Source organism: Lytechinus variegatus, chromosome 1 (genome assembly GCF_018143015.1).
Source record: "Lytechinus variegatus isolate NC3 chromosome 1, Lvar_3.0, whole genome shotgun sequence".
NCBI classification, from domain to species: Eukaryota; Metazoa; Echinodermata; class Echinoidea; order Temnopleuroida; family Toxopneustidae; genus Lytechinus; species Lytechinus variegatus.
Genome location: NC_054740.1, coordinates 40,601,989 through 40,706,395, shown reverse-complemented (window position 1 = coordinate 40,706,395; position 104,407 = coordinate 40,601,989). Strand labels below are relative to the sequence as shown.

Sequence of the window (104,407 nt, the reverse complement as noted above, 5' to 3'; positions counted from 1 at the left end):
GAAAGCTTCAGGTACCAAAGAAATCCAACCTTGGCCATCCAGTGAAGATAACCTTGATTTTTTCACAATACTCATATCTGTGAATTGTATTCTTATATATAAGTGCTGTATTTATGCAGTTTTTTTGTAGAGCTGATAATATTTTTTCATAGGATTCATAAAGCATTATATCAGTGTGTATATATAGTTTATTGTGATGGGTAACATTTTGTACATAAATCTTGTACAGATTCATATTTATATATTTTTATCGAATATTTTAAACTACCAATCAGATATTAAGACATACATGTATTTGGGTTTTTAATTGAAATAAGATTCAGTTGTGATTGAGGGAGTATTTATTCTGCAAATTGCATATGGCATTTATCCAAATCTTGCATCTAACATATTCCCCATGTGTTGAAGCAGAAAAATTTGGGTTTCGGGTAGGTGTATACTATGGCCTGAAAAGTGCTTAAAATTGTCAATTTTTAGGTGCTTCTTAAAGGGGAATCCAGCCTTGGCCTTAAAATGTTGTGTTGGGAAGGAGAAAATTAAATTAAACAGAATGGTGAAAGTTTGAAAGAAATCGGACAAGCAATAAGAAAGTTATAACTGCTTTAAAATTGAGATCACTTATACAGTAGTATGTAGATTCAAAATTGGCAACTGGGTAAGTAAATTATGACAAGGGGCAAGGACAACTTTCCCATAGGCCATGTACTTTATTATCAGGGATTTGTGGTTTTTTACCAGTACTAGGAAAAGGCCAAGGCTGAATATTCCCCTTTAAGAAGGACCTAGAAATTGAGAATTTTAAGCACTTTTCAGGCCGTAGTATACACCTACTACGGCCTGAAAAGTGCTTAAATTCTCAATTTTTAGGTGCAAATCTTTTCAATCATTCAATCATAATTGCAATAGCCAATCAAGATTGCTGTTGCATGCACCATTAACCAATCAGAATAGTTGTTTTATATTTGCAGTCCATTTCAAATCTTTGTATTGCAGGGCCAATGTGTTAAAAGAGCAAACACCATTTTAAGTTCAGGTTCGCTATTTGATATGGGAGATTTCCATCACGTAAATCAAATTGAATGAAGCAAATGTTTTTTAAACTGTATGTCATTTATAAACATTTTTTTGTATCAAATATATGACTTTATCCATTCACTAATGGAGGATTCCATGCTATATCATACAGGATATTTTGACAATATTTTGCATCTCCTTATAACATGAAAATAAAAGAATATTTTCATGTTTTATGGTGATCTTCAAGCAGTACCAGAAAGGGGCCAAGAACCAAGACTTAACTTGACCCGATTGAAATTGAAATGACAGTTACATGTAGTAATATGTCGTAGAGGACAAAAAGCAACAGAAGAAAGAAGTGAAAAGCAACAAATGCATGGAATCACACTAATCTTTACTCATTTTGTATTTGTAGGTCCTAGGGGCAGGTCCAAGTAATTATCTCTTTGCCGACAGTCCAGAGTACCTGAGGTATTATATTGTAAAGACACGGTTTCTGGGAGTCTAAATGTTGGAAAATGATTTTCATTATGAGGCGTAATGTTCACTAGGAATTAAGATTGTATTAGGCCCAGGAGATATTTGTGGAGTAAACTTAGTTTACAACTTTTTTCTTGATGAATTTACATGTACTACCTTCCCTTGCCATATACATTATCCCATTTACACAATTTATGACATGTAAAGAAGTGGAGTTTTTATTGACTTTATGGTACATGATTTGAGCAAGCTGGCAGTATCCACCTCCCTCTTATACCAAAATTATGGCCACTTTTGAATGATCCAGAACAAATTCATCAACTAACATGCACATTTGTACTTGATGGAATGTAGAAGAAATTAATTGAGAGCTATTGAAGAATAAGGGGGAAATGTTTGCAATTTTGGGTTTTCCCAAACATGAGACGTGCACAATGTTCAATCTCGATGAAACTTAGCAATCTGGAAAAGAGTGGCGTCAGAGCGGAAATACTTGTATTTCATCTCTTTGCCTAATCTTACAACTCAGAATTTTGACAGTATGGCAAAGAAAAATAATGCCTTCAGATAAGCTTATTTTGACATTTTTACTTTTAGAAGACCAAGTATCTATTTTAGCTGCTTACTAAGAACCTTCCTTTGCAACTTTTTGTTGGTTTGGGGGTGGCAGTTCACATATGTTTTGATGCCTGAATTATGTGCATAATATGTACATTACATACATGTACTTTTCTTTCCATGAATATTATTGATATGTTCTGTCTTATTACAATTCAGTTATTACACATAATGTTTATAATGTGAACATTTTCAATCCCACTTCCATGGTATTTGATGCAAGTCATGCACAGTTTTTTATTATTAAGAAAAGAAACAAATTGTGTTGGAAAATTTGTTTTATATATAATTTTATCATGTTATATTCATGGAGAGTTTATAATACTTGCTTAACAATTTCCTGTGGGGTGTTTTGCAAACCAATAAAATCTGGCTTAGAGCTATGCTTAAGCGTTAATAAGAAGTATCAATGATTCAGCGTGTCCTCTGACCATGATCATACATGTACCATGGACGCATGAGAGATTGGACATTCATCGGTTCATTAATGAATTCACAAACAAGTGACTGTCATTTTTATTGTAATAACATCATCTTCATATTTATTTATTTTGATACTATTTTTGACATGCAAGTGGGATTTTAAGAGAAATTATACTGTCAAATCCTCATGAAACACCCCCTGGATTTATGTCTTTTTTCACATGAAATGTCAAGTACATGTAGCTTGGACCTGCCCCAAGTGTTTAATTGCCTGAACTGTATAACTGCTTTGTATTCATGATTTTATGATATTTTTTCTTGAAAAACAATGTAAGACCAGCAGCCCAGGAGATTCATTCAAGTTGCAGGACTATAGCAACTGACCTTACTGATAAATGAAGTAGCCCCGACAACTCAAAAACATGGCTTGCTGTCTGGTTTGAGGTGGGGTCCTCCTGCCAGAATCACACAATTAGTGATGTCACTACCAAGAGATCCGTTTGTGGGTGTACAGAGAAGGGCACTGGACACTGTTGTGCATGGTATAAAGCTTCCATGATTTAAGTGCTTTATTTATGATTTTAATGATACTTTGTGTAGCCTGGAGTATAAAAAACAATGCAATTAAATCAGTTTTCCAGTGGGTAATGATAATTTTGGAAATACTGGCCACATCCACATTTTGAAAAATTATCAAAAACAATAATTATTGAAGACAATTTTGATAAATTTGTTGGGAATTATACAAAATCCCCATTGTGTGTTTCTCTTTTTTTTCAAACAATAACCTTCACTCTCTTTTCTCCTCACCTCAACAATACTTGTGTTATCTGTTGATCCATTGTTTGTCATTTCTCATCACCACCATGTACTATCTGCTATAGCCGTCACTCAGATTCTCCTTTTTTTCACATTGCTTCAACATTATATTTACCATGACTGACATGATAATGTGCTAAAAAGCCAAAAATGACATTCTTTTACAAGGAAATTTATATTTACGTTCTTGATCTCATCTCTATTAATTACAGAACCATATGAGAAAGAAGTATTATTTTTTGACATAATTCTTCCCTATTTCTGTACATACTAATATTTTGGACAGAATCATTTGAGTTAATATTTAAACTTTATATTAGGCCTTTCCCCATTCACTGTAAACCAAATGTTTGTGGGTATGTCAAAATGTGTCCATGATGCAATCACATAACGAGTAGAGATTGAGCGGGGGCTGCATTGGGATGACATTATGATTGTGTGATGAAGGTAATTCTCAATATCAGCTCATCAGATTTTTTTTTTGTAATTACCAATATTTTGGGTATAAAGTTTTTACCCATTTTTCTGAAGATTGTATGCTTCAGTTGAAATCCACAATGTGTTAAAAAAAGAAAGAATTGCTCCATACATTTTTTCAATTTTCAATTTATTATTTTTCATTTTCAACAGAAGAACAAAGTAATGTGATCAAAATAGTTACAATGAACTTATACAGATAAAATAAATTTAGGCATGTACAGTATTTGATATTTATCTGTAAAACGAAGTAAAGCAAAACAGAATATATATAAGCAAATATCATAACCATTTTAAAATAAAAATTCTGTGAAAATGGAGGGATCCACTAAAAAGCAGTGCTTGTATTGTGTGGACCCCTCTAAATAATTATTTTAGAATTGCCTACGAAGACGGACAAGTTTACAAAACAGAGAACAGCAGAACAAAGAACAAGAAACAATCAAACAATTGAAGCACACACAAAGGATATGAAAATAAAAATGAAAAGAGATAAAGAAAGATAACAGAGATAATACAGCAGGACTTCAACGCGCGGATAATTATACCAAAAAAAATAAGTTAAGGAGGCATGAAATGGTGAATTTAATGATAAAATTATTTAAAACTGAGTAAATGATGACCTGTATGATTTCAGAAAATTATTTTTAAGTTTCATTTTAAAAGAACAAAGGGATGGGCTTCTAATTATATCTTCACTAAGGGAGTTCCAGAATCTCGGGCCATCGTATATAAATGTTTTTTTAGCTAATAATGTTCTTAAAAGAGGTAAATGAAACTCATTAGACTGTCTTGTAGGGTAATGATGAATTGAACGATTTTGAGGGAACATTGAATCAAATACGTGAGGAAGTGAATTGTTATTGTATTTATACATAAATTGGCCTAAGTGAAACAGATATAGATCATTTATTTTTAGCAGCTTGTTTTCGGCAAACAATGGATCTGTATGTGAAAGAAATGAAGAATGGTTAATTATACGGAGAGACTTCTTTTGTAATAAAAGAAGTCTGTTTAATAAAACTTGGTGGGTATTGCCCCAAACAAGAATGCCGTAGTTCAAATACGGTAAGATTAAAGAAGAATAAAGCATTAATAAGGTTTGTGGAGGAAAATGAAATTTCAGTTTATTTATTATGCCGATGTTGCGTGAAATCGCTTTGCAAATATTTTCAATGTGATATTTCCACGAAAGTTTATTATCGACAGTTATGCCTAAGAACTTTATGAACGAAACAAGTTCTAAAGGGGTATCATCAAACATAATGTTTGCCGGCAGTGTGTCTATAGTATTACTAAATAACATGTATTTGGTTTTTTTTAGATTAAGGGATAGTTTGTTAGCTCTTATCCACTGAGTAACCTTTTCTAGCTCAGAATTTACTATATCTAGTAGTGTTTTTGGATTTTTATGAGAATAAAAAAGATTTGAATCGTCGGCAAAAAATATGAACGAAAGAATATCGGATGAATTACAAAAATCATTAATATAAATGATAAATAATAAAGGACCTAACAGACTGCCCTGTGGGACTCCGCAATTTATATTTTGCATATTGGATGTATAGCCATTTAATGTTACGTACTGACGTCTATTGGATAAGTAACTCCTGAACCACTCCAAGGCCTTCCCACGCACCCCATGGTGAGCGAGTTTATGTAATAATATATTGTGATTGATTGTGTCGAAGGCCTTGGAGAAGTCCAGGAAGATACCAACCATGTGTGAAGAGTTGTCGAGAGCATGTGCCACTTTGTCAATGAAATTTAATAAGGCATGTTCAGTATTATGTTTTTTTCTAAAACCAAACTGGTAATCGGAGAAAATATTGTGTGCTTTCAAAAAGTTAATAGTTCTATTGTAAACGACCTTTTCTAAAATTTTTGACATGGAGGATAGTAAGGAAATAGGTCTGTAATTATTGACATTAAGCTTATCATCTTTTTTGAAAAGAGGTATTATTTTACCTATTTTCATGTTGTCGGGGACTTGACCATTTTGCAATGAAAGGTTAAAAATATACACCAAAGGATTAACAATAGAGGAAATTACACCCTTCAAAATAAAGTTGTTGATATCATCATAGCCAGGACTTTTTTTGTTATTCAAACTAGACACAATATCGATAATTTCTTGTTCAACAACAGGTGTAAAGAATATAGAATTTGTATTAGGTATGCCCAGATAATCAGAAAAATGCTTGTTCGAAGGAGGGACTTCATGAGCTAAGTTTACCCCTATAGAGGAAAAATAGTTGTTAAAAATATTGGCAATAATTTCAGAGTCTTCAACAATTTGATCATTATCCCTTATTTTAGTTATGCTTGTTTTGTTATTTGATAAATTCATGGCTTGTTTTAAAATCTTCCATGTACCTTGCATGTCGTTCTTATATAAATGTAATTGTTTCGTGAAGTATTTTTTCTTTGCTAGTCGTATTGTTTTAGTCAAAATATTTTTGTATCTGGAATACTTAATTTTGGCTCGTTCGGAACCTTTTGTCTTAAATTTATAGTACAAATTATTTTTTCTGTTAATTGAACGTAAAATTGATTTGGAAATCCATGGAAGTCTTGGTGTTTTTTTGTATGCCGTTTCTTTGTCTTTTACTTTTGGAATGTAAGTATCTAATTTATTACAAAATATGTCAAGGAAATTCACAAATGATGCATTAACATCATCTGAGTTGTAAACACGCGACCAGTCTGAAGATTCTAAAGAAGCGTCAAGTCGGGCTATGTTTTCATGAGTTGGTCTTCGCCTTGATGGCCGGTGTAGATTGTTCAGTGGGCGCCTAAGGGTGAAATGTGACATAATTGGAAAATGATCGGTTATATCGGATATGACTACAGAAGAGTCCGGCGAAGGTAGAACGTTACAAAAAATATTATCTATGAGTGTGGCGGAATGAGTCGCCATACGAGTGGGTTTCGATATCAAAGGCAAGAATGAGGCAGTCAAGAATATATCAAGGAATTCATGGGATATGTTATTATTTTCATGTTTCAAAATATCAATATTAAAGTCTCCCATTATAAAGACGTCTTTGTTTACAAAAAGTGGATCTTTTAGCAAATCTGAAAGGTAGAGGAGAAAATCATTTGAATTAGAATTTGGAGGCCTATACATAATGCCTATGATTATATTTTTGGAAGTGGGAATATTTATTTCTATAAAAAGAGACTCTACAATTTCGTTTGATTTAATAAATTCTTTATGAGTTATGTAATCGTAATTTTGAGAAACGTAGAGGGCAACCCCTCCACCAGACCTATTTTGCCTGTTGTTAACGATAAAGTCATAGCCATCCAGGGCAAATGGAAGATTAGACTCGCTGGATAACCAAGTTTCCGAAAGTCCAATTATAGAAAATCACAACATGTTGTCTGTAATCTAGTTCATAAGTGCAGTGTCAAATTTTGATTTCTGTCTTGCCAGCAATTGTCAGTAACTTTTGAAGCCATTAAACAAGAGCCTTTCCATTGTCGTTTTTCTTGTTGATACTTGTCAATATGTTTAATGGGCCTCTCGCACAATCGCCAAATTTCATCGATGGCGTGGTTTAGCCAAGATGGCTTTGGGGGCTTGTTGGCTTGATTGAGATTGATCAAGGGCAGGTTCTCTGAGTTGACCCAGGACTTGGTGGCCATTTGTGCCTGCACAGCGAAGGAAGGAAAGAAACTGTGGAACTATGTTTGAAGAGAGCACTGCTGACAGATGGAGATTGTTTCAGTTGCAAGTGAAATCTTTGTGTTTGCTGTTTTTAAAATGTGTTAATACAGTGTTTAATTGTCCATGAGCACTGTCTGGCTGAGAGGAATGGTGTTTTTTTTTCAGCTAACATGTGACGTCTGTACCACTTGAAAACATCATGCAAAGTTTTACATTTTCTATTTCTATTCATCTTCCGTTCTGTGGATACAGCAGAGACCTTCCAGATCGTCGGCCTTTTGATCTCGTAGATTTTTCTATGTTTTATCAATCATTTCGTCATATGGTTCAGTAGTTCGTTTTTGAGGTACATTTCCAGTCATATCCTATTTGAATGAGAACTGCATTTATTCTTTAATCTGGATTTATGTGAGGGGTCCCGCTGTTTGGTGCATTTGATGTAACTTGGTACATCTTATATGGTTGATCTGAATGTCCTTCAAATTGACATTAAAAAACATGTTAAGTCTAAACCAGAGCTTCTTTATGGACAAACTTGCACACAGCACCCTGACGGAGTATATAAATCCCCTTTTTCCAACTTTTGCTCATTCTCCTGAAGACGACAAGAACATACTTGTTCAAATGTTTAGTTCGGATGGTCCTTTTCAGGACCATCATATGCCAGCGAAAAAATACACGGTGTACCGTGAAAATAATACACTCTTGAAAATTGTTTCTTGTCAGGGTTTAAGCTGCTGTGGTCATAAATGATGGTGACTTGGCGTACAAGGAGCCAGACTGGGATGATTCTTTGAAGACCCGAGATCCTCACCGTGGTGATCATTGAAAGAGGCATGCCATTCCTTGATTAGCCTCATCAGCATTCACTCATGGTGACATCACCCTTTGAGTGGAACGACTCTTAGAGACTCGACATGGTGAAAGAAGCTCGTCATGCATTCATTAGCCTCAGCAGCATCCTAAAAGATCAATAAATGCAGCTGGGACTAAGGGGTGGTCAAGCCTATTAGTAACCCAGTTTTTTAAAGTTTCTGTTTGAAAATAAGGAGTGTGATGTGTTGAATTCAGGAAGATTGTCCCAACTGTCAATGCTGAAGAAATTGTTTCCTACATCCAGTCTGTGTAATGAGTTCTGGAAATATGATTGGGTGCTTGTCATGGATTGTTCCAACTTTCAATAGGCTAAGGAAATGGTTCTCTCAACGTCCAGTCTGGAATGTGTTCTTAAAAATTTATTGGACGTCTCCGAATTTCGACAACCATACTTCTTACGGTAGATTGGTCCAACTTTCAGTGACCCTATACTAAGGAAATGGTTTTCTACGTCCAGTCGGGAACTGACCGAGTTCTTGAAATTTCATTGGATGCTGTCTCTGAAATTCGACATTTTCTTATGGTAGTTCTAACTTTCAGTTACCGTTTGACCATTCAAGAAAATGTTTTTTTATGTCCAGCCTAAGATGAGTTCTTAAAATTTTATTGGAGGCTGTCTCTGAAATTTGACACAAGTTCTTTGGTAGTGGTTTCTAAAGTCTTGAACGATGTCGGGGAAATTTTATGAGGTGCTCTCTGTGAAATTTGACATTGTGCTTCACTAGTACTAGGATTCATGCCTTGTACTATAATGATTATGGACCATTATAAACCATTCTGGGATATGAAGTGCATTTCATCAGGATGAGCCTCTGTTGAGGGTTTCTAGATTCGCAAGTCGTCATCCCGATTGCCCGATAGTCTCATCTCACAGACTTGTGTGCTGAGAAGTGATGGATACAGTATGCAAATCATACACATTTGGGGGTGAATAAATGGCCATTTTGGGGGGGAAACACAGAAAAAAAGAGAAAAATGAACATCAAATTGTTTTCTGTTGGTTTGTTAATATTTTAACCAAAATGCAGAGTTCATTGAAGTTCATAGAAGTGCAATTAAATCATGTACAGAAAAGGGTTTATTTCCAAAGTTTTGTATTATCTAATTTTCCATTTGATCAGTTAAAAACACAAAGCTGCCCCCACAAAAAGAATAAAATAAATGAATAAATAAATGACAAACTTTTAAAAAGAATAGAGAAGACATTATTGATAAAATGTAAAAGATTTTGAAACTTAGAAAAAATCGTAAGATATTTTTGATATTGAATAGATGGAATTGAAAAATTCTTTAGACATTGTAATATCAGTCATGGATAGTAAAAGTTGAAAGGATGTGAAATGATGGAAGATCGGCAGATATGGGCCCTGTAACATACAACTTAGCGATTGATTGTGATGCTGATTTAAACGACTGATCACATTGATTGTTGTGTATGATCAATTGTAAAAAAATTGGCCTGCAATCAATTGCTAAGGTTTATGATATGGGGCACTCCATGGATAGTACAGGGAAGTATAGAGAGAGCACAATTAGTGGGACAAACAATTAAACTTGTAGAAAGGTTAAGAGGGGAGGGGAGATAAAAGTGGGGAAGGGAGCAGATTATAGAAAATATGGTAGGGGTTTGTTCAAAAGTGAATAATAAAAGATTTAAAGATCAACAGACTGATTCATATACACTGTAGAAAGGGGGGGGGGGGGATTGATTGCATTGTCTTAAATACTCTTGGCTACACAAAGTACCATTGAATTTGAAAATAAAGCGCCTACATTAAAGGAACAGTATATCATGCATGGGAGTGTCCAGTGCCCTTATCTGTACACTATGAAATGGTACTATTGGTAGTGATGTTGCATATTGTGTGCTATCAGGGAGACCCCAACTCAGATCAGGCTGCAGGTCAGTTTGTGAAGGTTAGGGCTTGCTCCGTTGAATCAAATGTCAGTTCCTATGGTAACCCTGCTAACGTGAATGAATCTTCTGGGCTGCTGGCCATTTTTTGTTTGTATCATGAGCAACAAATCTAGAACAAATCTCTTTAAATATATCTAATTATGCTCATTTGTGCATTTAGAGTACCTGTAGGCCTATACTGTAAAAAATTGGTCTGTAAAGAAATGTACCCCTCCCCATTTTCACTCCCTTGTGATGTCACCCCCCCCCCTTATTGTGCAAGCCAAAAGTGACATTATTCTTGAAGCCTCCAATAGAGGCTTCCCACATGACATCACCATGGAGGCATAACAATGGGAAAGCTGTGCATTAGACCATAGAAACGGGTTCGATCATGGTTTGATGCACAGGTCTCTGTTCTCCAATATGACTGCCTGTGGGAAACCTCTATAGGGATGTCATGGGGCAATTCCATAAAACATGTAAATCTGACCCCTATATGATGGATCCGTGACACAACATTTGCTCATGTCTTAATATCTCAGAGGGCATAGGGTTGGGATTGCAAGAGTTTTTGGTTCAGAATAATGTAAAGAAAGGGATGAGGATTTATTTTAATTTTGGAGGTTGTGTTTTATATTAGGCTTAACGTGCAGATTTTCCATCAAAGCAAATGTCAGGTGACCGATGGGTCTTCCTGATATGATTTTGGGCATTTTGTGAAGTGAAGAAAAAAAAATGGAGAAGGGTGGTCACATGTGTATATACAAACATGTTGATATTTTATGGAATTACCCCATTACTGTACATTGTAAGGAAGGTGATCCAAATCTAGAGGGCTGATATTTATTATGAAAATGTCAGCTCCCCTCCCCCCAGTTTTGACATGAAACACATAACCGATTGATTTTTCACTGACTGTATTCTATATCAATTCATTCAGTGATAAAGAAGATAATTATCTTTTTTTAATTTCTGTTATCAACCCTTATGATATGGACCACCTTTTTCGTACTGTATAAGCTCAATATTTAAGCACACAGATATTTTCAAGGTAGTGGCAAGCTTGAATGTTCGACTCACAAAAATTGGTGAAGCGCAAAACCGCGATACAGGGTCAGTGTCTAGGCATTTTGAGGGGGGGGGGGGGGGCAAATTATCTACTAGTATACTAAACGTTGATATCAATTTTTTTTGTTCAATTGAATGGGGGAAAGTCGAGTTAGTATTAAAAATACATGACCATGGTCTCTTTTTGACTCTTCCTTTTTTCTTTTGGTCACTTGAAAAATCCTTGGGAGCACTCTATTAATAGCTCCACTCCTACCATGATCCAGCCTATACAGTACTCAAGGATAATGCCACATTTTGGCTTGCAGCGGGTCGGGTTTATTACCCCTCCCCCTTCGAGCATTGCACATCCACAGAAATTACAGGATCAAAGCAGGACCGAGAGGCTGGAAAAGGGAAAGAGAAACAGAGAAGAGTTGTTATAGAGAAGATGCATCGGATGATTATAATGATGTGATCATTTTAATAACAATAAAGAAGGATGATGGAGCTATAGATGGATGAGAAAAGGTAAACAAGGTGGGAAGAGGTGAATCAGTAATATAAGAAGTAAAATCCATAATGAACAGGAAAGGGAATGAGATGCAAGGGAATGTCTGAGCGGATGCGAAAAGTGGAGAGATGGAGAATTAGGCCCAATTATTTTTTTGAAGGATAAATGAATAAAGTTCAAATATGAAATTCATGACAGAGAGAAAAATTAATCACTGGTACATATTTAAGAAGGGGGTTAATTGCGAGAAAAGATCACAGAATCTGGAGAGGGGGAGGAGGTTGTAATGGTTCAAGAAAGAAAATTAGGAAGATTTAACGGCATAGGAGTGAGTTGAAATGGTGAATGAGAATTATCAGGGACAAGCTGAGTGAAAGCTTTGAAACACAGAATGATTGAATAATGATGGAATACAATTCATGAGAATCGTATTGGGCAATAAAAATTTGAGGAATTACATATTCTGATGAGAAAAATGCGATAAATAAGAAAAAGAGAGAGAGACAGAGAAGGGGGTAGAATAGGGGAAATTTTTTTATGAAACCAGTTGGAGAATAAATACAAGTAGCCAAAAGGAGGTGTAACACAATCATTTACTAATCAATCATCCAGGCAGATTCGAATATTTAGCCCAAATGTCACCTGCAGAAGACAGAGAGTTAGGGCATGCATGGAAGATGAACCAATTTTGTTCGCTTGGATTTCAATCTACATGCAGTACTTAGTATTCTCAGGAACGTAACATTATTTCAGGTCCATAATGATAATGGCCATTACCAAATGAAATATATTTATTTACGGTCTTTAGATTGTTACTTCTTTTCCACAATGGATCATAAATTCCTGAAAGGACTTGATTACTGGACAAGGTAGTTCCATTACCGAATGGAAAAAAATGGAACAATGGCACGATTTCACATCCAATAAACATAGTAAATCATGTTGCAACAGCCTTGACAATTAACAGGGTGCTTACCAAGTATACTTTAGGATTCATACGAACCATTGGTATATGGTATTTCTACTGTAATCTATAAGCTTTAATTAAATAGTCCTAAGTTTGACATATAGACCTGGGCCCTGTCTTACAGAAAACCTACGATTGATACGATCAACCACAACTTAATAAAAGCTAGCAGCGTCAACACCTAACTTTAACATACGTTTCTTCAAAATATTTTATAGACACGAAGTATATTCACACATTCACTATGCTTCTCTTTGTTTTCAAGGGACATTGTGCAAATTTCCTGAAGAAAAAAATTGTGACGTAAATGGATTTCCATATACTTGGGGTTGATCGTAATAACTCTTTGTAAGAAGGGGCCCACAATTACGGAATACTGCCTCCTCCTTCAGACTGTTATTGTGCCCCAGATCAGGGAACAACTGGATCCTTGATCATCCCTTCCCCTTGATGGGACTGCATCGGGTGAACTCTCCAACAATGGTATCAGCTTGGTATATTCATAAACCGAAGTCCACATCCTATTCCTTCTCATTGTGAAACGAGGTCCTCTCAAGTGAGGGAGTCAAATTGGTCCTCTACCTAGTACGTCACGCTTCCTCTCGTCGAAAGATAACTGCATGCGGAGGACTTCCAAGCAACATTCTCCTATCCACCTGGCCCGCCATCATCTTGATCATGATAGACACCTGTTCCATCTCTTGTTGACGAGGTCGCATGGACAGTGTGATGCACTAATACTTGATTGATCATAACACATAACTTGCAAATCAAACCCTTTTAAACAAATGAAGGCAAAGGTAATTGCTTGGCAATAATTTTTTTTATTGAAATATGTTTACATTAAACATATTTTACATCTGCTTAACAAATCATTGCAAAGGGAAAAAAAATCCTCAATAATAGAGATGGAAGCACAATTTCCTTCAATTACTTATTGAAGCATAGCATATCTTTTTGTTAAAAGCTGCATTATTTCAAAGTTGACAACATCCTGGTCAATGTTACTACTCTGAGTAAATCACATTTTTCATGAGGGAAAAGCAGCATAATCCTCAGTGACATCCCCAATGCATACAGGAGGCATCAGCAAAATTTGAAAGAAAAAAAAAACTAGTGAAATCAATGAAAAAAAATATTAAAACCATATTCTTATGACCAAGAGGTTTTTCTCACCATTATCATACTGAAAAATAATGATCAGTTTGTCTAGCAAAGAAAAAAAAGCATGTGAAATGCAAATAGAAAAAAAGTTTTAAAACCATTATCTAATGACTTATGACAGAGGAAAACCTCATCATTTACTTATTGTGGAAAACATTATGATCAGTTTATGTCTTGCGTAACATATTCACTCTGCATACTAAGTTCCGTGTATGAAATTCCATGCCAATTTCTGAAGCTACCTTGAGAAGAAAAATGAGAAGGCATTAATTTCAATGGAATGTTCATTCATCTTTCTCGTATCATAATGAGCATTCCATTTGATCATAGAAGTTTGATTGTAGAAATATATAAACAAATGTATGTACACTGCAAGTACATAAGCATCAAGATGATTCAATACATCACACTAACAATAACATTATTTTGAATACAATCCAATGATAAATGAAAATGTATCTGGAATGTTAAACACTAGATCACAACATTACCCTTTCCAACAAAAAAAAAGGAATAATGATGTTTCAAGCAGCTATGGTACATATATGAGATGCATTTTTCTTTTCTCTGGTATTTTCTCGATTCTTTTCTTTTCTTCTAATAGCTCTTCTCATGATAAACAATTCCTGTTAAAATAAATTTCAAATATGATTTTCAACAGAATCCAACAAAATGGTGAAGTGTTTATCCAATGATAAATGAAAATGTATCTGGAATGTTAAACACTAGATCACAACATTACCCTTTCCAACAAAAAAAAGGAATAATGATGTTTCAAGCAGCTATGGTACATGTATGAGATGCATTTTTCTTTTCTCTTGTATTCTTTTCTCGATTCTTTTCTTTTCTACTAATAGCTCTTCTCATAAAAACAAATTTAAAATATGATTTTCAACAGAATCCAACAAAATGGTGTTTATATGTTTCAATATACATTTACTAGCCAAAGCTGAAGGATTCTACTTGAAAATGAGTAATTGCACAGAAAAAGAGGAAACGTATTCTCTTATTAAACAGGTATTTCATAACCCATGCCCATGGATGTTTAAATTTGTGTATGTGATTTCCAGAAGTGCAATGTTTTCAGCTAAATTTCATTTTTTTTTGTTGGCTTGCTTACACTCTGCAAGAAGCTCCAATAATGTCAAATGGCAACAATTTACCATCTGTTGAAAGAAATTTTTCAAAATCATTGCTTATTGCAGCTACTGAAAAAAAAACAACACTAAGTATTCATTCCTAGCTTTCTTGCTCATCCTTTTGTCTAATTGTAAGGGCAGTTTTAACTGCAATTCCAATATGATGTTTTACATACAATATGTTGAAATGAGAAGGTACACTGTATAAAACCAAAGTCATTAACTACTTTTGTCTCATTTATAGACATGTAAGTGGATATCCAAACTAAGAATATGTAAGTTCAAATTGTTGCACTGTGTTTGGTCTTGGTAAGTTTATATTTTTGAAAATCTACCCTTTCATTTATTGCTACCGATGGAAAAAATCGTAACAATATTTGTATGTTCAATAAATGTTAACCAATTAAGTACTTGATTTTTCATCTCAGTTACGATCACATTTTATAATCTGTCCAAGTGAAAAACAAATACCAAAGAGAATATCCACAAGCAGTATAAGCACATCCTGGACCCTGTTGCATAAAATTTAACATCATTAACTTCATCATTTGACAGTAACTTTCATGACATCCTTGATTGTGATTGGCTGTTGGACATTGTTACCATGGTAGCAGAGTTGCCAAGTTCAAAGACCAGGTATGTGTGAGATTTTCTGTGAATCTGAGTGAGATCACAGACATTGTGTACAATGTATATGGGGAAAGGCTGTGATAGTTGCAAGAGACAGAGATTTGAGGGGATGAACAAGAGTCCAAAATGCTTGAGTCTCACGCATAATGCGTGAGACTTGGTAGCTCGCTGGTAGTTATCATTGGATGGCAAAGTTACCACGATAGTAACTTTTATTCAACAGGGCCCAGCTATGCAGTTCTCTGGTTCTCCAGAAACATATTTTCAAATGTAGCACAAGGCAGTTTAACAAGAAAGCAAATTTTTAGATAGCACAGTCAAATTAAAGACAGATTAGACAAAAAATAAATAGTTTTTCAGAGTATTTCAAAGTAAAAAGCAGATTAAACTGCTAAATAAGTAAACTCATAATATTAATGAATTGATCTTCACCAAGAGCAATCATCAGATATTTAGACAGCACTTTTAGCGGAAGAAATGAAACTGGTTTGCATCATGTTACAGGGTCAGGGTGTTGATCTGATGTCTGTTTCTCATCACTGTTGGGTTGCTTGCAGAGTAGCAATGTCATGCTTTACAACAGTTGACTTGTGACTAAAATGAAATAAAAAGAGCAGAATGTAATATGAATAAAGTATTAAATCAAATTGTTAAATATTCATTGTATATATCTAATCACGTTTACATATCTTAATAATTAAAGTTGTTTACATAATTATGGGATTGATTTTACAACTTCAGAAATGAATATAATTGCAAGATTATGCACAGGCTTGTACATATATAGAAGGGAATTCATAAAAAGCACTCTGCATTTCTGATTTTAGAATTTAGATAAATATGCATACATGTATGTTGATTCAGCTGATTTATGCATTGCCGAGTCCGATGAATTTCACTGACGGTGCACGAATCATTTGTGGAAGATTTATAGGCATTAACATACATATAGAACACAAACTAAACTGTCTATGTGGGAGATACAAAATAAATTAAATTCTTTTACATTAAAAATATTAAAGGTATCGTTTAACTTTGTGAGCAGCCGATTTAAAAAATTCTCAAACCAAGATGAAACATGTGTACAAGTGCATGTATTAGAACTAATAAACCCTGAAAACATCCATTATTGAGAATGAAAAGCTAAAACTACAAGGCAAACCCCGATTTTGTAAATAGGCATCTTATAGACACCTAAATACTACACATAAGTGTATGAGATGAAATTACGATGGTGTTTCCAGTCACTTTATATTTCAATTTTTGAAGCACTAAATAATTATTTTCAAACACAATTTTTTCTGGGCTTCATTTTTGTAACATGTCACAGACACAGGTGACAAGTGTGACCTTCTAGCTCATATTTTTTAAAAGTCAAACCAATGTTAACCAATCACTTTAATATATATAGTGCTGCATACACACATGCCTGCATCATTACTCCTCATTTAGGATAAAGATGCAATACATGGGATAGTTTAAATGGTGGCAGCAGGGGATAGATTATATGATGGTAGCAGTGGGATACATTACATGGTGGCGGCAGTGAGATACTTTACACACTGGCAGCAGTGGGATACCTTACATGGTTGCAGCAGTGGGATATATTACATGGTGGCAGTGGTGGGATACTTTACATGGTGGCAGCAGTGGGATACTTTACATGGTGGCAGCAGTGGGATACTTTACATGGTGGCAGCAGTGGGATACTTTACATGGTGGCAGCAGTGGAATACTCTACATGGTGGCAGCAGTGGGATACTTTACACAGTGGCAGGAGTGGGATACTCTACATGGTGGCAGCAGTGGGATACTCTACATGGTGGCAGCAGTGGGATACTTTACATGGTGGCAGCAGTGGGATACTTTACATGGTGGCAGCAGTGGGATACTTTACATGGTGGCAGCAGTGGGATACTTTACACAGTGGCAGGAGTGGGATAATTTACATGGTGGCAGCAGTGGGATACTTTACATGGTGGCAGCAGTGGGATACTTACATGATGGCAGCAGTGGGATACTCTACATGGTGGCAGCAGTGGGATACTTTACATGGTGAGGGCAGTGGGATACTCTACATGGTGGCAGCAGTGGGATACTCTACATGGTGGCAGCAGTGGGATACTTTACACAGTGGCAGCAGTGGGATACCCTACATGGTGGCAGCAGTGGGATACTTTACATGGTGGCAGCAGAGGGATACTTTACATGGTGGCAGCAGTGGGATACTTTACCCAGTGGCAGCAGTGGGATACTTTACATGGTGGCAGCAGTGGGATACTTTACATGGTGGCAGCAGTGGGATACTCTACATGGTGGCAGCAGTGGGATACTTTACACAGTGGCAGCAGTGGGATACCCTACATGGTGGCAGCAGTGGGATACTTTACATGGTGGCAGCAGAGGGATACTTTACATGGTGGCAGCAGTGGGATACTTTACCCGGTGGCAGCAGTGGGATACTCTACATGGTGGCAGCAGTGGGATACTCTACATGGTGGCAGCAGTGGGATACTTTACACAGTGGCAGCAGTGGGATACCCTACATGGTGGCAGCAGTGGGATACTTTACATGGTGGCAGCAGAGGGATACTTTACATGGTGGCAGCAGTGGGATACTTTACCCGGTGGCAGCAGTGGGATACTTGACATGGTGGCAGCAGTGGGATACTTTACCCGGTGGCAGCAGTGGGATACTTTACACAGTGGCAGCAGTGGGATAGTTTACATGGTGGCAGCAGTTGGATACTTGACATGGTGGCAGTGGTGGGATACATTATAAGGTGGCACCAGTGGGGTACATAAAATTCAACCACCATTGCATCAACAGATTCATTACGTTTAAAACTCAGTTTTTCATTCATCAAATCATGCAATCAATGCTACAGAATGAGAACCAAAAATAATTCAATGCAATTAAACATACTCTGGGTTCTTGGTGACTCTATAAAAATGGTCCGCATAGTCAGAGTGGCCGAGCAGCTCAACAAACTCCTCATCGTGAGTGATGATCAACAGCTGGAAATTTCTCTGGTTTTCTCGACTCTTTAGGATGCTGCAGGGCAAGAAATAAATATTTTGATGAGCAAGCTGGTACAACAGAGTGTGAAGAACAAAGATGTGACAACTAATTGATTTGCAAACTGACGAAAATGTAAATTAATCAGTAATCTCTAAATTCCAATCTGTTCTTCATTGCATTAATAGTCAGAAAATGGAATTAGAATACAGTGCAATGTGCTTAAATAAGGAATAATCTGAGAAATCAAGTGACTGACAAAAAACATTGATAATGACACAAAAGATTACGCAGGCCATTACAAGTCAAGTTTAGGTTCCCAAATCAATCATAAGCAATCATTGATTGTTCTTCTGGTTCTTACAAGAGAATTGATTTGGTCATTGATTGATTGATAGAATTATCAAATTTATTTATTCATTTCCATCAAGAATATACAAAATAAAAATCAAAGCATCAAAGCTATAAAACCTATTAAATATATCATGTCCAAGTTAACAATAGTTCTTGTATAAAGTATTAGATATGATAAATTATATGCCCATGAAAGTAGAATAATTGTGATTTTGGGTCACCTGGAAACGAAATATAAATAGAGAACGATGGAATACATATTATATTTTTTGAAGTGATATATCATACATTCAACTTGAATTATCAATTTCAAATGTGCAATGTGGTATCTGCTAATGAATGACAATAAAACCTCTACCAAGTATACTGTACCAATACTTCTTGGGACTTACTCTACAAGTGCATGTGCCAAGCTTTCAATGTTGTCTCTATCAAGGTTAGTGGTAGGTTCATCAAGGGCCAAGATACCACAGCTCAAACAGAATGTCTCTGCCAGGGCTAGGCGTATCAACAGGGATGCAAGCACCTGAAGTACGTAGTGAAATGAGAAAGGGGGATTTAATTTTAAACAAAGTGAGTACAATGAATCAAGCTTCTGGTTGTTTAAAATCATGTTCAGATTAAAATCTGGAGTTTCATTCGAGCCCGTGAACTGATCAACATGATCAAGTCTGATCAAGATATTTCCAAGACAGTCAATATTTGCCACTCTCATCCTAGGTGTAATACTAGTAAATGGGCACATGGTAAGAAGGAATTCCTTGAATACTTGAGTTCCGCATCAGGTTAACCGTGCTAAAGCCAGGATAATGGTATGCAGTGCTTGGAAACAAATGTTGCATAACATTATCACTAGGCCTGGGACAATTGTCATTTTTATCATTCGATTATTTCCTGAAAAAATAATCGAATGATTTGATTGTTCGTCGGGAATCACGTCTTTCAAGTCACAATAGTTGACCTACTTTACGGTGACCCCCCCATGGAAAAAATCTCCATCAAAGGCACATGTTCAGAATAAATGAAAGTAGGCCCTTTCCCCCTTCTCCGTGATATTTATATCAAAAGAAACTACATGAAATGAGATTAAAACTTTCATTTTATTGTTCCAATGAAAATCTTTCATAAATCAATGCTGGTACTCTGGTATTATGCATGCATCCCTCCAAGTGCTACACCCCTGCATATGAATGAATCAGCCCAGATCAGCCGAGTCCAAAGTCCAAAGCCCAAAGACGTAAACAACTCATTCATGAAGTATTTTTTGAGACTGACCCCAGGTGGAGCATTTCACTTGAACAATTTCATCCCTTGCCCACACCATGTCCCAGCCCCCAATTGTGGTACTGCCCACAATGCTACACATGTATTTCAAAAAAGATTTTGCAAAATATTTAATTAGAAATACCTTTCAAAATTACGATTTTTTATCATTTGAACCTACATGTATAACTGGGTCTACTTTTGGAGACTAGTCGAGAAAGTACCGGTGAAGACGGCGCATGTTGGAATGCAATTTTCATTGTGTGACGGGGATATAAAAAAGGTTGCATTATTGTTTTGAAACATGATAGGAATTCTCCGGCTCCCACCCCTATCTTTCTCTCTCCCTATCACACACACACACACAGATGGGGGAGGGCCGGAGGGGTCAATTTATTTCTGAAGTCATGACCTTTCCTGATAAGGGAACCACGTGCCTTCTTCTTTGTTTCCCAAAAAGTTTCATTGGCTATCCGAAGGTCCAATCAACTCAAGTGAGCTGGTTGTGTGTTTACTTATTGTTTTGTGCACGCAGACAATGAACTAATATTTTGTGTATCGAGGGCAAGGTCGGGTGGGATTAAAATTTTTGGAGCGCTTTCATGTTGGTGTGTATATAACTGTGATTGTGATACAATCATTGATAATTTTTTAAAAATTACCTCGGTAACATAATTTTTAAACCTGTATGAAGTATTCAAAAACTGTTGTCATTGTTTTCTTGTCATTTTGTTATTATTACTTGGGTATTCGAGTTATCCCAATGTCATAATCGATTAGTGTAAAGTTTGCTAATCGATTGGTGATTGGCAGCATGCCAATCGAATCATTCGATCAATCGATGTTTACTCCCAGGCCTAATTATCATTATCAACTTGAGTTTGTTCAAAGTATTTGAGTAGGTAACCGAGGTGATGTCAATCACAGTAGATTGATGCCGATCATGCTAGTTTGACCTTGATTACCTTGCCGATCATGCGGCAAATCTAGCATTATTCTTGAAAAGAGTGTACCTAAAGGAAAGGGGGAAATAAATTGAATATGACTGACCTTTTGACCTGCACTGCATCTTCCTCTCATATCCAGCGCTGTGTCTCCTTTCACCATGACGACCTGATAACATCAAAATAAACAATATCATAGATACATGTATATCCCTAGCAACAGATGACATTGAGCATTTAATTTTATTCCACAAAAAAATCTAATACAATCAAATTTAGATAGTCATATAATAGGAGATTCAGCACAAGTCAACCTTCCTCATAAAAGTCAACAATTTCAAAGCATTACCGGTATTAAAGTATACACACAAAGAAAATTCACGAAAGTGATGATTATAGACAAATTATATATGAATGGAAAGGTCTTGTCTTTTTATACACAAATATGTCACTAAAAAGTCTTACAGATCTTACAGATGAAATGCAAGAAATGAAATTAATAGAGACCCTTCTCAGCCCCCCAGCCGCCCCCAGGCAGACACTTCACGCGATCGAAAACAGTCGAGAATAATGACGTCACATGATCGACTTCACACTATCTCTCTGTGCATAATACACTGATACACCTTCCTGGTCTCTATTTTTCTTCGAATTTACCGTTTTCTTCATGTGTTATGATATCCGATTTCGACATCTTCAGACTATAAGAGAACCAGAACTGTGTTACTTTGTCCATTTTCCATTGAATTGTGAACTGGAAAGACCGATTTTGTCCACTCGACAGTCTTCGTTGTGTTGCTCTGAATATTGAAAAACTCCAAGCTGTACAGTCCCATTCACTTGCTGCCGATGCAGGTTACGCTGTTTGATCCAGTCAAAAGTCAAGGTAAGCATGTTTGAAAACTGTAGTCTGTACTTGTTCTGACGATGCATTCATGATTCAGGTCAGATGACAGATACAGATCTAATATAATTTTAGAATCATGCATTTTGGCATGACTACTACTAAAATTAAAAAGCCTTTATTTTAGAAATAATGTTTTTGCACAATTCCAGCAGATTTTTCTTCACAAAGACTTCACTGTCTTCAGTCAGATTTCTATTCACTGGTCAGGACTCAGGCGATTAAATTTATTTTAGGAGCACTGGCATGGACCATGGCTGAAAATATGCTGTTTCAGAGGAATGTTTGGCATTATCGTAGTTTTTGTCACCAGTCCATTCACTGCCGTTTATTTCGTCAACGGCGGTGATCCACTCCCATTGACTTTGTACACAACGAACGCACAAACACCAAATTTCACGATAAGGCCGAATGTTTTCACGATAAGGCCAAAGGCAAATGTTTAAGTTTTTATTATACACAGGTCTAGTACCCAATGCGTTTATGCTCAGGAGGGCCCTGTATCGTATACATCCAGAAACACAGAATTATATCACCATAATGCCGATGTCATGAAGCAAGACAAATTTTCAGCAGTGGTTACCCTGATCATGCTGATTCCTGGCCAAAACTAGAGTCTGGTGTTTCTTTGTGATTAGAGTGCTTCTACATATGAATGCGTAGTGCCTTCAACATAAAACAATGAAGATAAATGCACTCTTTGTAATGACACAGAGTACCGTACCTCAAGTGATTCACTACCGCTAAGCGGTAAGTAGAGTGGGGCCTATACACAAACATCACTTGAGCGTTGAGGTAGAGCACCAGTGTTCTGAGTGGAATTTTTCAGGTGTCTAAACCTACTATTATTTGTTGTTGACCGGGAATTACATGCCACCGCACGTCATCAATCATCAAGATAATGAAATTCATACTTTGATTTGATTATTTAAATTATTTCTTTATTTTTTCTCTCTTCTACACACAGATCTGCACACTTGCTGACTCTGGTGACTTCTGGTCTCTGCTCGCTACTTCAATCTGGGAGATTCCATCATGTCCTCTTACTGATTTGGATATAGCCATTTTTTTCATCACTCTTTCCAGGAGCTACGGTGCAAGTTTTGGACTGATAATGATGCAACAGAAAATTTATCTTTATCGATCTTGGAAACAATTTTGAGCACAGTTTTGGAGAGAACTAAAAAAATTGACTTGGACAGGAATACAGCTTGTCGAAAATAAGAACACACAACTTAAAACGAAAAAACAATTTTAATGTTATTAGGGCATTTTGCAAGAAATTTTCTAATCAATCACACGTCCCAAATCAAGGGTAAGTCCTTTGATTAAAGACAAACATGTGTAGTTGAACTGCTATTGCAACTCGACCTTATTACGCTTGAATTTGAATTTAAGACTTACGCTTGGTTTGCAATGGAACATAAGTTTCTTGCAGTGCCCCATAATTGTGTTTTGTTATCAGATATCTAACGTGCTGATTTTTCTCGAAAGGTATAATATATTTGTCCTTTTAAACGGTATTTGAATATGGGTACGCCTTTTATTTGTTTTCGTCAATATTCATTGCATGTACATGTATGAACAGAAGTGAAATATTTATTGTGAAGCACTGAATGTTGTGTGCTGTTGTGTGATGGTTCATCATTTTTTTTGTTCTAAGAGTAAGACTGTAAGCCTGGTGGGTGTGAGGAAGTGGCCTGGATGAAAGAAAAGTGAACATGTGCCCAATTACAGATTTGCATATTCTAAGACAATTTTGTTTCTGGATAAATATTGCTATGCATTCCCTACATTAAGAGTAAAGGAGAAGTCCACACAATCAAAAATTCATTTGAATTTAAAGAAAAATAAGATATTGCAGGAAATTTCATAAAAACTTTGATTCAAATTTATATAATTACTATTCTAACATTGAGAAATTTTGCCTAATTTATAAAACGATGATATGCTCATCTGTGTCGATGTGCAAATTACACTAACCGATTATGTCACACGCACTAAGTTCTTTTGTATTTTGTTGTTTGATATATTTACATGACATGTAGATTAGATATTTAATTTTCTAATTATTTTCTGAAAAATTTTCGGAGGGATTTTAATTCCTCCAAATAACATTTAGAGTTACAGTTCCGTAAATGTAACCTATTGTGTTCGGATGAAGAAATTCCTATACTCAAATCTGCAAAGAATTAAAAAACAAAATGCCACAAAAAAATTAGAAACGAATGTGATGTGAGTGACAACACTAATTTGCATATCATTGTTTTGTGACTGTTTTGAGTAAAAACAGCAAGGGAAATTACTCTATTCAAATAATTTTTAGTTGATGTGGACTTGACTTTTAACTCATCCTGTACCCCTCCCATCCCAAATAAGAGTAGAATCTAATCAAGAACTTGAAAATCAAAAGCAGCAATTAAGTAAGATTTGATAAATACAGGTCTGAATAGGATTTCACAAGAAAAAAAGAGAAAAAAAGCTGGGTAGGGACGAGAAGGAATAAAAAAAATACTCAAATTAATCCGAGTTTTGAACCAGGGTCCTCGCACACGACAAAACGATGGCCAACACGTTTGGCCACAGACCATTCCCTTCTGGGCTTTTAAGATATATAAAACAAAGTCCGCTCGCCGCTGTGGGCTAATCATGTTTCGGCAATTCAACTGCAATTTCAATCATTTCGCGATGGATATTGCCGTGTTATTTTGTGGTTCCTGACTTTGTTACGTAATGAAATTTCATAATTTTTTTTCAGTCGTGACGAAGAATGTCTATGCTTTATATTGATTATAATATTAATTTGTCGCAAGTGTGATTTCTAAGTGAAAATATGCTTTGTTTATTCAAATATATTTCTTGAAAAAAAAATCATTTTTTCTAAGCTAAATATCGGTTACCAAAATACGTTAAATGTGCACTTTATTTCACTGTTCAGTAAATTCAAACTTTTATCTATATAACAAGACCAATCTTGTGAGGAATAAACAATTCTAAGAGCAAAAAACGCTGATTGGAAAGATCGTCTTCAATGGGCTGCTGTCAGCCAGCTGCTCACGCTCATTGTGTGACGTCACTCAGCTGGAGCTCGCAAGAGGACCGATGGAAGGCAGAAATATGGCATGAAAATAAATCATTTTTGAGAGCTGATTTCTGCAAACTCTAATCACTATTTTGAAAAGTGATTAGTAATACTTCCCCTTTACAATGATGACCACAAAAAGGCATTATAAAATACTTTGGATTCTTCGGGTGTCTACTTTAAAGATCAGAATTTGCAAAAAGTATGTTAATATCAAGTTTTAAGTCAAAATTCAACTAAATGAAACACACTTCTCTGGTCTTAACAGTTAGGCAGAGTGGTAACTTGCAAGTTTGTCCACTCACTACATGGTCTACCTTCATTTAGTCTCATGCCATTCAGTCCATCAACATTTTGTCTAACAACCATTTGGTCCAATAACCATTTGATCCAATCATCACTTTGTCTAATCACCAGTTCGTCTTTGACCATTTCATCTCATAACCAGTTGTTCTAATATTCATTTTATTTTCATTCAATTTGCCAATTAACACTTAGTCTAATTCGACCAAATGGTATATTGGACGAACTGATGGTAGACCAAATGATAGTAGTAGAGTTGGCTATTTGATGGTTTGGCATTGAACCAAATGATAATGAACCTGCAGCGTCACCTTTTTAAGTAGATGAGGGCATAACTTTCTTGCACACACTCACCCTGTAATTGTACTGCCTCCGTTGAGTGGTGGAAGCTCCCGTCTCATCGTCAGCGCATATCTCAATGAAGTCAATATCTAGCAGAAAATGAACATAGACTTGGTAGAACAAGGCATACAAAGAATACAGTAGTGAAAACATACTAGGGATATAGTCGAGGCCGGCCTCACGGCCAGATTTTGCTGGCCTGAGCCTCGTGCCAAGTCTCAGCAGGCTTGTCATTCAGAACCCCCCACCCCTCCTTGACTATATCCCTGGGATATTCATGTTGAAGACATACATCAGCTCTCATGGGCAGGGGATTATAGCTTGTTGACTGCAATTTAGGGGAACTGGGACCCGTCTTACAAAAAGTTGTGATTGATCAGGGCCCTGTCTTACAAAGAGTTACAATTGATCCAATCAATCATTACTCTATGGAAATCCATCAGTGTCATAATTTTTTCTCCAGGAATTTCGCAAAACGCCCTTTGAAGGCAAAGGCGAACACTCAAAATTGTCAAGAAAACAATGATTTTATGTATATACATCAACGTGAATTCCAGATTCCGGATCAATCGCAACTCTTTGTAAGACAGGTCCCTGATCAACCATAACTATTGAAAGCCAGCATTGCCAACTTCTATAATGCATGTTTGTTCAAAATATTTTCAAGATGATGTATATTCATACATTCATCATTGTCTTGACAAATCAGTATGCTCCCTCTCTGTTTACAAAGAGACTTTATGCATGATTCTGGTAGGAAAAATTATGAAAATGATGGCTTTCCATTTAGATGATCGGGGCACCGTCTTACAGAGAGTTACGATTGATCTGACCAATCTCAAGAATATGGAAATCCATCAATGTCATAATTTTTTCTCTAGGAAATTTGCTCATTGTCCTTTGAAAACAAAGAGAAGCTACCTGAATACTAAAAATATGAATTATGGTCATTCATAGAAATTTTTTTGGAAACACACATATTTTAGATCTTGGAGTTGCTGGCCATCCATAATTGTGATTGATTGGACCAATGGTAACTCTTAGGGGGTGTTGCAAGAAAATATTTGCGATCAATTGCAAATATTCTGTTGCAATTGTACAACTGATAGTAATTAGCTGTAGCAAATCAGATTAAACTTCTTGTTTCAATGAGCAGATTAGCAATCAGTCACCAATTTGCAATTAAATGCAACAGATATGATCGATTTAAGGACAAAAAATAGACTTGCGATTGATCGCAAGTTTCTTGCAACACCCCATTAGTAAGGTGGGACCCAGAAAAGAAATGTCTGTAGAGAAGTTTGATCATTGGAGCAGCCTTTGCTTAGTCCCATCAGAGACATTCTTTGACCTTGAGCTCAGTGTATGTAGGTCAGGGAAAAGAAAATTATGACCTAAAAATATGGGGCAGTGTGTGGAATATACAGTTCACTAGAAGACAGTTGTTGTGGGACCCCTTCCAATTTGGGTGATGGGTGATTGGTATCGAATTCCCCATGCAAGATTAGACTAATATGGTCATAATTAGAAAGAGGAAAAATTAATCAGCAATAATTCATAAAGTACCATGTAATTTCCAAAAGGCAATTATTTCTGTTATGGTAACCACTGTGGGAACTCGGCAGCAATGTTTTTTGCTGGTGTACCCCCAAGCTGGTAAAGAACAAATTAAACAATGTTTGCAGAAATAGGGGGAAAAATAATTAGTGCTCTTACCACTTCCCTTGTACGTCATACGCCAGAGATCTCGAACAATCTTGTTAATCTCAGACATCTTCTGACTGTGATACGTGTTGATAGCACTGCAAAAAAACAAATAAAAACAAATAAAACGCATTATGGATTCTCGACTGCATGGTCCTTCAGCACCGACTGATTTGAAATATATTGCAATATTTTTTTTAATATTGCAATTGTAAAAAATATTCATAATCTAGTCATAACTTCACTCCCATATTCACTTTACGCGAGGCAATATTTCAAATTGATTTATAAGGGTTTTGACCTTATGGCCCCTAAATCAGCTAATGATCACTCCCATGTGGCATATAAGAGCCAAGTAAATGGTGGTGGTGATTTTTTCACATGATTGCTAAGAAAGCATGAATGCTTGTAAGCAAGTAACCATAGAACCAATGGCTTAAGGTCCTCTCTGAGGGACCTGGTAATGAGGATTTTTCTTCCAATTATTTTTCAATTTGTTTTATTTCATTTTCAACAGAACAAAGTAATGTGGTCGAAACAATTACAATGAACTTATATAGAAAAATAAATTGAGGCATGTACAATATATAATATTTATCTATAAGTAAAAGTAAAACGAAACAGACTATTATATATAAGCAAAATATCATAAACATTATAAAATAAAATTCTGAGAAAATGGAGGGATCCACTAAGAAAGCAGTGCTTGTATTGCGTGGACCCCTCTAAATAATTATTTTAGAATTGCCTACGAAGACGGACATTAGGTGACAAAACAGAGAACAGCAGAACAAAAAAAAAAAGAACAAGATACAAGAAAAAATGGAAACACACACAAGGGACATGAAAATTAAAAAAAACTGAAGATTAATGCCTTACCAAGGGGTACTGGCACACCAAGTGAATATACATCATAGCTAGAAAATATTTTAACAAACATGCATAACAGATGTTGACATTGCTGGCCGTCCATAGTTGCAATCGATCGAATCAAATGTAACTCTTTGTAAGACAGAGCCCTAAATTTACATTTAATTACAACCCTTTCTGAAAGAGACTCCAGATAACTGTCAATCACATAGCGGAATTTTACTTATCACAAGAAAGAACTCAGACAGAAAGAGAGGCAACCCGTAAACATATGATAACGCCAGCAGCAACCACCAGAGTGAGCATAGAAAGACCTAATTCAAGGTATAGAGATACTTCAAATTTATTTCGCAGCAGAACCAGAAAACAAATGAATAATAACTAACTTTATTCCAAATTCAGAGTCATTTTGTGACTTACCTGTTCAGGGCATTGTAGTACTTGTCTAAATCTTTGTTAGCAATCTCTGTCGTCTGTTGGAATACAGAAAATATCAATGAATGAGCTAATGTTATAGTCTATCATTTTTGCAGACCTACATGTACATGTAGGTATGATCAGGACACCGTTGTGTGAAGCATCAATTGTTTGACAATCACGTGAGCGAGAGTCCGTGATTTGTGTTCTTCAAACAATAAAAAAATGATGATTTTGCTGTATGTTTGACATACATTGAAGATAACAATTTCACAACTCTAATATATGTGGGAAAATGACTCAAACAACTAGAAATTTGCAGTATAGCGCCATATATCAAAGTCGCTTTTTTTGAGGAGCAAGCCAATGTGGGTCACCCAGAAGGGCGCGCAAACAGAACTGTGACTTGAAGTGGCGTTACTGCTACAAATAGGACACATTCTTCTCAGCTGTTCTCTCACGTCAAACTAATAACAAATGGTAGCCACTCACCCGACATTTGATCATCATATCATTGTAGTTCCCCTCTGCATTCTTGTATGTGTCAGTCTGTAATTCCCTCTCTTGCCTTACAACGTCTTTTCTCAACTCCGTACATCTCCCATCAAGCGAGAATTTCTTTAAACAAACACAAGAGAAAATAATAGCAATGGTAACAGGATTTTACTCTCTCTGCAATGACAATTTTTTCAATTTTACTGAAATATTTGTTACAGTGATTTCCAATGCCAGGCCATACAGACTAGGTGTTGGAAAAGCAAATAGCAAAATGTCGACAATATTTGGACTTGATAACCACTTTTTCTTCCTAGTCAAATCTTGCCAAAGAGGGAAAGGTTAATTGTAAATTTTATTACCAATTTGCTTCTTTTTGGAGGAAGCAAATGTCATCCTACTCCACATGTAACTCCGTGGCATTAATATTTTTTGTCAATGGAAAATCAAATTTCGTACGAAGTGACACCCCCTTGCAAAGAAAATTTGTACAAGCTCACAATGTAAAAGTCCATACAAAAAAAATGTGTGGCAATTTTCTTTCAAATAAGAGGCAATCATCCCCCTTAAAAAAATATACTAAATCTGGACAAAAAGACAGAAAAAAATCAAAATTACTGAGAGATATATCAATAAAGGTCTCCACACAGAAGTGAAATCAAGCTGCATGAAACATAAAATTTGCATCTTTTTATGAAGTGATCAAAAACACTCTTTTTTAAAGGCTCATGGTTGGTTTTTACCAAATGGGCATTTATCTTTGAGCACCAAAGAAAAATTTCTCCCAAAATGCTATTTAAAAAAAGCCCTTGAAATCTTTACAGGGCCCAATGCAAACTGCAATAATGGAGTAAATTTTGGCTAGTGAGCTCAAGGAAGTAGCCCCAGAAAGTGTTTTTAAATAATATCAATTTTTTGCCTTTTTAGTACCTGTCTATTAAGATCAGCTTTCATCCTTTCCATATCCGTCTTCTCTCTCTCGATGGTTATCTGATTGTAACCGCCCAGTTTCTCTTGGAATTTATCAATCTCCGCCGTTTTCTTCTCCACTTCTTGTCGATACTTGAACAGGTGCAGGTTATTCTCCAGCTCCATCTCTTTCACCTGGGAAAGGATGAAAGTTCAAACAATACAAGCATTGATCAGGGCTTCGTCTTACAAAAAGCTACAATTCATCCAATCAACCTCAAATACATGCAAATCCATCCATGTCAAATTTTTTTCCTCAGGAGATATGCACAATGTCCTTTGTAACAACAGAGAAGCACTGAATTTTCAAGAAAACGATGAATGAATATTACATCAGAGCTAGAAAATAATTTGAACAGACATGCATAATAGATGTTGCCGTTGCTGGAAGCCCATAGTTGCGATTGATTGAATCAATCGCAATTCTTTATAAGACGGGGCCCAGGGTTCCATCTTACAAAGAGCTACGATTGATCCAATCAACCTCAAGTATATGGAAATCCATCCATGCCATAATATTGTCCTCAGGAAATTTGCACACTGTCCTCTGGAAACAAACATAAGCACACTGAATTTTCAAGAAAACAATGAGTTTATTACTGGGCATCATATCTAGAAAACAATGTGAACAAACATACTTTCAAGATGATAACGTTGCTGGCTTTCCATAGTTATGGTTGATAGGATCAATCGCAACTCTTTGTAAGACGGGGTCCTAATCAATCAGCTGTGGACATTTTCACTACTTCCTTTAAAACTTGACATCAAACCGCAACCACTTAATTTTTAATCTTGAGTAACTACATTCTTGAGACCATGACTCCGTCTATAATTTTCAGCCTGAGGATGACGTTATCTTTACACATGGTCTGTTTTCTAGATGATAGTTTCTATTCATTATTGTTGTTTTCAAATTAGTATCGTATCATTCTTTTGGTAATGCAATGCAATTAGTGTTATTGTACATCCCATTTCTGGCTAGCACACAGTAAAGTCAGAAATTGGATATATACAATTGGATGTACAATTGGATATACATTATTAATTGGATAAACATTATCAAAATTACATGTAAATAAACTAAATGAATTTAAAAACAAAATTCATTTATTTAACCATCAAAGGGATAAAAAAAACAAGATAAAGATTTACAAAGAAACAAAAACAAAAAATACATAAATGGCTCAGGTACCCCATGGAAGAGATGGTTATATAAAGGGGTCACTACAATACATACAATGATAAAAACAATGAATTATAATACCTTTTGATTGCTGATATCATCTTTGAGTTGATCGATGGTTGCTACCATCAGACTCAGGTCCTCATCTGATTTTCTCATCTTATCATTGAGGTCCATGATCTTCACCTCCACATCAGCCAGCTGCGTATCCTTCCCATCCGCAACATACCTATAAAACACAAAACAATGAAATATACATTGCAGTGGTGCTAAAAAGTTAGCGAACCCCTCCAGAAAGTGCTTCATACTGAGTGTTGAATGTAGACACTAGACAACAACACTACAATGCCCCGCGAGCCCAGAGAAATGAACTTTATTGAATGTAATATTTTATCCCCTGACATCACAATCAAATAACAAGATAAAGATTTACAAAGCAACAAAAACAAAAAATACATAAATGGCTCAGATACCCAACAGAAGCGATGGTTATATAAAGGGGTCACTACAATACATACAATTAGTTAGCACAATGAATTAATAACAATTCATTGTTTTTATCAATAATAATTGATTGTTTATATAATAATTTATTGTTTTTACATTAGTTAGTAAGTCCCCATTGTACCTATATAATCTGATTACTGAATATGTCCCACAAAGGAATCTCCGTTCTTCTGGCCAGAATTTATTAACTGTACCAACATCTAAAACATGTTCGTTTGGTGATCGTGACTTTCAGTTAGCAGCACCTGTACTGTGGAATAAACTGCCTAATAATCTGAGGGCCATCACATGTACTTCCACCTTTCTCAAATCATTTAAAAGGTACTTGTTCTCATGTTAGATTATTTGGTTTAGGATAGGTATGTTGCAATGTTTTGTTAATCTTTCATTTATTATTTATGTATTTTATTCTACATGTAAGTATACCTGTATTAGACTTAATTACCTCCTTTGTAAAGGGCATAGAGGTTCTTATGCGCTATATAAGGATCTACTATTATCATTATTTATCTAAATATCTAAAAGATGGCAGAACCTGAACACTTTTAAATATGTACATTTTCTGCTGGGGTTCACTAACTCTTTAGCACTACTGTATGTTTTTATTCATGTATACACACAGACACTTGGGTGGTCATTTTATTTGATTCTGAGAAAAAAAAAGACATGTAATTTCCAACTCTTTACCACAACTGGCATTTACGTTTAAAGCCTATCTTAAGGTGGGGAAATCCCCCTTAAGTGCATGTCAGTATTCTATTCTGTTAACTAAATCATATGAATGGTTGTGCCCTGAAACAGTAATGATGTGTTCCCATTGACACTTACTTTGCAATGTTATCTGTCCCAACGCGGATATCCCTTAACTTCTGTTGGACTTCATCAATCTGAAAGAAAGATATTAAAAGCGTGTCTTTGAGTAGTCTGAAAAGCACAGACTCTTGAATTTTTTTTCGCAATTTTGAGAAGTGCACAATGCAGAGTCTGGAGTAGTGAGACTAGATTCACTACTTGTATGTACTGTGGCTTGCTCTACACAGGCAGAGAGTTTGGAATCTACATTGGGTGATTTCAAGTTCAGTGTTGACCTTTTGGTGTTGGTGTTGGGTCAAATTTTACACGATAATAACACCAAACATAAAATGAGGATGGTCCCGAAAAGTCACTCACTAGTTGTTGAGATGTCAATAATGTGATCTGGATCAGTTTTACAAACTCTGAATAAGTTTTGGAGCTAGGGGAAGCAACCGAAATTTCAACACTAACACCAACACCAAGGCCAACACTGAACTTGAAATCACCCATTTAGTCTTCACTCTAGACATGGTTTGGTGTTAAAGTGTCAAATTTGAGTCTGTTCTAGCAGACTATGTCTCATGAGTAAAGCATTTCAACATTTTCACAGCAATAATGCCTAATTGTCAAGTTTGGGTGAACATCAAACTAGAATACTACACATGAATCGTAAAGTTTGATAATTTAATGACAGCAGCTGCCATCATCAATTCACTTTAAGACAATGCTTAAGCGAAGTTGTAATTTGTGAACAGTTAGGAGAATGATACGTTCAATTAAATGTGATTTAAGGATTATTAAAAACCAAGAGGCGAATGGTCATGCACGCAAATAAATAAACTCAATATATATTTCAAACATTAAAAACAGATACATGTACATTTGCAAATAATATTAGAGAGGAAATATGTACTTAACAAGGCAAACTTTCTATCACAGGCAAAAAAAAATAGACATAAAAGATAATGAGGAATGGGTAAAATATGAGCAATAAGAACAAAGAAGGAAGCAGTAAAATGTCATTTAAAAATAAGATGGATATAAAAAGTGTTGCTTTCCCAGCCATCGCCATTCAACTGGGACAAACTGGATTACAGACTGGCTGATGCATCAAAATCTATCTTACTGATGTAAAGAAGTTTTGTCTTTCTCTCTCTAAAAAGGCTTACATCATAAATCTTTAGAATATTGCAAATAACCATACCTGGTTATTAACCAATAATGAATCCTTTACATGTATGTTACTGATGGAAAAATATTTTCCATTTAAACAACAATGATCATTTATACTTGACGAAGACGATGATGATAATGATGATAATAAAAGTGGTGATGATGATGATGATGATGGGGAGGACGATGATAAAAGCAGCGATGATGATAGTGATGATGATAGTGATGGAGATAGTGATGATGATGATAGTGATGATGGTGGTGATGATGGTGGTGATGATGTTAATGAATATTATATTAATGGTGGTGATGATGGTGGTGAATGATCATGAGATATTGATTGTGATGAAGATGTTGGTAATGATGATGATTATGATGGTCATGATAAAGATGACAATGAAGATAATGATTGTGATGGAACTTGATCCAACTGGCAAAGACGACACATACCTTCTCTCTTATTCCTCTGATTTCACTCTCTTTCTTCTGGATGATCGCAGCTTTTTCTTGTGCTAGCGTCTGAAGCTTATGCTATCAATACAACAGGATAAATTACAAGAGTCAAAAACTAATGAAGAGATGCCAGCTTCAGGAAATAACAATGAGGAAGGATTTGCAATTGATACTTAGTCATGTGCACATATTATACCGTACAGGAAAGGTTATCTTTTCAGATCTAAATATATATACACATGACTTCCATCCATTACTTACATGTATAAGGAAAGCTAAACAGTGTAATTCATATATTTAAAGATGCTTTTGTATAAAAGGTATATTCATATTCCTGTTGGACTTTCCTGATGAATAGTATACAAATAATGCACGTAAGCGCGTGCATGCAGGGCTGAATAATGAACGATGTGCATGAAGAGTCAATGGATATACATGTACCGCACCGAGGTCAGCAGGACCGAGTGCAGTGTATCCATTTTGCAAGTCGAGCACAGAGTTTATTATTTAGGTCCTCTATGCACAAGAATGCATGCATTGTTTGTTTTATACAACTCCTCTCCTCCCCCATGCTACTGAGTTCCCCTCGAATGCTATATTTGATCTAAATTCCAGATAAATCCAGACCTCGTACTATCCTGCACTCTGACGTCAGAGTGCAGGATAGTGCATTTTGGATGCAATAGTGCGATTCGCTGAATATCATGTGATCAGATTTGGACCAATCAGATAACAGAACATTCTTGGGAGTTGAATAATAACTTTTTAAATAACAGTTGGCAGCTCTGCATTGTAATTTCAGGCGAGGGTGAGGGTGGAATTTGGGGTTGAATTTTTGGGAGTCTTCAAATGGAAAGGCAAAGAAAGAAAAATGAAAATCTACATCTTATTGTTTAAAATAGAAATCTGAGACAGAAATTCTCTGAAATTCTTTGTGCCCAATTGATCGTGGGCTCGTCAGCCACTGTGCAGTGTCAGATCGATATTACCCTATCCGATGATCTTGGTAGGTTTGCATGGTGGAGTTTATAATGTGGAGGTTTACGATTCACCATGTGTAATACAAAAAAGGGAAAGGAAATACAGGCAGAAAAACTGAAATGGAAAGAGAAAGGATGAAAAAGAGGAAATTAGGGGTATTCTAAGTACCCCAGGCTCGTTTAGCATCCTTCACTCATGAAGACAGTCAACCTGCCTGAAACGTCGAGTAAACTTCTCTTTACTTCTTCCTGCTACTACTAAAACCATTCTTTTCTATGGAAAAAGTAAAAAGTAAAAATCACTGATGAACTATTGTTTACAATGTTTTATTATTTTGAGAATAAAAAAAGACTTTGAAAATGTGTTTTTTTAAACCACTTTTTAACATCTTTCTATTCAAGTTCCATTTGGAAGAATGCTGCAAAATTTTGAGCACATTAAATTATTTCCTGATGCGCATGATGCGTGTGTTCAGTACCACAAGACTGGTAATAAAATCACTCACTATACCATGACAACCTCTACATTCTGGGTTATCTAAACCCTGAAACTCAGTAAATACTGTATGATGAATCAAGTCACCCTTCTCATTCTATGTTCTCACCTGAATTGGACCCTGCTCCTGTCTTGAGTACTATATTGAATAAAATGAGTAGAAAAGGACAGTGGTATCAATAATTGGTATGAGAGGATTACAATAATAGTTATATATGGATTTAAATAAGAACATCATATTTATTATTACCTACACTAGCAAAGGAGAGTAGATCACCACTACATGCATATAATTCAGTAAAGTGTTCATTGTAATTGTCATTGTTGCTATCATCTTTATTCACATCATCTCATCGTTGTCGTCATCAGCATAATCTTTAAACTCGTCACTGTCATTTTCATTGTTATCATTACATCATCACCAATCATCATCATCATCACCACCGACACCATCATCAACATCATCATCACCATCATCATCACCATCATCATCATCATCATCATCACCATCATCATCATCATCCCAATCACCATCATCACCATCATCACAATCACCATCATCATCATGTTCATCATCATCACCAACATCATCATCATCATCATCCTCAACACCATCATCATCCCAATCACCATCATCACCATCATCACAATCACCATCATCATTATGTTCATCATCATCACCAACATCCTCATCATCACCAACATCATCATCATCATCATCATCACCATCATCATCATCATCATCCCAATCACCATCATCACAATCACCATCATCATTATGTTCATCATCATCACCAACATCATCAACATCATCATCACCAACATCATCATCATCATCATCACCATCATCATCATCATCATCCCAATCACCATCATCACCATCATCACAATCACCATCATCATTATGTTCATCATCATCACCAACATCATCATCATCATCATCACCAACATCATCATCATCATCATCACCATCATCATCATCATCATCCCAATCACCATCATCACAATCACCATCATCATCATGTTCATCATCATCACCAACATCATCATCATCATCACCATCATCATCATCGTCCCAATCACCATCATCACCATCATCCCAATCACCTTCATCATCACAATCACCATCATCATCATCATCATCATCATCATCATCATCACTATCATCATCATCATCATCATCATCATCATCACCATCACCATCATCATCATCATCATCCCAATCACCATTATCACCATCATCCCAATCACCTTCATCATCACAATCACCATCATCATCATCATCATCATCTTCTTCATCATCATCATCATCATCATCACCATCACCATCATTATCATCATCACAATCACCATCATCACCATCTTCATCATCATCATCATCATCATCATCATCATCATCATCATCATCATCATCATCATTACAATCATCATCATCATCATGCCCGCCCCAGCAATTACCATCATCCCCAAAATCACCACCATCATCATCACGACCACCCCCACCACCATAATCATCATCACCATCATCACTATCACAATCAATCATCATCATCACCAACACAACCACCATCACCCCTCCTAACACCTTTCCATCTTTTACATTTTCCTTACCTCAATCTCTCTTTGGAATGTTCCATTGATAGTGTTCAACTCTGCCTGATCATTCTCTAGTTTCTCTCTCTTTTGGAGCTTTGCTGATAGACGAAGCACCTCACTGGTGATGCTATTGATACTGATCCGCATCATGTTTATATTATCAACATGCTCCTGCCTTTGTCGCTGCTTCATATCAAGGGTACTCTTTACAGTATTCCTGCAAGAACGAAAGGAAGAAAAACACTGATGTTTCCACTCATAAGATTTTTAAAAATTAATCATTACCCAAGTCTTGCTCTCAATCGTCTGTCTGTCTCCATCCATCAAATCATCTGTCTGTCCATCCATCCATTCAATGACTTATTCCATCCCATCCCTCAATCCATCCTACCATCCGTCCCTCTGTCTAATCAGCTCAGAGAATTTCCTTCAGCAAGAAATTGATCCACAATGTGCTGCACTCAACCCAGGTGAGGTAAATGGGTACCTTTAGGAAGTAATTCCTCAAGAAGCTGTGTGCGCTGTGAACGCCTAGCTTAGCCGCGTAATATACGAGCGCCTTGAGCACCTAACAAGGTGGATATGTGCGCAATATAAATACCCTATGTTATTATTTACAGTTGTAAGTGAAAAATCACTGAAAAATCTCTCAATGAAGCGCTCCCTAGGGGAGCATTTCATCAAACATATATAGTGATTGTCACTGATAATTTTTCTCCAAGCCAATCAAATACAAGGATTTCAGTAGCTCATAACGGTTTTCACCAACAAATCTCTTCATGAAATGCTCGCCAGGACTCACATTTTGATCTTGATCTCTTCTGTCTCTGTCTTGACTTGTTGGAGAGTTCTGGTCACGTCTAAAAAAAAATTCATAAGAAAAAGAAATATATAGATAAATCTAATGACGGTATTAAAATGAAGAAAAATTATTTCAAAAACATTCAATAAACAAGTGGAACACCAGAGGTAGTCTCATCTTATCCACACAATTCAATATAGCAGGAGTGCTGGACTATGTGTTAGTGAATACCTAAAGGCTAATATTTTCTGTTTTAATATCCTTTGAATACATGATATAATAATCCAATAATCTTCCTTGACTGTCACTCCATGTATTAGAGAAATATTGATCCCTTAATAGAGTGACAATGCAAACTTCTTTGAAGAGTATTTAAGATTATTCATAAAGTGTTATGACTCAACAGGAAGAAATAATCAGCAAAAGACAAATATTCCATCATTCATCATGTGATCAACTTTTTGACCAATTCCATAGCAAGATTCTTAATGTTTGGAATATAAATCCTTCGGGCAAAAAAGAGTAGAACTAGAAGCTTCTTCCTCACCGGATCCAGAGAAGTGCCTGGACTGTTCTCCGATCTTGCGTTCCAGATCTCTGAGTTCCATCAATGTCTTCTCAAGGGTCTGTATATCAGGTATCATATCCCTTGCCATTGCTTCATCCACCTGCAGCATACCCAACTCATCCTCTGCCTACAAAGACAGCAGGATACAGAAAGATAATACAAACATTAATAATAATAACGGTATATTTACCCAGGGTAGCCACTTCAGTTCCGAAAACTGTTCTCCCAGCGGGCCCTGCTAATATTATTACCCGATTCAGGTGCACACAGCTTTTGGAGGAATTATTTACTGCCGGTACCCATTCACCTCACCTGGGTTGAGTGAAAGCAGTGTGGATAAATTTCTTGCTGGAGGAAAACACACAACGGCCTGGATTCAAACCCACGTCCCTCTATTTGAAATGCGAGAGTCAGGACCTCTAGACCACGACGCGCCAACATTGTCATATATTTCATCAATCTTTTTTTTCCACGCAAACATGTGACAAGCCACACTAAAACCACCAATAAGTCGCCTGGGACAGTTCTCTGTAATAGTCAAAATAGTAAATTGGTCTTCAAAAAGCCAAAATAAAAAAAAAATGCTCATCTGAAGGAGTATTAATTTTTTGTTATGCTGTCAAATTTTCAAATTGTAAACTCAATTAGAAGACAAGAAACAACAGTTTGTTTGACACAAGTTTTTGCAGACTGCTTGGAAGTTTAATTGAAATTGCACAGTTTGCACATCTCATGCTTGAGTGAACACAATCTTCAAATGTTGTTTTCTCCTTATTTTCTGAAGCTCATGATTTGTTACGTCTGCATTCAATCACGTATTTCAGGGGGTTATTGTCGATCGATTTAGACAAACTATATGTTATCATGGCTTCTATTTTTCAAACTAGATTAAAATCTCAAAATTAATTTTGGACGACTTATTGTTGGTTTTGGGGTGGCTGGTCACATACACTTTATTGGTTTAATGCCAGCATATTTACAATAAATAACCTAGGATATCTTCTTTGTATTAAGGTACAAGGTATACAAACATGTAAGAGATAACAAATGTGGGAATACAAAAGATACGTACATGTAATTCAACAAAAGAACAAAACAAAAAATGGTAAAAAAGGGGAGTATCAATTAAATAGCCTCGCCCATAAATATAAGTTGTTTTTTAGATGTTTTTTAGAGCTATATAAATACATCCATAATTTCATTCAGATGAAAATTTTTAGACTTCTGGCAATGTTAATAACCTTTAGATTAATGCAATGCCAGGACTGGAAGAGAAAATAGTTAGATTAAAAATGTGTAAAACTGAACTTCGGATGTCTTGAGCTGTCCGTATCTCTGTGAACATTGTCCCACTACAGATTTTTGTGTATCCTTTTTCGAGGGAATGACAGTGACAAAGTTGCTAACTGGCTCACACTCGCTGTTGTGTTTACAACATTACACGTGTCTCGTTATCAGTTTGCTGAGTGCAACACATTTTCTTTTCTTTACTGAATGCTGTTATTTACCAGATCGTCTATTGTCAGGTTTAATAAACTACAATGACCTTAAAAATTCTATCTCAGATGTTGAAAGACATCTTGAATGGTGATATTTTATATAGACTGAATCAATATGAGTCTCATCTCACAATTTTAGAGTCAACATCAAAACATGCTAGGAGGCTGCTCCGGAAGGTGCCGTCAGACAAATAAACAACAAAATAATGGAATTCCTTATCAACTACAACAGACAAGATGGAATCAACCAAATGAAATAACTTATCAATTATGACATACAAGATGGAATCAACCATGAAGGATCGTCAGAATGCATCTGTATCGCACATCCAGACAATCAAAGCTTTTGAGAAACAACTTGAAAAAGGAAAATGAGTCACTTGGCTGGAGAATTATAACAAGCTCGAATAACACCAGTGAGATATTTATTTGGGCTCTCCGAATTCCACATTTAGCTACACTGCAGCAAATGCAACTACCATTGGTGACTCCTTGACGTCCACATTCCACCTGGCTAGCAGAACCGCCAGTCACCAACAGGATTTACCCCACGTCCGCACCCCCAGGCGATCACACCACCTGTTGCTTCTGATCGGTCGGTGGCACAAATCAACAGCAGCATGGCGATTCCAGCACCCTTGGAATGCAGATTACGCTACAAAATATGCTGGCAGCAGTGATTGTCCACAGACGAGCAGGTAGCAGTCGAAACGTTGCAATTCCAGTTTTTTCCATTGTGTGACAACTAATTAACTTCTCTGCTAGTTATCAATTATTCTATGAACAAACCAAATGTGTAACGCACCCCTCTTTTTGGTTGGCGACTTCATGACACATACATGTAACCATACTATGGCATATTATGACAATGTCATTCATTTATAATTCTACAAGCATCTTGCATTTCTTTGGCCATACAAAATAATGATGAGACCATAACATAACTTTCACAAATATTTACTTAATGCCCCCCTCCCCAGAACGAATTGCTCCCTAATACACATGGCAGGTTTTGTCTTTAGAGAAATCTTTTGACATTGCCAATGAAATAGATGTAATTTCAGATCAACATTCTACGCCTACTTTAGTTTTGTAATCCTGTAGTCTGACTTTCTTACCTCGCTGATGGTAGCATTGAGTTTCTCAATATCAGCATTGACGGCTGACAATTTCATTTTTAGATCTGGGATCTCACGATCTGATAGCTTGGTCACCTATAGAGAGCAGCAAACAAATATTTAAAAACAAATCTTTAGTAGTCATATAAAAGTTTCTCAAATGACACTTTGACAGCAGACAGCTAAAGGTCTAGGATCTCAGTCTCATTGCTTGTTCACATATAGAGGGCAGCAAATAGAAATCATTTTAAAATTCTGTATAATTATCTCCCTATTCTTTGCTCTGTAATGAAGAGAACTCATCTTTGCGAAGATTTGTATATATCTGATATGTTTCACTGCCAGGTTGACCATGTCAAATGGATAGAATGTTAATAAACAAATCCTTCATTTTCAAGACAATTTTATCCAAATTGAGCAAGGAACACCAAAGTTCTGATAATACAATTTTTTTAAAATTGATTTTAGTGAAACAGTTCTACACGTCTAAGGGAATATGCAAAGAGCAAGCAAATGATGCCATCTTACCAGTTTTTCTTCATGTATTTTATTTAATGAAATTATGTTTATTCAAATTTTTACTCCAAGAATGTCAAATTATGGTTCAAGACTGAGTTCTTGTGTAAGATAATTATTGCTGAAAACTTATTTTGTTGCCTTATAACAAGAATCATAATGTTTTTGTAAATGTGTGTAAAATTTTGTCTTCCTTTTAACAAAATAAGAAAAACAAAAATTGGGAAACACATCATCTGCCCATTATTTCTTATAAGATTTTGATGATATTTTCAGCAACATTGACAAGACATCAAGACATCATATAAATGTTGATAAAAGTTGACAAATCTCAAGAAATTTACCCCCTTTCTCTTCATAAATTTACTGATTTTTCCTTGGTCAGAGTTGAAAGTTATTTCATGAAAATTTTAACCTGAACTTACAGCATCCTTGATAGGTCTAAGAGCCAACAGCCGATCAGATTTTTCTCTCTGCTTGGTTATAGCACGCTCCTTCTCAGCTAGCTTACTTGGAGCCAGGCGCAGTTTGTCTTGAAGCTGAGAGATAAAAAGGAGAGAAAAATTAAGAAATTATAGCTAGGGAAGGAATCATATAATAATGATTTTTCTTGACATTTTTAAACAAAGCTACGAGAGCCATGTTGCACATAAACCTTGAGATGGCACAATAACTGATAATTGTTCTAAACCTTTTTAACATTGGATTTCTAGAATAGCCATGGATACAAATGATTTCATAAACCAAATCAATAATCAGTGATTTTCACAAGTGATAAAGGAAATATTAGCTCAAGCTTAAAACAGTCATGCAACAATTTTCTATGGTGTAATTTGATGTTCAAGGTCTTTTGAATATTAAGCGTCACAGAGTGAGAAAAAATCTTGGTTGATGTTTGGTTGCTTAGGTTTGATTAAAGTCACACTTGATGTAAGGCTGTTGAAATGCAATAAAAATCACCAGTGGCAGACCGTGACCCGAAGGATGATTGGAGGGTCACTGTATTCTTTGTGAACAATGCTGTGCCCCTCCAATGCTTTGTCTCCTCTGGGTCATGGTCCGCCACCGAAAATCACACTTGTAGATGCACTGTTCCCTAATTTTACACTTTGATAACAAATATTGCAATGTTTTTTAAAATTCTAAGTTCTATATTTGACATTATGTTTTAAAAGTTGAAGGATCTATGACACTTCGATTCTTAAAAATTCCATTGAATTTTGTAGGCTTATGGAAAGTCCACTTTTATTGTGCCTCAGGTTACTGGCTATATTTATACTTTTGAAAATCTTGGATCTGATCGGTTCAGACGAAATTAGCAAGTGAGAATCACCGACATGGTATTTTATGAAACAGTACCCATACCCCTCGAACGAGTTGTTGAACCTCTTCTCCTAAATTAAAGCCACGATGGCAGGGAGGACAGAGTGCGAAAGACCGTTGAAGCATTTCAAGAAGCAAATAGTCAGTGATATTTACTGACTATTGTTATAAGCTACTGAAATCCTTGCATCTGATTGGTCCAGAACAAATCATCAAGTGAGAATCACTGATAAAAATGTTTTATGAAATGACAAAGAGGACAGAGTGCCTATGACCACAAAAGAATTTCATGAAGCAAATGGTCAATGATTTTAAAGTGACAACTGTTATGAGCTACTGAAATCCTTGGATCTGATTGGCTCAGAACATTTTGGTCAGTAACAGGCTGCTGTGTGAAACAGTCCCTATACCTCTTGAATGAGTTCCTGAACTTCTTCTCCCGAGTCAAAGCCACGGTGGCAGAGAGGACAGAGTGCCTCCGATCGTTGCAGGGATTGGATGTATCGATCAAATAAATGCTTACTGCCAGTCAGTGCTCCACGCTCGCTGGAATAATGAGAATCAGCAGAAAACATGGTGGAAACTATGAAAAGAACTGCAGGATTTTCAATTTTATTGAGTTTTAGCCTATCATTGTGCCTATCATCTAGACATATATCATGGCTATCAATATCACAATCACATCCTCATCATTATAAATATCTTTATCCTAAATATTATTATCATTATTACAATTGTCATCAGTATCATTTACGGGAATCAGACATTTAATTGTTGCATCCCCCAGAAAGACAAAAGATAATCCTCTACAATGACGCCCACGCCATCATCATTAACCCTAAAAAGACTGGGGGGGGGCTGATTCAGCCCCCCCCCTCGAAATTTTTCACGATAAATCCGCCACGCGAAAATTTTTGACCACGTCGCTCGTTGACTTTTTAATTTCAAGTCTCGCGCAACTTTTGAGACCAAAATTGTGACCCCCAGGTATGCGGTTCCAAAATTACGCAACATTTCGTAAGTGCATGCAGACCCAAAATTACTCAAAAACGTGAATTTGTGTACAAATCCAATGCAAATAGTGTTCTTAGCCAAAATTATAAATGTATCATTATTTTTCCTTTTACTGCTTAAAATCAATTAATTTTATCTTGTTTATGGTCAAAATAAAGTCCACGACAATTTCCATTGAAAAAACAATAAAAAAAAAGTCGAAAAACAAACAAATACATAAGAAATTTAGAAAACAATAGAATACATAAGAAAATAAATGTGATTTTAAATTTTTTTTTAAATCAATTTGATCAGATGCCTATCTAGAGTATGTGAAACAAAAATTAGCATTTCAGGGGCATTATTTATTTAATTAGAGCAAACTTATGATTTTACGCATAAATTAGCATAATTAATGAGACATGAGATTTTTTGCAGAATTTGATGTTATAGTTTTGTAGATAATGCCATGGGTAACGCGTGTGCCAATTTTCGTCGCGATCGCACGATTGACGGCCGAGATGATAAGGGGGGGCTGAATCAGCCCCCCCCAGTCTTCTTAGGCGTCGAAATAGCCCAGTCTATTTAGGGTTAAGACCATCACCAGTATCACCACCATCATCATAATCATCATCATCACCACCACCACCACCATCAACACCATCATCATCATAACCCTCCTTCTCTTTATCTTTCATTGGCTCATCATGACAACTGCCTTGTCTTCATTCTCTCAAAACTCAACATCAAGATGGAAGCGGGAAAGCGCCACAAACTCACTTTTGGAGACTGTTGATCGATTGAGTGACTTGCTGTATTGAGTCGTCGATATCTTGCGTCCCACAAACTGACATCAACTGATCTTCGTTGGTTCTCAAATCACCTTCTTTCCTCTTCAGATGGTCCCTAAGACACACAGGCATTAACGATAAAACAATTAATAATAACAACATACATTCCTTAAAAAAAAGTGCATATAGCTCAGCTAAAAGTATTCAGCATTTATTACAGATCAATTAGAGACTTCTAATAAAGAGGCATTTTATAAGTAAGTATAATCATAAGTAATTATAATTACTAGTACTTATTATGTATATCAATAACAATAATAAACACACATGCATAAACAATCAATGATAATAACAACAATACTTAACACTAGACTTCAGGGATGCCAACCCCATACATACAATTTCAGGATTTTGAGGGTTTAAAAAAAACCCTGGATTTTGGATGTAAAGAGACTATTTTCAACTCTCCTGCGAGATAAATGTACAAGTATAAGACGATTTTGAGAAGAAAAAAAATCATGAAACCGAAAGTATTTTTATTTAAAAAAAAGGATGAAATACTGGAAACAACAGTTTCAATCTCTGCAACTTACATGATTGAGTTTCTGTTAGCTTCCTTGGCTGATAGATTCATCCTTGCTTGCTGAAGTTTATTATTGCATCTCTTCACTTCATCAGTCTTTGCACTGGAATTAAAAGGTAAAAGAAATTACATGTAGTAGCAGCAAAAATTATTTCATGAGAAAGAATTTTAAATCAAGGTTAATTGTCACCATATTATAATATTTCTAGATCTGATACAGTAATGCAAACTTATCTTTGTGAAACCCTGAAACCTAAGTTCAAAACCAATAATTCAGATGATTACTAACACAGAAAAGCATATGTGGGACAGCATATTAATATTGTTTGGAAAAATAACCAATATTTGATGGGATTTGTGCTTATTTTACTCATTTAAAAAATATGCATTTTCTTCCAGACCCATTCATTTTGGCACATATTTTTATTTTAACATACACACACTAAGGTGGTAATTTTATTTGATTCTGTTTGGAGTCATTTTGAGAATGTTACCATTGACTGGTATATATCTTTAATCGTATCACCAAATCCTAAGGATTCTATTACACAGTGATCATTGCAGATGTGGACAAGATGACAGTTTTCTTAAAGTAATTACAAATATTCCCTTTCTTCTTTAATTATGATGAAGAGCTAATATGGCATTTTCATTTTTTTTTACTTGACTGTAGTATGAACAATGATTAAAAACACATTTGATATTTAAAAAAAAAATTCAAATCTATAAATCCCTATAGAGAAATCTAAAATGGACAAACTTCACTGTTTTTCAAGAGTTACAAATAAGCTTTACACAAAATGCTGCTGACTGTGATTTAAAGCTCCACCGATTTCACTACTAAATAATAATTTTAAGAAAATGAATGAACATCTTACACCAGATAATTTGAGAGCTTTGTTCTGATATTCTCCGACGGGAAGTGATTAAGAAGATGAAGCATCTCTTCTTCATGCTTTCCTCTCCTGTTAGGAAACAAACAAGAATACATGATGAAAAGCAAGGTTGATTTCAATAGGTGACCCTTCATCTCAGGCCACACAAACAATCAACCCGACATGAATCTTGAGATTTGTAACAAGTTTGCAAAAAGGTAGGTCCGAAGGTTTACAATGATATCACCGATCAAAAATGGAACAATGAAAATACAAGTATTTCACTGATCGAGAGAGAATTAAGCATAATATCCGAGGTCTACATGTACAGGCATTTATACATATAGGGGTCCGAGTATCAATACTCTTTAATCTAAGTTTGGAAAAGATAATAAGTACACAAAATTAAAATATGACAATAGGCCTTAAAATCACATTAAAAGCAGTTCATCTAGAATCATATTAATAAATGAAACAGGTGAAATTCTTTAATTAAGTCAGAAATGTCTTGATTGCAATGGCATCAATGAAACATCATTATTAAATTTTACATGAAACTTACAGTCTCTTTATTTGATCTTCTTTGACGTTTTTATCTTTCTGCAATATCTCAAGCTTTGCTCTGGCTTGTGACTGTGAAGAGATGGTAGTTAATTCATTCCTGTTGAAAAAAATGACAAGTATTTTTATTCCAAGATTCAGTGAAAAAGAAAGCAGGGGCCCTTTTCCCAAAAGCCGAGAATTTTGCAAGACTAGATATATAGGTAGTAGTACGATTTATTGCAATGGGTTTTCCAAGAGATTCTTAGTCGAGTGGTCTAAGAGGCTGGTCTAGTAAGCCAGAGGTCGAAGGTTCAAATCTCTCCAAGACTGCCTATGATTATTTTCAGAGCAGTCACTTATCACACAGCGGTGGCAAGTGCTTAATACTGTTGGAGACAAATGAATAACAAGCATTTCTGTCTATAAGGGGGTTCCACAAACACTTCACAGACATTGATCACATGTGATGCAACTACATATGACCAGCAACCCCCAAACCAACAATAAGTCACCATGGAAGGCTCTCCATGAATAGCCAAAGCAAAAAAAAAAAAAAAAAAAAGCTTATCTGAAAGAGTAAGTTTTCTCCTTTATACCGTTAAAACTTTGCCTCCAAAGAAGATTTTGCTAGGATCGAAAGCTTAGGCCCCTTTTGACTCTCTAATTTACCCCACTGGCTCTCTTTTATTACATAAGCAGTTTTCAGCAGCTTTTTTCTGCCAGTTGTAAATTTGAATAGAAAACAAGATAACAGAGTTTCTCTGACACAGGTTTTTGCAGACTGCATGAAAGTTTTATCAAGACTGCACAGTGAGCGCATCTCATGCACAAGTGAACCACAAACTTTATCGATAAGTACCATTTGTTTAAACCCAATTTACAGTGAGATGATGTAGGATGCACTGTTACAGGTGTAAGAATTCTCTATATTGCATTGAGGGGGGTGGTTTTCACAAAGATTCATGTGTGACTTACATGATATCAAGCGCACAATCTCATTGATTAATGCACAGTCATGCCTGTCCTCTTGGCATCATCAGACCAATGCGGTGGTGAATTATACACTACACACGACTGGGCCCTGTCTAACAAAAACTTGCGATCAATCCCATCATCCTCAACTATATGAAATCCATCATTGTAAAAATTTTCCTTTGTCACTTGGAAAACAAAGAGATGCACAATGAACGAATGAAAATATAGCATATTTAGAAAATATTTTGAACAAACATGCAATTGTAATGTTGACATTGTTGGCTTTCCATAGTTGTGGTTGACTGGATCGATCGCAACTCTTTGAAGGATGGGGCCCTGGAATTCAAGTGCGATTTCTAGTCAAAGTCAAGTTTTTGTGAAACATCTCCTTGATAGGGATGCATGGTTGCCACAAGGTAGTTTCCAATTTCGGTCTTGTGGCGGCACTGTTCAAAGTTGCAGTGGAAGAATGGCTTTAATATTACTTACGTGAGCTCCGACATCCTTTTGTCATACTGCCTTGCTTCTCTCTGTAGGGAATCAATCTCTTGTCTAATGACATCATCATTCAAACTCCCCTCAACCTGACTCAGCTCACTTTCCTGAAAGGCAAAGCAAGGGGCCCGTAACACAAAGATTGGCAATTGATCTTACGTTTGATTTTCATGATTGATTGTTCGTTGTAGTCAATGTTATCAATTGTTAAAAAATGTTCTATAATGATTGATAAGCTTTGTGTTACGGGCCCAAGGTATCCCAACTTCTATTCAGTCGGCCTATTTCTCAGATATAGGCTGTGGGTCGAGTCACTTGTTATGTTAGGAATGCTACATAGATTATTGCTAATGGATGCATCGAAATCCATAGTAACAGAAACACAAATGAATAAGTCGACACAAAATATATATGCCCCTATAACATCTTCATATAAAAAATAGGAAATGTTGCATCTTACATAAGACATAATATTTTACACCTAAATTATGAAGTGTACTTTGCAGAAGTATCATAAAGAGTATTTTGAGAGGAGCAAATCCTTCATATCTCTTTTATCATGACAACAACAACAATCATAACAATAATACAAATAACAACAACAATAATAACAATACTAACAACAACAATAGTAATTGTGTATTTTATATTGCACGTATTCTATATCAGGCAAAAAATATATATCTTTTCATTTTTGGAGGCTACTTAAATCTGCAACGTTGGATAAGCTTTAACATTGCAATGAATGAAGATTTTCCAGGGCTCCTTATGATCTTGTAATTTTTTCCCCTCCATATTACAATCCTTAAAAGGTAAATAGGAAACAATAATTTAATTAACTTAAGATAAGCAAAACACTTAACATATTGAATGACAGAGAACCATATACAAGTGTTTAGATGAACCTACAGCTCTTTTCTTGTCATTCTCGAGTTCCCTGAGTCGCTGGGAGCTCTCTCCCATGGTGCTCAGCTCCCCCTTGATCTCTCGTAGCTTAGTGGAATTATCTCTCTGAATAAAGAAAAAGTGTGTATGAGAAAGGGGGGAGATAGAAAGAAAAGGAAAGGGATCAGGAAAGAAACAGACAGATACAGAGGATAGAAGTGTTCTTATGTATTTATAAAAAAATATGTGACAAATGGCTCCAGAAGAAAATGTGTAATTGCTGAGAATGAGCAAAACACAGAATTCCATCATATATTAGGCATTTTTCCAAGTAATATTAATAGACGTTTTGCTGTAGCAGCTGCCAAGACTTGGAATGCCATCACTCTTCCAATAAGAAATGCTTCCAGTATTCTTGCCTTTAAATCCACCCTTAAAGGAAACCAAAACCCAAGAAGAGAAGCAATCTTATTGGAAAGAGTAAAATGAGAAGAACAATTTAAAAAAAGTTTCATCAAAATCGGTTATGAAATAAGCAAGTTATGGACGATTAAAAAGTCTTGTTGTACTTACTATGTGGATCCTCAAATTGGCAAACGTGCTTCAAATTGGCTGATTTTGTGGACAATATTTTCAAATTTTCCCCTTTATTTCACATATTTCACATTATCTCCTCCTGACCTTGACATATATGGTGTGGATTATATTTTCACATGACATATGTTGTGCTCAGAAGGAGGCAAGATGCAATTTGAAAGATAATGAGGAAAATCTGAAAATTTGTGTACAAAACAAATGGAGAGTTGTCCACAAAATCAGCCATTTTGAAGCACATTTGCCAATTTGAGGATGGCCATAAAAAGTGCAACAAGAGTTTTCAAATTTCCATAACTTGCTTATTTCTTAACCGATTTTGATGAACTTTTTTAAAAAATTGTTTCTCTCATTTTACTCTTTCCAATAAGATTACTTCTCTTCTTGGGTGTTGGTTTCCTTTAAGACATACCTTTTTCCTCAATAATTAATTTCCCCTTTTATCTTGAATATTGTGGTTATTATTGCAAATGTTGAATTATTATTCACACATTGTACGCGCAATGGTACTTTTTGTTTTTAGCGCCTCTAAATATCCATTATCATTTATTATTATAGACTGTCCCACATATGCTTTTCTGTGTTAGTAATCATAAGTGTTGTCGGTTTTCAGCTAAGATTTCATGATTCCACAAAGATAAGTTCATGTTATTGTCCAAGATCTAGATCAATGATAATAGGGTGAAAATCAACCTTCATTTTAAAGATTTTTGGGTTACCGTAAGTAACGGTGTATTAACCGCACCCCCAACTTTGGACTAAAAAAAAAAATTCCTCTCACATTTACATGCATATTTGAGGTACGAAGAAACAAAATCTAAGTTTTTAAGATTTCAAAGTATCCAAAGAGATTACCGGTATGCGGAAATCTGCTGTTCTTGATCAATTCATCTACAAATGTTAGAAAGAAAGAACGGTCCCGACAATATTGGCAACTTACACACTCACTCACCTCACAGTCACAGTGTACACACACACAGCACTGCCATTACATTGCAAACTACGATGTACCAGTCATGCCAGTACATCTTATCAAATTATGATCTGTGTCTTTCCCAGCGTAGGAGGAAGAAACATTCACATTTCTTGCATCACAACCTCACAATCACTTCTCAGAAATTTGATGTCTTAGCATGAATTTTGGATACGGGATTACAGGAAGGTTCGAGAAACAAAGAAATTGACATTTTTTCCTGTTGTTTTTTACGGCTTCGTGCCGTCTCTCTCGTGCGTGGTTTACATGGTATCTTATGAAAAGCAAACAGGAAGGAAAAAAAGCTGGCGCGAAACGGGACTTTGAATAGCGCCAGCTTAAGTCGCACTATAACCACATTACAACGCAATCTCTAAGCTCACTCAACTCTCGCTCAGCGGTGACAAAATATTACCGAGTATGCTTGGCGTCTCTTTTAAATTAGCCAGGGAACTTCACTACTTTGAATCGAGAATAAAGTCAAAATTAGTGTCATGAAGGTGGGTGCGTTTGTTATGGACAACATTTAATTAATATTGTAATAATCGCTTTCCATTACCCGCGGCTCATACCCCTCTAAACGACATTGCCTGGGCGGCTACGCCCGGCCACCCGATGTGTTGTGAACTGGCAGACATGTACGGGAGGGATTACGGCGGGCTGGCTCGGACCCGTCACCGTGTATAAACCGCACCCCCAACTTTTGCTTCTATCCCGCCGAGAAAAAGGGGCGGTTAATACACCGTTACTTAGGGTACATATTTTTTTACTGCCAGTGCATTTTTTCACCCTTAAAAGTTTTTCAAAATAAATTCAGTGTCTCACGCCTACTTACAATGGTAGCCATTTTGCTCTTGATGGTTGTTTCTAGACGGGTGAAGGTATCTCTAAGATCCTGCGACTGCCTCTCGACCCCCATCTCCTTCTCTTCATGTTGAGTCTTGATCCTCTGACTTTCCGCCCTCAGCGCCTCCATCCAAACCTTGGTCTCCTCTATGAACTCATCCGCCCTGGTGACCTCGCCTGCCTCGCTGTAACCGGGCAGGTGGAGCTGGTTCGCTAGGTTACGCAATCGCTGGTCTCGCCGACGGATCATCTCTTGTTGTTGCTGCAGACAAGGAATGAAAAGGAACCTGTGCAATCAAATCTTGATGATACAAATGCATCACTCGCCCTGCTTCACAAAGCGGTTATCACACATGCCTACCACTAGCGTACCTAGCAGGGGACGCATCCCTGCCCCCAAATCAACCTGAAGACCCTTTTTTTTTCTTTCTTTGCTTGTCAATTTTTTTTCTGGTAAGATATCCTTGATTTTTGGTTGAAGACCTCTTTTAGAAATTTTTTTTTTGCTTGTCAAATTTTTTCGCGGACGAATGATCCTAAAAAAAAATTGCCCCCCCCCTTTGGAAAATCCTAGGTACGCCAGTGATGCCTACACAAATCAATCAAAGCTAATCATTTGACAGGGATCATGGAGTCAATTCTTTGTGATCATCTAACATATCAGTCATGATTTCTGAATGATATCTGTCTATTTCTGAAGGCAGGGCCATTTCCAACAGTTTATTTTTAATTGGTCTAATGCCCATTTGTCCAATTACCAACTCGTCTAATTTCAGTTGGTCTACCATCAGTTCGTCCACTATCCACATGGTCTCATTGCCATTACGTCCACTCACCATTTCGTCTAATAATCAGTTGTTCAAATAGCCATTTTCATTAGCCAATATACCATTTGGTCTAATTGGAATAAGTGTTAATTGGGTGAAATGAATGAAAATAAAATGGATATTAGACAAACTGGTGATTAGACGAAGTGATGATTGGATCAAATGGTTATTACTTTATTAGACCAAACGGTTGTTAGACAAAATGTTGATGGACGGAATGGCATTAGATGAAATGAAGGTACATGTAGACCATGTGGTGAGTGGATGAGTGAGCAATTTATATATGAAGAGTAGAACAGTTTTTTTCAACAAATAGTCTAAATACATACATGTATATGAACAGACATATTTGGCCTATTTTCACATTTTATTTGTGTATTGTTCATCATAACTTCTCAGGATGTTGGTTTTGCTATTTCTTGAAACTCAGTAATCCGATCAAGAAAATTTTGAAAAGCTTGATTATTAAATAAGCCAAATTGTGGCAAGCGACCATGGAAAGTTACAAATTGAATCAACATAAAGTTTTGAGAAGCGAGCTCTATTCAGGTCTCTTGGATGACGACGTTAAAGGTCGGTCCCAGGCGCAAATTTCTCATATCTGATTGATATGGATCTGTACACACTCAATTCAAGCAAAACATGATAAAGACCTTGGCCTGTTTTCTGAAGTCAGGTTTAACTTAGACCATGGTCTAACTCTGTGCTAAAATCATGGGGAGCCAGAAATTCAATGATTCTGCTTATATTGTATATTTCTTACGTTTATTATTTTGTTTCATTTTGCTTTCGTGATGAAGAAAAATACTTCAGTTATCATTCCCAGATGATTTGGGTGCCATACATGTATGAGTTAATAAATTAAATGTGTACTAGTAGGGATTTGTGCTCCGATTGGCTCTCCATAGTTAAACCACAACTTTAAACCAGGGTTTAATTTAAATCTGAGTTCAGGCCAATGCAAAAACTAAAGCCTAATCTCAATTAACCAGCAACAGAACAAAAATAATCATGTTATAAATAAATATTTTTACCTGTGCTTCTTGTTTGAGGACTCCTTGCTTAACGAGAAGCTGGGACTTCTCATTGGCTATTCTCTGAGCCGACTGCGCAAGTCTCATCTTCTTATTCTCATTCTGTGAAAACAAACAATGAAATATTCTGCCAAAAAACAACAAGGATAACATTCTGCAAGATCAGATATTATTTTCTAAATTTGTAACCAATGTTTGAATAGCCCACTAGGGAAGAGTGGTTTTTTAAATTAAATTGGTACAAAATGACCAATTTGTGTATACAATAAAAACTTTACTAAGGAGGGGGGGATATTTAAAAAGGGTAACCTCATTTTGTGGTTAGGCTCAAGAACGATGTTTAAATACATGGGGCAAGGGGGGGGAATGAATAGAATATTTCTAACATATAAGTATTTTCATAGTGTATCAATATTTTTCACATAAATCTTTGTATATCTAAATGTGTTTTGATGACATTTAAAACTATATGTATTTATTTTTATAAATTTTAACCTTTTTAATTATGTTTGTAAACTATCAACCGGTGATGGGAGAACCTTTTAATAATAGGAACTAGTTTCCTTTTGGCTATTCCTTGCCACTGGTCGATGAGTATTTCAATTTTCTTTTATTTGTAATTTCTCATATTCCTTTTTGCCAAAAATGAAATTAAAAAAATAAACAAATGAATAAATAAATAAACAAATAAATTTAAAAATCTAGAAGATACCCACTCATATCCCTCAAATGGCAACATGAAAATTGCTGTTTCTGTATCTTCAAATTGACATCTAATTGTGAAGCACCAACTTCATCAACATTTTGTTACTAGAGTCAAATTAATTTCATTACGAAAAGCAGCAGTGAGAGTAAACTAAAGCTGTTGCCAATTTGATGTATAAAATCTGATCAAAGGCCTCAAGTTCTTCATTATCCGAAATTTAAAAGCGAGTTTATAGCACTGTGCTGACAGCCATGACTGTAATGTCAATTACATGTAGGAATGAGTATTACCTCTTGAAGTTGATGTTCTTTCTCAGTGATCTTACTCTTATGAGCGCTGTAGATCCTTCTTAATTCATCCACAGAACCTAGCAAAAGAAAAGAAATGTTTACATTTACTTGTTGAATTTTTTTTTTTTGTTTTGGGTCCAAGTTAAATATTCATCCATCCATCTACGTATCTATGAACCTATCCATCTACGTAGAGTATCTATCTATCTATCTATCTATCTATCTGTCTGTCTATCTATCTATCTATCTGTCTGTCTGTCTGTCTGTCTGTCTATCTAGCAAGCAATAATTTATGGAAAGCTCAGCAATTATAGAACTTTTTACAATTGATTGCATATATAGCATTAAAGATAAATTCCAGTTTTGGTAACGATCTCAAATAGACTTTTTACAGAATCTAATATAATTACCACCCAAGTGTTTGTTTGTATGAATAAAAAATATGTGCCAAAGGATTCTGGAAGAAATTGTGTAATTGCTGAGAAATAAGCAAAATAAGCACGGATTCTGTCACTTCTGTCGGGTCTTTATTCCAGCAATAATTATACACTGTCCCACGTGTGCCTTTCTGTGTTGGTGATCTTCAGTGTGAACGTTTTTCAGCGTAGATTTCAAGATTTCACAAAGTTCAGTTTATGTAACTGTACCAGATCTAGATCCTCGATGATATACTGACAATTAAGCCTGGTTTTACAGACTTTCTCATGAAATCAGTGTTTACTGCAACTACTGGTATTTCTCTTTAATGAGGTCCTGATTATCTAGTTGCCTATTCAATGGAGCACTATACATGTATATTACCCTGGCTCCAGCTGATAAAGGCGCTTGGTCCGTTCAAGGAATTAATCCTGCCAGGTACCCATTCACCTCAACTGGGTTGAGTGCAGTACAACATGGATCAAATACTTGCTGAAGGAAAACACGCCATGGTTGGGGTTCAAACCTAAGTCGCTCTGATTGAAAGACGCGAGTTGTAACCACTAGACCATGATGCCCCCATATAAGTACAATTAATCACACAAAATCACACATACAATGAATCGCTAAACCCTGTGCTGCGGAACCCAGTTCTCAACGTGACTTCATGGCAATAAGTCAAAACAACAGAACATGTTTCCATGGTTACCTTGGAAGATGTTTTCAAGACGCCCTTCTACATTCCTCATGCTCTTTATCAGCTGGTCTTTCTCTCCTTGGTACTTGGCTGGTCAGACAAAGAAAGTGAAAAAAAAAATTAAGGGAAAAATTATGATTAGCCACCCTAAAACTAACAGCGAGTACATGTAAGTCCCCCTAAATGAATTTTCAGATTTTTCATTGAGTTTGAATAAGCACACCCTAAGCTTTAAAATGATATATAACTTGTCGAAATTGATCAACAATAACCTCCTCAAGTACTGGATTGACTGTAGAAACTGTCAACTTCACAAAGAAGAAACAAATTCTTAAAACTTCCACGCAGTCTGCAAAAACAGTCAAGAAAAGCTTGTGGCAAAGAAACTCTTGTATATTGTTTTATTTAACAACTTTACAACTTAAAAATTCAACAGCATATAAAAGAAGAGTTATTCTTCTAATAAACAAGCTAATTTGTTATTTTTGGCTCTTCGAAGACCAAGCTACTTTGTTCCCTGCTTTTTACAGAGAACCTTTCCTGGCGACTTATTGTTGTTTTGGGGTGGCTGTTCACAATTCATATCAGTGAACTCCATAATAATAATAATAATCTTGTTACTAGTTATAAATGCTTTGTACTAAACCACCAATCTCTTTAATTTTCCAATTGCGAAAAATTGATATAGATGGTGAAAAATATAACACCTAGACTAGGCACGGCCGTAGTCACTAGATGGCGCTGTCGCGGAAGTGCTCAAAATTTGTACGTAAGTTTCGTCCGCTTGTCAATGGGTGAAATCGCATAGCGATGCGATATCGTCAAAATTAAGCCCCTGTCAGCGCGGATGAATATGATATTTTCTCTTTGTGATTGTCCTCCCGTGCGATGAAAAATATGTCATCGTAATGCATAGGACTTTCGCGAGCTACCGAAGTCATTTTCGTGCCCCAAATTCCATGAAATCTTCCAAAAATAACCATGAAAGTGTCGGTAAGTCAAAAGTGTCGTGAGTTGCTCTCAATTCTTACCTTATTTAGTTGTATTTCTTGCAAAATGGGTCTCGAAGGGTTCTGGATTTTCCGTTGATTGTGAAACTTGAATTGATTTCCTTTCTGTGTCTTGCAGTTAAATTGCAGCGCGGGGAATCGCAAGGGCTGTGGAAGCCCTTCTCAGTGAGGTTTACAAGCTGAGCTGCCCTTGAATTTGGTCGAATTTCGAGCCATTTTGATCGCGCGCACGGGATGATTAATTAACATAACAATTAGCAGATTAGAGATCAAGATTACGTCACGTACGTGCGTACGTGTGATACACAGAAATGAAATAGAACTTGAATCACACGGAATCACAGTCAAGAAATGCTTTGTTTTCTTTGTTTGCTAAATGATTTCCTGAATTTAAAATCATGAATAAACACCAGAGTAATGACATGAAGGAGATAATCATGGTCATATGAGGAATAACTAAATATTTTCTGAAAACGAGTGAATATGATGGGGCAATAATGTGCATGCACTGGAAAATGAACATTCACCTCACTGTCGGTGCCGTGGTGTCAGTCACTCAGACACAGTGCTTTACTGCCTTTTACTGGCCTTTTCTTTGCACTGCCGCCGCCACTGGTTTTTCTTTTGCCAACTAGATTAAAACTCATTTATTAATATGTTTATTGCAATTTTTGAATAAATGGTAATACAAAGTGGAAAAAAATGAAGATAAAAATAATTTCAAGGACTAAAAACTTGTCATGCCATCACCCCCCCCCCCCCCCCCCTAAAAAATACACACTATCTTGAATGACTCGTTAATTTAATTTGCATTGAAAAAATAAATAATTGTATTTATGCACTTTTTTATTTCTCATTCTTTCTGCCAGAATATCAGATGCCATCATGAATAACCTCACCACCAGATTGAACTCCTAAACATCTTGACAATGACTATCTACTGAGATATCTTGCCTTCTTGAGATTGGAAGTTTTAAGTTCAAGTCAGAGTGACCTAAGGCCCTACTAACAAGAAGAATCCAGATTTACATAAAAACAAATCCCACGAAAGATACAAACTGATTTTACTCTTAATGTGTAGTGTGTATGTGAGACACTGTGTTTGTGTTTATTTTGAGGAGGACCTCCTGTCTCTGTTTTTATTATTTTATTGACTGAATGAATGATCAATACCTCAAAGTGAGAACTGATTTTTGAGGAGAGTACATTAGTGTATGGTTTTGAGTGAATTTGATTTGAGTAACTGTTTTTCTTTATTATTTTTCTCATAATTATTATTTTGCCTTTTATTATATATTTTCAGTTATATATTGTCAGTTTATTTAAAGGGGAATGAAACCTTTGGAACAAATAGGCTTGTGTAGAAACAGAAAAATCAAAGAATAAGAATAAAGAATCTTTGAGAAAAATCAGACAAATAATGAGAAAGATATGAGCATTTGAATATTGCAATCACTAATGCTATGGATATCCTCCCATTGGCAATGCGACAAGGATGTGTGATGTCACTGATGAACAACTTTCCCTTTGGTGGACTATAAAATACCCTCAAAATATCTCTTTTTGCTTTTTCTTATGATGATACAAACTCTTATCTATCCATCTTAAACTATCCATGATGTATTCTTAAAAAATATGTATTACATGCCCTCGTGTAGAAAGAACACATGATCTATGGATAGATGTGATAAAAGAGGCAATTCAAGTAAAATATATACTAAAGTAATGGGGAGAGTTGTTCACAAGTGACATCACACATCTTTGTCGCTTTGCCAATTTGCTATCTCCATAGCAATAGTGATCGCAATATTCAAATGCTCATAACTTTCTCATTATTTGTCCGATTTTTCTCAAACTTTTGTTGATCTCTTTCTTTGATTTTTCTGTTTTCACACAAGCTATCTTGTTCCAATGGTTTCATTCTCCTTTAACATTAAGTTGAACTTCCAAATTTGATCAAAGTGTTCAATTCTTGGGATAGAATTTTATCAGGTAATAAAACTGAGTTTGATAAATCTAAAAAAGGACACTGAAAAAAATATGAACACTTGGAGATGCTCACTAAGAAGAGGAAAAAACATGAAAGGAAATGGAATTTAAGTGGATGTTATAGCATGCCTTTCACAGATCTCCAAGCACCAGGAATCATAGGCGGCGGAAGTGGGGGGGGGAAGTATCCCCCTAAATTTGAGGTGGGGAGGGGACGATTCCATCCCCCTCAATTTTTTGTTGATAACCTTATTTTTTAATTTTTTTTGGCTTGTCAATTTTCAATTTTGTTTCCTGTGTCCCCCCCCAAGATATTATATGGTCACTATCTTTTTTTTTTGGGGGGGGTCAAAAGATTTTGGCGGTTCCCCCCTAAAATTTTTGGCTTCCCCCACCAATGCCAGGAATGTTGATATTCAACTGAGAGTTGCAGAAATTGAATCTCCGTTTGTCTGTGAACTTGTTATAGAGAATGATTATTCCAGGACAAGTTAGATGACATTACCCAGCCCATAGCATACATCCCAACAATGGAATGGAGGCAATATACCCCTGTAATACATGAAGTATCATATTATCTTTAGGTTGGTTTGGAAAGTAAGTCCTCTAGTCAATATTAATGTCTGCCCAACAAAATGGTACTATCTGGCAATTTGGTGGTTCAATCACAAGCAGAAAAAGTTTAGTAAATTGACACTAGTAATACAAACAAATATAATACAGCCAAACTGTCTGACCCCTTACTTGACTACTGACTTAACTAATTATTGAAAAATGACAAGGGATGCTTAGGCCCTTTGTAACCATTTCATTGGGCAGACTGAAGCAGATGACTAGAATTCATACTTTCATGAAGATGAAGGAACATCAAAATGATTATTACAATTTAGCAAATATGAATTTATAACACTGTCATGGTTATAAAAAGTAATGAATTTCTATCAAGTAAAATGACAATACAATGTAAGACATAACTGCAATAAAGTAATTTCATTTCCAAAAGATATCTTCCATAACTTAATAACCAAATTTCTCAAGATAATATTTCTTCTGCACAAAGTGTATGAAATGCTCAGTGTAAATCATGCTGTTTATAAATCTCTATGATTTTTTTTTTTCAAAATGAAAATACATGTAAACTTAATCAAAACCAGGGGTGGTGGATCCAGGATTTATCCGGGGGGGGGGGCACATTTTCAGGATGAAAATTTGTCAAGCAAAAAAGGGCCTTACGGGGGGGGGGGGGGGCATTCTTTGATGAAAAGTGCATATTTTCATTACATCTTGACAGTAGCTCTCAAAGGGGGGGGGGGGGGGTTGAGCTAGATGTGCCCTCCCCCAGATCCACCAGTGATAAAAATCAACATTTATGAAAGATTGCATACCTTATATTCTGAATTGGTAAATTCAATGCATATGTCTACAAAATGAAACTGACATGTTTGGATAAATTGCTTATTTTTGTTTCAAGAAAGAATTCATCAATAACAGCTTAGAGTTATTGAGAAAACATCAAGAAAAAATATTCTGATATGCAATAACTATATCTATTTTATATATGCATTTTTTTCCAAAAATTTAATCCTTGACATGGGGGGGCTGGTTTAGTAGTCAAATTCACCCCCCCCCCCCCCCGTTAAGTAAAATGCTTTATCAAAATAAGATTATGCTATCATTTATAAATTACTGCATTTTGGAGCCCATTAAAATTCAAAATGAATCAAAGAGGGCAGTGCCACACCTTATTCACTGAAATTAAGGAGGGGCATGCACAGCTGAAAAACTATCAGCAGGGGCAATAATTTTCACTGCAATGTTAGATATCCTAAAAAAAAATCCTGAAAACACATAATTAAAATGAAATTAAACTCCCAGGAAGTGCCCCTGTATACTATTACAGCCCTTGACCTGTATATTCTCAAGGGGTTCAATAATTCCTTCTCTTCCCTTGTAGAGTCGGTTCGGGTGCGAATGTGTCTGAAAAAAAATAAGTAAAAAAAGGATCATTAGTAAAAATTGTAGAGAGAACAGAACATATCATTTTTAAAAAATTTAGCAAGCAAAAACAAAGATTGATCTGGCATTGGAAAATAAAAGGAAATTAATTAACACCGCCCCCCCCCCCCCCCCCCCGCTTCAACATATTTTTGTTGTTTGCTTCTGCTTACAACTTTATAAATTTACCCGATACATCTTTCAAAACTTTTGGCTCCATTATCATGATTATGCCACTGTTCAAGTATTATTTATTTGGAAACCACTGCTAAAACTATAAGGTGAAATGAAATTATATAAAGAAAAAAATATATATTTCACAAAGTATAAAATCATAATGATGTAGGTCATGTTGAAATTAGACCCTGGACTGGACTTAAAAATAGATCAAGTGTAGTGTAGACCAAATGTAAATTAGACAAAGTGTAGACCAAATGGCAATTAGAATTTTTTTAAAACCAAATGGGTAAAGCCCATTTGGTATATATATAAAGACTAAAATATATGTATATAAGTTAAAAAAATATAATTAAGTAGCCTAGGATGTGCTGAAATAAGACCAACTGGACATTTCACAAAATGAGAATTAGACCAAGTGTAGACCAAATGGGTTAAGCCCATTCGGCATTAGACTAAATGAGAAGTGGGCAAATTGCATGTGAACCAAATGAATATACATATTTACAATGTGGAACTGCATGATATAAAGCCAATTTTATGTACCAGTATTTGACAAAGTAAAAAAATATACAATTATGTAGGTTATGCTGAAATTAGACCAACTGGACATTTCACTAAATGAGAATTAGACCAAGTGTAGACCAAATGGCAATTTAGTAGACCAAATGGGTTTAGCCCATTTGGCATTAGACCAAATGACAAGTGGGCAAATTGCATGTAGACCAAATGAAAATACACCAGAAAACACATTTCACAAGTTGGGACTGATATAGAGAGCCGTAGCAGACGACGGAGATGGGTACATGATTTGCGTCCGCAAAAAACGCGCACGCATCTATGTACTAACATGAAAAACAGCATATGGGACGATCTGACTAAAAATCGCACATGCGGGGCTAATTGAGAGTCACAGCAGAGGACGGCTAGCAGACGCCGACGGGCGCGCGCATTTAGCGAGCACATCGTGATCGTTTAAACTATCGATAGTAAGGACAGTGCATTAACAGGGACCCGCGATGTCTATGACTTTTTCGACCCATGTTGGTGCTATGAAATTGCTGTTTTTTGCAGTTTAAATGAATTTTACGTAAGTTTTAAGTGGTTTCACATGACAAATTAGATATTAAGAAATTTTTTGATATCATTCTTGGGGACAACAAACACATTTTGAAATTCTTGTTGTCCTGCCTACCTAGACTTTGAAAAAAAAAAAACAAGGACATACTTTTCTTTGTTTTGTGCATCTGTAAACCATTTTCCATAAAACTTTACATTTTTTTTTCCAAAATCATTTTTAATATGCTTCAACATCAAAACCAATACTGAATAATGATATAAATTAGCTGTGAACAAATATTAATTTTACATCTGCATACCATTTTCAAATACAAAATTTCGACCAAAATCATTTTTAATATATTTCTTTATAACTTTAAAATGTATGATAAATCATGGTCTAAATTAGCTATTAATAAATATCCAGAAATATTTTCAATGACAAAATACTTGGTTACAATACTCACATGAATGCAATTAATGTTATTCTGTTTCATTCACTGATTAACAACACCTCAGCAACTAAATATTAAAATCTTCAGGGTAAGGCCACTTTTCAAAAGGGATCAGTCCTTTTCTACGGCGCTAAATGGGAAATATTAAAACTTAGTTTCCACCGTCATGATTTGCGCCACCATTTAAATGGTTGGTCTTAATCGTGAAGTAATCGTATCAGATCGCATAAGATCATACTAGTTCCTATTAGAGCAGTTAAGGCAATTTTATTAATCAGTTGAACGATTTTCGTGGTCAGTTATGAAAGGCCAATCATGGAGTTCGTGAAGGATTCTTCGTACAATGACACTCATTCAAAATCTGTTATTCTTTTTATTTTCTTGTGGGCCTCAGAATAGAATATTTCTAGGTATAGACACTATGTAAACATCTATTATTATCATTTATTATTTATTATCATTATTATTATTATTATTATTATTATCATTCTCTTACCAACTTCATTAGCCAGCTTAGTAATCTGGTGGGACTTTCTGACCAGATCATCATATTGTTCCTACAACAAGGAGAGGCAAGAATATAGTTAAAATATATTGGATGGCTCAGAATGGGATACCAAATATATCACATGCATCAGTAGGAATATTGCACAAGTTGAAGATAAGTGCAGTATTCATGCTGGTGAATATATCTGATATACCACAAAAAAAATCAATTATTATCATACATACAACATTTTCCATGACAACAGCAAAGCATTTTAATAGTTTAAACAAAAAATTGAAATAGAAATCATTTCAGTCCTTGATTGATGGGACTTACATGTAACTCTTTATGATGTCATATTCATCATTGCGTGTTGCACTGTAGAGCTTATTGTGCGTGTTGTCTATTTCGCACATTGGCATAGGGGTAATGGCGTTGCAGAGTTGAACATTGTAATATTGCACTCCTTTTTTTCTTTAAATGGGTAATGTATAATTAGGGACAGTGATTTTCCGCAATCGCGTAAAATGGACGGAAATCACAGAAAGGGCCTTTTCGAACAGGAAAGTGGCATTTCAAACGGAAAATCAGGGAAAACGTATTTTCCCTCAAAATACACAGAATAGCAACAGAAATTAGTCCAAAATCACAACAAAATGAGAATATTAAATGGCCGCAAAACCCCAGAAAACACGATCTCACTTCGCTACAATCATAGCAATTCACACATCGTGACTGCACTCGATTATACCCTGTATACCGTACCGGTACCCGGCCAGCCGGGTTGAGCTTACATGCACACATGCTCCAACAACACAGTCCTGTGTTGCTGCACTATACGTTTGAAGATGTAACAGCACGATATCATGGTCTTAAAATCCAAGATGGCGGATTGGCGAAAGTCGTTGACTGGTGATAACGATGTCCAAAAAAAACCCCAAATTATCGATGAAATTTAATTTCACCGTAAAATAATTCTAATAATGTGAAAGGCGAGGATGTATGCATGCTAAATGTGTTTGAAATATCATTTAATGCACCTGCATAGATCCGATTAGAACTGATTCTGTTGTGTTGTTGGTACAGGCAGATAAAAATTTTGACCAGTGCGAGCGTACGCGTTGTGATATTTGCTATTCAATGTGTTAACGGAATTGTCACTTTTCTGTGTGTACAAAGTCTATGGGGAAACGGAATTTCCGTTTTCTGACAAGCTGAAGCAGAATTTGAGATTTTCTGAAACAGAAAAGGCAATATTTTGAAACGGAAAATCACTGTCCCTATATAATAAATTAGACAGCAACATTGTATGACACCAAGCAAATATCTAGAAAGATAAAACGAATGTTATTGTCTCAAAGTAATATATTGACTGACTGGCCTTGAGGCGAACATCAAATATATTGCCTATAACTGAGTCATATTGACCCAAGTTTATAGAAATTATGGGTTTTTTAAGGGCAATAAATTTGATGTTCCCAAAAAGATGAGCCAGTCAATATCGTTATTTCAAACCAATCAGACATCGAGAACAAAAATCATCTTTTGTGTCATGTTTAGATAAGGAGCTCAGAGTTTTGCCAATGTTATGTTAACATAAGGGCAGAAGCCTGGGAACGCATGCCCAGTGCAGTCTTATCTTCATTAACATTATGAAATATTGTTGCTGTGCAGACCGATATGACGCTTATCTCCTTCTACTCGCCCTCAGATGCCTGGACAAGAGATCGATAAAAAAGCAAAGCATGCAACCCACTTGCTACCAATATGCATGCATACTAGGGGAAGAATAAGATTACATTACCTCAACGGGTCTCAACTGACCGTTGATTTTAGTGACCGATTCTTCAGCTGCTGCTAATCTAGCCTTCTTGTCATCCAAGTCTCTGGATAGCTTTATATAAAAAAATATATGAACAAAAATCCATAAATAATTATTACTAAACATGTCTATTGTTATCATGTTTATTTTATGGTGTATGATACCAAGTATCAAATTGCACTTGAGTAAATGCAAATAGTGACTGCATTATATAAATGGACATATTATTCGACTTCTCAAAACATGAGCAGTTAAAGTAGGCTAGGATAAGTGCAATGCATTTCATTGTATTAACATTGCATGGATTATTATCATAATGCGCTTTTTTATCATCAATATTATCACTATTAAACTAGGAATTAGATGGGCCAATATGACAATGGTGCCCTTACTTTCCACACTCAGTTCAGCTATTCATATTTCTTTGTTCAGCATTTTAAAAACTTAGTCATAACAAATGGTTAACATCTTTTTACCCCTTTTTTCACTTATATTAGTGTCATCTGCATGTGCAGTAAACACCAAGAGAAACTAAAATCACTGGCACACTCAATTGTTTGGAAACCAATTTGAAAACAAAATAAGCTGTGACCTTTGACCTCTGCACTCTCAATGTGAAACAACTTCTGCAACAAGTTTTTACACCATACATGTACACTAAACTAGTGCATAAAAAACAAAATCTCAGTAAATAGTAGGTGCAATATTCTCTCCAAACAATCACATTCCCCAAAGGTGAGAATTTTTTAAAATTTAATTTTAATGTAATTGTTATTCAAATTCAATTTCATCATTCTAAAAAAAGAAGAGCAAACTGGAATTGCTGACTAACCTGTTTTGCTTTTTCCCTCCAGTCTTTAAGATGTCTTGTCTCTGCGATGTACTCCCGAATTTGACTATTCTGAATAAAATATAGGAAAACAGAGTGGCTAGTATACATACAAATCCAAAGCAAGAGCAAATAATCAATTGAAAATTAAAAGGATGACAATGCAACAGTTTCACATTAATGGAACGAATAAGAGGACTACAAATTGTTACTGATAAGTGACAAATCATTTTAATATGACAAATAAAGTAAAATATCAGCAATTGAAACATAAAAACTGATTGATGAATTAAAAAAATATAATTGCAAATAAATAACAAGTGGAATGCCTCTGGCAGTCACGCCTGCATTACGCAATGCGATATAACAGCAGTGCATCCTTTAAAAATAGCTAATAAATATTATTCACAGAAGAAAACACAAATATGATAAGATATTATGCCCATTGACCCAAAATGACCTTTGACCATGATCATGTGACCTAAGACATGTGCAATACAATCATTCATACTTGATTATCCTTATGTCGATGTTTCATGATCTAGATCCATAAACTTCCTTAGTTATGATGCCAATTCAACACACACTCCCAACACGGCAAGAGTTCATTGACCTTTAAATGACCTTTGATCTTGGCCATGTTCCTGTAATGCATACAGGGTATTCAGGGGTACACTGCTGCTCTTATCACCAAGTTTCATGAACTAGACCCATAGACTTTTAAAGTTATGACAATTCCACAAATACCCCCAGCATTACCAAAGTTTGTTGACCCTAAATTACCTTTGACCTTGGTCATGTGACCTGAAACTCGCAAGTGATATTCATGGATACATGGTTGCTCTTATGTCCCAGTTTCATGAACTATATCCCTAAAATTTCAAAGTTATGATGACAATTCCTCAAATAACCCAACATGGCCAAAGTTCATTGACCCTAAGTGACCTTTGACCTTGGCCATTTAACCTGAAACTTGCACGTGATATTCAGGGATACATGGTTGCTCTTATGTCCAAGTTTCATGAAATATATCCATAAAATATCAAAGTTATGACAATTCCTCAAATAACCCTAACATGGCCAAAGTTCATTGACCCTATTGACCTTGGTCATGTGACCTGAAACTCGCACATAAATATTCAGGGATACATGGTTGCTCTACTGTCCAAGTTACATGAACTAGATCCATAAAATTTCAAAGTTATGATGACAATCCAAAAACTAAACCTTGGTTAAGATTTCGATAGTGATTTCCCCAACATGGTCTACAGTAAGTTCATTGACCCTAAATGATGTTTGACCTTGGTAATGTGACCCGAAACGCAGGCAGGATGTTCAGTAATACTTCATTACCCTTATGTCAAAGTTTCATTAACTAGGTCCATATACTTTATGATGACATTTAAAAAATTTAACCTTGGTTAACATTTCAATGTTGATGACTCCGCCATCAGAAAAGCGAAGCCTTCAGTCTCGCTCTGCTATGCAGGCGAGACAAAAATGACAAAAAAAGAGAACATTCTTTTTAATTTGGGAGTAGAGACATTTTGATATGTATTTTGCGAAAATCAACATGGGTTATCTCTGGGATGAAGGAATCTTTGAGTGCATGCCACATGCTATTCTACAAGACTAGTGTTTCAACATTACTCAAAACAGTGAGAATATTTTGAAGTGGCTGCAAATTTGTGGCAAGAAGATGATTGATATGGTGACACAACAACTGCTCCTGCAAGAGTTGCTCCAGGATGTAGGGTTAGGGTTGGGGTTGAATTAGGGTTTTATGCTAGGTTTAGGGTAGAGAAAACTATTAGTGTGTGGAATTTAGAGTGGACCAATTATCACCAGAGCAAATGTAATGGAACTGATTGATTCACATATGAGTGATATATATTTGAGGTGCATGCATGGGGAAAGATAAACCATATGGACAAGAGACAAAGACAGAAAAAGAGAGAAAGAGATCAAGAGACAGAGACAAAGCCATTTTGTTTTAACTCAGAGACAAAGATGCAGAGACAATAGACAGAAAGAGTGAATGTTTAAGAATGCAATGCTTATTACCTGTTCTGTTCTCAACTTCCTAATTGTTTCAAGAGCTTTGATGTACCTGGAGAAGAATTGAACCAGAAAATCAACAGTCTAATCGGAGGCTAATAGGGCCACAGTAGGCCGACTTGTAAACTTGAAATTTGACAAGCACAAGAACTTGAACATTTTCAAAGTGAATGCTAAAAGGAAAATGCTAATTTCATCTATTCATTGTATGTACAGGTGTACCTTGAAATAACAGGAGAAGGGGTTTTGCTATCTCTTCATTTAACTTCTTTGACTACATTAAAATGGAGATTTGACTTCTTTCATCAATTCAGACAAATTACCAAGAATTGCTTCCAACAATAAAGGACAGATAACTCTCCTAAAACTTATGAGTAATCAGCAGTTAGGGCCACAGTAGGCCTATATGTACAACTTGAAATTTGATAAGCACAAGAACTTTAACATTTTCAAAGTGCATGCAAAGCTAATTTCACCTATTCATTGTATGTACAGATGTAACTTGAAATAACAACAAAAGGGGTTTGCTATCTGTTCGTTTAACTTCTCTGACAATGTTCAAATTGTGTACTGAATGCAAAAACCTATTTCATCTGATATTGTGCATATTGTTGTACCTTTACATAACAGAGGAAATTTTTTACTCTCTTATGGTTTAACTTCTTTCATCAATTCAGACAGATTATCAAGAATTGCTTTCAACAATAAAGGAAAGATAACTCTCCTAAAACTTTATGGGTTTGAAAAAAAAACATTTTTGGCCAAAATATAATAGGAATTTACATTATTTTTTTTTACCTGGTAGCAGCAAAAATCTCATCAAACTTCCCTTTCAGAGTCTTCCCGTCACTGAGAGGCCTAAGAAAAAAAGTATTAATTAAGTATCAAAATTTTAAAAAAGAATATCTTACTAAGATTGATGTAAGATTTCATTGACTCTTTCGACCTCCTCTCGGGGTATGAGAGTACAAACATATTTACAACACATGAATACAAAATATAAGTGAAAATACAAAAACATAAACTACTATATACATGTATCACCACTTTATCAACAAAAGCCTGTACTTTATTTCAAAATTCTTATTTGGATATGGCTGCCAAGACGTAGTGGCTTCATAAAAAAAAATTATCATCTGGTTTACTAACAACAATTAAAAGGGATATCCCCTAAGTTGAAGATACAAGTATCTTGTTGGTGTTAATAGATTAAAGATGTATGATAAGTGTACTAATAGCTGTAATAGGGTAATGATGATACTGGCAAAGGGACTTTCGGTTTCAGTGAGTGCAATGAATTGAACTCCAAGTGCAAAACAAATAACTTTGCAGCCAATAAAATACAAGCAACTTCTTATGATGCTTGCAGTCATGTACATGTGCACATATAGTTCTTCGAAGCAGAAATCATTTAATTGGGAATGACGTGGAATTATCGAAATCCCTGGGGAGCATTTCATGAAAGGACTTGTCGGACGTTTTATCAGACAAGTCCTGTTTTATCCTACAGTTACTATAGTAACAGTGCTTCTCAACCAATCAGAATCCAGGAAAGTTGTCAGATCTGACAACTTGTCGGACGAAAATATTGACGAAACGCCCCCCCCCCCCCCCCCGTCTTTCATAGGAATAAGAACTGACAACTATTATTATCTCATCTTTTATGATACAAAAACTTTAAAAAAGAAAAATTAAACACTGAAAGAAATCAATTATTTTGTCATATTGAGAAATGAAGAGAGAGTTGTTTATGTGACAGAATTTTCTCTTTGAAGGTCAGAAAAAGCACAGGCTCTGAAAAATTTGCCCCCCCCCAAAAAAAAAAAAAGTGAAATGGGGTACTAAGTAGGATGTGAACATCAATGTGATTATATTGATATGTGTGCACCGATTGCCTGGCCAGGATACTATCAAGGGAGTGCATTTTGTGTCTGAAACAGGGAAGGATCCTGTGATAATAATAATTACAATGTAAAGCGCTTAGCAACCACATATGAAGCGCTATATAAATGTAACTATTATTATTTATCATTATCAAAGGTGGAGTGAACTATATGTGCTCTCTCATTGATACTTATAACAGATTGTTATGAATACATAGTCTTAAAATATACATTTTCAAATATCTACTAATACTACGGAGAATAAATAGACCTAGAATGGTATTTGTACAAAGAAACTAAAATGTTTTGAGAGGGACCGTAATTGTTTTGCTACTTAGTAACATAATTATTGTGGCATAAATGTATCGAGTAGTTAATTAGCACGTTATCATTCAAGTGGGTCTATATTATTAGACTACACCATCATTATGGGTCAGGAAACTGGCCAGGAATGAGTAGTTGAGGACTAAAGATGGCACTATTGGCTCGTAGCTGCTTTAAAATAAATCTTACCAGTTGGCTTCCTCTTGATGACAAAAGATGACATTACTCAGGACTGGTTTGGAGACACCAAGACTCTCCACCATCTACACAAAGAGGAAGGAAAATATGATCATGAAGAATGAAAAAAAAAAATTTGGAGAAGGAAAGCAAGGAGAAGGAGGAGGAGGAGAAGAAGAAGAGTAAGGCGCGATTTAAAAGAAAGTTTAAGACAAATCGCGCATTTACGCGCTTATTGCGCAACGGATATAACAATTGATGGAACGATACCGATCTTTGACTTTTGCTTATTTATTCCTGTTAAAATATATTGTCTACAAACATTGTTGAAAAGAAGATTAACTTATTATGGACATAACGGATGTATCAATCAAGTCTTGTTGCAGTTGTTTGTTCAAATGCATGCTCGCAAAATGCGAGACTGTAACTGGGTATGACAAACAACAATGTTAGGTCCAGGCGTAAGGTTTAACATTAACTTTGCAATTCTAAATAAAGACCAACGCTAGCTAATTATTAGAGTAGACTTTAGATCTAAGTTGGGCCTAGATCTAATTCTAAGTTACACTTAATGTTCTATTTAATCTTAGATCTGACGTAGATCTAATGGTACACTCTATTGGAGATTTAAAACTTGCTGTAGAGTCTAACTTAGATCTATTACCAGACCCTTATTTGGTTCCTAAATATCTAACGTTACTGGTATGGACTGCTTTGATATTCGAGAATCAAGACCTAACGTTAGCCTGGTCTAGGGCTTTTACTAGAACAAGTTACATCTAAGCCTAAAAGTTTTAGGCTCAGACCTTTCAGATCTTGATCTAGCCCTAGAATAGACCTAACATTTAATTTGATTCATAAAATATATAAAGACTGTTTTGATATTCGAGACATGGTTGTTTCAATTTGCCTCGCAGGTAGCGCAACGGCTAGACCATGCCCTCGGGCATAGTCGTGTTCTGGTCCCCTTGAGCCTCTAGAAACAACCATGCCTCTTAAAGCAGTCCATATATCTATACTAGTCCAATTGTTGATGTACATTATTTGTATCTTATTACCTCTCGATCTATTTCGGCACATCTTGAGCTGATGCTGTTTTTCTGCAGATATAAAAGAATAGATACAAAAGAAATGCACATTGCTTTAAGTATAAGCCTTGTCACTTATTGCTGTCTAATAAAAATTTCACCCTTATTACCAACTTTTAACACTGTTCCACAGTCATTCTATTTGAACATGTCCAGAGTTTTAACAGCTAGCGACATCTGCCACATGTAACTACTTGAAATCATGTTTAGACATGCAAATTTATAATCATAATAATTAAAACATATACCAAGCTCTTTTATCAGTCAATCACATTAAATAATATAATTAGCTTATAATGCAAATTGTTATTACAACAAGTTTTTTTTTAAATAGGCTGCAGACATAAAGTGTATATTTCAACATATCTATATATGTGTGTAGCAAGAGCAATACTGTCCACACAATTTAGTTTCCTAACAAATTCTGTTAGATGCTTCTATCATACATATTTCATACCAATAATTCCATCACTGACTCACCTGTCCAAAGTTGTCAACCCTCAAAATAGTTCCTTCTAAAGACTTGAACTCAATTTTCTTAACCTACAAAAAGAAGACAAAAATAGTAAATCGGTAACTACATTTGCCACTCTCCTGTTTTTTAACAGTAAATGGGTATTCAGTACAAAGCAATTCATTGAATACTCGAGCGTATTACCAAGTTGATTTCCCCAGGTAATCGGTGTATGTTGGTTGGTTGGTGGTGATTTTTTACCCGATTGCTAAGAAAGCAAGAATGCTAGTAAGCAAGCAACCAGAGGACCGACGGCTTAAGGTCCTCTCCGAAGGACCTGGTACTGAGGATTAATGCCTTACCAAAGGGCACTAGCGCACCAAATGGGAATCGAACCCGGGTCACCGGAATACGAATCCCCCGCTCTACCGACTGAGCTATCGCGCCTCCACATGCAACTTGAACACAAGAAACGTGTGTGCAGTTTGATGCAGGCACCTCGCAATGCCCGTATGTTGCCAGTTACTTGCACATTCCCATGCACCATCCACGCAGGTCACGCAATACACAGAGGGAGAGAGGAAATTAGAGCCAAAGCAGAGATGAATATAAAAGTGCACCTTGGAATAGAAATATTTAAATTCTACATAAATTAAATCCTGTATGCTGATTGGTTTAATTACCATCATGTGACCAATCATATTCACAATATTTTGTGATGATGTTGAAAATGAACTCTGAACCAATATATTGATGACATTAACTCGCTGCGTTGACTGACCTACTTTTCCTGAAGCGATGCTCTCAGTGGAACACTTTGTGCCTGCGCTAGAGAGATAGCACGATCTGTGTCAATGATCCGTGATGTCAATGATGGAATAGTGCACTATTCCATCCTTGACATCACGGAATAGTAATTTTTCTTCAGTGGGCGTTTCATTTTCAACATCATCGATATGTTTGGTCACATGTCATTTAAACCAATCAGCATACATGATTTAATTTATGTAGGATATAACTGTACACCTATATCGCTATACGAATGCCTCACCATCATCATTACATGCATTCTCTGACAGATTAAATGTGTTTTTTTTTCTAAACTTTTGTTTGGTTTTGTTGTTCTGGACTATTAGAACCAACTCTTCATCAGGGTAAACAACACATTTAACACAATCACATCCGAACAAGTACCCATGTTCTACTACATATGGTACTGACCTTTTGTGTAGCAACCATACTTCTGGTAACGACGACGTCCTTCCCTGCCTTGTCCTTAAAACGCAACTTGACCTGGGCTTTGACCTCCGTTTCATGAGCAACCTGATCATGTGACACAGAAGAAAGACAAACGAGAAAAAAAAAATAATTAGAAAGATTCATTTCATGACCCCCCCAAATGTATTACAGTATTATCGAATATACAATCTTAAATCTTCTACATGTATCATGAAAAATTTCATTAAAACACGATTTAACAACGTTCAACAAATGGCCTATAAATAGAGGGTTATTGGTAGTTTGATTCATTTGGTGTATCAATGTACTTTCTTTTGTTACTAACTCACTGCTACATGTACATGATAGCTTCCAAATCTCCAAATTTTAACATGTACAGTGTCTTCTTTAATAATTTGCAGTTTCTCTTAAATGCTATTAATCCCAAATGAAGTATGAATAGAACGAAAAAACACAAATTCCAAATGCAAAATATGGTTCTTATCCTGAAAAACAGACTATTTATCTTCCACTTATACATCATTACACACTCTAAATTGGCAATGCCATGAAAAACAACAAAGTTATGTTTCATAAAATAGCCTTAAAAATGGACAAATTGACACTTTCCATAAAATAGCCTTTGACATGCATGCATCGGAGTAAAATTGTGTTTGTAAAAGCAAATTTGAATCTTTTGTATAGATGATGAATATGAATATGATCAATAATTTTCATTCATGCTGTACATCCATATTCAATTTTTTTAACATGATGTAAAAATATCAGCGAATGTGGCCAATTTGAGGATCAACAGATTATTGTGACCTTGTGAAAGTACTTTACCTTAGGGTCATGAATGAAGAAGGCTCCCTTGCTCCCTGGAGGAAAGTCTCCTGAACAGATGTACTTCAGGCATTCAATGATTGTCTGTCAAGATGGATAAGAAATTAAGTGAGCAAAATAACAAAATAAAACTATAGTTGGGGAAAAAGAGCGGACAACCTAGCATTTCTGTGGTAATTTGGATATGGCTATTTACTCCACGGGGGATGAGGAAAGATGGCTGTGCTTTTTTACTGCTAATTAGTTGTTGATGTGCCAAGACTACAAGACAGCTGAAATAAGGGGTCTTGAGGGTGACTTTGTGATAAGTGAATGGTGTTAAGTGTGGAGCGTGGTGGTCAGTGGATTAGTCTTCTGACTTTGAAACAGAGGGTCGTGGGTTCAAATCCCAGCCATGGCATGATTACCTTCAGCAAGAAATTTATCCGCATTGTGCTGCACTCAACCCTGGTGAGGTGAATGGGTAGCTGGCAGGATTAATTCCTTGAATGCATGAGCGCTGGAAGGCAGCTCGAGCTAAAGCTGGAGTAATAATAATATCGCGCCACAGAATAGAATATAGAAAGATAGATTGCACTATATAAATGCCTATTATTATTGTATAACTTAAACCCTGCGCCCACAATGCGATCCAATGAGATGCGATTTAAAAAAAATCACACAATACATTATAAATGTAAAGGTTCCAAGAAGTAATTTTTTTTACTTGAACTTCGGTATTACCTTAGGAATAATAAAATCATTATCTAGCTCTGAAGCATGCTCTGTGGTCGGAGTAAAGTCCAAATAGGCTTCAAGTTACAGCCGACAATACCGTAATTGCGATTTGAAAATGGATTTCATTCATTTCATCTTTTACTGAATGAAGCATTCTGTCCATTACATGAATTAAGGAACATTTATTATTTGGTTTATATGACACTTACAACTAGATTATTTTTCATAGGAAAATTATCAATTTCAATGCAAAATATAATCATGCAATGCGAGCTCGGTCTGTTGATTGCATATTGCTTGTGTCGCGTACAATGCAAGCAAGGGACAAAATTGTATGGATCCAAAATTGCACGATGAATGGATCTTAAATTGTCCGGTCAATGACATCATTGTAAAATAGTCCGAATGATCGATATCAAACAACCAATCAAATGCCAAGGATCTATCTAGGTGTCATATAAACACTTAAAGGGGAATGAAACCTTTGAATCAAATAGGCTTGTGTAGAAACAGAAAAATAAACAAATAAGAATAAAGAAAGTTTGAGAAATATCGGACAAATAATGAGAAAGTTATGAGCATTTGAATATTGCAATCACTAATGCTATGGAGATCCTCCCATTGGCAATGCGACAAGGATGTGTGATGTCACTGATGAACAACTTTCCCTTTGGTGGACTATAGTATAAAATACCTCAAAATGTCTCTTTTTGCTTTTTCTTATGATGATACAAACTCTTTATCCATGATGTATTCTTAAAAAAATATGTATTACATGCCCTCATGGAGAAATAACACATGATCTATGGATAGATGTGATAAAAGAGGCAATTCAAGTTAAATATATACTAAAGTAATGGGGAGAGTTGTTCACAAGTGACATCACACATCTTTGTCGCATTGCCAATTTGCAATCTCCATAGCATTAGTGATCGCAATATTCAATGGCTCATAACTTTCTCATTATTTGTCCGATTTTTCTCAAACTTTTGTTGATCTGTTTCTTGGATTTTTCTGTTTTCAAACAAGCTATCTTGTTCCAATGGTTTCATTCTCCTTTAAGTGGTTTTGGAAAGGTGGCAATAGGGCATCAATCGATTGACTGTACAAACACCTGCTGTACAAAGTTGTTCCAAATTTCAAGATAATTTGAGGTAATAACTTTTAACACTGTACATTGGTGGAAGGGTCGAGTTGTCCAGTGGTTATAGCATTTGACTCGTAATTGCAAGGTTGTGAGTTAGAATCCCCTCTCTGCTATTGTGTCGACTTTGATAAAAAAGACCTGAGAGTAATATCTGTCGTCTATAACGTCAGCCACTGTGACTGATTAACCTAGACGTAAAATGTTTCCTAGGTAATTGGTTATATACCAGCTTGGCGTTAACCAGCAAAAAGCTGTACTGCCAATTCCTACGGTAGTTACCATAAACAGAAAACAGAACAATATCTAAAAAGTTTGGAAATTTTTTGCTTAATATTCTCTTAATCTACATCTGGCATTAACTCAGGGAGCTCTGTGGAATATTAGGCAGACATTGGTATTCTTCAAAATGGGGTAGAATGGGGTCGCAATAGCAATCCAAATAAAAGGGGAAAAATAAATTATGCACTTACCTCGATTATATGGTTGAAAGTCTATTGTGACACAGAATCCGAGGCACAAACTGGACCCTCAAAAAAGGAAAAGTTAGACCTCCATGTCATATTAGCTTTCCGTATCGATCAGCCATTTTGTTTTCAATTTTGAAAGGAGAACAAACAAGACAGAACTTTTCCTTATTTTGAGGGTCCAGCTTGTGCCTCGATGTCAGGATTCTGTGTAACGATAGACCTTCATCCATACAATCGAGACAAGTGCATAATTCATTTTCCCCCTTTTATTTGCAGTGCTATTGCGACCCCATTCTACCCCATTTTGAAGAGCACCTGCTGCCTAATATTACGATGACTAGTCCTGTGCTACGGCCCGTATGGTGGGCCCGAGCTCCCTGGGTTACATCTGGCCAGTATTAATGTACATGTACCCTAAATACGTTTAAACTCTGCAATTGACCTGTCTTTCAAAACCACATTTTCTTGGCAAATCAGTGTTTTTTTATACCCTTTAACAGTAGAGGCGCTGGTCAAAAAAGTGGGATTGTCCCAGAAAACAAGGATATCCTCATAAGCCAAGACAAATCATGTCTTGATATTAAGATTATCCTCATTTATGGGGAGAGTTTTTCTTCACTAATAGCCCTGCGGGACATGGACAGCTATTGCGGGGATTGAGAGTGATGAAAAAATAGATTCAATGATCTCAATTCCCCCTAGTTCCCTGTCTATTTTTCAAAACTTTCCTTCTAATCTTGTTTGTTATGAAGCCTGATAATGCTTTACATTGACTAGCGCACTTGATTGCTGTCGGCATATGTGGATAAATCTTTGAAAACTGAGACAGTCCCTGTAAACTGGGACAATCTAAATTCGCTGACTTGCACCTCTACTGTTGTTTGACTACGAGTGCATGCGCTGCCCACGCCAAAACTAAAAAAATACCACTTGGCTTTAATTTTTGGTCATGCATGTGTACAGCCTACCATTAGACAGCTGGCAGCCGTCTGTTTCGAGGAGTTTTCTTAACATTTTTTTATTTCTCCTCGTACACAGACGGCTCGCTATCGTGCAGCCACCATTAGGGGACTTGCAATGCAAAATCCCCCCGTCGGGGCTCTTCAATTTTTGTCTTTAATGAATAAAAATTTTGAAATTCAACGCGACCAAAATGCAAATTAATGTTCCCTCTTGTCTTGGCATTAATTGCCAAAAAATGGGGAAAAATAAAAAACAGTGACTTACCTCGGCTGTCGCGCAATCACTTCCCCGTTTTATCCGATCTTAATACATAAACATATGGCCATGTCGTAGGCTGTACAGATCGCGCTACAACTTAGATTCTTCGGTCTCTATTTTACAGTGCTGTTGTCGGGAACAAAAATCCATGTCGACATGTCGCTTAAAAATTAATCCCGACATCGACAATGTCGACATGAAAAAGGGACCGTAATTTAGCCTAGGCTCCCTAACAAAAAAATCATTCGATCGTGGAACATAACACTCTCAATCAAATGTACCGTAAGTAACGGTGTATTAACCGCACCTTTTTCTCGGCGGGGCAGAAGCAAAAGTCGGGGGTGCGGTTTATACACGGTGACGGGTCTGAGCCAGCCCGCCGTAACCCCTCCCGTACATGTACGATGTCTGCCAGTTCACAACACATCGAGTGGCCGGGCGTAGCCGCCCAGGCAATGTCGTTTAGAGGGGTATGAGCCGCGGGTAATGGGAAGCGATTATTGCAATATTAATTAAATGTTGTCCATAACAAACGCACCCACCTTCATGACACTAATTTTGACTTTATTCTCGATTCAAAGTAGTGAAGTTCCCTGGCGAATTTAAAGAGACGCCAAGCATACTCGGTAATATTTTGTCACCGCTGAGCGAGAGTTGAGTGAGCTTAGAGATTGCGTTGTAATGTGGTTATAGTGCGACTTAAGCTGGCACTATTCAAAGTCCCGTTTCGCGCCAGCTTGTTTTTTTTCCTTCATGTAAACCATGCACGAGAGAGACGGCAAGAAGCCGTAAAAAACAAATGGAAAAAATGCCAATTTCTTTGTTTCTTGAACCTTCCTATAATCCCGTATCCAAAATTCATGCTAAGACATCAAATTTCTGAAAGTGATTGTGAGATTGTGATGCAAGAAATGTGAATGTTTCTTCCTCCTACGCTGGGCCTGGGAAAGACACAGATCATAATTTGATAAGATGTACTGGCATGACTTGTACTGTATCGTAGTTTGCAATGTAATGGCAGTGCTGTGTGTGTACACTGTGACTGTGAGGTGAGCGAGTGTGTAAGTTGCCAATATTGTCGGGACCGTTCTTTCTTTCTAACATTTGTAGATGAATTGATCAAGAACAGCATATATCTGCATACCGGTAATCTCTTTGGATACTTTGAAATCTTAAAAAACTTAGATTTTGTTTCTTCGTACCTCAAATATGCATGTAAATGTGAGATTTTTTTTTTTTTTTTTTTTTAGTCCAAAGTTGGGGGTGCGGTTAATACACCGTTACTTACGGTATTCACCTTGACACGAGTGATATCCCCACACTAGATCGAGATCTATATAATACAGGCTCAGTGTGGGAAAACATATTTTCACTATTAAAGCTAAAGTGAATTCACTTTCAAAATCATCGATTTAATCCATATCTTTTTCTGGAGAATCAAGTTTTGTATCACGATCCGGTCTCGAAAGCATTGCGCAATAACACTAGGAACCAATTTGAGAATCACCAATTACAATAGTGATCATTGCGTATTATACGCTGGTACACATGTGCTGCAAACGCAAGCTCCTCAAATTGACAGTAAAAAATAATGAAAATCAACGGATAATTTCAATATCACTTCCGCGGCAATCCGTGCAAAGATCTCCAAACGAAGGAAGGGAAGTTTTCTGTGACTTCGTGATTTGAAATAAGCGCTCAATTGCGGCGGTCACAAACCACAACGAACAATTGTGTACAACGGATAGCGGAGCGTGAACGTAGCGGTCGTGTACATTTTTGCTTATTACATGACGTCATCCAGCCCCTGCCGAGAACCAATTTATGAATGAAAATATAGTAAGCATGCGCAGTGCAAGCCTTTTATTTCCCCACACAGAATTCCACCAAAACAAGTGTGCAATTCTCTATCACCTCGTACCAAAATCGACCTAGAATTTCACTTTCCCGTATTCTATATGAATTATGAAAGGTATTCTCGGAGGATCTATTTTCTCACCGATACTGCACAGGTAAGCAAATTTCGATTACTTCTTGCTTTTCCGTCAAAATCTTACGAATTAGCGTCTATATGCCATCGTGTTCGTTGGAATTTGTAGAGTCTATCGCAACGTGCACAAAGTCAATTTGCTTCCGGGTTTCGGAGCGTCGCTTGAATATGCATGAAATTGCAGAGTTTCGATAATTTTCGATCGATACCGGAGCGATCCGATCACGAACCAAAACTATTTACGGCGTACACAACGCGACCGGATATCGTTATCGCTATCGATACTTCCGCACGCAGTCCGAAGGAATTATTTTTGGGACCACGTGGTCATGACGTGATCTGCGCGATTGACCAATCAGCGGTCTTCGAATCGCTGTGCGGAGATGATCTATCCGTTGTACACAGTCTATGGACAATTGTTCGTTGTGCAAACTTTGACAAAAACGTTTATGTGAAAAGTAATGCATTGAGGAGCAACGTATTATCAAGCACGGTGAATAGCGATGGGTACATATGGATGGGTACAGTGAATGCTATTACGCTACGCTCGCTATACGCTAGCTAGATCTAGAGCGATCGTCGAGGGACAACTCGATCGGGCAGGCCGGCCCACACTCAGGCACTGACGTATTTCTGCTGCCGCGCAGCTCGCAGGTATTCTTTTTTCATTTAATGTGCCGCTTTATAGCTGAATAAACCTTTCAATCGCGCCACTTACTGTGGATAAAACTTAAAAGCTTCTAACTTTTCAGCTTAGCTTTTAAGCCTTTTCGTGAGTTTTAGGCTAGACCCCTTTTTATTTTATGTTTGCATGTCGATGTGGGTGCGTGCATGTCGACATGTCGGAAACATTGAAAATCCTTCGTATGTCGACATCAAGGTCGATATGAGGCCTATCGACAACAAAATATTCTAATTTGGTGAATGAAGCCAACCATGGCCAACGGAGTTCAGTTGAACACCCAACACAACAGAGACCGAAGCTTTTGCCTTGGTCTACTCTAGGGCCTACAGTCATGACAGTGGTATCTGAGCTCAGTATCTGACCTCTGACTCTGCTGTCAGACTCAGGACAGTCTCTGCTGCGCCTGCAAAAAACATCCAAAGCCAAGCCTAAGACCAAGCCATGCCATGGCATGGCCATCGGCCTCGCCATGCCCATGGAATGGCCACCAAAAATGTGACCAATGTGAATGTCCAATCATGCCAATGTCAATGATACTTACCGTTTTCCCTGCCCCATTTTGACCTACTATGAGGGTCAATGGATGGAAGAACTGGATGACTTGTCGGTCACCATCATCTTGGCCAAAACTTCTTATCCCTTGAATGCTCAATTTCTCAACTGACGACATTTTTTCCGAAGTTAGATGAGACGACGTGATTACAGTGCAGTGGGCCGGGCCGGCCTAGGTCTAGGCTGTCGAACAGGTGAGGATTTTACATTACGCGCGCGAGCGCGGGATGAGCCAACTATTTTCAGACTCTGATATTAATTATTTAATAATAAATACATGTCATTTCCACAAGTTGATCTCTAATTACATTTTAGAATAATTAAAATATTTTTTTATTTAAACAAAATTCATTTTTTCAGAGCGATTTTTTTTCTGATTGAATTTTGGGCTTCTATAATATATTTTGTCAGAGTGAACACCCCCTGAACACCTTAATACAGAATTTTAAAAATGGGGAATCCCCTTATTGGGAATCCCACTTGTTTCGGTCAGAGTGCAGTGCATGCAGTGTACGACAAGTGACAGAGCCTGAAAACAGTGTTCCCACTCTTCCCGAAATTCGGGAAATTTCTTTCAGGAAATTTTGACTTTTTCCAGGAAAGGTTCGGAAATGAAAATATTCCAAGAAATTTCGGGACATCCGAAAATTACAATTAAACAACAATTAAACGTAGAAACTATCAATATTCATGATATTCAGGTTACATTCTAATAATGTTTTACAGCCATGCGTAGCTCAAAATTTTCTGCTCGCGCTCGCATTTGTAATTTTGTCCTTTTTTTAAAGAGGGCGTGAACAAAAAAAATGCTAAAATCCTTGATTTTGGCCACCTAGGCCGAATTTTGGCTCGCTGTATTATTGCCCGATTTTCGTTTAAAATCAAATTTGAAAATTCCAGGAAATATCTATGAATTTCAGGAAATTTGGGATTCAGTTTCGTAAAATTTTCTGGACGGAGGGGGGGGGGGATCAAATATGAGTCGCATATTAAAAACGATATTTAAATTACGTAAGAACAAAGTCAGCAAAAGATTGAAAATATCATTAGAATGTTATTTCATTTTATATTTATAGCGTCGCATGCCAGCACCTGTCCCAAATACGGAACGCAGGGAACGCAGTAAAATAAGATAAATAAATATTATTATAATTTTTGGTGCGATATATGTCTTTCTCATGCGTCATAGTATACCGGGGGTTCTCAAACTACGGCCCGCGGGCCGGATCCGACCCCCGGAGCTTCTCAATCCGGCCCGCGAGACTCTGCTGGGTGTATTTTAATCACTTTTAAAGGACAAGTCCACCCCAACAAATGTTGATTCGAATAAAAAGAGAAAAATCCAACAAGCATAGCAGTGAAAATTTCATCGAAATCGGATGTAAAATAAAAAGTTATGACATTTTTTGAAATTTCGCTTAATTTCACAAAACGGTTTATATGCACATCCTGGCTGGTATGCAAAAGAGGAGACTGACATCCACTCACTATTTCTTTTGTATTATATGAAATATTCATTTCAATTTCATTTATTGGTTTTTGCAACATTTTTCATTACAAAATTCTGGACAAGAAAATACATATCTGAGACTTGACATCAAAATAATGTTCAATAGTTTTGTATATAAATCCTCAAACATATCTTACATAAATGAAATTCATTAAGTGGTATTTCCTGTTACAATAAATAAATAGAATAGTTGCAAGGGTCGTCACAAAAGCAAAGCTTGAAAACGTAACAACCCTGGAAAATAGCCAAAATAATTAATGTCTACTGTCATTAAACGTGCAGGTGCAAGAGGGACTGGGAGGGGGGGGGGGAGGGAGGGAGATGCTTGGTCCTTCGCATGGAATTTTAGAATATAACACGTTTTGTTGTTCGATTTTTAATTTATACATTTCTAGATAAAATTTAATGTATAATTAAAATAATGATAACAATGGTAATGATTTTCTTTTTTTTTCAATTTGTTAGGTATTGGTTTAATTGCAATTCTTTTATAGTTCGTTTAAAGGAATAAAATGATCTTGTCAGCTTGAGTGAATCTGGCAATGCATTCCAAATATCAGGTCCATGATGTCTTAGTGTTTTATGTGCAAATAGTGTCCTAGGATTGTTTAAGTGAATATTATTGCATGTTCTTGTTGGATATGAGTGTAAATTGTTATTATATGAAAATAAATCCGTGAATACTGGAGGAAGCATGTCGTAATTATATCTATACATAAACAGTGCTATTTGTAAAGTATTAATATCATTTATTTTAAATATTTTCAGACGATAAAAAAGAGGATCTGTATGTGAAAGATAGGCAGAATTTGAACAAATTCTAACCGCTTTCTTTTGCAATAAAAGTATATGATTAAGCTTTGTCTTGCAGCTATTCCCCCAAATGAGGTTACAGTAGTGAATATATGGTAAAATCAATGTATTATATATCATAACAAGAGATTTCTCTGGTAAGATTTTTTTTAGTCTACAAAGTATTCCAATTCCTTTAGCTACAGAGGAAGACACGTTGCTTATGTGTGGAGTCCATGATAAATGCTTGTCTATTGTGATACCAAGGAATTTTACGTATTCTTTTTTATCTAAAGGCACATTATCAATTTTAATATCTTGTGTTAAATTTTCATTTCTGTGAGATGATTGAAAATGCATAATATGAGTTTTACTTATGTTAAGAGATAACTTATTACATTTAAACCATGATGAAACTTTATTTAATTCTAAATTCATTATATTTATTAATTCTGGTAAGTCCTTGTGAGATAACAAAATATTAGTATCATCGGCGAATAAGATGAAAGAAAGAATGGAAGATGAATTTACTATATCATTAATGTATACTAAAAATAACAAAGGTCCCAGAATAGAACCCTGCGGGACGCCGCAATTGATAAACGATACAGGAGATTTAACATCATTGATAAAAACGAATTGTTGCCTATTGGAAAGATAACTCTTAATCCATGACCAAACAATGCCCCTTATCCCGTAATTATACAACTTATGAAGTAAAATACCATGGTCAATGGTATCAAAAGCTTTACTTAAGTCCATAAATAAAGCAACGGTGTGATTTTTTTTTGAAAGTGAGTTTACAACTTTATCCAGCAAGTTGGTTATTGCGAAATCGGTCGAGAAATTTTTTCTGAATCCAAACTGGGCTGGTGTAATAATCTTATTAAATGACAAAAAGGAATCCAATTTTTTGTAAACAATTCTTTCTAATATTTTTGATATGCATGGTAAGAGGGAAATAGGCCGATAATTTGTAACTTGAGTAGGATCATCTTTTTTATAAATCGGGATTACTTTGGCTATTTTCATTAGATCAGGAAAGCATCCAGTGGAGAGTGATAAGTTAAAAATGTGTTCCAATGGAGAAACAATACATGTTACAATTTGCTGTAACAGTTTTGTACTAATACCATCATAGCCTGTGGACTTCTTTGGTGTTAAAGCTTGTACTATTTCAATTATTTCATGTCGGTCTGTGGGAGTAAAAAACATTGTATTTTGATTTGGCTGGGAAAGATATTCTTTAAAATTCGTATTGTCACCAACTATCTTGGAAGCTAAATTGGGACCGATGTTTGTAAAGAAACGGTTGAATGATTGTGCGATTTCAGCGGGTTGGGATATTTCTTCATTGTCTATCTTAAGACTGTCGCTGTTGCTATGTGGTTTGCTTTTGTTAATCAATTTGTTTATAACTTTCCACGTGGCATTTAAATTTCCTTCTGCATCTTTTAATTCCTTAGAATAATAATCTTTTTTTGATGAGCGGATTACACTGTTAAGAGTATTACGATATTTTTTATACTTCTTGAAACTTTGTTCAGACGGTTTAGAAATATACGATTTATAAAGTTTATTGCGTTTTTTAATTGAACGTATAATTCCTCGAGTGATCCATGGGTTTCTTTTATCATTTTTGCGTTGTTTTCTTTGAACAAGTGGTATATTTTTATTATAGTAATGAGTTAGTTTATCAATAAAGTGTTTGTAAGCTCTATTAACATCATGTTGAACCATAGTTTCATGCCATTCTTCTCTTTCTAAGTCTTCAATTAAAGCCGAAATAGTATTCAAATTTTCTTTTCTATATTTTCTTTTATTCGGCTTTTTATTATCATTAAGCTTCAGAAGTGGAGAAATAAAAAATATTGGTAAGTGATCTGTAATATCATAAGTAAAAACACCACTATGATTATTATCATTAAAAGAATTGGAAAATATGTTATCAATTATTGTCGCTGACATTGGAGTTATCCTAGTAGGTACATTTATACATGGATAAAAATCATATGAAAATAGTGTATCCAAAAATGTATTTATGTGATTATCACTGGCATCATGATTTCCGGTTAAATGTGACGTGCTTTGTATATGATTTGACAAATCAATATTGAAATCGCCCATTATGTAAATATGTTTATTTTCGCATGAAATTTTATCCAATTCACTATCTAAGTTTTCAAGAAAGTTGTTAATATTGCTACTTGGGGGTCTGTATAATGTTCCTATGACTACATTTTTTCCATCTTTAATATCTATTTCAATGAATAAGCTTTCTATATCTTCAAAATGAATATCTGTTCTAAGTTTATATTTGATATTTGAATTAATATACATTGCCACCCCTCCTCCTCTTCTTTTCCTCCTATCAATGTGTATCATGTGATAATTTGGTAAATTATAGATATTTGGAGAATTTGACTTCAGCCAGGTTTCCGAAATACCAATGACTGAAAAAGAATAATTGTTTAGAGAGGTTAAAAAAGTTTCAACAGATTCAAAGTTTTTGCAGATACTTCTGGAATTGAAATGTAGTAAACTGAAATTATTATTAACATCAACACTGCCATCGTTATTGTCGTTTAATTCAAAGGCTGATATAAATTCCTGTGAAGTATAATATTTGCATTTTTTTACATCATTTCGACTATGAATAGTGTCGATTTCATCCAAATGTGAGGTCATTTAAATACCATAATATAAGAGGAAGGACCAAGCAGGAAGGAGACAAGGGAAAAGGGAATGGGAGTGCAGAGGGGTGCAGGACGAAGGAAAAACAGCTTTCGAAAAAAATATGCTAACTTTGCCATTAACATTATACGTACGTACAATGTGGTCTCAATTGTATATTTCCTATACATGGGACATAAAATATATTCAACATAAGTAATTTAGCAGCTATGCATAACTTTTTGTTTTTCATTTGTAACAAAAACTATTCACCTTATTCGAATCTATCTATGGTGACAAATATAATAATTTATTTTGTGTATAACAGAAGCGAACCGACAACTGGTAAAGCTATATCAAATTTAAAATTTGATACAACTCCACCAGCCACCAACTCGCCCCTGTTATACACAAAAAGATAAAATAAACAGGTTATACCCGTTAATATGGCATAAGAAAACTCGGTATACCCGGTACGACTATAATGTACACAATAACAATAATTTAGTATCTTGAATTTTTATGTTAAACAAAGATAATCATACAAGTTCATAGTAAGAAACTGAAATTTATGATGATTATACATTGTGTAAATGTCAGTAAGGTTGAAAACCAAGAAAGAATTATCTTTAAAAAAATAAAACGGGGGGAAATGGAAGACGTAGTCATTCAAATTTTCTCCTTATTGTCAAGGGAAACAACGATTAATTCCTACCTGAACATGTGGAATTAGCATCGTTTAATAATAGTAGGTCCTTATTTTCAAATCTGTAAAAAATGAAATATTGTATAATTCAAACAATAAAAAAAAATAGTGAGTTATGGCAAATTAATTTGACTTTTCAACAAAGTTTAGTGGAGTCTTTTCTGTCTGTTCGATCTACTTTCTTATTACATGACCAGCGCTGTTATCACCATGTTTGGATTTAGGTGCGAAAGTGCATTTTCCACATTTTAAAGAACTAACTCATACCGAAGTACCTTGACAGTGGCCGCGGAACGGTTTTCAAAGTGGGGGGGGGGGGGGCTGGCAATGCAAAATATCACAATCATGTGGTCATTTTTATGTTATTGTACATGGTTTGGGAAAAAAGGGGGGCTGAAGCCCCGCCCCCCCCCCACTTCCACGGCCCCTGCTTGTCCAGTGAACATTTGCACTAGGGCATGCCTTCGTCTAGTACACATTTGTGCCAAGGTTCAAGCAACCTGTTGCTGACAGTGTCACTTTTCCCATAGTGAAAGTGACTAGGAGACTGACATCCTTGTTAGAGTCTACAACAGAATGCTCTATTGTTCATTCTACTTTGACTTCTAAAAATATTGATACTTCAAGACATTATCTGTCTCCCCAATACTAGATAATTTAGATTCCTTTTAACAAAGTAATACAATTTTGGATGTTGTTTGAAGGTTTGCATGGTCGCATGTACAATTGCTGATGTGGTTTACGGTACACCATGTGGAGTGTTATAGAAACAGTGGATAGAAGAGAAGAAGTGGATAGGCGAGAAAGTGGAGATTTGAGAGTAGAGTATTCTTTCTTGAAAATAGTCCTGAAAAGGACTGTAAACCAGAAGGAATGTTGAGTGAGAACAGCTTGAGTAGTAGAGCTGATGAGGAGAGTCGGCGAGTAGAGACGTGAAATGTTTACAGTCCTTTTCAGGACTATTTTCAAGAAAGAATACTCTACTCTCAAATCTCCACTTTCTCGCCTATCCACTTCTTCTCTTCTTCTATCCACTGTTTCTATAACACTCCACATGGTGTACCGTAAACCACATCAGCAATAATACGATTTTGTTATCATTAATATTGCCTCTCGCTGGTTCCATATCAAACTCTTATAAATTTGTTGGATTAAATGCTCCCAAAATAAGGGCCAGATTGCACAAGAGAGCATCTAGGACACCGACCGCAAGGGTCTTTGCGCTTCGCGCACATTTTTTTCCTAAGTATCCACTTCACCCTGGCCCTTCAAAGAAAAAGTTTGAGGACCCCTGTAGTACACACACACACACACACTCACATATATATATACATATATATTCATACCTTGGTCAGTTCCGTCCACTACCGTCGGTTTCACGCTTTCGGCGATCTTCAGGCAGACTGATGGTTTGACGACTTGGTTGAGTCTGCATGCTGCGAATGGGTCGACACACCTGATTGGTTTTCTGGGGGTCTTGGCCGGTGTCTGTGGTCATGGTGGTGGCACTTTGATATTATTTCTGATCTTTTGTTGAGGCACTGTTTGCTATTGGTGGTAATGACGTATTTCTCTTCTAGGCAGAGATTGCAGATATATATATATATATATATATATATATATATATATATTGTAAAGAAATGGATGAAGAGAACAATGGTAGGCGTAGCTTAAATCAAGGTTCCCCAGAGCTATCTACCCTTTGGAATAATTGGTGATGCCGAAAAAATGTCTCTGCCGGGAATCGAACCCGGGCCCGGAACCTTGATTTAAGCTACGCCTACCATTGTTCTCTTGCCAAAAGCTGTTGTACATGTAAAGCTTTACACACACACACACACACACACACACACACACACACACACACACACACACACACACACACACACACACACACACACACACACACACACACACACACATATATATATATATATATATATATATATATACATATATATATATGTGTATGCGTGTAAGTTAATTTCAATCATTACTGTGTACAGAAACAGTATATGACTAAAAGTATCATTTTACCACGGGACGCACAAATCTATATAATAGAACAAAAATGTGCTTACTCTAAAAAGTGCGGTCTGTTTTATTGCATAGTAGTGTCAAAGAGGGATTTAACCTGGGTAATACAATGAAAAAAAGGACGATAAAATAATATAATTAGGACGAGGAAAAGGTAGGTTACGGCTGTTATAAGACACTGATTAATATAAATCTCAAAATGGCAACTTGAAAAGAAGCTATGAGTGGGGGTAAAGACCCCCGTAAGGACCACTCTGTGTTTTCATGACTCATCATAATGAATTTTGTGCATTTCTTTCTACGGGGCGGCTGATTGACATATTATGTCCTCATTTAAATCATTATTCAGGGTGAAGCATCAACAAAAAATGACATTTCAGGAATTTTGAATATCGAAACAAATGGAGGAAATGTTTTTACTCTAACTCTAAATCACAATGTGGATTATACTATTTGAAACCATCCCCATTCAGTTATCTCCTGAAACGAATTATTATTATTTTATAATTCTGTTTTTATTACAACAAATTAAAGTCATTGACAAAATTTACAAGTGATTATTAAGTGTTTGCAAATAATTATTACATTAACACAAGTTGGTTACACACACACACAAAAATAACAAAAATAAAAGAATATGCTTGATTCATACCCTACACACTTATCCCCCTCCCCTCCCAAAAAAGGAATGCGGCAAAGTGTTATCTAAACAGATAGGTGATTTGGTAAATAATGTAAGGTATACAAGCTAGGATTACGAAAGGATTTCCCAACAAATATGAAACTGGTTATCTAAGACAACATTATGAAGGTTTTTAAATGAACAAGTATATCGAGGAAAATGAGGTACAAGTCGCATGACAAAATATGAAATATGATGTCTACAACCATACAAACTGAATTATTTCTTCTTTTGATTGATATATAATTCAGGGTTAAAATACGGTGGTTAAGCCTCCTTTGGCCAAATTTTATTTTCAGGTTGCAGATAAAGGCCTACAAACAAAAGTCTTGCATACAATATCAGCTGATTTTCATTTACAAAGATTATCTAAAAGCCGTATATAAAAAACATAGTTTTATATGGTGAATGAAGGAGTTTTAAAGGGATCGTCCAGGCTAAAACTGTTTAAACTAAATAAATAGAGCATTTTGCTTTGTGAATTTTACTCAATTTATTGACATATAAATATCTCCAACCTCGACCATCCCTTTAACCTTCCCAATTCGAGAAGTCAACGGCCATCACCGCCTTTAGTGGCATAATAAACTAAGCATTTTGAGGGGGCTCAGATAATGGCGTATCTCGATCATTGCAGAAATCAAATTTGTGATAGATTTTGACGTAATATTCAGAAAATATCACATTTCACCTCTGTCTATTTTTTTATCTTGGTCATGTATTTTTTGGGGAGGGGGGGGGGGGGGAGCGCCCCAAGCACCCCGTCTTCTTGAAACTATATAGGATTCAGGAAATAAATTTACTTCCCGTACTTCCAAAGTCCATATGGGAAACCCTGATGTTGATGGCGTCCATTTTAGTTTCTAATTTCGCGTACATGACTGTATAATACCTTCAAATTTATCATGTGCCTTTTTGTACGTGCTTTATATATACATGTATGGGCTTTAGTAGTCATATCTGAATTGGTAGTTAAAACTTAATGTATATAAATAGAATTTATCATTTGTAATTATTTCTCGATTTTCGTGTGGTCCAGTGGTTCGAGCATTTGACTCATAATCGTAAGGTTGTGACTTCGAATCCCCACTCTGGTATTGTCTCCACTTGGATAAAAAAAGGCCCGAGAGAAGTCGTCTATAAGGTCAGCCACTATGACTGATCAACCTAGACGTAAAATGTTTTCTAGGTATATTGGTTGGCGTTTACCAACAAAACGCTGTCCTGCCGTGTTCCTACGGGAGCCTACCATAAACCAGACAATTTAATTTGTCTTTTAATTTACTTGATTTTATTTGGGTTCAATATACTGTTACGAAAACTCACATATTGCTAAGTGAAAGTGGCTCCCTGTAACATCTGAGCTTGGACATGATCGTTGATGGCCTTATTGATGGTAGTCCCAAGCTCGATATGGGATGGGGTTGACAAGTCGGTCTTCAAGTGGTGGTAGCCCATATTTCTGAAGAATAGGCTACGCCTAAGCTTAGGACTTGACTGTTTGGGTGTCGGCATGCAGTGCTAGAAGGAACGTTCCATACTCAAACCTGATCTAGGTTAAGAAGTTGCCCTAAGAGCAGAAGCTCTTCAGAGTTACTTTTTCTAAAAATCCACAATTTATCTAATCTCTTGCATATTGGTGACACCAAGCTCTCTGCAATATACAAATTGCGGTTGAAATTCTTGGTATTTATATTAAGTCAAACTTAAAACGGGATAAACAAATTTCTGATATTATAAAAAGGTGAAACAGAAAAGTGTAAATGTTCAGACTTGCCAAACAATAAATACTCCCTATGTCAGACTTTAAGATGTTCAAATTTACATTGGATATATTCGTCCAATATTGGTGTAATGTTTACCGGTATCCAACGTAGAACTAACTGATAAACAAGTTACGGACTTGCGAAAAATATAGAAAAGTGTTTGCAAAATACAGTGTACTATGAAAATGCATTAACAAAATGAGGATTAGAATATCTGGAAAGAAGACGGAAGAAATTTGTGTATTGACTTTGCTAAATATCTTTCTTTAAAAAAAAAACAACCTTTTAAAAAAAAAATCTCATTAGGAATTGGTTCCAAACTTTGCTCAGATAAAATCGTTTTAGAAAAAGTGCAATACCATATTTCAGATATTTTCTAATTTCTGAATAGATTTCACTTTCATAGCTTTGAAATCAACTCAAATTCTTGTCATTGTTTTAGTCTCCATTTCAATCAAATGGGGGAGCGGACTTCCGAATCATGAAAGTCCACTCCTTCATTTAAAAAAAAAGTTCAGTGATAGTTTTACTTATAATTAAAGGAGAATGAAACCATTGGAACAAGATAGTTTGTGTGAAAACAGAAAAATCAAAGAAACAGATCAACACAAGTTTTAGAAAAATCGGACAAATAATGAGAAAGTTATGAGCATTTGAATATTGCGATCACTAATGCTATGAGATATCAAATTAGCAACGCGACAAAGATGTGTGATGTCACTTGTGAACAACTCTCCCATTACTTTAGTATATATTTCACTTAAATTGCCTCTTTCATCTCATCTATCCATAGATCATGTGTTCTTTCTACATGAGGGCATGTAATACATATTTTTTAGAATACATCATGGATAGAGAGTTTGTATCATCATAAGAAAAAGCAAAAAGAGACATTTTGAAGGTATTTTATAGTCCACCAAAGGGAAAGTTGTTCATCAGTGACATCACACATCCTTGTCGCATTGCCAATGGGAGGATCTCCATGGCATTAGTGATCGCAATATTCAAATGCTCATAACTTTCTCATTATTTGTCCGATTTTTCTCAAACTTTCTTTATTCTTATTCTTTGATTTTTCTGTTTCTACACAAGCCTATTTGTTCCAAAGGTTTCATTCCCCTTGGGCCAGTGGCGGCTATTTTAGATATCAAAATACAGCAATGTTCTCATATATGACATTATAAATGATATATCTCGTTAATAATGATGACTTGCATATATTACTTCGTTCATACATCGCGATTTTTTGCAGTTTAGTGCTCATTTTTGTGAAAATTAGTTTTCCCTATTCATATTGTACATGATAGTGTATACAATGGCCTATGGCGGCCATTTTGAATATCAGGAAAATAAATATTTTGTCAAAAAATATTTTTTAAGATTGTATTTCAATTCTGCCACACAATTTCATGCATTTCACAGCCAATGTGCGGACAATTTTATGATTGTCATGGGTAACTTGCATATTTTGGCGGCCATATTGGATTTTGCCAATTTGCGGAAAATGCTCAAGGTTACACGAGTGGCATCATCCAGATTCGTAATCAGCACCCTCGAATCGACAAGAAACCATAAAAAATATTGTATATATAAAAAACAAGGTTATGCCTCTTCTATCCTGGACTATGAACGGTTCATTTCATTATAAATTTAACGTCACACGGGAATGAGAATCCACTAAATGGACTGTCCAACAGCTCTTTCAAAATTTGCCAAAAATGGGCATAATGCAACAGATTTGATTTTTAAGTCGATGTGCTGTTATAGATGTTAACATATTTCTTGTCGAACGACGAGTCTTTCTTAAAAATCGCACGGTAGTTTGCCGTCTCATTCAATAATAGAGAGGAGTCTCGATCCCTTTCTAAATTGAGAAGAAAGACACGATCATCATTGTCTCCGGTGCTGTCATCGATAGGTCGGTTACTACTCGGAGTTGGGGTTCCTGGAGGCGAGTTTCCTGCAGCTCTTGAGCTGACATTTCCACGTGAACTTAGTTTAAACCCAGCAACAGCGATCAGGACCATGAGCAAAAATGCACTTGCTGCAATACCAGCAACCATCGCGATAGTAAATGAGCTTGTGTCGCTCACATGAACCTGGTAGTATAACGCCTGGGTACCATCTGAAGAAAGACAGGTGTAATTACCAGACAGCTCAGGGGTTGTCCTCCAGATGACCAAAGAATCTCTGTTGGTCAAGCAGAACGGATCTTCGCAATCACCATGCTCCCGGAAGTGACGTCGGGGTCTGCCAGGAGGCACCAGTGAAGGAACATGTCAGTTCCAATTGCTTTCCCGGCTCCGCTGTCTGGACCGTGTTGTTAGGTCGGCACTGAGGAAGACCGTCTCTGTAAACTGGTTCAAGAAGTTTGCCATGTAGATCATCAGGTGTGTTACACTTTCCTTTGCAGGAAGAACTTTCTAGCCACGATGATAACCAATTCAGATGACAGTCGCATCTCAGTGGGTTATCGTCAAGCTTAATCATCAGAAAGTCCTGATGAGCTTGAGATCCGTCAAGGGATCCAATGAAAATTAAGGGTTGAGGCATTCCTTTGATTCTGTTCCCATCTAAAATCAGTGTGTCCAATTTCGTCAAACCCGCAAATGCGTGTTGGTGAACTTCTCTGATGATATTCTTTGACAGATTTAATTTAGTTAACAGTGGCGCATGGATAAAGGTATACGCTTTAACTTGAACCAGTAAGTTATCTGAACAATCAAGGTAATCCAAGTTTTCAAGATCGCGAAAATATTCTTCGCTAATATCCGCTAAGGCATTGCTTTTCAGGTAAAGTCGCTTTAAATTCCTCAAACCGAGGAACGTCCCATTTTCGAGAGCATGGAGTTTATTCTTATTTGTAGGCCTACCTTCAAGCTCAAGGTATGTCAAGTTCTGTAGATTACAGAACACGTTCATTTCTAGAACACGCATGAAATTATCATACAAAACCAACCTTTTTAGCGTTTCTAGCCCTTGAAATCCACCAGGTTTGACGAACTGCATGCCCGATATGTTCAAACGAATCAGCTGGTTAAATTTCGGAATGTTTCCAGCCCTGAGAACGATTGGCTGAGAGTAATGAAGTTCTAGTATCATATTATTCTGGAGTATGTTTTCAGGAATGATCCCATTTTCAGAACAGACACAACTGCTCCTGTATGCTGAGTCAATGTATGATGTTGGTGAACAAGTGCAATTTTGTTGACATGGTGTATAAGCAGTACAGACGAGCAAGGGTAGGATGATCACGAGGCACTTTAAGCAATCTGTGTTGAAGAACCTTGCCATTTTTGCCAGAATTGATGTTTCGGAGGGAAATAATTCTACAACGAGATTATCTTCACGACTGATTGTGTTGGGTTATCCAGTTATGTTGGGCTGAAATAACAGAAAAAGATTAAGAACGAAAGTAAAATACCTTATAATTCTATTCTTGATTATATAGTAAAAAAGAAATGGATTTCACGCTAGTGTTCTATTTGGTTTTGGAGTTCTGAAAAGAAAAAAAAATAAATTTATAGATTAACACATTTACATACTCGTGATACTACTGTATAATTATATTGTGTATATGCTGTGGAACCAATATCATCAACCTGACGGAACTTACGGAAGTTTTGTTTTGATGCAAAGGTATACTAATATACCGTGATAAACGGAATCAACTGAAACAATAAAAATGGAATTTGCATTTAAAAAAAAGGGTGTGACATAATTTAACAATGTACAGCAAGAAACGGACGTGTTTCGAGGTCTGACAATGAGGGTATGAAATGACGATACCAAATGATTAAATCCAACTCACTAACAAAAAAATCTATTATGTTATAGGATTTAGAAATGTAAAATAATGTTAAATTTATGTTTTATTTTTTGAAAAGTAATAACATGCATTGTGGTTGCAGACCTTTTTAAAATATAGATCGAAAAGAAGACTTTTAAGTCTATCAGATTTGGATTTAAAAAATCGGATAGTGTTTTTAATTATTAGGATTATTCGAATTTATTCACATGATTATCGACCCGGATTATAGTTAAGTTGTATATTAGCCGATTATCTCTATATTTGTATGTATAATTGATTTTTGTAATGGTGTTTTCACGTTCAGTTTCTTGATTTTTTACTGAGATATCTTGTACTAAAAGTCGTCTTTTTTTCTTTCTTCGCGCTTTGAAACGTCCGTATAAAGCGCTTTTAAAATTTTGTACATTATCATTATTTTCAGTCTCATTTTGGATTGGACCCGAATTGCACTCTGAAGAAATTAGAGAGTGAAAAACGTTATACAAGTAGGGGCCTACCGATATTTAGTTGTTCTAGTGATTATGCATATGGCAATGAGCCAAATATAATATACCGACAAGAACAAATACGTATATTTCTGAATCGTTAATATGATTATCATTCACAACTTGTTCCTGCACTAAAGTCTCATTAAAAACATGGGTATAAAAACCATCATTAAATCAGTAAATCAATCTTCTTAATTCAAAGATTGATATTATCGTAGTAAAAAAGACTTACCATTTTAAGAGACAAATAGGATTATATGAATCCTGCAACGCTGTCACTGCTTTCTGAAGACGAGTGGTAAGTTTGATCCATATCTCTGTAATAGCTCCATGTTTGATCTAAAATACGCATTAACACAATGAGTTCTACATCCTGATGTAGTATGTCGATTGTGCGCTAAATTGCTGATCGATTCTGAAAGTTAAGTTTCAGTTGCTGAGAGATATAAGAAAAGAGAATAAACTTGGAGAAGAAAGAGGAAAGAGAGAGAGAGAGGGAGGGGAGGAAGATAGAGATAGATCGAGGGGGTTATAGACAAAGAGATTGGGGGCGGATCCAGGATTTCCCGAAGGGGGGGGGAATTTTGACAAGAAAAAAATAAAAAGAAGGTTCTCACCTTCAAAAACTGGAGGGGGGGGCACACTTATGTTTTAACAATATTTTTACATTACAAGTTTTAATTGTGCGACTCAAGGGGGGGGGGGGGGGCAAGCCGGCTGTGCCCCCCCCCCCATGGATCTGCCAGTTAGTGGGCCGGGAGAGCAAATGAAAGGAAAGAAAGGAGGATTAAATATAATTGTTTTCTTAATATTATTACGATGAATTCTGTCAAAAACTGAAATTTGTAGTTAAGAATGCCGAAATTCTTGCTCGCTCGTAACTTTTTTAAAATAGAGCCCGATACGCCATATCTGGCCGTCTCAAAACTTTTGGCTCATTACGCCACTGAGCGAGGATGTGTGATGATGATCCACAGCATTTATATTAGTATGGTCTGATAGTGAATTTATGTGGACACGGTGGACAAAAGCATTTTTTTTTCTCCAGCCCTTTGTATTATGTATAAGGAACAAAAATGGGGTATATGCTCCAAAATTCTGATTACAACAATAAAAAATGGGCCAGTATGTCAGAATTTGTGAGTTTAAAGTGGTGTGATATATAGAATGTACTATTTAGTGCCAGTGCAAAGGGGCAAAAACCTTTAAAATGTGGTCGCTTATTCGGCATGAAAAAAATCTTGACATGTTAATGAAATGTACCAATGAAAAGATATCAAAATCATTTACCGCATATTCAATAAAGTCTCGCTTCTCTACCGCATTTTCTATACATAACGTCATAAGTTTTGCAATGTATAATTAATTGAAGAGTTTAGTTGCAGAAGGGGTTAGGTCAACTTTTTACCATTCCGAGAAAAAACATGTTTTTTATTCTCACTTACTGCAATACTTTTATGAGAAACTAAATTGTCATGATATACTCGGATCCCATCATGTGAATATAACATTGGGTATTAAGAAATCTACCTGTCTACCTGTTTTTTCTATTTTTATTAAAAAGGTGATTTTCCTTTGTCATTTTTATTCACGTTTTCATGTGAATTTCAAATTTTCGTTGTTTTCATCAGAACGACTACAAATTTAGAGGTTTAGAGACAGAGAACAATAAAATTTATGAAAAAAATGGACCTAACCCCTTTTGACAATTGAGGTCTTCAGAAGAGTTTGTTTGCAAAAGGGGTTAGGTCCAATCCAAGAAAATCATATTTGTTATTCTCCCATATTGCAATATTCTTATGCGAAACTAAATTTTCGTGATACCCTACCATGAGAATATTCTTTTCCAAATAAAATCTGTGTGGACCTAACCCCTTTTGCAACTAAACTGAAATGGACCTAACCCCTTTTGAATTTAAAGGTGATTTTTCTTTGCCATTTTAGATCACCTTTTAGTGGGAATTTCAACTTTTCTTTGGTATATCATCTTATAGAGCTACTAAAAATCTATACATTGAGACAAAACAAAAATCGAATTTGATGAAAATGGACCTAACCCGTTTTGCAAGTGAGCTCTTCAATTGTGTGAATGGGACTATGGATAGTAATGGTATAAAGGGCCTATGATTATTATTCTTGCTGGTTTTCCCTTTCAAATACCGCATATGAGTCCGAGAGTATCACCATGGAGCTATTGGTATCACCACGGGATGTTTAGTGCAACGCATCCTTGAAAACTTCCTGACTGATCTTTTTAGTCCAATTGATTACAGACGGATGGTAATTCATGTTTGTATTAGAATGGAGTTAGCATCAAGTAGAATGTATTTCCATATATGGTTGCTGGAAACATAACTGCGTCAGAGACCCGTGGCAAGAAGCGTTACAATCAATTTCAACTCTAAAAAACTACTTAACATCGGTTAAGAGTATACGTGTAATCACTCACACACACTCACGCGCAAATCCCAAGCGCTTATTCACCCACACACCAACCCGTGTCGTTATCGGGTAATACATATGGCTTTTAACAAATTAGTTAGTGATCGAAGGTTTGTTTATTTATTTGGTATCCTATGACCGTATAATGCATAACTAAACAAAATAAACATTTTTCATCACATTCATTAATAAAATTCAAGAATAATCATTTTATCGATCAATAAAAACTTGATAAAAAAATCAAGAATAGCATAAGGCCTGCAATTCAATATATGGCAAAATGAATCAGATTACAGTTGTTTATAAAACTGTCAAAATTTATTCATAGAACTGTATCAATGAGCAAATTATTTATCTGTTTTGTGCATTTGTTTGATTCAAACTTCTTTTCTTTCATATTTTATATTTTCGAGTTCACCGAGTAAAAAAAAATATATAGGTGGTGGACTCATGTCCGGCTTTTCTTTCTTCGTTATTCAAATTCATACTGTGTTCACGAATTTCTAGTCTCGATTCATTTTAAACATCTAAAATGAAAGTGAACATTAAATACAAAGTATATTATACAATTTAATACATTCTATACATCAAAACATAAAAATATACAATAATTATTTCTTTCCTTTTTAAATATCATTAACAAATGTTACTTGTTCATACATATAGTAAATCCGAACAAATTTATTTCAATCAAAACTTAGTAGTGTGAGTCGCTTGAGTAAGCAACAAATCAAATGATCTTAATTATCTGTTTGTATGATGCCCGAAAACTAATTCAACCATCGAAATCCTGGAAGACTGTTAAAGTACTTCGAGCGCCAATATGTTATAATGTTTGATGTGTAGCGTGAAATGTCGCCCTCTGCGACAGATGTTGTCATATCGGCCCTTACGATGGCCGCGCACGTTAAATGAGGTTTGCCCTAAAGTTGGTGTAATAAAATTGCTATTACTGTAACTGGTTTCCCATCTCCTTTATTTCCTTAATGTCGTGGTGACAGCTGGGATTCGAACCTTGCCTGCTCCGCACACTGATGGGATTCATGCTATCCGAGCAACCAGTTGGTCGGCAAAAATGTGTCGTGATAGGTGTAACAATTTTTTACTACCTCAGTGCCGTAGTCCCACATACAGTCCTTTGAATGGCTGTTCCCTCACCGAGGTCAAGACCTCGCCCCCAGGCCCGAGAGCGAGGCCGCCCCAGCCAAGTTGGTTCTCGTACTTTTCTGTCAGACTTTTCCAACTTTTCTAGTAATGCAATTACTGAATCAAGATATGACACAATTAGTAGATCAAGAAATTACACAGTAAATCAAGAAATTAGAGTCAGACATAGTGAAAATGAAATCAGAAGATTTAATTGTGTGGCTGATGTTGAACCTGTCGCCGACGGTGTCGGTGACATGGCCAGTCATAATGGTAGCTGTGATAATGAGAATAAACCAGACAATGAATATGACGTGGAGAATGAACCAGATGATTATCATGATTATGGTGATGAGAAAGAACAAGATGGTTATGATGAAAAGAATGAGGTTGAGAATGAACCAGAAGATGATTATGAGAATGACCAAGAAGATGATTATGTTGATGAGATTGAACCAGAAGATTATGACAGTTTTTATTGTGATCAAGCTAGTCATAAGTTGAACAATTCCAGACGAAAGTCATGCCAAGATCTAGATCTACATAGCCAATCATATCCTCAGATTCGAGTTTTACATGTACACTTAAGCCAAAAGCGTGACAATCATCAAGCCGTGTACGATGAGCATGAGTCAAGAGATGATATCGGTAGTAGGTCTAGTAAAGAGATGTATGATAGATTTGCCTATTATGACATGAATAATGACCGCAAGTGTGATGCCCGGTGTGATGTACCTTACTATCAGTATATGTCGAGTCCTGATGAACATATCCAGGCTTCCGATAGTTATAGCATGACACCTACATCAATTCAGACTAATCTTAGGCCCGCCTTAGTTCATCGTAAGCCTAACATAAACCAAGTTGTGTGCCCACTTTGTCTTAATGCTAGTCGGCATGGTTACCACCACCATATTGGTGACTGTCCATTTTTGCCCGACCATGAAAGGCGCATGATTACTCGAGCTCGCAAGGCCGCTAGCATTCTTGGCTACACCAATTTCCAGACTTGTAGTGATACCTGTGATGAGTTGATTGTCGATCATGACCCTGGTTATGATCATGTTCCATCAGGCTGTATTCCTTGTGAAGACGTTGACTGTTCATCGTATGCTGTGGATCGTTCCTCTGTCGATCCTAAGTTACATCTTGGTTGCTTTGATGACTCGAAGTCAGAGTCAGCGATTCGGGGAGACCCTCACTGGTGCAATGGACTTTCATTAGAGTCAGATGAGGTCCAAGGTCCTCACAGTATGCCACATAGGCCTGTGGCTAGTTCATTCGTTGTGCCTAATCAGGCCCCGTGACTCCCTTTGTGGAACTGTTCCATGGTGATCAGTGTGTCCGTGTGAGCATTGTCAGTGGGTCTGCGGAGAATTTGATTCTACTTTCTACGGTTCAAGATCTTGGGGGTGAGATAACCGCCACTTCCCACTCAGTTCAACCTCCTGACAATTCCTCTGCTTTTGCGATTGTAGGGGAGACCTGTCTCACATTCACAAGGGACAACAGACAGTTTCTCTTCGAAGGATTAGTGGTAGAGTCTTTGGATGTTGCTATACAGGCTGGAATTCCGTTCATGGAATTATATGATGTATTTATCCGCCCAGCTAAGCGCGTAGTATCGTTCGGTGATGGACCATCGTATCCGTACGGTCCTTCGGCTATCCCACTATCCAATGCGCTTGCTGCAGGCTTACCCTGCTCAGCTTCCGATGGCGTTGATCGATCTCACCTCGTTTCAACTTCAATCTCCTGTAATCGCGAACGAGTCCATCCTGCTGTTGCAGACCAGTCACCTACGAGTGAAGTCCTTGGAGACATGGAAACTTCTACTGACTCAGACAGACATCCTATAGCCACAGAGCCCGTCAGTGAGCTTATAACACCTCAACAGCCATCAGCTCCTGATCATCAATCTTTATACCATAGTAACTGTGCAGTCCATGACTCCTCAGCTGAGATTGTTTCTGTATCTCAACCAGATCATGGTCAGTCGTTGGACCCAACATTGTATGATAACAGTTGGTGCTACCTGAATGCCCTACCTTCTACTACTCCTGTGATCAAGGATTCTAATTGCCCTTCTCTCATGCAAAACGTTGTCGTGCATCATCATATGGCTCCTCATCCTTGTATCCTACGGATTGACGACCCCCCTGGTCGACCCCCAGATTCTCCTGATGATGTCCCCGGTGATGCGTCCGGTCCTACCAGTGATCCCCGGAGCTACAAGATGTTGGATCCCCAGTTCAGGTGGTCAGACACCGTTGTGTCCTTCACTTCTGCCCTCATGATGACTTCACAGAGTCGGCCGTGTCACCCCGTTGGAGAACACATTGGACTCCCCCCAGGTCGTCCTCCAGATATTGACTTTAAATCATGCAGGACCCCTTACTAGATTACCGACTGATATGACACTTCTTCAAGAGACCCTTTCAGGAACGTCGATGGCCAAAGACTTTGTTTTAATGTTCCATAACATTCTGAGAATGACGCCTATCTATGGACTTCGATATCAAAGACTCATTCATGACAGTATATGAACTGGTGTTCTTTGCTCTTCATCCTGATATGGACAGTACATACTCCAGTCTTCTTTTTTTCCATTTCCTATTATGCTTTTGTTTCTTTTCTTTGCCTTTTATTGTGATGTGCTTTGCGCATTTTTTTATTTAGTATATATTCAGCCTTTGCTGTCATTTGTATATATAATGTACCAGTGGACCATATTATCATTGTTTTGATTATTGCTAAATAAATTGTATCCCTTTGGTTATATTGGGTTACCATGCAGTTTTTCAGGTGTCAGATTGTTCCCTTTTATGCATAAATTATTTATGACTAAAAGTAATTACATGTTTATTTTATGTTAATTTCCATCTTAGTGATGAGTTGGTTCGATATTTATGATTACTTTTAGTTTTTAAATTACATATATTTATGTTATACTGTTTTTTATTAGATGTTGAGATATTAGTATTAGGATGTATAGTGTGAGCCTGAATGCCCCTTTTTATCAGCTATTTTAGGTTAGTACTATTTTGGCACTTCATAAATACATATTTTACTTTCCATATTAAAAAAAAAGGGGCTGCCCTAGTCCAGTAGCCTGCTCTTCGTTTGTTATGTTTTGTTGGTTTGCCTTTAATTAGACAGTGCACATTTCATAGCTGAACTGTGGTGGCTGGATAGTGCCATTGAACCTTCACCTTTTTTTACTAATGGAACAATTTGTACACGTTTATTTTTTTTAATTTACCTATCCCAGTTTTTAGGTTTTTATGTGACCCTTTGCCTATTTGTTTTACATTTTGTTTTAGCATTTGCTATTACTAGTATATGCAAAGACTGTCTTTTGCTTTGCAGGAATTGTGGGCTTCATATCCTTACATGTTCTTACAGTTGGTAAATATATGATTGGATGTTTTATGTGCTTACTATGATAGGATTGTTTGTCTTCAGTATGCAAGGCAGTGATGTTATTCATTTGCATTTATATTTCGCATGAAACACACAAAAAATTGTAAGTTGCATTTGACATTTTTCGGTATGTATCTATTTGTGCATAGGCTCACAAGTGTCCACAATGATTGTACTTATGAATGTATTGTGTATTGCTATGCCCTTTTAGTTTTATGCATTTCCAGTGTCCACAATGATTGTGTTAATGGATGTGTTCTATGTAGTAATGCTTTTTTTGTTCTTATCCTTAGTCATGCTTTAACTGTTTGTTTTACAGTGTGTGTTGGCAATATTGATGTTGCTACATGAATTTGACTGTTTTACAGGTTTTAGCTATTTTCGCATACATAGTGATGTTTTCACAGCTATTAGAGTTTTTCCCCTTTTTGGTTGGCTTGATATACAATAGGTCATGCTGATTGACTATTTGATGTGTGTTTTGCCTACAGGTATAAGGGTAGATGAGAGGTTGGTTATTTATTTAATTGTTTTGTGTGTTTTGCCTACAGATAGAAGGGTAGATAATATGTTGGTTATTTATTTACTCTTGTTGTACATGTTATATAATGGTTAAGGGTACATTATGCCTTTTAGTTTGTTTTATGTAGTAACCATGGTAATGGCCAATACTTTGTATTGATACTGATCTGTTAACTTACTTTGATTAATATGTGATACCTTCCAGGTATGCAGGTCTACCGGTGTGTTTTCCGGAATCCATGGTTTGACGAGATAACTACAGATATAGTTTTGTTTTACCTTTTAAAACATTGAATTGATTTTGTTGTTTAGGAAGTAATTGTCCCCCAGGCCAATTGGTTAGAGGTTGACTTAATTCCAATGGAAAGATAGAGAAAAGTGGTTGCGCCAATATGTTATTGTTTGATGTGTAGCGTGAAATGTCGCCCTCTGCGACAGATGTTGTCATATCGGCCCTTACGATGGCCGCGCACGTTAAATGAGGTTTGCCCTAAAGTTGGTGTAATAAAATTGCTATTACTGTAACTGGTTTCCCATCTCCTTTATTTCCTTAATGTCGGAGAGTTGCGTGACCGCCGAATTTTTTTTTCTTCAATAAACTTTCGGCCATTTGATCCTCTTCCCAGTCTTTGTCGATATCTATATCTAAGTGTTGTGTATACAATCACGGATGCAACTATAATTTATTCAAAGTAATGTTGTGCATGAACAGTTAAGATATTCAGGTCACCACCTGGTTATTTACTGCATACATTGTAATCTTACATGTTTAAGTTGGGCTATTGAATTGACTATCGTGCTTTAGCGAAGCCACACCTAAATGTACAACATTGAATTAGACATTAAACGGGACTCAGAGAGTCAAGACTTAATTTCACTATCTCTGTGTCTACATTGGCTCTTATGTTATTTCAACAACATTACACTAAGGCACGTCTTACAAAGAGTAGCGATGTTTATAACGGACATTGTGCAAATTTCCTGAATAAAAAAACTATTACATTGATGCATGGATTTATACAGTTGGGATTGATCGGATCAATCCTCACTCTTTGTAAAACGGGACCCTGATTTGGCTTTCACTGGCCTTCAAGATTTAAAATCGTGGTCCCCAAAACGGTTGATAGCTATTGAAAAACAATTTTCCAGAGGTCCTATACAACAAAATTCTTTCAGCAGGGTTTCAGTGGGATCTCTGGCATTTTCAGGTCTTACTTTTGTCTGTCCACTCAGTCTCTCAATTCTGCGGAGATCCCTGAAAGACTGATGTGAGATCATTGAAGAATCATTGGAAGGCCAGCGATAGCTAGTCCATTTAAATAATAATAATTATAAATTTGATAGCTGTTTTTCCAACGGATACAAAGCGATGTTGATGGCATAAGACAAGTTAAGGTTTATGGTTATATAAGTGTGGTTTGAGATGTTTTTGAAGTGGTAAAGAGAAGAGAGTTTTCGAAGAGATGAAGGGAGTTTGTTCCAAAGACGGGGGGGGGGGGGGGGGGCAAGAGATTTAAAGGAGTTGAAACCGGTCTGTTTTCTGGATTTTGGAATGACATTTGAAGGAGCAGCTGCAGAACGAAGAGAGTATGTAGATCTTTGTTGCTGAAATAATGAAGAAATGTAAGAAGGTAGTGTGGTTGACAGAGACTTATAGGTTTGAGCAAGTATTCGATAATGTATTCTATCAGAAACAGGTAGCCAATGAAGTTCATTTAGAAGAGATGCAGCATGACACCATTTTGGTTTTTGACAGATTAATCGTGCACATTTGTTCTGAAGGCGTTGAAGTCTTCCAAGATCTTGTTTACTAATA

The 104,407-nt window shown here is 36.1% G+C and overlaps 1 protein-coding gene and 1 pseudogene across 1 annotated transcript; both read right to left on the bottom strand.

Annotated features, from left to right (window-relative positions):
• Positions 1-15,873: 15,873 nt before the first annotated feature.
• LOC121414022 (DNA repair protein RAD50-like) lies at positions 15,874-80,752 on the bottom strand. Its single transcript, XM_041607065.1, has 40 exons — positions 80,583-80,752; positions 73,815-73,898; positions 72,972-73,073; positions 71,777-71,839; positions 71,267-71,308; positions 70,221-70,294; positions 68,623-68,682; positions 67,831-67,876; positions 65,770-65,838; positions 64,920-65,009; positions 63,125-63,185; positions 55,956-56,033; positions 54,830-54,906; positions 53,834-53,935; positions 51,962-52,234; positions 49,584-49,685; positions 48,669-48,781; positions 47,224-47,322; positions 46,665-46,751; positions 45,797-45,889; positions 45,193-45,318; positions 43,830-43,965; positions 42,522-42,635; positions 41,581-41,676; positions 38,943-39,090; positions 38,396-38,453; positions 37,609-37,810; positions 36,107-36,136; positions 34,519-34,599; positions 32,929-32,987; positions 31,675-31,822; positions 30,372-30,545; positions 29,439-29,564; positions 28,950-29,002; positions 27,672-27,757; positions 25,968-26,044; positions 21,431-21,493; positions 19,510-19,643; positions 18,671-18,799; positions 15,874-16,338 (listed from the first exon to the last, which is right to left on the bottom strand). Exons 1-40 carry the CDS (start codon positions 80,709-80,711, stop codon positions 16,281-16,283), a joined length of 3,942 nt encoding a protein of 1,313 aa, XP_041462999.1. The 5' UTR covers positions 80,712-80,752; the 3' UTR covers positions 15,874-16,280.
• An 11,599-nt stretch (positions 80,753-92,351) lies between these two features.
• LOC121406435 lies at positions 92,352-95,473 on the bottom strand (annotated as a pseudogene).
• Positions 95,474-104,407: the final 8,934 nt, after the last annotated feature.

Bases quoted from the DNA above. Each gene is read 5' to 3' on its own strand.
- LOC121414022 (XM_041607065.1), bottom strand. From the start codon at position 80,711: ATGTCGTCAGTTGAGAAATTGAGCATTCAAGGGATAAGAAGTTTTGGC. The intron at 34,600-36,106 runs GTGAGAACATAG...TTGTATTGATAG, and splicing joins AGGAGCAGGGTCCAATTCAG to CATAAGCTTCAGACGCTAGC. The intron at 30,546-31,674 runs GTATTATAATTC...ATCCTTTCCCAG, and splicing joins ATGATATCAGCAATCAAAAG to GTGAAAGAGATGGAGCTGGA.